The sequence below is a fragment of the Pongo abelii genome, chromosome 21, assembly GCF_028885655.2.
Source record: "Pongo abelii isolate AG06213 chromosome 21, NHGRI_mPonAbe1-v2.0_pri, whole genome shotgun sequence".
Taxonomy (NCBI): domain Eukaryota; kingdom Metazoa; phylum Chordata; class Mammalia; order Primates; family Hominidae; genus Pongo; species Pongo abelii.
In genome coordinates, this window is record NC_072006.2 from 36,342,320 (window position 1) to 36,485,174 (window position 142,855).

At 46.6% G+C, this 142,855-nt stretch overlaps 4 protein-coding genes across 7 annotated transcripts in view; 2 read left to right on the plus strand and 2 right to left on the minus strand.

Moving 5' to 3' along the window:
- Positions 1 to 9,171: 9,171 nt before the first annotated feature.
- On the minus strand, positions 9,172 to 15,052 carry LOC100456342 (putative testis-specific Y-encoded-like protein 3). Its single transcript, XM_003779327.5, has one exon. It carries the CDS (start codon positions 12,958 to 12,960, stop codon positions 11,878 to 11,880), a length of 1,083 nt encoding a protein of 360 aa, XP_003779375.1. The 5' UTR covers positions 12,961 to 15,052; the 3' UTR covers positions 9,172 to 11,877.
- A 139-nt stretch (positions 15,053 to 15,191) lies between these two features.
- Positions 15,192 to 30,530, minus strand: PLAGL2 (PLAG1 like zinc finger 2). Of its 2 annotated transcripts, none has more exons than XM_002830187.6 (3): positions 30,312 to 30,530; positions 24,601 to 24,974; positions 15,192 to 20,371 (listed from the first exon to the last, which is right to left on the minus strand). In XM_002830187.6, the coding sequence occupies exons 2-3, from the start codon at positions 24,858 to 24,860 to the stop codon at positions 19,141 to 19,143; spliced, it is 1,491 nt and encodes a 496-aa protein (XP_002830233.1). In that variant the 5' UTR covers positions 24,861 to 24,974; positions 30,312 to 30,530; the 3' UTR covers positions 15,192 to 19,140. The 2 variants fall into 2 exon arrangements, with proteins under 2 accessions (XP_002830233.1, XP_054398082.1); XM_054542107.1 differs by lacking the exon at positions 30,312 to 30,530 and adding an exon at positions 27,787 to 30,251.
- Positions 30,509 to 60,694, plus strand: POFUT1 (protein O-fucosyltransferase 1). Of its 2 annotated transcripts, none has more exons than XM_063720490.1 (7): positions 30,509 to 30,736; positions 32,747 to 32,868; positions 37,931 to 38,113; positions 39,271 to 39,383; positions 50,903 to 51,095; positions 53,476 to 53,718; positions 54,368 to 57,084. In XM_063720490.1, exons 1-7 carry the CDS (start codon positions 30,613 to 30,615, stop codon positions 54,389 to 54,391), a joined length of 1,002 nt encoding a protein of 333 aa, XP_063576560.1. In that variant the 5' UTR covers positions 30,509 to 30,612; the 3' UTR covers positions 54,392 to 57,084.
- A 40,306-nt stretch (positions 60,695 to 101,000) lies between these two features.
- Positions 101,001 to 142,855, plus strand: part of KIF3B (kinesin family member 3B) — a 56,481-nt gene continuing 14,626 nt past the window's right edge. The window contains exons 1-6 of one of the 2 annotated variants that reach the window (XM_054542108.2): positions 101,022 to 101,149; positions 127,627 to 127,719; positions 133,149 to 134,616; positions 139,282 to 139,383; positions 139,591 to 139,713; positions 139,820 to 139,938. In XM_054542108.2, the coding sequence (XP_054398083.1) occupies positions 133,213 to 134,616; positions 139,282 to 139,383; positions 139,591 to 139,713; positions 139,820 to 139,938 (1,748 nt within the window). In that variant the 5' untranslated portion in view covers positions 101,022 to 101,149; positions 127,627 to 127,719; positions 133,149 to 133,212. Of the gene's footprint in view, positions 101,150 to 127,626; positions 127,720 to 133,148; positions 134,617 to 139,281; positions 139,384 to 139,590; positions 139,714 to 139,819; positions 139,939 to 142,855 lie in introns of both variants that reach the window. The other variant, XM_024238929.3, reaches the window with a different exon arrangement.

Below are 142,855 nucleotides of genomic sequence, written 5' to 3' on the forward strand. Positions count from 1 at the left end.
TTTCATCATCTCAAATTGAAACGGGGCTGGGCGTGGTGGCTCACACCTGTAATCCCAGCACTTTGGGAGGCCAAGGCAGGCAGATCAACTGAGGTCAGGGGTTTGAGACCAGTCTGGCAAACATGGTGAAACCCCATCTCTACTAAAAATACAAAAATTACCTGGGTGTTGTGGCACGTGCCTATAATCCCAGCTCCTCAGGAGGCTGAGACAGGAGAATCGCTTGAACCCCCAGGAGGCGGAGGTTGCAAGTGAGCCGAGATCACACCACTGCACTCCAGCCTGGGCAACAGAGCAAGACTGTCTTAAAAAAAAAAAATTGAAACTGTATACTCATTACACATTAACTCTCCATTCTCCCCTCCCCCAACCCCTGGTAACCACCATTCTACTTTTCGTCTCTGAATTTCACTACTCTAGGTGCCTCATATAAGTGGAATCATACAATATTTGCCCTTTTTGCCTGCCTTATTATACTTAACATAACGTCTTCTAGGTTGACCCATGTTGTAGCATGTGTCAGAATCTCACTCCAGCCAGGCACGATGGCTCACACCTGTAATCCCAGCATTTTGGAGGCCAAGGCAGCTGGATCACCTGAGGTCAGGGGTTCGAGACCAGCCTGGCCAACAAAAATACAAAAATTAGCCAGGCGTGGTGGCATGCGCCTGTAATCCCAGCTACTCAGGAGGCTGAGGCACAAGAATCACTTGAACCCGGGAGGCAGAGGTTGCAGTGAGCTAAGATCGAGCCACTGCACTCCAGCCTGGCCGATAGAGGACAGAGCAAGACTCCGCCTCAATTAAAAACAAAAACAAAAACAAAAAAACCTCATTCCTTTTGTAAGGCTAAATTATATTCTGTCATATTTTGTTTATTCATCCATCAATGGACATTTGGGTTGCTTTCACCTTTTTGCTATTGTGAATAATGCTGCACTGGTATAAAAATATCTATTTCGGCCCCTGATTTCAGTTCTTCTGGGTACATACCCAGGTGTAGAATTGTTGAATCATATGGTGATTCTTTAATTTTTTGAGGAACTGCCATATTGTTTTCCACAGTGGCTGTGCCATTTTACACTCCCATCTGCAATGCACAAAGACCCCGATTTCTCCAAGGCCTTGCCAATACTTATTTTCTGTCTTTTTTTTTTTAATAATACCTATCCTAGTGTAGATGAAGTGGTATCTCACTGTGATTTTGATTTGCATTTATCTACTTATTAGTGATGTTGAGCATCTTTTCATATGCTTATTGACTATTTGTATATCTTCTTTGAATAAATGTCTAATCAAGTTCTTTCAATCAAGTTGTTTTCTTGTTGCACTATAGAAGCTATTTGTATACTGTGTATATTAAACCCATATCAGGTATCTGATTTGCAAATATTTTCTCCCATTTTGTGGGTTGCCTTTTTACTCTCTTGATAGTGTCCTGTTATGAACAAAAGTTTAATTAATGTATTTAGAGACAGGGTCTTGCTATGTTGCCCAGACTGGAGTACAGTGGCTGTTCACAGATGCAGTGATTGCACACTGCAGCCTCAAACTCCTGAGCTCAAGCGAACCTCCCACCTCAGCCTCCCAAGTAGCTGCAACTATAGACATGGGCCACCAAGCCTAGCCAAAAGTTTAATTTTGATGAATTCCAATTTATCTATTTTTTTCTTCTGTTGCCTGTGCTGTTGGTGTCATATCCAAAAGATCATCACCAAACCCACTGTTATGAAACTTTTCTCCTATGTCTTCTAAGAATATTATAGTTTTAGCTCTTACACTTAGGTCTTTGATCCATTTTGAGTTCATGTTTGTATGTGGTATATGGTCCAAATTCATTCTTTTGCATGTGGATATTCAGTTCTCCCAACACCATTTGTTAAAAAGACTGTCCTTTTTCCATTGAATGGTTTTGGCACTCCTGTCAAAAGTCTTTTAACCATATATATGAGGGTCTATTTAATTTGTTGAACATGTGGAATAAAATTAGAGTAACTTGTACTTACCTGCCCGTTTTAACATCGGTTTCAGTTGTGGGTTATGCTTGCTTCTTTCCCTCATTATGGACTGCATTGCCTGCTACTTTGTAGGACTGATACTCTTTGATGGGGTGCCAGACATTGTGAGTTTCACCTTGTTGGGTGCTGGATATATTTGTAATCTGTAAATCCTCTTGGGCTTTCTTCTGGAACATTTGAGTTACTTGGAAACGGTTTAATCCTTTTGGGTCTTGCTCACACAAGATTTTTTTTAGGCAAATCCAACCAGTGCTCATTCTAAAGCTAATTATTTGCCATTAGTGAGGCAAGGCCTCCCTGAGTCCTCTCAACACCCCATGATACTCGGCATGGCTGGTGGGAACAGACACAGTCCCCACCCAGTGAGCAGCGGGCACTGTTCCCTAAATCCTTCCTGATGGGCCTTTCCTTGGCCTTGGGTCCTTCCCTCATACACATGTGCTCATCAGTATCCTGCTGGCTTTCAGGGGTGCCTCCACAGCTCTCCAGGGGTTTCTCTCTAGGCAGCTGTCTCCTGTCTGGCACTCTGCCCTACACACTTCTGTCCTACACACTTTGGTTACCTTGCCCTGACATTTAGTGCCGTCTCCTCAACTCATGGTGTTCCCTGGCTCCACTTTAATTCCCCCTCCCTGTGTTGCAGCCTGAAAACTCTCTCAAGGCTAGGGGCAATCACAGGGCTCACCTTTGTTTCCCATCTGTCTGGAATCTCTGTCCTTTATCGTTCAACGCCCAGAGCCTTGAAAACCACTATTTCATGTATTTTGTCTAGTTTTACTTTTGTTTCAGGTGGATGGATATATCTGATCCCTGTTACTCCACCTTGCCTAGAAACAGAATCTCTGCACTGCTTTTTTTTTTTTTTTTATTTGAGACAGAGTTTCACTCTTGTTGCCCAGGCTACAGTGCAATGGCATCATCTCAGCTCACTGCAACCTCCACCTTCTGGGTTCAAGCGATTCTCCTGCCTCAGCCTCACGAGTAGCTGAGATTACAGGCGCCTGCCATCATGCCCAGCTAATTTTTTTTGTATTTTTAGTAAAGACAGGGTTTCGCCAAGTTGGCCAGGCTGGTCTCAAACTCCTGACTTCAGGTGATCCTCCCACCTTGGCTTCCCAAAGTGCTGGGATTACAGGTGTGAGCCACTGCGCCCGGTCTGCACTGCCTTTTTTTTATCTGTAAGTTCACAGGGCCTCTGCGAAGCACTGTATGAGGGATTTTTTGTTTTGTTTTGTTTTGAGACAGGGTCTTGCTCTGTTGCCCAGGTCAGAGTGCATTGGCACAATCTCAGCTCACTTCAACCTCTACCTCCCAGGTTCAAGCAGTCTTCCCACCTCAGCCTCTGAATAGCTGGGACTACAGGTGCCCACGACTACACTCAGCTAATTTTTTTTTTTTTTTTTTTTTTTGAGACAGAGTCTTGCTCTGTTGCCCAGGCTGGAGTGCAGTGGCGTGATCTCGGCTCACTGCAAGCTCCGCCTCCCAGGTTCATGCCATTCTCCTGCCTCAGCCTCCTGAGTAGCTGGACTATAGGCGCCCACCACCATGCCCAGCTAATTTTTTTTTTTTTTTTTTTTGTATTTTCAGTAGACACGGGGTTTCACCATGTTAGCCAGGATGGTCTCGATCTCCTGACCTCATGATCCGCCGGCCTCGGCCTCCCAAAGTCCACACCCGGCCACACTCAGCTAATTTTTATATGTTTTTTGTAGAGACAGGGTTTCACAATGTTGCCCAGGCTGGTCTCAAACTCCTAGACTCAAGCGATGTGCCCGCCTTGGCCTCCCAAAGTGCTGGGATTATAGGTGTGAGCCACCACACCCAGCCAAGTTCTTTGAAGTAAAAGAGACACTCACACAATAGATGCTCAATCCCTCCTCACTCACCAAAGGAGAGTCTAAAGGACCTGCCTCCTAGGAATCTTAGTTTGGCAGTGACTTGGCTCAACTTAAGGAACTTTCTAGGTCCAGAACCCTTGCAATTGGACCTGTGCTAGCCTAGAAGTCAGCACCCTCTAACCCTGAGGGCCATCATGGGGTGAAAGTGCCAGCTGTGGGGTCTCACAGAAAAGCCAAAGTGTGACTGTGAGCACCTAGAGGCAGTGGTCTTAGCTTGCACTGGACATTATGAGCACTGGACATTATGAGCAGACACTGGACATTATGAGCAGACATCCATTCCCCGTCAATGCTTGTTCTACCACTACCCTACTCCCCCTTGCCAATAATTAATTCCAGACTGGGCATGTGACCCAGTTCTAGTCAGTAAGGTATAGGACCAGGAAAATCTACAGTGGCTTCCGGGAAAGGCTTCCTCCATCTTAAGAGGAGCCATGGTAAGACACAGTCTCCCTTCTCTGGAGTTGCCATACTCCAGTGTGGACACTTGGGGCTGCTGCCACCATCTTGGCACCAACCTGAGGATGGAACTAACAAGAAGGATGGCAGATCAGAGAAGGCCTGAGCCTGGACGCATCATTGAGGTGATGGATCAAATAGCCCCACTGCCTCGATTCCCCTCTGAATATTCATATAAGGAAAAAAGACTTAATTAGTGGTTCAGTTAGATGCCACCAAAAGCAAAAGCATTGTCACTGAGCCAGCCACCTGGAGGGCTGGAGGTGCATGTGGAGGGGAGCACCTTAAAGGTACTCTTACCTCCTGCTAAGGAGTTCTGACTTTCTCCTTTGGATGAGAAAAGGGCCAATAGCTGTGAAAAGACATGCCCAAGGCCATGGAGGGGGATGTGGCAAGAGCAGCCCCGCACAGGCCTATCAGCCTTCCAGCGGGTGCCTGATGCACTACAGCCCTGTGCCCCAAGATCCTGAGTCAGCTTTGATGGTGGGGCCTGTGGGTGGAGGCCTCAAAGTTCACCGACTCCAGTCAACATTTAGTTCTCCTGCTGAGCAAGAGCAAGCAAGCACTGGGGACTTCCTTGAATTTTTGTGCGGAAATGGTATCCTTGGAGGAAAATATCAAAGTCCCCTGAGCTGTAATCAAGGCAGCCGCAGATTACAAGTAATTGCCATAGTTTCGGGACAGATTTTTCTCGGATTTAAAAGAGCCTGTCCAAAGTTCCTTCCCAGGCCAACAGAACAGAACAGGGCAGGCACCTGAGACAGAGGGGAGCAGAACCCTGGGATCCAAGGCTTGTGTTTGCTCTCCACGCCAGAGCAGGAAGCCCCCTCTGTGCCCTGGCCTCCTTCCTCCACGCTTGGAGCATGTGTAGGCCACGTGGCCATCTCTCTGTAGTAGGGGTCGGGAATGGGCTCCGGGACATTTATTACCTCAATTCCAAGACTGCCTGGAAAAGGGCGGTACTGCCTTGGGCAGTAGAGAGTTCCTATCCCTAGAGATACAAACCCCGGAAGGGCCTTCAGCAGGCATCTGATGTCTTCATACGTGCTCTCGCCTCGCCCACCAGGAAGACCCTCCTGAACCTCAAAGATGTGACAAATGCATTCATTCATTTCACAAAGAACTACTTGTGCCAGGTGCTGCTCTAAGTAAGGGGGATTTAGCAGTGAATAAAACAAAGTGCCGCTGGGTGTGGCAGCTCACGCCTGTAATCCCAGCACTTTGGGAGGCCAAGATGGCAGATCACCTGAGGTCAGGAGTTCGAGCAGCCTGGCCAACATGGGGAAACCCCATCTCTACTAAAAATACGAAAATTAGCCAGGTATGGTGGTGCACGCCTGTAATCCCAGCTACACGGGAGGCCGAGGCACAAGAATCGCTTGAACCCATGAGGAGGGGGTTGCAGTGAGCTGAGATTATGCCACTGCACTCCAACCTGGGCGACAGATCTAGACTCTGTCTCAAAAAAAAACAAAAAACAAAAAACAATTCCTGAAGAGTGTGGAGAAAAAAACAGATAAATAAAATGAATATACAATGTGATATCAGGTGGTTGTTAGGTGCTATAACAGAAAGGGGACAGAGAGTGACAGGGTGAGTTTTAGATAGGGTGGTCGGGGAAGGCTTCCCTGGAAGAGGTGTAACTAATGTTTGAACTGATAAACCTTAATGAAGGCAGGAGCCAGCCATGCAAACATCTGGAGAAGCAGCGTCTAGGCAGAAGGAAGAGGAAGCAAGGTCTTCAGCCAGGTTTGAAGACTAGCAAGAGGCTGGTGTAGACCGGGCATGGTGGCTCACGCCTGAAATCCTAGCACTTTGGGAGGCCAAGGTGGGCAGATCGCCTGAGCCCAGGAGTTCAAGACCAACCTGGGCAACATGGTGAAACCCCATCTCTACAAAAAATACAAAAATTAGTTGGGCATGGTGGCATACACCTGTAGTTCCAGCTACTCAGGAGGCTGAGATGGGAGGATCACCTGAGCCCAGGGAGGTTGAGGCTGCAGTGAACCTTGATCGTGCCACTGTACTCCAGCTTGGGCAACAGAGTGAGACTCCATCTCAAAAAAAAAAAAAAAAAAGAGGCTGCTGGAGCTGGAAAGTGGTCTGGAGGCGGAGAAGCATAGGAGATGAAGTTGGATTGGTGACTGGAAGTCAAATCAGGAGGGTCTTGCAAGCCAGGCAGAGCATGTTGGCTTTTCCTCTGTATATTGCAGCCATTGGGTTTGGAGCAGAAGGGCATGGTCTGACTCAGGCTTAGACAGCCACACGCTGCCTGCTGCACCCATATAAAGCCCTGGCACATGGTAGGTGGTTAATAAACGTTGGTGATTATTATCAATGTTCTTCAGCTGCGCCATTGGATCCCGGAGCTCACTGAGGTCGGGGACCAGAATGGTCATCTCTTGCCTATTATAGTTGGTGCTAAGATGTGTGGATATATCAGTGACTCAGGGCATGAATGAGTGAGCAAGCTTGGAGTGGGTTCCAAGGAAGAGACTCACGCCCCCAGGGCAGGTGGGACATGCCGTTGGTGCCATGTAAAGGAAGCAAGTCACTGGCTATGCCACAGAGGGAACAGGTAAGCAGATAAGTGCCCATTTTAGAAAAGAACCATTGCCTCGGCCCTAGGGGAATGCAGGATGCAGCTGGGCCCAAGTATGGCTGCAGGAGCCAATGCAGCCTGCAAACCAGCAGGCAAGAGTCAGGCAAACCACATGGGGCACCACCTCCTAGAATCACCAGGATGCTTACAGGCTCACCCTGATCCCCCCGGGAGCATTAGAGGCAGTCATCTGGCACAAAACAGCACCCAGAGGGTGCAGCCTAGACAGGAACTGGTGCCCAGATTCTGGTTTTAAGCTGTACATGGGAGGTGGCAGACACTTGTGGGCTGGGGCAATCATGGAGAGCTTCCTAGAAGAGCTATACCCTAGATGGACAGATAAGGTTCAAACTGAAGACACTAGGGGTCTATAACTGCAGACACTCCTCCAGACGTGCCCTGTGAGATCACTCCACCTCTGAACCATGCCTGATACCCCTCCCCACTATCCACAGGATAATGCCTTGGCTTGGCACTCAAGAGTTCCTATCTTCAGAAAGTGACCTCTTCAGGTATTGCTCTTGAAAAAAATAATAAAAGATAAATAAAAGAAAAAAAGTGGCCTCAATCTACCCATTCAGTTTTGCCTCTCCCAAGCAGCCAAACCCATGGCACATGCTGTATGTTAACCACGCCGCACATTTTCCCATCCAGTGCCTTCGCTCACGTTGTTTGCTCTGCCAGGAATTCCCTCCTCTGGCTCCACTTTCTAAACTACTGCCTATTCCTTAACACCCAGCTCGTGACCCAACTTCAGAGAAGTCTCCGCCCTCTGGTCCCACATCATCACATACCTGGTGAACTATAAGCCACGTTGAACGCAGTTGGGTTTTGTCTCCTTGGATGACCATTGGGTACCAGTTACACCTCTTGCCCCGATGTAATTATTAGTCGTGACCCTTTCACTCGCAGATACGTTCCAGCTGGATGGCAAATTAAGCAGTCATCCTTCATCACCCACACCTTTCTCCACCCAACTCAAATCCTTTGGGCAGGAACCATGCCTTTGTCAGAGCCCGGCACAGTACTCTGTATGGTGGAATAAAGTCAGTCACTCATACCAGTAATCTTGAGACACTGGACACTAAACTATGGGGAAGCAAAGCAGCAGAAACATGTGTTCCTGTTCTCCTGCCACATGTGAAAGGAGGTGGAAGAAAGTAAGAAAAGATCATTTCAGAGAGGCCAGGCGCGGTGGCTCATGCCTGTAATACCAGCGCTTTGGGAGGCGGAGGCGGGTGGATCACTTGAGGTCAGGAGTCTGAGACCAGCCTGGCCAACATGGTGAAACCCTGTTTCTACTAAAAATACAAAAATTAGCTGGGTGTGGTGGCAGGCACCTGTAGTCCCAGCTACTAGGGAGGCTAAGGCAGGAGGATAGCTTGAACCCGGGAGGCGGAGGCTGCAGTGAGCCAAGATAGCACCACTGCACTCCAGCCTGGGTGACAGAGTGAGACCCTGTCTCAAAAAGGAAAAAAAAAAATCATTTCAGAGAGTTACAAGTGACATGGAAAAAATCATGAAAGGAGGGGTAGAGGCTAATTTTGGACAGGCTGGGCAGGGAAGGCCTGTGAAGCGGCGTCTGAGGTCTGAATAATTGAGGGAGCCATGAGACGAGAATATCTGCAGGAGGAAAGTCCTAGTTAGGAGAGGGAAAAAAGCAAGTGCTAAAATCCTGAGGCTGGAACATGCTTAGTGTGTTTAAAGAACAGGAGAGAGGCCAGTGTTGGGGGAGCAGAGAGAGCGAAGCAGAAGTGGATGGGAGATGCTGGGAGGGACCAGCAAATGCAGGGCTTTGTCACCTGCAATAAGGAATTTTATATATATATATATATAATTTTTTTTTTTTGAGATGGAGGCTTACTCTGTCACCCAGGCTGGAGCGCAATGGTGAATGGCGTGGTCTCAGCTTACTGCAACCTCCGCCTCCCGGGTTCAAGCGATTCTCCTGCCTCGGCCTCCTGAGTAGCTGGGACTACAGGCACCCGCCACCATACCCAGCACATTTTTGTATTTTTAGTAGGGACGGGGTTTCACTATGTTGGCCAGGCTGGTCTCGAAATCCTGACCTCGTGATCCACCCGCCTCAGCCTGCCAAAGTGCTGGGATTACAGGCGTGAGCCACCATGCCCGGCCTATAGATACATATTTTTAACCAGTGTAGGGTTTTGGATGGGGAAGTAACATGATCTAAGTTATTTTTTCCCCAGACAGGCAATTTTTTATTTGTTATCATGCATATAGAAAACAAAAGTGTCACAGATCCCCTTGTGACTGGACAAAGCCACCTCAGGAATATTTCTCTGCTTAAAAGAAGCGTTGTCAGTTACAGTGATGTCAATCACAACCTGGCACAAAATCATCAAGACCATCAGCGTCACAGATTTCTTTCTGGAGGTTATCCTTTTAGAACATGGTCACAGCTTCCAGTCTGAAGTCCAACAAAACCAGAACTCTGCTTCTAAATACAAGGTTATGGTAAAGGCCCCAACAACCTGATAACAATTGTGAATAGTCACATAAGTTTCCAAGTGGCATAAAAAATGTACACTGACAATCTTGCAAAAGTTCTCAACTAAAAGCAACAAGCAAGCCTTTACAGCATAATGCCCCAGCGGGCTGAAACACAGGAGGGGATGTATAGGGTCTTACTTAAAAGCAGCAGAAGAAAAGCTGACATTAACGTTCTACATACACAAGGTAGGACCAAGAGAGAAAACCTCTAAAGTTGCAGTGTTCTGTTATTCTTCTAATTTACAAAACATACTGGTGAATCAAAAATGTTAGCAAGGGCTGGGCGCGGTGGCTCACGCTTGTAATCCCAGCACTTTGGGAGGCCAAAGTGGGAGGATCCCTTGAGCCCAGGAGTTAAGACCATCCTGGGCAACATAGCGAGACCCCCATCTCTACAAAAATGTTTTAAAAAAAGCTGGGCATGGTGGCATACACCTGTAGTCCCAGCTACTTAGGAGGCTGAGATGGGAGAGTTACTTGAGCCCAGGAGTTCGAGGCTATGATGCATCACTGCACTCCAGCCTGGGCAACAGAGTGAGACCCTGTCTTGAAGAAAAAAAAAAATTGGATGGGCACAGTGGCTCACACCTGTAATTTTAGCACTTTGGGAGGCCAAGGTGGGCAGATCGCTTGAGCCCAAGAGTTCAAGACCAGCCTGGGCAACATAGTGAGACCCTGTCTCTATTTATTAACCAAAATCAAGGGCTCTCCTCCTTCCACCATCTCTCAGCCATCCTGCCTTTTCAGCTGGCTCTGGCTCCTTTTGTACTTCCCTGCCAAAAGCACCCTCCACATTATTTTGTGATAAGGCCTCCCCAGGTCCTAGGGAACAGAAGATAAGGCCTTCCATGGGAAGGGGCCTGGGTATGGTCACCATCACCCCTTCCCCTAAAATGAAATGGAGACAGACAGCTCTGCAAGCAGGGGGAGGAGGGGGTAGGCAGCTCAGCTCTTATACCTAGAGGGTTTGGACTTGGTGGAAGGGTAAGAAAGAGTTGGGGTTAGTCTAAAAGAACACAGCATAAAATGGAATATTAACTATCCCTGCCCTGGGGACTTCCTGGTCTCTCTGTTCAGCAGCCTTGGACTGTCCCCTTTGGAAGATTCTAGGCCTTGCTAAAGAGGGTAAGGTATGGGGGAAGAGAGAATGCTGGCAGTCTACAGGGCAAACCCTCCCTCTCTGGAGACGAAGAGAGGCAAACTCAACACAAAAGTCTTTCTTGTTGAGTTTAGGAAAAAATCTTTTTCTTCAGTTGTTATTTTTTGTTTCTAAGCCATTCATTTAAAGAAAAAAATGGTGTAAGATCTGGGTATGGATAGACAGGCCCCAGGACCAGGAAGACTCCCTCCCCAGCACCCACAGCCTGGCAGCCTAACAGGTAGAGGCAGGGGGGCTGGCAGTGCACCTGGATTCTGTGGGGTCCAGTAACTGGGGCTCAGGAGGGGATCCCATTCTTGCCCCTGCCTCACTCACATGCCCAGATAGGCCAGTTTGGCAGAGTTCCTGGGGATTAGGGGCTCTCCTGTGCATGGGCAGGTGGCCCACCTGGGTCCACAAGCAGCTATGGAGGTTCCTGTAGACCTGGGAGCGGGCAACAGGGCTGATGGTGGTCTGGGCAAAACCCATTGGAAAGGAGATGGCTAGGCATTGGTGGGGCACGGCACAGACCCTCATAAGCTAGCAGCAGGCTGTGATGTCAAATCACCGTGGAGCAGGAGGAGCAGTATGATCACAAAGAATGTGCTGTCCACTGCTTCATGCACTTGACCTCACCTATGCCCAGTAGCCAGCTGTGTGCTCATCCGCCGGATAACCAAGAGTCCACTTGGTGGTAGCCTGTGGTCTTGAGGCCATGGAATGTCCAAGTCTGGGTGGCACCCGGCACCAAATGAAGCCACTTCATCTTGGGTGATGAGACTCAGTTTGCCACAGCCAGGGTGTAGAGCTACTGTGAGCACGACCAGCACGCATGTGAAGGCCGGCAGGCTGGAGTCTTGAAGCATAGGCCTCAAAGAGGCACTGTCCTCCAAGTAGTGACTTGTGGGTACCCTTGTCAAAAATGGCTGGGATGGCCACCGTCACAAGTCCATGCCATAAAGATTATGGCAGTGCACATCCACAGCACTGGGTACTTAGTGTAGATGCAGCGGCATGTGACAGCCACGTGATGTTAACACAGAACAGCATGAGGCCATATGGAAACAGTAGAGACTGGCCACCAGGGCCACAATCTGAGAGCTGAGTCCACCGAACATGCAGAGCCGGAGTGCACAGAACAGACAGCAGACAGTAGACAGCAGAGCTCCCACCATGGGCCTGAGCCCAGATCCGCCACCCATAGGAGGCACGAGGAAGCTTATGTTGGCCCCACATCCCAAGGCAGCACTTAGCCAGACTGGAACCCGTAGGGCCTAGAAGGGGTCTCCGTGGGCCACCTTGCGAGGCCTCCCCTGGCTCTGCAGGGCCTATCCCCCAGCAGATAGTACTGCAGGGGGTTGGGCCACAGGTCATCTTTAATAATCTGGGCAACGCTGTCGGCCTCTGGGAGGCTGTGCTGTGAAAACCAGCTGAAGAAGCTTCGGACAGTGTCCCGGTTCCTGTGTACGAGGGCCGGGGGTTCCTGGCCCCGGTGCCATCGGATGCGAGTCGCAATAGACACCACTCGGCCTGAGGCTCTGCATTCATACTCCTTCACTATCACCTTGTTCTGGAAGTAGGGGTTGCTCCAAAAGCGGAACTTGAATTTGCAACCTGTCCTGGAGTGCCTGAGCTCCCTCACCTCCAAATTCATCAGGTAGGAGAGCATGTCTTCATCTCGAGGGCTGATCATGGCTGACAGCTGCGGGTGGTTCAGGAAGGCGGTGACCCAGAAGCCCGGAATATTCTGGATGATGAAGCTCCTACGGGCGAGGTGCAACCTGTGCATCCGCCCAAACCTGCGCTCGAGCCGGAGGTAGGCCCTGTCGGCCTGGGCGCTCACGGCCTCCGCCTCCCACTGGATGGCCTCCAGTGGGTCCACAATTAGGGCACCAAGGTTCAGGAGCCGCAGGCCCTCCTGGGCCTCCGCTCCCACCTCCTGCTTCTCCTCCCCCACCAGCTTCTCCCCCACCTGCTGCTTCTCCACCTCCTCCGCTGGCTCCTTCTTGAAGATGGCGCCCTCCTCCGTGGTCGCGTCCTCGGCCTTCTCGCTGTCTCCCGCCCGAGTCCCTAGCCCCTCTGCACCACAGGTTTCTGGGGCTTCGTCCCGGACCCGGCCGTTTTCCAGGCTCGTAGTAGTCGTCGCGGAGGCCGCTTCCCCGCGCCCAGGGGAAGGGAAGGCGGTCCCGGGGCCCGCTGCGGGGTGGAGGGACGCGCACCCCCCAGCTTCTCGGGCCCGGGCCGCGGGGGCCGTGCGCGCGTCCCCCTCCCGGACAGAGCCGAGCGGCGGGCGCGCCGCGGCTTCTGGGGTCCCCGCCCTCTTGTCCGCCATCGCCTGCGGGAGCCTCTGGCCTGGAGGGGCTTGGGGCGCGCGGGCGACTGCGGGCTGGGCGACAGGGGCGGCTGGTGGCGGGAGGACAGCGGGCGGAAGGCTCCGCCCCACGCGCCCCCCTCTCGGATGTGATTCGCCGGGGTCTCCCGCAGCCGGGACGAGCGGCTTGGAGGCCCGGAGGAGGGGTACGGGACTGCCCGATGGGGATGCGACCGCGGGCGCCAGACGAACTGTCCCCAGATTCGTTGGCGCTGGCGGTGGAGGTGGGGAGAAGTGTGTACCAAGCAAGGGTCAGCTCGGAGCAAACACCAGGGGACAGGCCCAGTCGCTGGTCCTGGACAATTAAAACTTTCCCATCACAACCACCACACCAGGCGATTGCTCAATGTTCCCCATCTGCGGTGGGCAGGCTGGAGTCGCCCGGCTTCCACACTCGAGTGGCGCTTTGGGGCAGTTGTAGGACACTCTCAGCCTTGCACTGGATAAATTACTCAGGCACATGCAGAGGGCTTAAGAGGTATCTCCTGCAAAGACTGACCAGACTCAAACTGGGAGCGGCAGATAATGGTAATCTGACACACAAAGGTGATCAACACATTCATGTAGGGAAAGCAGGTGCTTGAAATATTCATGTGGGGAAAATAAGCAAGGTCAGAGTGGAAGGATCTGGGGTGAGAGAAGGTCTTAAATGCTACAAACCAGGGAGCCAGTGGGCATCTGCCTGGTTTCTCCAACAGGAGTTGGTTCCTCCTGGGCTGGTTGGCAGAAGCGAGGTGGACCTTGCTTCACTTTGTCCTAGGCCCAAAGGCTACCCTTCCAAAGGTGGACTCTAGCCTGAAGTGCAGGGACTGTACCTGGCAGGCTAAGAGCTGGATTGGCCAGCCCTCTCAGTCCTTGATCCTGCAAATCTGTGTTCCCGTGGTCTCAGCTCCCGAACTGTGGCCTATGGAGGTCAGTACCTCTAATCCCCCCCACCTCTGCCTGGAAGTCCTTGCCACCTCTTCCAGAAAGCTTTCAGCCTTTTCCTGACCAATGGATACAACAGCTCCCTCATCTGAGCCCTCAGACCTATACTGTGGTATACATCCCCTAGGGAGCAAGGTGGATTTCCTCAGGGTCCTAGCTAGGGTTTTAACCTATTGGGGTGGACAGTGAACGTTTGTCAAGTGGAAGGCCAAAGATGAAGGGTCAGCTCACTTCCTTTGTACACAAAACACCTGCACTTGTTAATGGCCCCATAGGCTCTTGGCTGGACTCCAAGTGACTTGCACTGCTTGGCCATAGACACTGGCTCCAGACCACAGAAAAGCCAGTTCAGTCTGAGCCCCTGGTGGGAGGATCTCAGCACAAGGGTTGGCGCCCAGGATGGTGGTAACGACCTTCATTAGAGACCACCAAAGTCAGGTGAAGCTATGTAAGCCTCTCAGCAGTCTGCCTGAACCCGGTGGTTGGGCACAAGTATAGGTAAGATCAGGTCCTAGCTGTCACCAGCTGTGCACCTTGGGCAGTGACTAGGGTGAACATTTGTCCTTTCTTGGACAACCAGCATCAATTCCTCATCTTGAGTGCCCCAAATTTCCTTTGAGAAACCACTCCTCCTGTCTCAGCCTTGTTGTCACTGGCATTTGGTAACTGGTTTGGGGATGGCACAGAATCCCATCAAGGCCAATGAAACAGGATGCTTATTGGGGCTTCTGTGTCGAGTCCTCTCCTGAGAGCCCAGAAAGCGTTGCTTCCTTCTGGTCGGCAATGTGTGAGAATGGCAGGTCTGGAATCCAGGCAGCATTCTGCTCACTCCCACCCAAAGGGGAAATCTACTTTGTAGGGCCTGTGGATGAAGACACAACTGCACAAGACAGAGCAGAGAGAAATAGGAATGCTGAGGCCAACCATGTTGGAGCCACTAGATCAAGCCTAACCCAAAGACTGCTCTACATCTGGCATTTTCCAGTTACATGCAATTTCAGTGTTTAAAGCCAGTTTGATTTTGGCTGTCTGACCCTTGCATCCAAGATGATTAACTGATAGAATTATGCTACTTACCTCAAAGACATGCAAATAAGATATTTAACTTAAAAGTACAAAGCTTGTAGGTGCTGATGGGAGGGGTTTTTACTGTCTGCCCTACACTCACCATCATCCTGGATGCTAAAGATGTCTGGAGATTCCAATTCTTCCCAATTCGAGGCTCTCTCCAACCCTTTCCCAATCAGGTTCACAACTCCCAAACACATCATTCAGAAGTTTTTAATAAACAACTTCATTATAAAAACCTTTTTTTGAAAATGTAATTCTGTAAAACATTGAAAAATCTACTTTAACAAAGATATGCCCTGTGCATTTTCTAATGGCACTTATACTTTACAATTAAAAACCTTGTTTTATATAAAGCCAAAAATACTCCAAGAGGTTATTCACTGTGTTTACAAAGTGCTAGAAGATTTCTGTCTTGTATTTTTCTCTTTAAATAGTCTGGAGTTACAAGAGTGGCTCCAAAGCCTTGACCGCTGGTAGGGAGGGAGAAGCATGAGAAGTGGTGTCTCAGGAGTTCTAGTGCCAAATATGCAGAGGTGGAGAGGTGCAAGTGGGAACAATCAGCTAAGGAAGTCAGCTGACACACAAAGAAATCAGACTGGAATTTTTCCAAACCCCTCTATGGAGGCACTAGGTTATCATGGTGAACACCCTTTTCCCTCACCATAGACCCTACTCTCCAGAGGTGAAGGTCACGGCCAATTCCTTCCACAGCAGGTTCAGAGCTCCAGGAGAGGCCAGGGTGGGATCCCAGAGGAATCTGGACTTTTCTGGCCAACACCTGCCTAAGGCAAAGTTTCTTATTACATAAATATCCTTGTTAAAAAGCAAAATATTGATCCTGTACAATATAACCTGTTAAAAAATCGTGCTTACAAACAGCTCCTAGATAAGAGGGGAGGTGGAGAGAGGACGGAGAAAACAGCTACCAAAAAGGAAGGGGAGAATTTAAAGGACTACTAGGGAAAGTTTTAGGGCAGTGGGAGAATTCCAACTTAGGACAATATCTATGAGCAAAAAAGTAATCACACCTGCTTCCCGGATTTCAATTAAGAAAATGCCATTCGTAAAAAGTTGGGTGGCGGGGTGGGGGGGGGAGGGTTGCGGGGAACCTCATTGGTGCTCCTTTCCCTGCCTCCCACTTCAAGATGATGCAGAGATCCTTTGAGCTGACACCTGGGCATGTCATCTCCTTACCCCCAGGACTGCACTCAGCCCTGACCAGCTACTGTGTAGGGCGGGAGGAGGACAGCTCATTGCTGGCAGAGGCTGGAGGTGGCAGGGAAAGGGGACATCACCACTTTTTTTCCTGGTCCCTCATTGGTCTTTGTCATATGCCATGGCTCCTGTCCTGGGCAGATGCCCCTCAGGTTCTCATGGCCTCAGTAAGCATACTGAAGTGAGTTTGGGTACTGAGTGCAGGATAAAGCTATTCTTATCCTTTGAACAACCAGGCCACTAAGGCTTTTTTTTTTTCCCCCGACCCCCCCAGATTTTAGGAAGGGAGGTTTAAGAAATGACTGGCTAGCTATGGTCCAAAAAAAAAGGTGAAGGCAGATATTATTCCTCTGTACCAGCAAAGTTCACAGTGATAGGAAAATTCCTTGTGGGTGCTGAGGACACTGAGAGAGGAGGAAAGGAAAGACAGGATAGATGGGAGGACACAGGAGTGGGGAAAGCAAGGAGAAAAGACAGGAGGTGGGGGCAAGGCCCCGGTTACAAGGGTTTAAACAGTTGCTTTGCCAGTCCTATGACTTTTCCAGCATCATTTACGGGGAGAGAGAATTCGAGGGAGGGAGAGGAAAGGGCAGGCAGAGAGGAAAGGACTCCTCTAACAGCCCAGGACTTTGTATTCTGCAGCCAGAGGCCCAATGGCCTCTGTAAACTGAGGGTGTAGGGAAGGTGGCAGTTAAGGTGAGAAGGGTTGCTGGGTCTAGTGATGAAAACCAGATACAACAAGGAGGACGGCAACAGCGAGTCCCAACTGGATTCTCACATACCATCGCCTATAATACAAGTCCCCGTAACATGCACAGCATGCAGGAGGTGGCTGCGTACCAAGGTAGACACTTTTAAAAATAAACCTTAATTAGTCCCTGGGACTCACTGAAACTAATTTTTAGAAACAAATCATCTAGTCTGATTCTAACCTTGCCAGACATTTTAATATCTGGTTTTGTTTTTTTAAGAGGTATCCCAAGCTACCCTGCCTAAATTGAAACACACTTACTCCAAATTGCTTCCAATCAAGAGCTAGGGAGCTAAATTTTAAGGCTTTTACCTCAAACAAGGAGTACTGGCTTGGGCTGAAGCAGAAGCCTGAGTCCTGGACCTGCTCAGTTCCTGATGACAAACCAAGTGAACCTAGACAGAAGGTGGGTGAGGGAGGACTGGTAGGAGGCTGAGGCAATTCCTTGGTAGTTTGTCCTGAAACCCTAGTGGAGAAGTCAGCATGAGGCACCTACTGAGAGAAGTGCCCAGAAACTGCTGACTACATCTGTTAAAAGTTAACAGTAAAGAGGTAGAAGTGTGTTTCTGAATTAGAGTGGAAGCGTCTCAAGGGTCCCACAATGGAGGTCCCTGAGCTACCTCCCTTCCATGAGTGGGAAGAGTGAAGCCCATGAAGAACTGAGATGAAGCAAGGATGGGGTTCCTGGGCTCTGGGCAAGGGCTGTGCTCTCTGCGGCAGGGAGCCCCACGAGTCAGAAGAACTAATCATTTGTTGCAAGAAACCTTGCCGGATACTAGCAGAAAACTGGAGGCGGGGGTGGGGGCACAGGGAAGTGGAAGTGATCTGATGGAGAGCAGAGAAGCCTATGCACAGTGGCCGAGTCCACTGTAAAGTGGAAGAGACAGAAGGGACATTGTGGATAACGAAAATTTTGGTTTGGAACACAACAATGTACCCATAGATTAGGACTTAGCTATCTACCCATTCCTAACTTTCTGCAAACTCTTCTTCCAACAATTCCACAACTTCCCGGAAAAGGGACAGGTGGGAGGAAGACAAATAAGGGGCTCAGACTTCCTCCTTTGCTATCCACACCAACCCAGACTCTGCTTCCAAGACTAATAACAACAGCTCATGATGTTCAAGGTGGGGACTAGGGGATGGGGACGTGACAGATGTGGGCATGCCTTTCATTTCTTCCCCTCTCCAGTTCAAGAGAAGGATGAGGGGGTCATAATGTACTTGGAGAAAAACAGAATTGCAGACCTGTGAGAAAACTGCTCCAATCTTCTTGCCTGTCTTCTGTGGATACCGCCGAGGCTGGCAGGAACAGATGCAGTCATGGAAGATGGCAGAGACTGAAGCAGTCCAAAGTCAGTTTATTTCCCCACGGGGGAAAAAATGTGACCTCAAATGAAGAGAAGTCAGCAAGACCCGACTCCGCCTTGTAAACAGGACTCCAGTTAACACCAGGTACCAAATGGTTCAGGCTGGTGCCAACTGGAACGGACTGATGGGAATGGATTCACGGTGTGTAAACAGTGTTCACTGCAATCACTCTAAGGCCAACAGCTTGGCAAGGGAGGTGAAATGGTGTGTCTGAGGCGACTGTGTAAACGGTACCGTTGCTGGACAACACTGACTGAAAATGGAGGTGCTGGTACAGGAGGAATGGGTGGGCGAGAAATAAAGGCCTTCTCTCCTGCCCATTGGTTGGAAGCAGGCGATGGAGCCAAGTGACCTTCTACAGCAGGGCCTGACCAACTGACTGCTATGGGGTCTGCAGGTTGGGACCAGAAGGTGGGCTTCTTGGGCAATTTCTCTTGAGGTCATCCAAGGTGAAACTCTCTGTGTCTCCAAGAGGCCTCCCCATTCTCCAAAGAGAAGGAGGTTCTGGCGCTTTGGAGAGGAAGAGGGCTAAGTGTGGCTCCCGATTCAGGTCAAAAAAATAAAAGTAAAAAATAACTGAAGTCCTACGGTATGAGATCTTTTCATGGGGTTGGAGCTCAAGGCTCCTTCTGGAATCGATCCTGGAGCCTGAACCCCCAAACCAAGTGCTCCTGTATACAGACACTGGAATTTTTTTTTTTTAACCCAGCTCTGAAAGCTCAGCTGCCTTCATGGGGGACACGGACGGGGTGGGTACTAAGGCTCCCTAACAGAGCCAAAAACTGAGCTGAGGGCCTCTGTGGGGGCTACTGGAATGCTTGGTGGAAACGAGGCAGGGTGGTGCTACTCAGGCCAGATGTGAAGACAGGAGGCAAGGAGTGCAGTGGCCCAAAGTTCAGTGGTCCCCCAGCTCCTGGGGAATCTTGAGGCTGAGCTTGCAAAGTGGTGAGCAGGGGCTGTGCCTCGGCCTGGGAGTAGCCCATGACCAGGCCTCCTGTGGCCCCAGGTGGGTTACACGGGGGCAGGTTGAGTGGAAGAAAGCCCAGTAGGTGGGAGAAGTCCACATTAGCAGCGCAAAGGGCCTCAGAGAGGTTGGCGGGGCTCTTGGCAAGCAGTGCTTCATCTAGGAGGGCCGCAGCTGCCGCCGGCTGAGGTGAGGCGGGCTGGGGTTCAGCGGATGAGAGAGACAGGCTTCCAGGAAGCTCCGCCAGAAAACTATCCACCTCCACTTTGGGCAATTTGTCGGGCAAGTATGAGGTAGATCCAAGCTGGTATTTTGGAGGGAGCTGAGCTGGGGAAGAGATAGGTGAGGATTCCAGAGGGTAGCTCATACCCATGGGCAGCGTGTTGTGCACCAGGGAGTGTGGCACGCCCGTGCTGGGCATGGTAGGGATGTGGGCACCATACATGCCCATGGGCAACATGCCAGGGAAGGCCTTGGTCCCCATTACGTCCCGAGAGGCCATGCACAGCACAGGGCTCAGCTCTTCCTTCACACTGACTGTGGAGCTGCAGCTGAGTAGGCCTAACATGTCCACGGGCTCTGTCTTGATCTTGAGCAGCTCCTGCGAGTGGCTCTTCTTGACATGACGCGTCAGGTGGTCCTTACGGCCAAACCGCTGGGCACAGTACTGGCACAGGAAGTCCTTACGGCCTGTGTGCACCACTAGGTGCCGCCGTACATCCTTACGAGTATAGAACCGCCGGTCGCAGTGGTCACAGGGGTGCTTCTTCTCCTTGGCACCACCTGCTACCCGGCGTGAGTGGGCCTTCAGGTGCTCTAGCAGGGCCTGGGTACTCTCAAAGGTCTGCAGGCACACCTTGCAGCTGAGGTCACCGCTGCTGGCAGCATGCATGGCCAGGTGGCGCCGGTAGCCCAGCTTCGTATTGTAATTCTTACCGCACTCAGAGCAGTGGAGGGCCTCTTTGTTAGGATCATGGGTCTGCAGATGGTTCCGCAGATGGTCCTTGCGGTGAAACATCTTATCACAGTACATACACTGGTGGGGTTTCTGGGCTGAGTGGGTGGCCATGTGCCTGGGGATAGAGACGGGGGAGAGGGGAGAAAGCAGAAAGAGGGGAGATCACAAGGGATGACTGGACAACCAAGGTGTCCATTAACAGGAAACTAGATATAAAAACTATGGTAAAGGCTTGCAATGCAATACCAAACCAGTTATATTCTACAGATATCCTTGCCTATCTGCAAAATAATGTGTACCAATATTCTTTGCAGCACTGCTTGTAGTAGCAAAAAAATCAGAAACAATCTGAACGTCCAATCTATCAATAGGGAACTGGTTACGTAAATTATGGTAAGTCCATAAAATGACTCAACTTTTCAAAAATGAGGCTTTTTGTGTACTTACAGGGAACATGCTCCTAAGAGACAGGAAGTAGAAAAAAAGCAAGGAGGCAGAATAGTGGATGTAGACTAGGACTCTATGTGAAAAGGGGAAAAATATATGTATGTTTGCTTGTATATGGCTAAAATACTTCTGGAAGGACATACAAGAAACTGATACCAGTGGCTGCCTATGCAAAAAAGAACCGAACAGCTTATGGATGGGTGTCATGGAGAATTTTCATCATATAAGTTTTGGTACTTTTTGAATTTTGAATTACGTGAATGTATTTCGTTTTTTAAACATTACATTTAAATAATTTTAAATGATACAATAAAGAGAAAATGAAATATACCTAAACGTCCAGTCTGGGCACAGTGGTGCATGCCTGTAATCACAGCACCACAGGAGGGCAAGGCAGGAGGATCATTTGAGCCCAGGAGTTTGAGACCAGCCTGAACAACATAGCGAGACCTTGTCTCTACAAAATCTTAAACATTAGATGCGCATGGCAGCACGCACCTGTAGTCCTAGCTACTCAAGAGGCTAAGGCAGGATTACTTGAGCCCAGGAATTCGAAGTTGCAGTGAGCTATGATCGCACCACTGCACTCCATCCTGGGTGACAGAGCGAGACTCCGTCTCTAAATAAATAAATAAACTTCCTTATCTAGAACAAATTTCCAAGATATATAGGGCTAAGTCAAAAAAGGAAGTTCAATACAGTGCATGTAATACAATCTGTTTTGAAAATAAGAAAGAGAATATACATGTTTGAATGTCTTAGGAAGGATACACAAAAACCAACCCACCAGCTGCCTTTGGGGAGAGGAATAGTGACTCTGAGTGTGAGGACCATTCATTCTTCACTGCATGCCAGTTTGTACCACTTGAATTGCTTGTCATATAAACCAGTAACACTTCAAGAAATGTTTTAATGGTATGGCACTTCAGTGTTCCTTGGTTTACCTGATCCTATGTGGTTGAAAAGTGGATCAGAATCCAGGAACTGCAATTCACAGCTCCAGAGCATATTCAGAATCAACTCAGCACCCACTGTTTGCCAGGCTCTGCATAAGTTGTGTCATTAACCTTGATATCCAGACAAGGAAAGGAGTCTAAAAAACAAGGCAGCCCCCTCACCCACCAGTTGGTAAGTAGCAGAGGCTGGATTTAAACAGGCCTTCGGAAGACCTATGTTCAGTCAGGTACGCAACAGCTGTCTCTCTCTCGTACAGCACTCTGTGATCCTTTCTACCTGGAGGGTATCAAACACACCCACTGCCCACATCCCACATATGCACGCTCAAGAGTGCTCATGCCTGTGTGGGTTACTGTCAACCTCCTGTGATGGAACTGACGTGGTAATATAGAGAGGGAGGTGCTGAGTGATCCACTTTTCATTTCCCTCATTTTGCAGGTGAGGAAACTGAGGCCCAAAGAGGTCTAGCAACTCACCTAAGATCACACAGTAAATTATATGTGATGAGTCAGGGCTCCTGCCTCCTGACCCAGGACCTTTCCTGCAGCCGCCCACTGGCAACCAGATCATCATTAAGAAAGTCTAAGAAGGCCGGGTGCAGTGGCTCATGCCAATAATCCCAGTACTTCAGGAGGCTAAGGTGGAGGGCTGCTTGAGGCCAGGAGTTTGAGATCACCCTGCACAACACAGGGAAGAGATCCTGTCTCTAGGAAACATACAAAAATTAGTGGGTGTGGTGGTGGTACATGCCTGTGATCCTAGCTACTCAGGAGGCTAAGGCAGGAGGATCACTTGAGCCCAGGAGTTTGAGGCTGCAGTTAGTTATGATCACGCCACTATACTCCAGCTTGGGCAAAAGTGAGACCCTGTCTCAAAAAAAAAAAGAAAAAAAAGAAAGCCTAAGAGTATGGCCTTGACTGGAGTTCCCTTAACTTATAGGAGCACACAGAGAATCTAAGCACTCCTGAGGACCACAGAACTGTCAAGAGGGCAATCCTGACTACCACGCTACCCTGTTGCCTATTTTAGTCCCTTCCTATTAACTGTTTTCCAGATGAGGAACTGAAGCTTTGTGGTCATCTTGTTCATGTATTTACTTGTTTACTGTCTGTACCCACTATTAAGACCATAAACCCAAGGAGGGCCAGCACCCCCATCTGTCTGGCTAACTACTCCGCCCCTTGCACCGAGCACTGTGCCTGGTACAGAGCAAGAGCTCAATAACGTTGGATAGATGAATGGATGGTTGGATGACTGTGCATCAGGCTGATCTATCTCATTTTTTTTTTTTTGAGACGGAGTCTCGCTCTGTCGCCCAGGCTGGAGTGCAGTGGTGCGATCTTGGCTCACTGCAAGCTCCGCCTCCTGGGTTCACGCCATTTTCCTGCCTCAGCCTCCCGGTAGCTGGGACTACAGGTGCCTGCCACTGCGCCCGGCTAATTTTTTTTTGTATTTTTAGTAGAGACGGGGTTTCACCGTGGTCTCGATCTCCTGACCTCGTGATCTGCCCACCTCGGCCTCCCAAAAGTGCTGGGATCACAGGCGTGAGCCACCGCACCCGGCCAATCTATCTCATTTCTAAAGGGCAAGTTCATGGTTCCTCTAATGTGAAAAGGATAAAATCAAAATTGCCCTTTTTTTTTTTTTGACACAGTCTCGCTCTGTCACCCAGGCTGGAGTACAGTGGCACAATCTCAGTTCACTGCAACCTCCTTCTCCTGGGTTCAAGTGATTCTCCTGCCACAGCGTCCCCAGTAGCGGGGACTACAGGCATGCGCCACCACACCCAGCTAATTTTTTTTAAATTTTAGTAGAGACAGGGTTTCACCATGTTGGCCAGGCTTGCCTCAAACTCCTGGCCTCAAGTGATCTGCTCGCCTCAGCCTCCCACAGTGCTGGGATTACAAGTGCGAGCCACCACGCCTGGCCCAAAATTGCTTTTGACCATGCCTCCCCATCCTCACCAAAGCAACCAAAGCTGCTCTTCTCTATCTGCCTTATGTCAGGGCTTTTATGTTTAATTTCACTTTAAGTAGGGGTTCTTGGGCTTACAAGTTTCAGAAAAGCAGCTGCCCCAGTGGGCAACAGGGAGACAGACATAGTTAAATGAGTAAGTAGCAGGCTGATTCAGCAGAAGAGACTGCAGGACCTCTGAAGCTGTGTGACCTTGGGTAAGTTATGTCTCTACTCTGAACCTCTACTTTAAAATTTACAGACTGGGCCAGAAGGTCTACTTTTCCTTCTAAAGTTCGAATACTGATTCCTAACTTCTAGCTAAAATTCTGACCATCACCTGACAAAGGTGAGGAAAGCAATATTTAAAAAAAAATGTTCAGGGCTAAGTGCGGTGGCTCATGCCTGTAATCTCACTGCTTTGGGAAGCCAAGGCAGGAGGATCACTTGAGCCCAGGAGTTTGAGACCAGCCTGGGGAACATAGCCAGACCCCCATATCTACAAAAAATTAAAAACAACCCGGTGCGGTGGTTCAAGTCTGTAATCCTAGTTACCTGGGAGATGAGTTAAGAGGATCACTTGAGCCCAGGAATTAAAGGCTGCAGTGAGCTGATTGTACCACTGTACTCTAGCCTGGATGACAGAGCAAGACTCCCATCTCTTAAAAAAAAAAAAAAAAAAAAACTCAAGGCTGCCTGACATTGGCACCCAGATCGTCACTAAGAAGGTGTAAGAAGGCCAGGTGCAGTGGCTCATGCCAGCAATCCCAATACTTTGGGAGGCAACCCATCAGATTCTAGTTCTGAATCAAGCAATCTGAATCATTTTTTAGTGAGTGACTTCAACTGTTTGGCATTCAGGGTATACCTGTAGGACAAATTAACCTCCACTCTTCTGCCACAGATTAAAAACCCACACTAGGCAGAGTCTCTGCTTTTTTCCTTTGGGAACCTCAGGGCAGGAAGAGATATGAGAGTGTCACCTACCTATACAGCTTGTATTTGGAAGCAAAAGCCTTGCCACAGTGCAGCTGAGGGCAGCTATATGGTCTCTGCTCTGGTTGCGGGAGGCTGTGAGGCCTCAGCTTCTCCCCATTTGAGAAAGGTGTCCCCGAAATTTCACATTGGCACTTCACTTGACTCTCCGCCTCCCGGCCCCGAGGCCTGGGAACTAGTTTCCAGCCCACTTCCTCCTCCTGCTTTGCATCTTGAATCCAGGGGGGGACGCTGGTGAAAAATGTGGTCATGGCAAGGCTAATGGCAAAGGGCCATGTTATTGAGAAAGCCTCCCCATCCGCTCCACACAGGCTCTCAGCTCTGTCACAGCCTCCAACGCAGCTTTCAGAAAACAATCTCTTCACCTGAAACATCAGAACACCTGGTGTTAGGGAGCCCAATACCATGAGAACATGGGCTCTGGAGGCAGACAGATCCCATTCCAATCCCAGCCCTTCCACTTAGAAGCTGTGTGACCTTCAGCCAATTACTTACTTCCCTGAGCTGTTTCCTCATTTATAAAATGGGCATAATAATCTCCTAAATTATAAAAATGTTTTGAGGATTAAATGAGATCATGAATATAAAGCATTCAGCAGAAGGCTGGGCATCCATTAAGTGCTTAGTGGTAGCTACTATTACTAGTACCATCTAGGCTAATGAGAAACAAGATAAAATGAGGAACCAAAAGCCCCAAAACTTCAAACTTTTTCTTCTGGACCTCACTTTTATATCCTTTCCATTGAACCTAGAGATAGCGGTTCCTCCTTCTCATTACCCTGGCACCTCCTCGTCCACTACTTTCCACAATTCTCCTCCTCATGGAGATGCTAAGGAGCAATAAAATGCCCAAAAGGCAAGAGAGGAGGAAGGGGAAGCCTCTACTTAGGAAATTTACATCCTAGTCAGTCAGTCCTGGTACCAGATGTGTTTCTTAGCAGTGCATCAACATCAGGAGGTCTGTCTGGGAAGGCAACAGCAGATTCTTAGCATTTTCCCTAAACCAGGACTAGGACTGGTCCCATCCTGACCACCACCACTTCTCTGGGTCACTGTGTCTCAGGGCCCAGACCATCCCTCTTTAGCAAAGCCTGTCCAACACCCCTAGGTGCTGAGAGGCCCCTCCTACAGGCCCTCAGAGTACATATGCACATCTCCTTTAGAAGACGGTAGTGAGCTCGCATTGGAATTTACTCCTCTCCACCAGCCTGATTGTCTGAGGGCTTGCATCATCTCTCTTTCATCTCTATATACCTAATATCTAGAAAAGGAACCTCAACTTTATTTCAGATAGGTAAACTAGTCACTGAACGCAGGTTGATTCTCAGGGACCAACCTAGGCCCAGGTAGTTCTGGTTTAAACTGGGTTCGCAGCCATTCCCAAGTGGGGAGCCAAAATCTTAAAGTCTGATTCTTTCTCTTGTTGAATAGAAGGGGAGATGTGCAAGAATGACACAACTCCTTTCCGGATACTAATCCAGAGGAAGAGGATGGGAGTTACCACACTGACTCTCAAAAGGGGACAAGAGACCCACATTCATACTCCCAAGCTTACCACAGATTACCAACCACAATGCAACCTGCTACAACAGGGGGATTCCCTTTGAAGAGATCGTGCCAAAATTTGATCATGAGGCTTTTCCATGTGAAGAGAGAAAAGGGGGTGTCTGGGGATTATCCACGAGAATCTGGGGAGGGCTCCAACTGCACAAACTAGCTGTGGGCCACAGAATGCTTGCTCAGCTCATTAGCACCTGCTGCTTACAGTGACCATTCATCCAACAGACTGGCCGTGAACAAGATGATGGGATCAGCGGGTTCATGCCCCAGAGAGCTTTGCTCATCATTAACATGAGCTACGTCCTGTTCAGGAACCATTCCTCTTGTTGAAGAAACACTGCGATGTAATATGATAAACACGTCCCCATCACGAGTGTAGATTTGTCTAGAAAGATCTGCATTAAGGTGGCTGCATTTTGCATGAATCACATGCTGGGGAGGGGTAGGTAGCACTAAAAACCAGTCCCACTTGAGCCTTCAAGTCATTATGGCATATGTGCCTGCTTCACTATAAACCTCAAAGGCCTGTGACGTCTGGCTTTCATTGTTTAAGTCCCCTCCTTCTTTGCAAGGGTGGAATTACCTGTTTGTAATACCAGCGATTACTATGCACCTTGGAATTGAGCAGAGAGTGTGCTCGAGTGTGCATGTTTAGATTGGAAGGAATTACCCCTACCTTCAAAGTCAAATTCTACTCCCCCTTCATTTTGAAATCATGCACCTCAGCCTCTGGAAAGTTGGGAATGGCAGCCAGAAGGAAACAAGTCACATCAGTTTGGCTGATGTGAGAGAGGAGCCTAGCCCTGGAAACTCCACACAAACTCAGAAAGAGAACATTACGTCCCCACCTCCCACACGTCCACCTCATCTGTTCTCCTGAACAAGCACAAACAAGACACAATAGTTTAGTAGGCTGCTACTGAAAGAGTGAGTAATGGGCTTCTAGGAAAGAGGCTGGTGGTGGCTAAGGAGCTTGTACTGATAGAACCAAAGGAGGAAAGCAGCAGCCATGTGCTCACCTTGATCTGCTTTTAATGGGGCTATGTCTTCACAAAGAAAAGAGCCAACACCCTGATCCTACTCTCCCACACTTTTCAAAAGGCACAGGAAGTCCCTACCTACAGTCACCAGCAGCCTCTTGGATAACCAAAGCTGCTAGTGTTACCTAGGAACCCTTTTGGGGATCCAGTCTCTCTCTCTCTCTCTGCCCTTTGTCTGAAAACTCCTCTGATCCAGAAAGATTCCTGGGTTTGTCTTACATCATCAGAAGGCCTGTTCCTTCAGACTTGTCCTTCCTCAGCAAAACTGTGAAAGAATTCTACTTCTCTTTCAAAGCTGCTTTTCTGGTCTCACATTTTAATCTTAACAACTATAGACTATAGAGAAGCTGACAGAACCTGTTTCCATAAAACAAACACAATCCTTCCCAGTTACTGACATAACTCAGTATATTTTCAGCCTAAGATTCTTTCTAGTGCCTGATCTGAAAGGGGAAAGAACCTTGGACTTGCTATCAGAAAAGCTACCACTTACTGGCTGGGAAACCATAGGCAGGTTACTTTATTTCTCTGAACCTCAGTTTCCTCAATTTCTAAAATAGGGATTTATTTTCCTTACCTGTAAGATTCGTATAGAGGATTAAGTGAAATAATACTCTTGAAAGTGGCTGATACAAAATGTGTGCTGAATACATTCAGTGCCTTCTCTGAGGTCTCAGCTGTGTCTGCCTCTTTTTCCGCATGAGGCCTGAACAGTACTTCTTTTTTTCCTCTTTAATGTTACTTCTCAGGCCTCAGAGTGAGTTTCCTTCCTTTCCCAACATCTCCCCCAGAATGCAGTCTTCCCCTTTTCCCTCACAACTAACCCTCAGCACATCCCCTTTAAAGAGCCCCTTACTTTACCTCCCTCCAGGCACCATCTCCTGGGCCAGAGTTCTCTCTTAAGCAGATAGCCACTTTCCTATACTCTCTTCTATTATTAGGGCTCCATATCCCAAACAGGAATGCTTGCTAAAAACTCTGTATGGTCCTCTTTGGAAGATGAAACTGAGACATATTTCTCCCCAGTCTGTCTATCCCCTGTTATGGGCCATGATGCCTGCTGCCCTCTGATGAAACTATAGTTTTTATGGTGTTACATCATCTCTATAGAAACTGCGTTCTTTCTCCATTATTAGCCTGTTTCCTCATCTGTAAAGCTAAAAATACTTACCTCACAGGCTTGCTGTAAGGATTATTTTAGTGAGGTATGCAAAGGGCTCAGCACAGGGCTTGGCCTGCTAGAAGTACCCAACAAAAGAGAGCTATTATCTTTGTCTTTGTATTGAGTTGCATGTTTCCACCTTCTGCTGCCACACTCAAATTCTCCTCACTCCCCGCTAAAAAACTGTTGAGAGATAACACCTCTGCACAAGGAAAGGGTTAATCTTTGAGTGTTCTTAACTAAAGAGACCCACAGAGGATTAACAGCTCCACTTCAGTGACTACCCTAAAATAGCTTTTATCCTCCTGCCCAAGAGTTACTTGGGGATCTGAAGAACTCAATTCAACACCTGCCGGAGGAAATAGACCCAGGACGTTCCTTGGGGTAGAATCTTCCCTAAGCAGAACCCAAAATAGCAACTGGGAAATTATAAATAGACTTAGAGGAAAGGAAAAAAAAAAAAAAACAGATCCTGATCTTGGAACCAGAAACAAATCCTAAAGACACACTGTTTGGCTGGAAAACAGTGAGAAGAGGGGAAATGGGAATGCTGTCGTCCCCTTCCCCCCCGCCCACTCCAGAGTGGTGGGAGAATTAAATTACAGGGAGGCTGGAGAGTCTCAATGACTTGCATCATTCCAAGAAACATCAAACAGGATTAACAGGGGTTGGATTTACTCTCAGGCTGCTAATTCTTCTGTCAGTGTAGATGGGCCCTCTTTGGAGTCTCTTTGATTCACTATTTCCTCAGATTCCTGCTGCCTCCCACTCCTGGGGAGGCCTTGAACAAATGGCTGCAACTCATCACAACCCCATTTTTATGGGGAGAAAACCTGATTCGACACCCCCGCCCCCAATCTGGTGGCCTCACCTTAGGAGAGAAAGGTTAGAAACCCAAGGCCAGACCTGTCCCATGGCTGACAGGTGGAAAAACACACAAGCCAGGAGACAGGCTATGCTTGCAGGTGAAAGCACCGATTCCCCCACACAGTTGTCCCCATATCCTCCACCTAACAGGCCCCTTTCTCCCCACCAAGGTGGGCCACAGCCTGGTCCCAAGCCAACTTTTAGACCACCCCACTGTGGTGTGGGAAAGGTTCAATTCCCCGAGCCTGGGAGAGATGGGAGTGGATGAGGGCTGGAGAAGCAAGAGAAATTCAGGGAGAAGTCTGGAGGGAGTCTCTGGGATGGGAAGGAAGAGCGAGGATGGGAAGGAATCATGAGCAATTTTCCTGGGTCTCTAAGGGATCCCCACAAGAATGAGATGGGGGATTCTAAGGGTTGGAAGGCTGGGGGATGGGGACAGTCAGAAGTGTATCCTCTGAATTTCAAGAGGGTCTCAAAATGGGTAACGGGATGGAAGATGTCGACAGCTTGGGAGTAGGGCCACTGAGGAGGGAACTACAGGTGGGGCTTCTCCGACTTCTCCAGACCCAGATATTTGAGGGAAGCCTCAAAGGGGGTTATGTAAGTCTGGAAAATGAAACAGGGTACAGAGCGGGCTATCTGGAGCAGGAAAGGGGGTTATGTGGGTCTGGGTAGGCGTGTCGGAGGGAGGGAGCAGGTGCAGCTTATCTGCGTCCCCCAGACCCGGGTCCCTGGTAAGGTCAGCAGCGCGTTATCTGGGTCTCCAGGGAGCCTAGGGGTCGGGAATGGGGGACCCTCAGGACTACGTCTCCAGGTCTCGGAAGGGAGGGGACCAGTGGCTTCCTCGGGTCCCCCAGACACAGGTATGGGGTCCAGGGAGAGTTTTCGTCACCCCAGGGCCTATCTGGGGCCGGGTTGGCGCAGACCGGGCCCCGGGTCGGGGGTGTGGGCGACCGCGCTGAGGGGCCCGAGATGAGGGGCGCCGCCGCTCCGGGTACAGGGCACGCGGACGCAGCGAGACGGCCTCCCGCCCCTCTCCCCGCCGTCCCCTGGGGGCCCTCGCCGGCACTCACCGCGTTCGGGGCCCCACGCTGCGGGCCGGGCCGCGCTCGGGCTCCGCCAGGCCCGCTCAGGCCCCGGTAGTGGCGGCGGTCGGGCCATTGTGCGGTGCATTGTGGGAGCCGCGCGAGCGGGCGCTCGGGTCGTGGAGGGGGCGGTGCCGCGGGATCTCTATGGTCCCGCCCGCCCGCGGGCTAGAGCGGCCGGGGCGGTGCGCGGGCGGCGCGCAGGGACCTCTGGGAGCGGGGCGGGTGCTCACGTGCCTCCTTCCCTCCCCGACTGTGCGCCGCGGCTGGCTCGGGTTCCCGGGCCGACATGGGCGCCGCCGCGTGGGCACCGCTGCTGAGCGTGTCTTTCCTGCTGCTGCTTCTGCCGCTCCCGGGGATGCCCGCGGGCTCCTGGGACCCGGCCGGTTACCTGCTCTACTGCCCCTGCATGGGTAAGGCCTCCCGAGCCGTCTGCTCAAATGGAGAAACTGAGGCCGGGAGAGGCAAAGCCACTCCTCAGATGCGCCCAGAGACACCTTCACAGGTCCAGGAGAGAACCTCAGAGCGGGACGGGGCATGCTCTTCTCCTCTCTGCCTTAGTTGCAAGGGCACAGAGGGGCCAACGTGTCCAACTTTCCATTTGACAGATGGGAAAACTGAGGCTGGGAGAGGTTACGTGACTTGCTCGAGGTCTAAGCCAGCCCAGGGTCCAGTAAATGGAGTTAGTGGGGCAGGACTTGATGTCACTGACCCACGCTGGCTCCTGGTGATTTTTCATTCATTCAGCAAATATTTATGGGGCACCTATTCTGTGCCAGGCCCTGTTCTCTGTGCTGGGAATACCGCAGTGAATAAGATAAACTCCGTGTCCTTGTAGAGCCTTCATTTTAGTTGGGGAAGACAAACAATTGAGAATAAGTAGGCCAGGAGCGGTGGCTCACTTCTGTAATCCCACCACTTTGAGAGACCCAGACAGGATCACTTGAAGCCAGGAGCTCGAGATCAGCCTAGGCAACATAGTGAAAGTCCAATCTCAAAAAAAAAAAAAAAAAAAAAAAGCAAGCAGAGCGTGGTATCGTGTGCTTGTAGTCCCTTGGGAGTTATCTGGGAGGCTACTTGGGTGGCTGAGGTGGGAGGATCTCTTGAGCCGAGGAATTCGAGGCTGCAGTGAGCTCTGATCGTGCCACCGCACTGCCAGCCTGGGTGACAGAGTGAGACCCTTTCTCGAAACAAGCAAACAAACCCAAAAAGGGGTAAACATAAAACAATAAGTACATAGTTTCATAGAGGATGATGAATACTAGGGGAAAATAAAGAGAGCAGGGTAAGGGAGAATCTAAAGGCCATGCCAGGTGCACAGTTGAAATGGGTGTGGTGGATCATCATTGTGGAAGTGGATGATCTTAAGGCCCCCAGTGGCTTCCAGACTCCTGACCGTGGCTTTCAGGGCCCTGAATGATGTGGCCTCCACTGGCCATCTCCACAACTCCCTTCTCTGCTGATCCTCCAGCTGCAGCCACACTTACCTCCTTTGCATTCCTCACATATGCTCAGGTCTTCAGTCTGCACTGCTGCAGGTGGCGGTCCCTATGCCTGGAATCCTCTCCTCCATTTCTGCCTGACCAGCTGTTTCCCATCCTTTAGATCTCAGCCTAAATGTCACCAGAAAGGCTTTCACTGACCTCTACCCAAGTTATCTCCTCATTAGCCTGTCACCAAACTTTTTTCATCTCTTTCTGGCAATTATCAACATTTTTCATGTATTTGTTTACATGTTTAGTATCTCTGCAGTGAACTGTGAGTGCCTTAGGGGCAGAGGCCTTGTCCTTCTTGTTCATGCCTGTATCCCAGCACCTAGCACAGAGTCTGGCACATTGTGGCCTCTCAATCATATTTGTGAAATGAATGAACAGGTGCCATGCTGGGATTAACAAAAGGAATCACACAGGGTCCTTGCTTCTGAGGCATTCACAGGCTGAGGAATCAGCCAGTACGAAGGCCAGGAAGTGAGCAAAGATATTTGAGGATAATTGAAGAACTGAAGTAACTCAGCCAAGGTGGGAGGTAAAGGAGGGAGGGTGAGTGTGGCAGGGGATTGGTGAAAGGAGCCCAGTGAATGAGGCATTTGAGTTGCCCCTCCACGTGCAGGTGAATGGAGATAGAGGTAGAAGCTCTTCTGGCTGAGGGACAGCAAGATCAGAGGCATTGGGTGGGGACGGGAATTATAGAGTATGTTAGGGAAACAGGAAGAAACCTGGAGTGGCGGAAGCAGTTGTTGCAGGACCTGAAGAGCCTTGGATATCAGACCCAAGAGTCCAGACTTGTTCTTATGCTGCCAGCTCCCCTAGTTCTCCTTGGTATCCCTGACTTTCTACCCCTGGCTCCACAACCTTTCTGAGCCCTGCATGCTCTATGCCCTCCATGCCCCAGGCCTCACCTCACCCGCAATGTACCATTTCCAGGGCGCTTTGGGAACCAGGCGGATCACTTCTTGGGCTCTTTGGCATTTGCAAAGCTGCTAAACCGTACCTTGGCTGTCCCTCCTTGGATTGAGTACCAGCATCACAAGCCTCCCTTCACCAACGTGAGTACTTCCCACTGACCTTGGCCCTTCTCTGCCCTTCCTCAGTCTTGTTTACTTACACTTAACCCTCAAGTCCTCTGGGCTTTACCTCCCACTCCTCTGAGATTGCCCTGCCTCTAGCCAGAACTGTCTTCACTGCAATAACAATGCCTAACATTTATTTATCCAGCACCTGTTGTGTGCGGCTGCATGAGAATTAGCTCATTTCACCCTCAATACTTGCCTGTGAGGAAACTGGGGTTTACAGAGGTTAGGTAACTTGCCCAAGATCACACAGCCTGTGAGTAGGAGAGCTGGAATTCAAAGCTATCTTTGTCTGACTCCAGAGCCTGTGACTTGAACCTAAAGCCTCCATTTCCTTCCCTGATTGGTCCTACCCTCTGTGCATTCCATTGGCCAAGGGTGGCGGATGCTATTATCAATTTTAAAGGAGACATGCAGGCACAGGTTATTTAATGACATGTCCAAGGCCACAACCCAGGTAGTCTGGCTTCAGTGCTGCCTCTCACCCCATCAAGGGGCTCCCTTGTCATGCGATGCTCACCGGCCCCCAGTTCCTTGCTTATTCTTTGTGTCTTCCAGTGACCCTGTGTCTTTGTTCATATTGTATCTCCCAGAGCCTGGCAGTAGGAACTTAATTAGTATTTGATGAATTGACTTAATAATTTTTCAGTAGACATCAGAAATAATAGTTAATGTGAACAAAACACTTAATTTCATTCTTACAACCTTTTCTCTGCATAGATTTTACTTTTTCCTTTGCATGCCAGTATTTACAGACGTTTTGAACAGCAGTCAAAAGCCAGAGTACCAGAGATCATAGTCTGACTTGGGTTCTTACTAGTTGCATGGCCTGGACAGGGTACTTTACCTCTTTGTGCCTCAGTTTCCTCATTTTAAAAATAAGCTGGTAATGATTCTTGTTACCCTCTTGTGGTAAGGACTGAATGTGTCAGTGACAGTAACACGCCTTCAGTGTTGTCGTATGCCGCCTCCCTCTTAGAATCAACTGAGCTCATCAACGTACAGATCCTAGAGTCCTCAGTTAATGGAAACCATTGATGTTCTGATAATTTCGCACTCACTATTTTTTTTTTTTTTTTTTTGAGATGGAGTCTTGCTCTCTTGCCAGGCTGGAGTGCAGTGGCACGATCTCAGCTCACTGCAACCTCCGTCTCCCGGGTTCAAGCGATTCTCCTGCCTCAGCCTCCCGATTAACTGGGACTACAGGCGCACCACCACACCCAGCTAATTTTTGTATTTTTAGTAGAGACAGGGTTTCACCATGTTGGCCAGGATGGTCTTGATCTCTTGACCTCATGATCTGCCTGCCTTGGCCTCCCAAAGTGCTGGGATTATAGGCATGAGCCACTGCGCCTGGCCTCGCACTCACTATTACAGTGTAGACATTGCCCATCCATCTCCCTCTGGCTTGCTTGCCTCTGTCTCCTTGCCTTCTCAGCCAGTTGTCTTTCCGAGTCCCCACTTCCTTGCTTTCTGTGGCTTACTAACCTGCTCCAACAAGGCTCTTCTTCGCCACTGTTAGCATTCTCACTGAGGTCATCAGTGACCTCCAAATTGGCAGGGGTTATTTCCCAGTCTTTCTCTCACCTGACCTCCCACTGGCACTTGACCCTGTGAGCCTCTCCTTCCTGAACTTCCCTGTTCCAAGACACCACCTGTCCCTGCTACAGTCTAACCTCTCAGCATTTTCCTCTTTACACTGTATCAGGGGCTCCTTTCTCTCCACCTACTGTTTAGATGTTAGTGTTTCTCCTCTTTCTGTTTGCTTATTAGCTATGTGACCTCAGATGTTGTCTAGATTCTGTATGCTTGGGTTTCTTCATAAGTAACCTGGAGATGGTTATATTCCTACCTCTTAGGATTAAATGTGTAAATCTATGTAAAGTGATGAGTGCAGTACCTGGCACTGTGTCAACATGCAATAAATATTAGTTGCTATTATTACCATTACTTGCTTTGCTATAAATATCTGTTGACTCCTGTGGCTTTTACTCTTCTCCATGTACCTCCCAAATTTATCTGTGGCCCAGACTCAGACTCCCCCTGATTACAGGCCTGTGTTTCTTTTTTCTTTTTTTGAGACAAGGTCTCACTGTTGCCCAGGCTGAAGTGCAGTGGCATGATCATCGCTCGCTGCAGCCTCCATCTCCTCAAGCAGTCCTTCCACCTCAGCCTCTAAGTAGCTGGGATTACAGTCACCCACCACCACACCTGGCTAATTCTTTGATTTTTAGGAGGGACAAGGTCTCGCTATGTTTCCCAGGCTGGTCTCAAACTCCTGAGTCTAAGCAGTCCTCCTACCTCAGCCTCCCAAAGTGCTAGGATTACAGACGTGAGCCACCACACCCTGTAGAAATTTTTTTGGTTTTGTTTGTTTTTCATTTTTGATGAAGAGTCTCACTCTGTCACCTAGGCTGAAGTGCAGTGGCACGATCTTGGCTCACTGCACCCTCTGCCTCCCGGGTTCAAGTGATTTTTGTGCCTCTACTCCCGAGTAGCTGGGACTACAGGCATGTGCCACCACACCTGGCTATTTTTAGTAAAGACGAGGTTTTGCCATGTTGGCCAGGTTGGTCTCGAACTCCTGGTCTCAAGTATTCTACCTGCCTTGGCCTTGCAAAGTTCTAGGATTATAGGCAAAAGCCACTGCGCCCAGCCAGAAATTTTTGTTTTTTTCCGAGACGGAGTTTTGCTCTTGTCACCCAGGCTGGAGTGCAGTGGCGCGATCTTGGCTCACCGCAACCTCCACCTTCTGGATTAAAGCGATTCTCCTGCCTCAAATCTCCCAAGTAGCTGGGATTACAGGCGCCCACCACCACGCCTAGCTAATTTTTGTATTTTTAGTAGAGATGGGGTTTCACCATGTTGTCCAGGGTGGTCTCCAACTCCTGACCTCACTCAGCCTCCCAAAGTACTGGGATTTTAGGTGAGAGCGACCACACTCAGCCAGAAATTTTTTAAAATCTAGAAAAATATGCCAGGCGCAGTGGGAGGCGGGCAAATCACTTGCGGTCAGAAGTTCAAGACCAGCCTGGCCAACATGGTGAAACCCCATCTCTGCTAAAAAGTTAGTTGGGTGTCGTGGCGCCCGCCTGTAATCCCAGCTATTCAGGAGGCTGAGGCAGAAGAATTGCTTGAACCCGGGAGGCGAAGTTTGCAGTGAGCCGAGATCGCGCCACTGCACTCCAACCTGGGAGACAGAGCAAGACTCCATCTCAAAAAAAAAAATATATAGAAAAATATAAAGATGAGGCCGGGCGCAGTGGCTCACGCCTGTAATCTCAGCACTTTGGGAGACTGAGGTGGACAGATCACGAGGTCAGGAGTTTGAGACCAGCCTGGCCAATATGGTGAAACCCCATCTCTACTATAGATACAAAAAATTATCCAGGCATGGTGGTGCATGCCTGCAATCCCAGCTACTCGGGAGGCTGAGGCAGGAGAATCGCTTGAACCTGGGAGGCGGAGGTTGCAGTGAGCTGAGATCACGCCATTGCACTCCAGCCTGGGTGACAGGGTGAGACTCCATCTCAAAAAAAAAGAAAATTACACAGATGAATACAACCACCAACCATATCCCCACCATTAGAAGTGATAATTGTTAACACTTTCTCATCTTTGTTTCATCTTCTCTTTTTATTAATAAAAGAAATAAAGCATTACAGATAAAGTTGGTAAAAGATGAAGTCTCTTTTTGGCCCCTGGGGCTAGCCCTGTTCCCTTAACAACTGTTGTGGATATAGTGTATTTGGTGTGACTCCTTTGATGTTCCTTCCTATACTTTCGTTGTGGCATTGAGCATCCTGGTACTGATCTCCAGGTCCAAAGTGCAAGAACTTCTGTACTTCTCTAGAGCAAATAGTTAGAAGAGGAAGGTACATTAAAAAAACAAAAAAAATATTTTTTTTTGAGACAGAGTCTCACTCTGTGGCCCAGGCTAGAGTACAGTGGCACAGTCACACATCACTGAAGCCTCAACCTCTTGAATGCAAGAAATCCTTCCATCTCAGCCTCCCTAGTAGCTGGGACTACAGGTGTGCACCACCACGCCCAGCTAATTTTTTTATTTTTTGTACAGACAGGGTCTCGCTATGTTGTCTAGGCTGGTCTTGAACTCCTGGCCTCAAGTGATCCTTCTACCTCGGCCTCCCAAAGCGCTGAGATTATAGACATGAGCTACCACACCTGGCCAAAAGGAGCATTTTAAATTCTATTAGATACTCACCGACTGGATCCCAAACTGGTTGCTCTAAAATGTAGACTTCTGCTACCAGCCGTGTACAAGAGTCCCCATTTCCCCAGAAGTTAAGCTTTTCAGTTTTTGCTAGTCTCATGAGTGAGAAGTAATTGATGCCTTGTTATAACTGTAATTTGCTTTTTCCTAATTACTAGTGAGGTTAGACATCTTCTGAGTGTGTTGGCTATTTGGGTTTCCTTTGCTGTGAATTGTTTACCCCTAACCTTTGCCTGTGTTTTATCTTGGCATCATTTGTCTTTTTTTGTTATAGATCAGCAGGTGTTTTTTAACACAAGGGATGTTACTGTTTGTTCTTTAGTTTGCAGACTCTCCTCCTAGCCTGTCTCTATCCTAGCTTTGGTGTCTTTTGATGAAAACTTTTAATTGTCATGTAGTCTGAACTGTCCTGGTCTTGGAGTGTTTTTGTTTTTTTGAGACGGAGTCTTGCTCTGTCATCCAAGCTGGAGTGCAGTGGCACAATCTTGGCTCACTGCAAGCAACCTCCACCTCCCGGGTTCAAGCAGTTCTCCTACCTCAGCCTCCCCAGTAGCTGGGACTACAAGTGCTCGCTACCACGCCCAGCTAATTTTCTTGTATTTTTAGTAAAGACAGGGTTTCAGCATGTTGGCCAGGCTGGTCTCGAACTCCTGACCTCAAGTGATCCACCCGCCTTGTCCTCCCAAAGTGCTGGGATTACAGGCGTGAGCCACTGCACCTGGCCTGGAGTGTATTGTTTTAATAAATGTCTAAAGTAGCCACTGGGGCACTGAGACGGGACCTCTGCTCCTCCTTTGCCTGTAGCTCCATGTGTCCTACCAGAAGTACTTCAAGCTGGAGCCCCTCCAGGCTTACCATCGGGTCATCAGCTTGGAGGATTTCATGGAGAAGCTGGCACCCACCCACTGGCCCCCTGAGAAGCGGGTGGCATACTGCTTTGAGGTGGCAGCCCAGCGAAGCCCAGATAAGAAGACATGCCCCATGAAGGTGGGTCCTGTGGGTTCGGGGGCCCTTTCTTCCTGTTCCATGTCCTCTAGGCCCCCAAGACTATGTCATGGCAAAATGTGGGGAAAAGCACCAGAAGGACTTAGAGTAGAAAGATGGAGATTTAAGTCCTGTTTCTGGCATTTGTTAGCAAAGCGGCATCACCTTGGGCAGAAGACTTTGCTTCTCTGAACCTTCATTTCTACCTACAAAATAGAGATGCCAGTCCCTGCTCTGTCTCACTCCTAAAGTGTCATGAGGGCCAGGTGAAAAAGTGCTTGTAAACTGCAAAGTGCCACATCAGTAATAATAACTAATATTCACGTAGCACTTACTATATATGTCAGGTACCATGCTAAGAGCTTTACATGTATCAACTCATTTAATACACTGTTCCATGAGGAAAATACTTATAATATCCCCACTTCATAGAGAGGACACCGAGGATGGCACAGAGAGGGTCAGTGTCTTACCCAGGATCACACAGCAAACAAGTGGTAGAGCTGGGATTCAACCTTAGGTAATTTGGCACCATTGTCTACCCACTTAACTTGAATACTTTCCTGCATCTCAGCAGGTAAATGAGAGGCTGTCATATCTTATTAGAAGAAATTTATACATTTCTGGCACTTTGGAAATAAGGCAACCCCCAAATATGGCTTTCGGTGTATGTGCTAAAGTCTTGGGAAAGTGGTTGGAAGAACTATGAAATTTGAGAAAGGAGACCTAGCTCACAGCCCCAACAGTGCCCTTACTTGCTGTGTAACCTTGGGTAAGTGTCTGACCCTCAGTGGGCCTTGGTTTCCACCTTGAAAATGAAGGCATTGGATTAGCCAATCTTGAATGTCTCTTGAAGCTCTAGTCTTTGGTTCAAAATCCAAGTTCTGCTTCTCCCCAGACCCTCATCAGTGCTGCTGGGTCAGCAGGATGTGACATGTGAACAGGAAAGACTCTCCTGCTGGAATCCAGAATTGAAACCACGGCACTCTCCTCAGCCCCTGGCCTAGGAATTACAGACTGACATTTCTCCTAGGCCATCCTGTGAGAGTGTTTTGGCCTGAGTCAAATCACCCAGCTTCCCCCACCTACACTTCCCTGGCCCCATCCCCAAATGGCTTTTCCTCCGCGTCAGTAAGCCTTCCACCACTCTCTTTCTGCAGGAAGGAAACCCCTTTGGCCCATTCTGGGATCAGTTTCATGTGAGTTTCAACAAGTCGGAGCTTTTTACAGGCATTTCCTTCAGTGCTTCCTACAGAGAACAATGGAGCCAGAGGTACTTGGAGGGGTTAGCGTTTCTGGGTTTAGGGGAGGCGCATGGAGCTCATGAGCATTCAGCACCTTTGGCACTCTCCCCGTCTTCCCAACTCTGATGTATGAGACCAAAGGTGCAGGTGCTCTGTCTGTTGAACTTGGAATCCTGTGTGATCTGTTCCCATCTCCACGCCTGACACGGTGGAACATTGACCCGCCATGAGGTTGAGAAAGAGTTTATCAGTAGATAAGGGATGTCATAAAAAGAACATTCTGCAGTCACATGAGTCTCAATTTCCTCCTCTAGGCGTGAGAATCACTCCTGTGTTACCTTACTCTTCCCAAGGTGAAACTGGAAGCAGCTTCTAGAGAACAGCTTCAGGTGCAGACCGAGAAATGATGTCATCCTGATAATTACTGGACGTGTTTATTAATTGCACCCCATTGGCCCCTGTTTTTAAAAAAAATAGGTTAGCAGGGCATGGGCACAGGCCGTGAAACATTTATAGGGCGTCTGTCACGTATGAGACATAATAATCAGAGGCCAATGGTGGTATGTGAAAATGAGGATGACCAGCCCTGGTTTTCTAGGAGCTAAGGTCTCATAATGACAATAATCAGCATAGTGTACTTGTCCTTAATGTTATAGCATGGCAGGAAAGATCATGGGCTTAGAAGGCAGACATTGGTTAGGAGGTGCAAGGAACATACTAATTCATGTGTGGTCAAAGCAGTTGGCATTTAATAGGCCAAAGGTAAACAGATGTAGAGAAATGAGTCTCACGCTTGTAATCCCAGCACTTTGGGAGGCCAAGGTGGGTAGATCACTTGAGCCTAAGAGATCAAGGCTGCAGTGAACCATGATGGTACCCCTGCACTCCAGCCCAGGTTACAGAGCAAGGGCCTGTCTCAACAAAACAAAACAAGCACAGGCCAAGGAGTGAGATAGTCCTGAGCCCTGAGCCAGCGCTGATGGTATCTGCCTCGTAGTGCATGAAGTGCTGGCTGTCACTGTTATTACTCACATGCTTTATTTTATTTAAGCCTTTGAGATAGTTCATGAAGTGGGTATCATTATCAATTTCCCTTTTATAGGTGAGGAAACTGAGCCCAGTGAAGTTAAATAACTTTCCAAGGTCATTGAGCTGTTGAGTGGACAGCTCGGGTCTGTTTGTAAATCTTTAATAAATAACAACAGCTAAGATTCATTTAGTGCCCTCTATGTGCCAGACACTGTTCTAAGTCTTCACAGGTATTGACTCACTTAATCTTTCCCTGAGTCTGTGGGTTGTTACTGCCATCTATGCTTTACACTTAGAGAAATTGAAGCAGAAAGGAGTAAGGTCCCTTGCCCAAGGTCATAAAGCTTGAAGTTGCAGAGCTTGGTTTTGAACCCAGGAAGTCTGAATCCAAAGCACCAGTTACTTTATATATTTATATTTGAAATGGGTCTTGCTTGTCTCCCAGGCTGGAGTACAGTAGCGTGATCATAACTCACTGTAACCTCAAATCCCTGGGCTCAAGCATCCTCCCCACTCAGCCTCCCAAGCAGCTGGGACTGCAGGCATGTGCCACCACGCCTGATGAATATTTTGTTTTGTTTTGTAGAGACAGGGTCTTGCTATGTTGCCCAGGCTGGTCTTAAACTCCTGGCCTCAAGTGATCCTCCCACCTCAGCCTCCCAAAGTGCTGGGATTGCAAGCATGAGCTGCTGTGCCCAGTCCCAAAGCACCTGTTCTTAATCACCGTGGATTAAATAGCTGTGCCTTTAACAGCTGCCAGTTCCTTTCTGGGACTTGCCTTTGGACCTAGCTTTGGACCTAGTTCATGTGCTACTGAGGATCCTCAGTCATGGCAGATTTAAATCTTCCTCATTGTTGATCCCAGATAGCACACTCCCATTCTCTGCCTGCATGGTTCTTCCCCAATGACCTGGAGCTACTGCCAGAAGGCAGACCTGCCCTCAAAGGATGGAGATTTGCCCATATTGACAATATGCCAGGAAAAAAAAAAAAAGCCACCAACTCTAAAAGCTGCTGCAAAAGCAAATTCCAAAAAGCTAGAAAAAGCACACAATCCTAGTAGGAAGAGAAAGGACAATGGTGCATGGGGAGTGTTGTTGAAACACTTGTTTATTGCCCCATAGCTTGCTTTGAGTTCATTGAGTTGTAAGAATTACATGAGGGTTTGAAGAAGTTTGTGCATTACAGCCAAGTTTTTGGGAAAGGAAAATTAGTAGGGAAGATGAGGTCCCTGGAGGGAGTTTGAGGGAGTTGATGGTCCCTTGGCAGCTGCCTGCCTTCCTTCAACACATATTTAAGAAGCACTTCCTGAGTGTCAAGGGCTGGTTTGGATGCTGGGGATATAGGCCAGAATAAGGACATGAACAAGGCAGGGAATGAACAAGGCCAGAATAAGGCAGATAAGGTCCCTGCCCCGATGGAACTCATAGTCTAACAGGGGAGATAGTGAATAAACTTTTACATAGGATAGTTCCAGAGTGACATGGTGCTTAGAAGGATGTAAACAGGTGGTATGTGATTGGCAGGGCTAAGACCAGAAGGATGAGAAGGAGCCAGTTGTGTCAGAGTTAGAGGAAAAGTAGTTCACAGCAGAAAGTCAGGAGCAAAGACCCTGAGGCAGGAATAAGCTTGGTCTGGTGAAGAGGCAGAAAGAAGGCAATGTAGTATGGAGTGAGTGAGAGAATGGTAGGATGTTGCTCTCATCTGTTGCTGCATAATAAATCACTACAAAACTTAGTAGCATAACAAGTTTTTTTTTTTTTTTTTTTTTTTTTTTTGAGACAGAGTCTCGCTCTGTCACCAAGGCTGGAGTGCAGTGGCACGGTCTCGGCTCACTGCCAGCTCCGCCTCCTGAGTTCATGCCATTCTCCTGCCTCAGCCTCCCAAATAGCTGGGACTACAGGCGCCCGCCACCACGCCCGGCTAATTTCTTGTATTTTTAGTACAGACGGGGTTTCACTATGTTAGCCAGGATGGTCTCGATCTCTTGACCTCGTGATCCGCCCACCTCGGCCTCCCAAAGTGCTGGGATTACAGGCGTGAGCCACCGCGCCCAGCCAACAAGAAGCTGTTATTATTTCTCATAGGACTGTGGGTTAACTGGGCTTAGCTGGGCAATTCTTTTGGGTTTTCATTTTTCCGTTTTCTTATGGAATCCCTGCTGTACAAAGTTTAAATTCAGGTTAAACATCTTATTTCTTGGAACAAATAACCTTTATTCTTGCAATGAATAGCCTCAGTAAATGCTTTTCTACTTTCTGTCTTTGAATTTTTCTAGGTATCTCATAGGTACTTAGGTATCTCATAGAAGTGGAAGCATGCAATATTTATCTTTTTGTGTCTGGCTTATTTCATGTGGCATATTTCATGTGGCAAGATTCATCAGTGTTGTAGCCTGTATCAAAATTTTAGTCCTTTTAAGGCTGAATAATAGTTCATTGTATGTATATACCACATTTGTGTATCTCTTCATCTATTGATGGACACTTGAGTTAGCTGGGCAGTTATTGCTTGTGGTCTCATGTGGCTGCAGTCAGCTGTCAGCCAGGGCTCAAGTTATCCTTTTTTGGTAGAGATGGGTGGGGATCGTGCTCTGTTGCCCAGGTTGGTCTTCATCTCTTGGCCTCAAGTAATTATCCTGCCTTGGCCTCCCAAAGTGCTGGGATTACATCATGAGCCACCATGCCCATCCAGGGCTCAAGTTATCTAAAGGCTTGACCAAGGCTGCGTGCAATGGCTTACACCTGTAATCCCAGCACTTTGGGAGGCTGAGGCGGGTGGATCACTTGAGCCCAGGAGTTCAAGACCAGCCTGGCCAACATGCCAAAACCCCATCCCTACTAAAAATATAAAAAATTAGCTGGGCGTGGTGGCGCACACCTGTAATCCCAGCTACTCGGGAGGCTGAGGCATGAGAATCACTTGAACCTAGGAGGTCAAGGTTGCAGTGAGCCGAGATTGTGCCACTGCATCCCAGCCTGGGCAGCAGAGTGAAACTCTGTCTCAAAAAAAAAAAAAAAGGCTTGACTGAGCTACATATCCAGGAAGTCCCCCTCATGTCTGGTGGGTGATGCTGCTGTCATCTGGGAGCCAAGCTGGGGCCACCAAGAAGCATGTATACACATGACCTCTCCATGTGGCTTGGGCTTCTTACAGCACGGCACCTGTGTTCTGAGAGGGAGCATCCAGGGAGTGAGTGTCCCAAGAGACAGGAAATAGAAACTGCGGGCTCCATAACAACTGAATCTGGAAACCGGCACAGTGTCACTTCTGTCGGGTGCTATTAGGAGGAGGCAGAGCCCACCTAATGGGAAGGGGTTCAAAGACTTGACCACTTTTAATCTGCCACACAGGAAAAGAGATCAGAGAGGTGGACAGGGGTCAAAACACTCGGGCTTATAGGCCCTGTGAGGCGATCTGCTAAGAAGCCTGTGAATGATTAGTAGGGATGAATTGGAATGTGTATGAACATTTAACATTAAACATTTCTTAAGATACAGGATACTTTCTTGCTATGCAGATTTATCCTTGGGGAGGAGAGAGGAATGGAATCAGAGAGTGAAACTCTTCCCAGGCTTACTGTGCGATTAGGCAGCTGCTCCCCTTCTCTGGCCTCAATGTCCTATCTATAAAATGAAGGGGATGGGCAAGATGAGTGGTTTTGAAACTATCTTCAGAGTTTTCAAGAAGTGCTTGTCAGGCATGGTGGCTCACACCTGTAATCCTAAGGGATTACAGAGGCTGAGGCAGGTGATTGCTTGAGCCCAGGAGTTCAAGACCAGCCTGGGCAACGTAGGGAGACCCCATCTCTACAAAAAATAGAAAAAATTAGCCAGGCATGGTGGCGCATACCTGTAGTTCCAGTTACTTGGGAGGCTGAGGTGGGAGGATCAGGTGAGCCTGAGGAAGTTATGGCTGCAGTGAGCCCATGATCTGTCCACTGCACTACAGCCTGGGCAACAGATTAAGACCGTCTTAAAAAAAAAAAAAAAAAAAAAAAAAAAGTACCTCTAGGGCCTTTATAGGGGGCAGCAGTAGGGGACCAAGTTCCAGGGGCTCAATTCCTCCTCCCTATTGCCTTCAACCAATAACCCTTAAATATATCAGGGCTCTCAGTAAGGCAGAAGTTTTAGGCCACAAGTCTAGGTGTGTCAGACTTAAGTTAGGCTACAGGTAGCAGGAAGCCCGAAATAAGAGCAGATTGATAGGATTTATTGTTTTCTTAAGTAAAAGAAGAACTAGGTATGCAGTCCAGAGCTGGATGCCAGCTCCATAGTGTCATCAAGAATCCAGCTGGGTGCAGTGGCTCACACCTGTAATCCCAGCACTTTGGGAGGCAGAGGCAGGCGGATCACTTGAGGTCAGGAGTTCAAGACCAGCCTGGCCAACATGGTGAAACCCCGTCTCTACCAAAAATACCAAAAAAAATTAGCCACGCGTGGTGGTGCACACCTGTAATCCCAGCTACTCAGGAGGCCAAGGTAGGAGAATCACTTCAACCCAGGAGGCGGAGGTTGCAGTGAGCGGAGATCCCGCCACTGCACTCTAGCTTGGGTGACAGAGTGAGACTTCGCCTCAAAAAAAAAGAAAAAGAATCAGGCTTCCATCTCTTTGTTCAGCCATCCAGTATTAGCTTCTGCGTCACCTCATGGGCCAAGATGGCAGATGAAGCTCCAGCCATCACATCCCAACTGGAGGAACAAAAGTTGCAAAAGGGCATATCCTCCCTTTTTAAGAACCCTTCCCAGAAGTCCATTATAACCCTTCTGCTTACATCTCATTGGCTAGTACGAGGGCACATGGGCCATACCTAGCTGCAAGAAGTACTTAGAAATGTCTGTCTTTCTTTGTCTTCACCCCCGCCGCCCGGGGTATGTTTGGCTGATAAGAAGTGTCTTTATTTTAGGCTGCCATGTATCCAGCTGAAAACTGGGTTCTAGGGAAAGAGGATAAGAGGTATTTCTTCTTTACCACATGATTTCTGAGGATCCTTCCATCTCTGCTCATTCTGAGCCTGTGAATAGCCTGGCACAGCTCTAATTCAGCTGACACTTACTGCACATTGACTATTGGAAGGCAATGCACCATCGTGCCAAACCATTCTCAGGTATAATGGTCCAGGTATTTGAGCGCATGGCTTGTCATTCTCCCAGGCTGCCACCTCTCTGTGGGAACCAGAATGAGACTGGAAGAGTGAGAGGGAGCCAGCCATGCAGAGAGCTGGAGGGAAAGGCAGTCCTTCATGGCAGGGACATCCAGAACAAGGCCCTGCCTTGTTCATGTCCCTGGGTCTTCTGCACTCAATATGGGTTTCATCCACTGGTGGTCCCACAGATACATACTGGACACATAAATGGATGCTGTATACAGAGAAGTCCCAGTTTGTTGGAGAATCTCAGCAGCACAGGCATGGTGGTGAAGAACCCCAGAGGTTCACTGGGCCCAGCAGCAGAAAAGCCATCCAACTTCAGCTGGATAGCAATAGGCAAAGGGCCTGACCAAGGGTGAGCAGTCACCGGGCAGGTGGTCTGGTCAAGATTTTCTTTCCAGCCAAGATCCCTGTTCCCCCCGCTTTCTTTCCAGACAGCACTATCTTACCTCACCAAGAGTAAGTGAGCAGAACAGCCTTAGCCTCTTGCTACTTGTTGGGTCTGAGCTGATGTTGTCCCACTGGGACAGCTCTTTGCTGGTCCAGATCCAGGTAGAGGGGACACACATTCCAAGTCTGGAATTCACCGAAGGTCGGCTGCAGGTGCTTTCCAAGAGGTCGGGGGGTGGCAGGGGGCTGCAGATCCTGGTTTTATCCTGATGTTCCAGCCCCGCTGGGAGATCTACTCTGGCTTTCCTTTGAAAATCCTTTTGAGGTAGCATCTGAAAGATTAGCTGAAGACCTGGCCCATAGTAGGTACTCAGGTAATATGAATCCCTTCCTTCTCTAACTCTTGACAGCCTGATCTGGTCTTTCTGGTGAGGTCCCCAAATCTTTCTCATTTATTCTAAAAATATTTATCATGCCTACCATGTGATAAGGTCCGTGCTGGGGCTGGGGATCAGAAGATTAAGCCACAGACTCAGCTCATTGTCAGGGGTGGGCGAGATGGGAGTGAGGGGTAGTAGTTAAGAACGTAGGATCTGGAGCACACTGCCTGGATTTAAATCCTGGCTCCACCAATTCCTAGCTGTGCAACCTTGGGCACGTTACTTAACCTTTGTGCCTCAGTTTCCTCACCTGTAAAATGAGAATGACAGTAATACTTCCCTCACAGAGCTCTTGTGAAAATCAAATGACTTAATATACATAAGCAATCGGAGCATTGCCTATCACATAATGAGGCCCAATAAACAATTCACAGTTATGTACATATAAACAAAACTGGAGTCTAGGCCGGGCGCGGTGGCTCACACCTGTAATCCCAGCACTTTGGGAGGCTGAGGCAGGCGGATCATCTGAGGTCAGGAGTTTGAGACCAGCCTGGGCAACATGGCGAAAACCCATCTCTACTAAAAATACAAAAATTAGCCAGGCATGGTGGCATGTGCCAGTAATCCCAGCTACTCAGGAGGCTGAGGTAAGAGAATCACTTGAACCTGGGAGGCGGAGGTTGCAGTGAACCAAGATCACGCCACTGCACTCCAGCCTGGGCAACAGAGCAAGACTCCATCTCAAAAAAAAAGAAAAGAAAACTAGAGTCTAGCAAGAAAAGTGTCACACAGCTGGACCATCAAGGAACACTTTCTTGTCAGTGGTCCAAGGCCTGTGTAAGTGACACAGGCCTTGGATAGTGTATGTGGGAGCAATGGCAAACAGGCTGCTTGGGTCCCCAGCCTCACCAGCTGACAGTTCCATGGGCAGGGAAAATGGCTGCAGGGCATATCATTGTGCAGAAGGCAGCAAGAGAAGTGGGACAGGGAACACTCCCTAAGGAGGTGAGGCTTGGGAATTGCGAGTGACCTTGGAGGTGTGGAAGGTGTTTGCTGAGCAAGCGGTCTGTGTTGGGTGTGGAGAATGAGTGGCATGTCTGTCACAGCACTGTTGTGTGAGGGAAAGATTGGAATGGCCTCACTGTCTAGCAAGAGGGAAATAGGTAGGTAAATTGCAGTTTGTTTGTACAAAATGGAAAACTTTTAGAGAAGCTAATACAACCACATGATCCACATGATCAGCATGGCCAAGTCTCTGAAACATAAAGTTGAATTTTTAAAAAGTTGATTAGATTTATATGTAACCTTTAACTAGGTTACATGCAATGTGATGATGGTAAGAGCTAGAATTCTTTGAGAGCTTTCTGTGTGCCAAGGTACTGTTCTAAATGCTTTGCTTTGATTAATACATTAATCCTCTCAGTAGCCCTATAAATGGATATATTAATTAGCTTGGCTGTACTATTCATTTAACTACATACATGTAGATGAAAATATCATATTGTATATCGTAAATATATACAACCTTTTTTTATTTTTTATTTTTATTATTATTTTTTGAGACGGAGTCTTGCTCTGTTGCCCAGGCTGGAGTGCAGTGGCATGATCTCGGCTCACTGCAAGCTCTGCCTCACGGGTTCGCCATTCTCCTGCCTCAGCCTCCCAAGTAGCTAGGATTACAGGTGCCTGCCACCACGTGTGGCTAATTTTTTGTATTTTTAGTAGAGATGGGGTTTCACCGTGTTAGCCAGGATGGTCTCAATCTCCCGACCTCGTGATCCACCTACCTTGGCCTCCCAAAGTGCTAGGATTACAGGCGTGAGCCACCGCGCCGGGTCAACTTTTTTTAAAATTTTTTTTGAGACAAGATCTCACCCTCTCACCCTGGCTGGAGTGCAGTGGCACAATCATGGCTCACTGCAGCCTCAACCTTCCAGGCCCAAGCGATTTTCCCATGTAGCCTCCTAGGTAGCTGAGACCACAGGCACACACCACAACACTTGGCTAATTTTTTGATATTTTTGGATAGATGGGGTGTTGCCATGTTGCCCAGGCTGGTCTTGAACTCCTGGGCTCAAGTGATCTGCCCAGCTCAGCCTCCCAAAGTGCTGGGATTACAGGAGTGGCCACCACACCCAACCATAATTTAAAAAAACAAAACCCAGCTTTATGATGTGGGAACTGTTATCTCTATTATGTGGATGAGGAACTAAGGCACAGAGTGGTAAAGTCACCTGCCCAAGTTAGCTAGTGGCATAGTCAACATTGGAACAAAGCATTCTGGCTTAACCTACATTCTTCATCATTCCACTCCATAGAAAGCACGCAGAAGAACGCTCCCCTCCTTGTTGATGTCTATAGTAAAAGTGTAATCACACATTAAAATACATTACCCTCTGGGAAGGATGATGGCAGGATGAGCTTGTATTTAGATGTGTGTTTTTTGTTTTGTTTGTTTTGTTTTGTTTTTTAAACCTCAAACAAAGCAAAGTTAGTTTCTGCTGATTTGGGTCATGGGTATATAAATTATTAAATTATTTTCTGTATTTGCCTGGATGGTTTGAAATATTTCATAGTTTTTATTTGAAATTTTCATTGAGGTCATTGTACATTTACATGCAGTTGTAAGAAATAAGACAGCAACCTCCCATGTGCCCTTTACCCAATTTCCCCCAATGGTAACATTTTGCAAAACTATAGTACAGTATCACAACCAGGATATTGACATTGATACAATTTACCCACCTTACTCAGTTTTCTTGTACTTACTTCTGAATGTGTGAGTGCATGCCTGTGTGTGTGTCTGTGTGTGTGTGTGTGTGTGTATTTCTGTGCAATTTTATCGTGTGTGGGTTTATGCATCCACTACCGTAGTTAATACACTGAACGGTTCCATTATCACGAGGATCCTTGTGTTGCCAGTTTATAACCACACCCACCTCCCTAAACATATACACCCTATTCCTAACCTCTGCCAACCACTAATCTCTTCTCTGTGCTATTGTTTTAAAATGTTTATATAAATGGAACCATACAATACATAACCTTTGAGATTGCCCACCCTCCCTGACCCAAGGATAATTCCCTTGACATCATCCAAATTGTTGCCTGTGTTGATACTGTGTTCCTTTTTTTGGTGGGGTTCATATTCCATGATACAGAGGTACTGCGGTTTGTTTAACCGTTTACTTGTGAGTGACGTCTGGGTTGTTTCCAGTTGGGGGCTATTTTATGAATAAAGTTGCAAGGGACATTGGTTTATAGGCTTGTGTGAACATAAGTTTTCATTTTTCTTGAATAAATGCCTAAGAGTACAATTGCTGGGTCATGTAACTGCATGCCTAACTGCCAAACTGTTTTCCAGAATGGCTGTTCCCATTTCCTACTTTAAAGGAAAGGATTTTGGCTGGCAGAAGGCACTTCCCCCGTCCAGCTGGAGGGAAGAAGTATACAGAGGTCTAGAACTTGAAAGTGCATGGTGAACATGGAACAGCAAGGGGTTTCATGTTGCTGAGAGGTAGTCTGGGTTTAGCTGAAGAGGGAACACAGGTTTGCTCCTCATTTGTTCAGTCAAGAAGTATTGACCGGGCGCAGTGGCCCACACCTGTAATCCCAACACTGGGAGGCCTAAGTAGGCAGATCACTTGAGTCCAGGAGTTCGAGACCAGCCTGGGCAACATGGCAAAACCCCGTCTCTACAAAAAAAATGTAAAAGATTAGCTGGGCCTGGTGGCACTTACCTGTAGTCCCAGCTACTCAGGAGGCTGAGGTGGGAGGGTCTTGTCTTGAGCCTGGAGGCGGAGGTTGCAGTGAGCCGAGGTCATGCCACTGCACTCCAGCCTGGGTGACAGCAAGACCCTATCTCAAAAAAGAAAAAGAAAAGAAAAATATTTACCAAGCTCTTGGGTGTGCCAGACACTATTCTGCACACACTGGAGCACTGCCTTCCCACAGCAAGGACAGATGTGAAATAATTATGAGGTGGACTGTGTATGAGGGGGAAGCAAGGGCTTGGGAGGGCATGATAGGGGCACCTGCAGACACCTGCTCCCTTCCATAGCGCAGGGACTATGCCTGTCTTGTTTTCCCCCAGGCCCCAATACATAGCAGGCAATCAATAAATGTTTTTTAAATGTTGAATGAATGATTTAAATCCAGTATACATAGTCCCTGTGAGTGTGACCTGGCCGTTGCTTTTGTAAGCAGCTGCATGTCCCAGTCCCGCCATGTAGGTAAAAGGGCAAAGGCTTCGTCCAGACACCCCACCCTGGAATGAATTACTGCACCACAGATTGGAAGCCAGTGTGACATATAAAAGGTTGGAATGCTCTACTGTAAAGTTTTAATTGTTCGACAAGCAAAGAGGGTTGTAAATTCTGTGCGGCGGGACAGTATTGCATATTGTGCCTGTTGCCGCCGCCACCAAGGTTCCTTATCAGCCCGTTGGTATTTCACAACCTCTCGTGCTTCTTGCGTGTTACAGGGGCCCCTCCGCAGGGTCTCTGGGGCATGGTGCAACACCATCCTTTTTTCCGTGGGGGTGGCAGCCAGGCTCTCTGTGCGTCCTCTGACTTCCCTCATTCCATCTCCTGTCTAGATTTTCTCCAAAGGAACATCCGGTGCTTGCCCTGCCAGGAGCCCCGGCCCAGTTCCCTGTCCTGGAGGAACACAGGCCACTACAGAAGTACATGGTATGGTCAGACGAAATGGTGAAGATGGGAGAGGCCCAGATTCACGCCTACCTTGTCCGGCCCTATGTGGGCATTCATCTGCGCATTGGCTCTGACTGGGTAACTTCCCCCTTCCTCTCTCACTGGCTAACTTGGATGTGTCCCTGAGCATGGCCCCGGCCTGTAGGGATTGGCCCCGCATCCCAGCCAGAGCAGAGAGCTCTCACTTGGCCTGGTTCGTGGGATTGTGTCCCATCATCCCACTGCAGCACACATCAAAATGTAACTGCAGAGTGCCTGCCAGCTCTCACTTTAGCAGCAGCTGTTTTTATCCTCATTTTACTGATGGATGAACTGAGAAATCAAGCCAGACCCCAGGTCAGGCAGCAAGCCATAAAGAGGCCACAGTCCAGGAGTCCCCTGTCCTAGCTCAGTGTCTGGCTAGTAGACTCCGTGTTGAAAAACCAACTATGGAGATGAGGCATGGCTCCCAAGAAATGAAGATGTCATCCTAACAGAATTTGGAGGCTGTTTAAATGTGCAGAATGCTTGTATTCCAATGAGGTTTTCACTTCTGTGTGAAAATAACAGAATCAATATAGACGGTCACCTTAATTTACTTAAGAAGATATATAGATACGTTAGAAATGCTCATTGCAGAAAATTTGAAAAATACTAAAATTAAAATTCACTCATAGCCAATTGATGAGGTAATCTTACATTTACCCACTAAACTCTCCTCTTTCCACCAGCCCCCACAAAGAAAGGGAGCCAGACCCAGGATATTTTATGAGTGGCTCCAACCGAACGTTCAAGGAATAGTAATTCCCATCTATACTTTCCTACAACATCGAGAGATATAAGATTCTATTTTTTATAAAGCTAGCATAACACTAATACCAAACTCAGATAAGGTCAGCTCAGAAAATTATAGCCTATTCTTGCTTATGAACACAAATGCATAGACCTTAAGTGAAATATTAACAGGTCAAACCCAATAACATATTAGCACACAACACAAACATGTAAAAATCTATCGCAAGAATGTAATGAAATTTACTATATTAACACCCAAAGAAGAAAAATCATATGATCATCTCAATAGAGGCCAAGAAAGCATTTGATAAAAGTCACCACCTGTTCATGATAAAAACTCATAACTAACCAGGAATAGAATGGGCCCACCGTAACTCGATAAAGTCTATCTCTCGAAACCACAGCAGATAGCATACCTCCTGGGGAGCTATTGGAAGTATTCTCACTGTAGTTGGGAATCAGATAAGGCTGCCCGTTAGCACTGCCACTGTTCAGAATTCAGTGAATGTCCCAGATAATGCAGTAAGACCAAGAAAAGTAATTTTTGTTTCAAAAAGCCAGGCTTTCTGTGCTGTGCCCACCACCCAGAAATAACCACTGTTAACTCTTTTGATGCATTTTCCTCTTCTTTCAATGTTTTTTTTTTTTTTTTTTTTTTTGAGACAGGGTCTCACTCCATCGCCGAGGCTGGAGTGCAGTGGCAAAATCACAGTTCACCACATCCTCCACCTTCTGGGCTCAGGTGATGGTCCTCCCACCTCAGCCTCCTGGGTAGCTGAGACCACAGGCACACATCACCACACCTGGCTAATTTTTGTATTTTTTGTAGAGATGGGGTGTTGCCACATTGCCCAGACTGGTCTCCAATTCCTGAGCTCAAGCCATCAGCCTGCCTTGGCCTCCCAAGATGCTGGGATTACAGGTGCGAGGCCCTGCGCCTGGTCCTCAATGTTTTCTTAAAAAATGTAGTTAGGCTGGGCGCGGTGGCTCACGCCTGTAATCCCAGCTCTCAGGGAGGCCGAGGCGGGCGGATCACGAGGTCAGGAGATCAAGACCATCCTGGCTAATATGGTGAAACCCCGTCTCTACTAAAAATACAAAAAATTAGCCGGGCGTGGTGGTGGGCACCTGTAGTCCCAGCTACTTGGGAGGCTGAGGCAGGAGAATGGCGTGAACCCGGGAGGCAGAGCTTGCAGCGAGCAGAGATCACACCACTGCACTCCAGCCTGGGCGACAGAGCAACACTCCGTCTCAAAAAACAAAAAAAATGTAGTTAGGCCAGGCACGGCTGCTCATGCCTGTGATCTCAGCACTTTGGGAGGCCAAGGTGAGTGGGTCACCTGAGGTCAGGAGTTCAAGACCAGCCTGGCCAACATGGCAAAACTCCATCTCTACTAAAAATACAAAAAGTAGCCAGGCGTGGTGGCGGGTGCCTGTAGTTCCAGCTACTTGGGAGGCTGAGGCAGGAGAATTGCTCGAACCCGAGAGGCAGAGGTTGCAGTGAGTGGAGATCACACCACTGCACTCCAGCCTGGGCGACAGAGTGAGACTCCGTCTCAAAAAAAAAAAAAAAAAATGTAGTTAAGTTCTTCCTGTATAGCCTGTCTTTTTCCACTTACCAGGTCTTGCTTCTGGGGTTCCAGGGCAGTTGCCAGTATTTAACCCTGTTCCCCGCTCCCTGTAGAAGAACGCCTGTGCCATGCTGAAGGACGGGACTGCAGGCTCGCACTTCATGGCCTCTCCGCAGTGTGTGGGCTACGGCCGCAGCACAGCGGCCCCCCTCACGATGACTATGTGCCTGCCTGACCTGAAGGAGATCCAGAGGGCTGTGAAGCTCTGGGTGAGGTCACTGGATGCCCAGTCGGTCTACGTTGCTACTGATTCTGAGAGTTATGTGCCTGAGCTCCAACAGCTCTTCAAAGGGAAGGTATGTGTGGGCCAAGTGGGAGTGCAGTAGGAAGGGAATGAAAGGAGGAGCCAGGATGGTCCCACTGCCCACTGCATGCTTCACGGGCTCCCCTACAAGCCTTTTGCGTGGACCTACCATTCCTCTTCAGTTCCTACCCTCCTTCAAACTCCAGCTCAGAGGCCTCCTCCGTAGTCTTTCCAGGTTTTCATCCACTCCTGGAGCTCACGTATCCCTGCTGGGACCTTCGCAGCCCTGTATCATTTCTTCTCTTGGGCACTTTCTGGACTGTATGAGACTGGTGTAGAAATATGTCTTATTTCCTCCCAGGAGCTGTGGTCTCCTTGAAGGTAGGCTCCAAGGCTGACTCACTGTTAGATTCCTTGATGTCTAGCCTGGTGCTTCAACCTCTTTGGGACTGAAACCCTGCCTTACCATCACCAGTGTCTAGTACAGTGCCTGACACTTAGTAGGCAGTCAGTTTGTTGAATGAGGTTGTAGAGAGTGGGCTCTGGGGAGAGATCCAGTATAGTGGAGGAGTTAATAGCAGAGACTCTGGAGTCAGAGAACTTGAATTTACCCACTGTGCAGCCTTGAAAAAGTTATTTGACGTCTCTGTGCTTCTGTTTCCTCATCTATAAAATGGGACTGAATAGTGCCTGTCTCATAGGGCAGTTGTGAAGATCAGATGTAAAGAAATTGAAACAGCTCCTGCTACAAAGTAAGTGCTAAATAAAGTTAGCTATCATCAATAGTAGAAATTGGTGGCTGATGAATGAAGGAAAGGATCTTTGTGCTTAGCAAACCGTTGAAGAAGCCGTGAACAGTGAGTATTCAGTACATGAGTAAATACTAGAATGTTCTTGGTCAGTGCTTACTGTATCAGTGAAGAGTAATACTCAGGCAATGAGTGAGTACGTATTGATAAAATGACTGAATTAGTATTAAGCATTCCATAGGATTTTGTAGGATGAGTGAAAACCGTAAATGCGTGCAGGCCTTAAGAGGCAGACACTGGGTACTGCTGGCTTTATATCAAGGGCCTCCCGTTCTCTTTCACCCCAGACACACAGGAAGCTCCAGCACAGAGAGGAAGTGCTAAGTCAGCACATTCTAATCTCCTCCCCACCTACAGAACAGAAAATCAGAGCTGGGGCTGGGCACAGTGGCTCATGCCTGTAATCCCAGGCCAAGGCAGGAGAATTGCTTGAGGCCAGAAGTTCGAGACCAGCCTGGCCTAACATAGCAAGACCCCCATCTCTATTTAAAAAAAAAGAAAGAAAGAAAAGCAGAAGAAAAATATAATTAAGAGAAAATCAGAGCTGAGAGATCTCAGGGGTTGTCTAACCCAACCCCTCTATTTTATAGCTGAGGAAACCAAAGTCCCAAGAAAGGATAGAGTTTACCCAAGCAGTCCCAGAGCTAATTATAATGGGCATGACACAGAGTGGGTAAGTTTCAGAATGTGAGTGGAATTGTTTGGGGGATTTTGGCCATGATTAAACTGGTATTATTTCTTTGCTACAATCCAGATAGCAAGATGATGATTTTTGTTACATCAGAAATCTCTGTGGAACAGCAAAGCACTTTCAGCCCCAACTCTGCCCACATTCCCCCCACCTACCTACAACCCCCAACTACCTCTGTACTAAGCTGAAGCATTTGGAGAGTCCCAGGGAGTTTTTTTGTGAGTTTTTGGAGTCAGTGTATCTGTTACACCTTGAACCTCTTGCCATTTTCTATTTCCTGTCCCTATGCCAGTCTTCTCGTCCCTCCCCACCCCTCAACTCCCTTCTGCATGGGTTCAGAGGCCACCTTTATCCTGAACTAAGCCTCGCTCCTCCATTAAGCTGGTCCAGTGCTGAGTAGGGGTACCAGTAAATAAGATGTGGTCCCGCCCTCCAGGGCTCACATTCTAGACCCAGGAAAAGAGACTGCAGAGAGCTATAACGTGTGCCACAAGGTGGGTTCAGGAGCTTGCTAGAGAGATGGGCAGGTCCATTCATTCACCTGTCCACTCACCAGATTTTTACTGGGGCAGGCTCTGTGCTGGGCCTGGCCAGCAGTGGAGAGCAAATCAACACAGCTCTAGCCCCAGTCAGGGGCAGGAGATGATGCTAATCAGAGAATCACTAAGGAGTGGAAACTATAAGTAGAGATGTGTGCTCCAAAGTAGAGCAGCAGGGTTCTGTGAGAGTGAAGAGCAGAGGATGCTGGCCTAGGCTAGAGGGCCAGGGAGCGCTTCCCCAAGGAGGCACCACTGAAGCCGAGATGCGAAGGAGAACTAGGAGCTAACCAGGTAAAGGGAGGTGCACCCCGAAAAGCATAGCATGCGCAAAGGTCCTGAGGAGGGCGGGAGCCTGGGTAGGGGCTGGATGATGGGGGTGGGATAAGAAGAGGCCCAGCGAGGGCCTTGTAGGCCATGTTCACAATTTGTCACCCTTATCTGAAGGGCAATAGGGCATCATTAAAGGGTGTTCCACTTGGAGGGCGGGAAGGACAGGTGCGAAGTTATCTCGAAAAGTTTCTTCTGGCTGCTCTGTGGTGAGCAGACCAGGAGAGGCAGTGAGGGGACCAGGAAGAGGCTGTTGCAGTCCATCAGGCAAGAGATTGTGATGATTAAGAAGGGCTCACCTTTGGGGAATATCTCGGGGGTAGACTGGACGGACCTTGGGCTTGGATTTGGGGTACATGGGAGACGGAGGCATCCAGCCCAGAATTGGAAGGTGTGGAGCTCTCTGTTCCCCTCTCTGGTTTGGTGGGGAAATCCATCAGGCCAGGGCTTTAGGAAAAACAGAATTTGAGCTTAGCCTTAAGAGTCTGGTCAGGCCAGGCACAGTGGCTCACGCCTATAATCCCAGCTATTTGGGAGGCTGAGGCTGGAGGATCACTTGAATCTCAGAGTTCAAGACCAGCCTGAGCAACATAGCAAGACCCCCTCCTCTAAAAAAATTGTTTTAAATTAACCACGTGTGGTGGTGCACACCTGTAGTCCCAGCTACTTGGGAGGCTGAGGTGGGAGATTGCTTGAGCCTGGGAGGTTAAGACCCGCCTGGGCAGTATAGCAAAAACCCATCTCAAAAAAATAAATAAAATAAAAGAGTCTGGTCGGTATTTTAATGGGTGATGAAGCAGCATTCCAGGCAGAGGGAACAGCACAAGTGAAGATGTGAAGGTGTGAATGGTGTGTTTGGAGCTGAGGCTCCTGGAGCCGGGAAGGGTGGGGTGGGCCTAGGCAGCAGCTAGGCAATGCTTCCCTCAGACACTGAACCATGTCTTCCTCCTCTCTGCCCCTCCTTTTGTGTCTAACTGCAGCCCAGGGAATAAGGTTGGAGGTGTGGATGGCAGGCCTTGGCCTGCAGCCGCCCCAGCTTATATGCTCTGCGCTTCCTCCTACAGGTGAAGGTGGTGAGCCTGAAGCCTGAGGTGGCCCAGGTCGACCTGTACATCCTCGGCCAAGCCGACCACTTTATTGGCAACTGTGTCTCCTCCTTCACTGCCTTTGTGAAGCGGGAGCGGGACCTCCAGGGGAGGCCGTCTTCTTTCTTCGGCATGGACAGGCCCTCTAAGCTGCGGGACGAGTTCTGATTCTGGCCAGAGCACCAGACCCTCTGATCCTGGAGGGACCAGAGTCTGAGCTGGTCCTTCCAGCCAGGCCTGGCAGCCAGAGGTGCTCCAGGATTGCATACTCCTCTTCTCACCTGCCAAAGATGGAGAAGAGTGCCAGGGACCCCTGGAGGAGGGAGACGTTCCATATCCCAGGGCATAGGACTTCCAGGTTCCTAGGAGCAGGAGCATCTCCCATCGCACGTGCTTTCTGCTCTTCTGGGAATTTCTCACACCGGCAAAGCAGTCCAGCCTCCGTCTTCTGGTCTACTCTGCTCTGAGCAGCCTGGGATGCTGAACTCTTCAGAGAGATTTTTTTTATAGAGAGATTTCTATAATTTTGATACAAGGTCATGACTGTCCTAGAACTCTCTGTGGTTTTTGAAAATCAGTGAATTCTATTAACATAGGTACCTAAAGTGACCTTAACTGAATGTGGATGAGGCTGGGGCTGGTGTGGGTCTTTTGGCTGCTTTTCAAGGTGTCCCCCCAATGTGGCCCTCAAGAGCCATCCCCACTGCCTGGCCAGAGCCATTGTTGTCCCCCACTTCCTAGGCCATTTCTGGGGCTTGGGGGATGAATACTGTCCTGTGTTGTAAACACTATGCAAATGGAAGTTATCGGTTGTGGTGCTGTGCAGCGCTCTGTGGGCGACTAAGTGCCACTCACATAGCATGTTCCTGGCAAAGAGCACATACCATCAAGCCACACTATCATGGTATTGTTCTCACAGTCTTTTGGTGGTTGGTGGCCACTGCAAACCTGGCACCATCAGATCTCTTCTGATCTCTTGCCCCAGTGGGGCCTGGTTGGTAGAATGTTGGCATTAGGTTAATATCCAAAGCCTGTTCTCCCAGCCGTCCTCCTGCAGCTGGAGCCTTCAGGCCGTATTCTCACGAGTGAACGTTTGCCAAGGCTCTGACCACACAGAAGATGCCCAGGCCCAGAAACCATCAGAATTATCAGTGGAGAAGCACCTTTTGACTCTTCCCTTCCGATGTAATCTCTGCCAACACCATGAGGCTTAAGGTGCTCTAAGTCATGAGTGTTTTGGTCTCAGATGCTGCAGTTTTAATAGTCTATGACTCCTGAGAGCCCATGGTTTTTTGACCTTGTGGTTCTAAAATTCCATGTCTGACCCCTGTAGATCTTTTCCTTGCCATGTCACCTCCCTTGGCCTTTGATCCTTGAAACGTGGCAGAGCCTCCACTGAGCCAGGCCCAGAGCTCCTTGCAGTGCCTTCACCCTTGTTTACCTGTGGGAGGAAACACTTTTTTTGTCAGGGGCAGCCTGGGTCAGAGCTCAGAGGTCACACTGTATCAAAGATCTCAAACAGCAAAGTCAGCATTTGCTATATAGAGCTGCCACCCAACTCTAAGCAGGAGAAACTGTACAGAAAGGGCTTTGCTATTTTTCCCTTTTGGGAAAATAATGAAGTGTTTTAAGTCCTGGGTGGACTGAGAGATGGTTTGCCTGTCCAGACTTGCTCTCAAGCCTCATCCAGAGAAGAAGCTGCAGATGAGGGAGCCCGTACACTCCCTGCTGCCACTAGGTTGTAAGCCTGTGGCTGGCTGGCTGGCTGATTTCATTTTGGAATTCATTTGCCATCCACAGCCTTACACTAGGCATACACGTTAGAGTCTGGGGCTCCAGTGGGGCCATCCTAATTTTTTTTTCCCCCAAGGCAGGGCCTTGCTCTGTCTCCCAGGCTGGAGTGCAGTGGCATGATCATGGCTTACTGCAGCCTTGATCTCCCAGGCTCAAGCGATCCTTCCGCCTCAGCCTCTCTGGTAGCTGAGACTGCATGCCCAGCTCCAAATCACCTTGATTCATATCAGCTGTAATAATCACTTGTGTTCTGAAAGAAAGGGCACCAGAAGTTCTAGCAAAATTCAGTTGTGTTCTGTGAGCTAGCACTTTTTCCTCTGACCCAATTTTCTTACCTATAAAACGGTGATAAAACCCAACAGGTTGTTCAAAGTCCCAGATCAGCTAAAGCATGTATATAAGCACGTTGTAAACTTGAAAGAGACAAAGGCACAAATGTGGCTGTTGATTAATTTGACTGCCTCTCGTTGCTCATCACCTCCATGCCAGGCACTGTGCTTGCTAGGTGCTTTATGGGCATTCTCTTATTTATTCCCCAGCCCTGGGAAATAGGAGCTGTCATTATCCTTCTCTTTCTGCACAAGGAAAAATTAATGCCCTGAGAATTCTCATAATTTTCCCAAGGCTGCCCAGCTGGTGGTGTTAAGCCAGAATTTGAACTCCCAGAGCCAGTTTCCATTAGCCACCATGCTCTGCTGCCTCTAATTCACAGAATGCACTTTCCACCCTGTGTGCCATGGAGGCCTCCTATGGAAAAATGGTCAGCCACCTTACCTTCTACTGGGTACCTGCTGTGAGTCTGCCTAAGCCAGAAGGATTAAGGAGGGGAGGTTACCCAAGAAACAAAGCCTACATGCCGCTTACAGCCCCCATTGGATGGTTACTCAGTACAACAGTCTTTCATTCAGCAGGTGTTTGTTCATCACCTACTATGTGTCAGGCTCTATGCTAGGTACTGGGGATGCAGGAGAGAATCAAGCATAAAGTCTTTGTTCTCAAGGAATTTGCATTCTAGAAAGTAGAAGATGTAATAAATGTACTGTGGGAGGTGTTGATAAGTGCTATAAAGAAATGTAAAGGGTTTGGGAGCAAAAAGAGGGAGTGGATCTATTTTAGATAAGGAGCCCAGGTAAGACCTCTAAAGAGCTGCCATGAAGGAGGGAGGGAGCACATTCCTGGCAGAGAAAACAGCACGTGCAAAGGCGCCGAGACTGGAGTGTGTGCCTGAAGAGCAGCCAGGAGGCGAGCATGGCTGGAGAGGCAGGCATAGGCAGGGAACCGAGCAGCAGGTCAGAGCAGGCGAGCTGACATTCTGCAGCCTGGATGGCCATGGCAGGAAGCTTTTAGTTGGAGAGATACAGGAAGCCTCCTAGGGTTCTGAGCAGAAGAGGGGCATGAGCTGATTCACATTCTGAAGGACCTCTCTAGCTGGCCAGTGCTGAGGAGGATGGAGAGAGAAAGGGTGAAAGCAGAGAGACAAGTGCAGGGCTGTTACAGGGTTGCAGGCGAGAGACTAGAGTGCTGGGCTCCCCTAGACTAGGACTCCAGTGCCCTCTCCCAAGAGACAAAGGCCATTGCATTGAAGGAGGTGGGAAATGGTTAGATTCTGAACATATATAATTATTTTTCAGTCTTTTTCAAAGATACAAATATTTACATAGTTTTAATCATGCAATATGTACAATTTAATGTCCCAGTGTTTTACTTAATAGTGTATCATGTTTTCCCTGTTGGTATGTAGCCTGGATAAATGCTCTTAATTATAAAAAATTCTACCAAGGAATGTTCCATAGTTTATTGTTTTCCTATTATGAGAATTTAGGCTAAGTGCGGTGGCTCATGCCTGTAATCCCAGCACTTTGGGAGGCCGAGATGGGCAGATACTTGAGGTGAGGAGTTCAAGACCAGCCTGGCCAACAACATGGTGAATTATCTCTACTAAAAATACAAAAAAAATAATAATAATAGCCAGGCGTGGTGGCACATGCCTGTATTCCCAGCTACTTGGGAGGCTGAGGCAGGAGAATGGCTTGAACCTGGGAGGTGGAGGTTGCAGTGAGCCGAGATGGTGCCACTGCATTCCAGCCTGGGCAACAGAGCGAGACTCCATCTCCAAAAAAAGGAGACTTAATATGCCCCCAATTTTTCACTATTGTTATTTGAAAAAATATTTTTATTTGTAAGAGTTTTTCTTTATTTAAAATGTTCATTAATAAAGTTGTTGGACAGGAAGCAAAAAAAAAAAAAAAAAAGTTGATTAAGATAAATTCCCAGAAGTGAATTTGTTGGGTCAAACACTTAAAACTTTTTGTTATGGAAGAATTCAAATATAAATAAAAAATTGTGAGTAATAAAATGAACTCACAGTTTCAACAATGACCCACATTTTACCAGTCTAGTTTCATTGACTCTTCCACACCCAAGTCTGTTTGCTAGAATCTTAAAGAAAACCTAAATGTGTGTTGAAAGAAGAGCCGACAGGATTTGCTGACATGCTGAATGTGGACTGGGAAGGAAAGAGGAGTCCAGGGTGCTCCAAGATTTAGGGCCCAGGCACCAGGGAGTTGTCCCTGACTTGCAGAGTGACCTTGAAGCAAATCCCTTCACCTCCGCATTCCTCACCTCAGCATGACAGGTGCTAATGGTCTAGGCAGTGCTTCCCAAAGGGTGGTCTTCAGAGGTTCCTTCCAGGGCTGGTTGATAAGGCAGATTCCCAGGAGCCACCCTGAACCTGAGAATCAGAATGTCTCGGGGGTAGTGCCCAGGAATCTGCCTTTTCACAAGCACCTGCAAGTGATTTGGATACCCAGTGGCCCAAGACCTGAAACTGTGGTCATCAGACCAGCAGCATCAGCATCACCTGGGGGAACTTGTTAGAAATGCAGAATCCCAGGCCCCCGCCCAGAACCACTGAGTCAGGATCTCTGGGGACGCAGCCCAGGAATCTCTTAAGCTCTCTTGGGGCTAAAACTTGAGCAACACTGATCTGAAGGAAGTAGGGATCTCACTGTGTGGTCAGTCAGCCCACTGTAATGGAAGACCTCTGCAGCCCCTCCCTGGCAAGCCTCACGGGTTCCACCAGGCATGGTCAACAAGGTGGCTTTAGGAACTGCCTGCTGCCCAGTTTGTATTGACCTACATCTCCTGTTGTATATTTGTAGGGGCTTTACAACCAGATGATCAAATCTCTCTCATTGTTTTAGGGTCAGACCAAATTTATATATAAGAAAAGGAAGGGAAGCCTGGGCGCAGTGGCTCACTCCTATCATCCCAGCATTTTGGGAGGTTGACATAGGCCAATCGCTGAGCCCGGGAGTTCAAGACCAGTCTGGGTAACATAGGGAACCCCGTCTCTACAAAAAAAATACAAAAATTAGCTGGGCATGTGGCATGCACCTGTAGTCCCAGCTACTCGGGAGGCTGAGGTGGGAGGATCACTTGAGCCCAGGAGGAGGTTGAGGCTACAGTGAGCTGTGATGGCACCACTGCACTCCAGCCTGGACATTGGAGTGGGACCCTGTCTCAAAAGAGAGGAAAAAAAAAAGGGAATTCAATTTTTCAAAATTAAGAAAAGGGAATTCCATTTTTCAAAATCTGCATCTGATTGGATGGAGAAATGGAGAAGCTGGTATTCAAAGGAACCAAAGCTGGAAACACTGTCCTGAAACATCGTAGATCTCCAGAAATATGGAAGGGAGGGGAGAGAGAATAAGAAAATAAGAAAGAGGAGAAAGGACAGAGGGAGGAAGAAAGAGTTGAGTTCTCATTTCCATTTTCTGTTCAAAGAAGCTCAGCAAATAATCTATTAATAGTAACTACAACAACAATAATAATAAGCTTTCACTGGCCTGAAAATAAAGATCCTTCCTCTCCTCAGTTCTCCTTCTGTCCTTAGTGGAATTGACAGAAAAAACCCATAGCCTGAAGGCAGATCCTGCACTCTGGATTATGTTGTCAAAATGAATTCAAATTCTTGCTCGAAACCTGGTTTATTTCAGGGTTGAGACCTTTCCCTTGAAATAACATTATTTAAGGGCAAGCAGGTTTGGTTTGTTTTTACATCTAATCCTTTATTGATCATCAGCCCAGGACGCCAAGCATAACCAGGTAAACAGTGAGAATGGAAGAAACAAAAGGCATTTCCCAGAAACCTCATTCCTCAAGTGCAGTGACTCAGAACAATGCCCACCTGGGGGGCGGCACCCCGGGGAGGATACCCCACCCCTCTGAAAAATCCACCTTTCTGAAAAAAAATTGGCAACACATTGATCCATTTGATATTCATCTCCTTCAGTGTGGGGGATGTTTTCCCCTCTCTGACACTGCACAAGCTGGTTTAGGAGGTCCTGGGCAGGCACTGGCAGAAGGCAAGAATTATCTTTTCAGTTTTTCTCAATCCTGCTAACAATGCCCAAAGAGAAAGTCTCAGTTCAGTGCTATCGTGTCATTAACTCCTCTCTACTGCTTGCTAATAATCTGTCCTTCTAACAGAGTAGACCTCAGAGTCAGACAATCTTAGTTTTCTGGAATTTAGTAACACTATTACTAAGTAAATAAATGAATTGTTTATTTATTTATTTATTTATTTATTTATTTATTTATTGAGACAGGATCTCACTCTTGCCCAGGATGGAGTACAGTGGCTCGATCTTGGCTCACTGCAGCCTCAACCTCCCAGGCTCAAGCCATTCTTTCACCTCAGCCTCGCAAGCAGCTGGGATCACAGGCACGCACCACCACACCAGCTAACTTTTGTATTTTTAGTAGAGATGGGGTTTCTCTGTGTTGCCCAGGCTGGTCTCGAACTCCTGGCCTCAAGGGATCCTCCTGCCTCAGCCTCCCAAAGTGCTGGGATTACAGTGAGCCACTGTGCCCTGCCATTTTATTTATTTTTGATCTTTTGTACTTGTGTTTTTCTGTTTAAAGATGTGATTTAAAAGTTGCCTTTTAAGAAACTTAGGTTACAAAAAGTGAGTTGGTTCAGAGAAAAAGCATTAAGTAAATGGTGTGGCATGAATTATGAAGATAAAGTTTGGGAGATCCTTACTCAGCTGGCCTCTGAAGATAGCTCAAAACAATACCCAAGGGGCTTTTGTGAGAGAAACTCTCCTCACTCTTCACACCTCCACACTATTGTCTAAGCTTTCGCTCTGCTTAAAACATATCGTAAATGTTTCAAGATTCTATGAAATTCTCCTTTTCTGAGCTCCCATAGAACCTTGAAATTGGAATAATAAGTAACATGGGCTGGGTGCAGTGGCCCACGCCTGTAATTCCAGCAGTTTGGGAGACTGAGGCAGGTGGATCGCTTGAGCCCAGGAGTTCGAGACCACCCTGAGCAACAAAGTGAGACCCCCATCTCTACCAAAAGTCAAAAAATTAGCCAGGCATGGTGGCAAGTGCCTATGGTTCCAGCTACTCAGGAGGCTGAGGTGGGAGGATCACTTGAGCCCAAGAGGTTACAGTGAGCCATGTTTGTGCCACTGTACTCCAGCCTGGGACAGAGGGAGACCCTGTCTCAAATAATAAGTAACATGTATTAAATGACTAACATATATCATTTACCATGTGCTACAGTGTTCTAAGCACTTTACATCAATTAACTCGCCTCATTAGAGAATATCCCTAAGAGGTTGCTTTTCTTATCTCCATGTTACAGATAAGAGCACTGAGAAGCAGTGAGGTGAAGCACCCAGCTTAAGGTTGTAGAGCCTGTGAGTGGAAAGAGCTGAGACTTGGGCCCTGGAAGCATGGCACACGCGTCAGTGCCCCAAAGCCACGCATTGTGCTGCCTCTCATGTCATGTTACCCATCAGACCAAATTATTTGCTAACTTGTTTCCCCAGCTGGACCAGAAGTGTCCCCCAGGAATAGGGACCATGCCTGATGCATTTCCCAACATCAGCGCCTAGCCCAGTGCTTGGTTTATAAAAGTGTCCTAAACTTATGGCCGGTCATGGTGGCTCACGCCTGTAATCCCAGCACTTTGGGAGGCCGAGGTGGGCAGATCACCTGAGGTCAAGAGTTCGAGACCAGCCTGGCCAACATGGGGAAACTCTGTCTCTACTAAAAATACAAAAATTAGGCCAGGTGTGGTGGTTCACGCCTGTAATCCCTGCACTTTGGAAGGTCAAGGCAGGCAGATCACCTGAGGTCGGGAGTTCGAGACTAGCCTGACCAACATGGAGAAACCCCGTCTCCACTAAAAATACAAAACTAGCTGGGCGTGGTGGTGCATGCCTATCATCCCAGCTACTTGGGAAGGCTGAGGCAGGAGAATCGCTTGAATCTGGGAGGTGGAGGTTGCAGTGAGCCGAGATCACGCCATTGCACTCCAACCTGGGCAACAAGAGCGAAACTCCATCTCAAAAAAAAAACAAAAGAAATACAAAAATTAGCCAGGCATGGTGGCAGGCCCTGTAATCCCAGCTACTTGGGAGGCTGAGGCAGGAGAATTGCTTGAAACTGGGAGGCAGAGGTTACGGTAAGCCAGGATCAAGCCACTGCACTCCAGCCTGGGCAACAGAGCAAGACTCTCTCAAAAAAAAAAAAAAAAAAAATATATATATATATATATATATTCACTCATTCAACCCATATATGTGCATGTGTACATATACATCTGGCATCATGGAGGGTTCGTAGAGGAGATAGGAGTTGAGTCAAATGACGGGTATGATTTTAACAACCACACATGGGAGATAAGAAAAGGAATTATAGATGGAGGGATTGCATGAACAAAGGTGCTGACCCAAGTGTTGAGAGCTAAGTCTGTGGGGAGCAGCAAGCAGTGCTGGCCGTAGTTTAGGGAGGTGGAGACAGGAGATGAGGCAGCATCGGGAGGTTTGAGCCATGTGAGAAGGCTCTGGAATGCCAAACTAAGAGGTTTGGTCCTTACCCTTGCGGATCTTAACCAGAAGTTGTCTCAGGATTAGAGGCAAATACATGGGGTAAGGGTATGAGCAGGGGCTTTGCAGGACTCACTAAGGGCCCTGAGGCATCATAGGAGTGAAAGGGTCCCCATAGTGCCCCTTGAGGACAGTGCCAAAAGGCAGGACTTTGGCTGCATAAATTAGTCAAAAATGTAACGACAATAAATTCATGTACAGGGTGAAAAATTCAAAAAGTTCAAAATAATATACCTGTAGTGTGAAAAATAAGTGCCCTCTTGCTAGCGCAAACCCCACTCCAGAGGCAAACACTGCTCAAAGTTTCATGGCCAGGTGTGGTGGCTCACGCCTGTAATCCCACCACTTTAGGAGGTGGAGCCAGGTGGATCACTTGAGGTCAGGAGTTTGAGATCAGCCTGGCCAACGTGGCAAAACCCTGTCTCTACTAAAAGTACAAAAGTCTTGGATTTGTACACTTTGATTTCTGTCCTGGTGCTACAGTGTGCTGGCTATACACAGTCTGGGAGACTTGGCTTCAAATCCCAGCCCAGTCACTAACTCAAGTCATTGTGGGACTCAAACAAGTCACTAGCCTGTCTGAACCTCAGTTTTTGCATCTACAATACAGAAATAGGCCTAGCATGGTGGCTCATGCCTTTAATCCCAGTATTTTGGGAGGCTGAGTCAGGAGGATCACTTGAGGCCAAGAAATCAAGAACAGCCTGAGCAATGTGGCAAAACTCCATCAATACAAAATAAAAATAAAAAATTTAGCCAGGTGTGGTGCTGTGTACCTGTGGTCCCAGCTACTTAGGAGGCTGAGGCAGGAGGATCACTTGAGCCCACGAGGCAGATGCTGTAGTGAGCCGTGATGGTGCTACTGCACTCCAGCCTGGGCAACAGAGCAAGACTCCATCTAAAAAAAAAATACGCACACACACACACACACACACACAGATATATATATATATAAATAATATTGCCACAGTACCTGATGCATAGTAGATGGTTGATAATAAAAGTGTGTTATTATTTAGTGAAATTGCATAACCTTTCTGAAATTCAGATTCTTCAGCTAGGAACCAGCAGTTGGCATGAGGCTGTCAGAGAGATTCCAAAGTTCATGAAAATGCTTTGCAAGTCTTAGGAGGGCCTCAAATATGAAGGATTAAGCATTACTGGGGCTCTGGCAACCCTGCTAGGCATTGCCTGCTATAAGTTTCCTTTACATCTCCCTCTGGCTTTTAAATGTTGTTTGCTCACAGTGAGACCATTTTCTCCCAGCTGTTGCCAGTAAGCAAACAGGAACTCTGAGCACTTTGCCTGCTGGGGAGATGGGCTGGCAGGAGAAACCCCCTCCCACCTCCAAGGGATTAGGTTTCTGAGGAGTAGGGCTTGGAGGGAGTTAAGGACCCAGGCCAATGATGTAGGGGCAGAGGATGGGGAGAGGCAGAGAACTGCCTCTTTGCAACAGGCCCTGGCCTTCTGTGAACTCTTGCCTCCTCTGCAACTGTAAAATGAGGGCTTTGGAACTGGGTCACCCTTTGGAAAGGGCATTAGGTTTGGAGTGTAAGGGCGTGGGTGCAAGGCCTAGCTGTAAAATTAATCCAGAGTGTAATTATGAGACTCAGTGTTCTCATCTGTAAAATGAGAATATAAATTAAGCCATTGAACCATTATGAATTAAGTCTTCCTCCCATGGTACTGGCATTCTAGTGGGGAAGAAACAGATAAGAAATAAATAACGAAACATTAGCTGGGGCCAGGCTTATGTCTGTAATCCCAGCACTTTGGGAGGCCAAGGTGGAAGGATGGCTTGAGCCCAAGAGCTGAGACCAGCCTGGCAATGTGACAAAACCCTGTCTCTACCACAAGAAAAAAAAAAAGAACAAACGAAAATTAGCCAGGCATAATGGCACATGCCTGTAGTCCCGTAAAACCAAAGATGAGGCCAGGTGCAGTGAGTCACACCTGTAATCCCAGCACTTTAGGAGGCTGAGGTGAGAGGATCACTTGAGCCCAGGAGGTGGAGGTTGTAGTAAGCTGTGATGGCACCATTGTACTCCAGCCTGGGCGACAGAGCAAGACCCTGTCTCAAAAAACAAAACAAAACAAAAACTCAGCCACACTCTCATCATCCAATACTTAACCAGTTTTTTTTCTTTCTTTTTTTTTTTTTGAGATAGAGTCTCACTCCATCACCCAGGCTGGAGGGCAGTGGCACAATCTCGGCTCACTGCAACCTCCGCCTCCAAGGTTCAAGTGATTCTCATGCCTCAGCCTCCCAAGTAGCTGGAGTTACAGACATGTGCCACCACGCCTGGCTAATTTTTATATTTTTAATAGAGACAGGTTTTCACCATGTTAGCCAGGCTGGTCTCCAACTCCTGGCCTCAGGTGATCTGCCCGCCTTGAGCTCCCAAAGTGTGGGGATTACAGGCGTGAGCCACTGTGCCCAGCCCAATTAACCACTTTTATTTTTTAAACAATTAGCTGGGGCGGGGCACGGTGGCTCATGCTTGTAATCCCAGCACTTTGGGAGGCCAAGGCGGGCGGATCATTTGAGGTCAGGAGCTTGAGACCAACCTGGCCAACATGGTGAAACCCCATCTCTACTAAAACTACAAAAATTAGCCGATTGTGATGGTGTGTGCCTGTAATCCCAGCTGCTTGAGAGGCTGAGGCAGGAGAATCGCCTGAATCTGGGAGGTGGAGGTTGCAGTGAGCTGAGATTGTGCCACTATACTCCAGCCTAGGCAACAGAGCAAGACTCCGTCACAAAATAAGTAAATAAATAAAAATAAAAAATTAGCCGGGCACGGTGACTCACGCCTATAATCCCAGCACTTTGGGAGGCTGAGGCTGGCAGATCATGAGGTCAAGAGATCGAGACCATCCTGGCCAACATGGTGAAACCCTGTCTCTACTAAAAATACAAAAAAGTTAGCTGGGTGTGGTGGTGCGCGCCTGTACTCCCAGCTACTCAGGAGGCTAAGGCAGGAGAATTGCTTGAACCTGGGAGGCAGAGGTTGCAGTGAGCCGAGACTGCGCCACTGCACTCCAGCCTGGCAACAGAGTGAGACTCTGTCCAAAAAAAAAAAAAATTAGCCGGGCATAGTGGTGTACACCTGTGATCACAGGTACATGGGAGGCTGAGCTGGGAGGATTGCTTGAGCCTAGGAGGTCAAGGCTGCGTGAGCCATGATTGCGCCACTGCATTCCAGCCTGGTGAAAGAGTGAGACCACATCTCAAAAAAAAAAAAAAAAAAGTATGAGGCGGTAACGAAGACTATGAATGAGAATGAAATAGAGTAAAGAGAAAGAGAGTAACTGGGGTGGTCAGGGGAGGCCTCTGCGTTCAGGTCACATTTGAGCAGAGGCCTGAAGGAGGTGAATGAGTGAGCCATACGGGTATCTGGGGAAGACCATTTCAGGTAGAAGGAACAGCAAGTGCAGAAGTCCTGAAAGGGAGATGATTTTGGCCACAGGGACGGGGGCAGGAGGTGAGGTATGACAGTGAGAGAGGCCAGATCATAGTGGACCTCACCTTTGGTTTTTCGTGGGTTCTGCCTTTGTTTTTGTTTTGAGATTTTTATTTATTTACTTATTTTGTGACAGAGTCTTGCTCTGTTGCCTAGGCTGGAGTGTGGTGGCACGATCTGAGCTCACTGCAACCTCTACCTCCCAGATTCAGGCGATTCTCCTGAATCTCCCACTCTGTCATCAAGGCTGGAATGCAGGGGTACAATCATGGCCCACTACAGCCTCAATCTCCAAGACTCACACGATCCTCCCACCAAGTAGCTGGGACTACAGGCATGCACCAGCATGCCTAGCTAATTTTTAAATTTTTGTAGAGATGAGGTCTCACTATGTAGCCCTGACTGGTCTCGAACTCATGGGTTCAAGTCATCCTCCTGCCTCAGCCTCTCAACATGCTGGAATTATAGACGTGACTCACTATACCCAGCCTCGCCTTTGTTTTGTTTGTTTGTTTGTTTGTTTTGGGATGGAGTTTCACTTTTGTTGCCCAGGCTGGAGTGCAATGGTGCGATCTCGGCTCACCGCAACTTCCACCTCCTGGGTTCAAGCAATTCTCCTGCCTCAGACTCTTGAGTAGCTGGGATTACAGACATGTGCCACCATGCCCGGCTAATTTTGTATTTTTAGTAGGGACAGGGTTTCACCATGTTGGTCAGGCTGGCCTCGAACTTCTGACCTCAGGTGATCCACCTGCCTCGGCCTCCCAAAGTGCTGGGATTACAGGCGTGAGCCATCGCCTTTGGTTTTATGTGAGTGACCTGAGAAACCATTGGAAGGTTTTGAGCAGAGAGGAGTGACATATCTGACTTAGGGGTTTTTTTTGTTTGTTTTTTTGAGAAGGAGTCTTGCTCTGTCACCCAGGGTGGAGTGCAGTGGCGCGATCTCAGCTCACTGCAAGCTCCGCCTCCTGGGTTCACGCCATTCTCCTTCCTCAGCCTCCCCAGCAGCTGGGACTACAGGCGCACGCTGCCACGCCTGGCTAATTTTTTTGTATTTTTAATAGAGACAGGGTTTCACCGTGTTAGCCAGGATGGTCTCAATCTCCTGACCTTGTGATCCGCCTGCCTCAGCCTCCCAAAGTGCTGGGATTACAGGCATGAGCCGCTGCGCCTGGCCTCTGACTTAGGTTTTATATTAGTTATCTGTTGCTGTATAACAAATAACCCCCAAATGCAGTGTCTTAAAACAATAATCATTTATTATCTTTCAGTTTCTGTGGGTCAGAAATCTGGAAGTAGTTTGGCTGAGCAGTTCTGGCTCAGGATCTCTCATGAGATTGTAGTCAAATATTGGCCAGGGCTACAGTCATCTGAAGGCTTGACTGTGTCTAGAGGCTTCGTTTCCAAGGTGGCTCACTCTTATGGCTGGCAAGTTGGGGCTGACTATTGGCAGGAGGCTTCAGTTCCTCTCCATGGGGTTGCTGGAAGGTCCTTGCAACATCGTGGCTGTCTACCCCCAGAGAGTGATTCAAGACACCAAGACAGAAGCTGCAATGTCTTTTTTTTTGAGACACAGTCTTGCTGTGTCACCCAGGCTGGAATGCAGTGGAATGATCACAGTTCACTGCAGCCTTGACCTCCTGGGCTCAAGCAGTCCTCCCACCTCAGCCTCCAGAGTAGCTGGGACTACAGGCACGTACCACTGTGCCCGGCTAATTTTTTTTTTTTTTTCCAGACAGAGTCTTGCTCTATTGCCAGGCTGGAGTACAGTGGCATGTTCTCGGCTCACTGCAACCTCTGCCTCCCAGGTTTGACAAGTTCTCTTGCCTCAGGCTCCCGAGTAGCTGGGACTACAGGCACATGCCACCATGCCCAGGTAACTTTTTGTATTTTCAGTAGAGACAGGGTTTCACCATGTTGGCCAGGATGGTCTCGATCTCTTGACCTCATGATCCGCCCACCTTGGCCTCCCAAAGTGCTGGGATTACAGGTGTGAGCCACTGCGCCTGGCCCTGGCTAATTTAAAAAAAAAAAAAAATTGGGGGGTACAGGCCAGGCGTGGTGGCTCACGCCTGTAATCCCAGCAGTTTGGGAGGCTGAGGCGGGCAGATTACCTGAGGTCGGGAGTTCAAGACCATCCTGGCTAACATGGTGAAACCCTGTCTCTACTAAAAATACAAAAAATTAGCCAGGTGTGGTGGCACGCACCTGTAATCCCAGCTACTCTGGAGGCTGAGGCAGGAGAATCACTTGAACTCGGGAGGCAGAGGTTGCGGTGACCCAAGATCAGACCACTGCACTCCAGCCTGGGCTACAGAGCAAGACCTTGTCTCAAAAAAAAAAAAAAAAAAAAAAAAAGGTTTTTGGTAGAGATGGGATCACAATATGTGGTCTAGGCTAGTCTCTAACTCCTGGCCTCAAATGATCCTCCAGCCTCAGCCTCCCAACCGGGATTATAGGCATGAGCCACCCTGTCTTGTGTGCAGGCTAGCCCTATTCAATATGAGAAGGGCGTAAGTACAAGGAGGAGGTGAGGTCATTGTGGAACATCTTAGAGGCAGGCTACCAAAAGTTTTTTATTTGTTTGTTTTAATTAACATACAATGAAATTTACCCTTTTCTTTCTTAATTTTGACGTAAAGATGTATAGGTCTATGAATGTTAACATATGAGTATATTTGCGTAACCACTACCACAAACAGGATATAGAAGAGTTCCATCACCCCTCAAAAAACCCTCGTGTTCCCCTTTGTAGTGACACACTCCTCCTACCTTAACCTGTGGTAAGTGCAGATCCATCATGATAGTTTTGTCTTTTTTTTTTTTTTGAGACAGAGTTTCGCTTTTGTTGCCCAGACTGGAGTGCAGTGGCACGGTCTCAGCTCACTGCAACTTCTGCCTCCTGGGTTTAATAGATTCTCCTGCCTCAGCCTCCCAGTTAGCTGGGATTACAGGCATGCACCACCATGCCCAGCTAATTTTGTATTTGTAGTAGAGATGGGGTTTCACCATGTTGGTCAGGTTGGTCTCAAACTCCTGACCTCAAGTGATCCGCCCGCCTCAACCTCCCAAAGTGCTGGGATTACAGGCATGAGCCACCGCGCCTGGCTGATAGTTTTGTCTTTTAGAGAATGTCATAGCAATGAAATCATTACTATGTAACCTTTTGAAACTGGCTTCTTTCACTCAGAATAATGCCTTTGAGATTCATCTAAGTTGTTGCAGGAATCAGTAATTCATTTCTTTTTATTGCTGAAGTATGTTCCAGTGTATGGATAGGTCACAGTTTATCAATTTACCCATTGAAGGGCTTGTTTCCAATCTGGGGAAACTGTGAGTAGAGCTGTGTCTTGGTCCATTTGGGCTGCTATACCAAAGCATCATGGACTAAGCGGCTTATAAACAACAGAAATTTATTGTTTACAGCTTTTTTTTTTTTTTTTTTTTGAGGCGGAGTCTCACTCAGTCACCCAGGCTGGAGTGCAGTGGCGTGATCTTGGCTCACTGCAACCTCCGCCTCCTGGGTTCACGGCATTCTCCTGCCTCAGCCTTCCGAGTAGCTGGGACTACAGGCGCCCGCCACCACCCCCGGCTAATTTTTAGTAAAGACGTGGTTTCACCGTGTTAGCTAGGATGGTCTCAATCCCCTGACCTGGTGATCCGTCCGCCTCGGCCTCCCAAAATGCTGGGATTACAGGCGTGAGCCACCGTGCCCCACCGGGGATTAGGACTTCAACAAATGAATTTTTTTTTTTTTTTAATTTCTTGTCACCTAGGCTGGAGTGCAGCGGTGTGATCTCGGCTCACTGCAGCCTCCGTCTCCTGGGTTCAAGCCATTATCCTGCCTCAGCTTCCCAGGTAGCTGGGATTACAGGCACGCCAGCAACACACCCGGCTAAATTTTGTATTTTTAGGAGAGATGGGGTTTCACCATGTTGGCCGGGCTGGTCTGGAACTCCTGACCCCAAGTGATCCACCTGCCTCAGCCTCCCAAAGTGCTGGGATTATAGGTGTGAGCTACCTTGCCCAGCCAATAAATGAATTTTTGTTTTTGTTTTTTTTTAATTTCATGGTTTGTTTTTGTTTTTGTTTTTGAGACAGGATCTTATTCTGTCCCCCAAACTGGAGTGCAGTGGCATGATCTCGGCTCATTGCAACCTCCGCATCCTGGGTTCAAGCAATTTTCCCACCTCAGCCTCCCAAGTAGCTGGGATTACAGGCATGCATCACCACACCCGGCTAATTTTTGTATTTTTAGTAGAGACGGGGTTTTGCCATGTTGGCCAGGCTGGTCTCAAACTCCTGGCCTCAAGTGATCCACCCGCCTCAACCTCCCAAAGTGCTGAAATTACAGGTGTGAGCCACTGCACCTGGCCTCAACGAATGAATTCTGGGGAGACACAAACATTCAGATCTCAGCTACTCTAAACATTCATATACCATGCTGTCTGCTATCCTTCTGATACTCTGATTATATAGATGTTAGACCTTTCAATCTTGTCCTACACATCCCTTAGGCCCTGTTTATTTGTTTATTTATTTCTATTTATTTATTTATTTATTTATTTGAGACAGAGTCTCACTCTATCGCCCAGGCTGGAGTACAGTGGCATGATCTCAGCTCACTGAAACTTCTGCCTCCCGGGTTCAAGCAACTCTCATGCCTCATCCTCCCAAGTACCTGGGACTACAGGCGTGTGCCACCACGCCCAGCAAATTTTTGTATTTTTTAGTAGAGACAGGGTTTCGCTGTGTCGGCCAGGCTGGTCTGAAACTCCCAATCTCAATTGATTTGCCCTCCTCAGCCTCCCGAAGTGCTGAGATTACAGGCATAAGCCACGGTGCCCAAACAATCTTTTTCTTTCTGTTGTTCAGATTGGATACATTCTGTCGATCCATCTTTAAGATCACAGACTTTTTCTTGTGATATCTCCATTCTGCTATTTAGCCCATTCATTGAGTTTTTTGTTTCACTTATTCTTCAGATCTAAAATTTCCATTATGTATATACATATATATGATATAATACATCTTCATGAGAAAGCTAAAGGAAGCAGAGTCTTCACCCTTACTTCTTGGAGTATTTTTTTTAATTGTGGTAAAATATGCATAACATAGCATTAACCATTTTAACCTTTTTTTTTTTTTCTTTTTTTGAGACAGAGTCTCGCTCTGTCACCCAGGCTGGAGTGCAGTGGCATGATCTCGGCTCACTGCAAGCTCTGCCTCCCAGGTTCATGCCATTCTCCTGCCTCAGCCTTCCGAGTAGCTGGGACTACAGGCGCTTGCTACCATACCCAGCTAATTTTTTTTTTTTGTATTTTTAGTAGAGACAGGGTTTCACCATGTTAGCCAGATGGTCTCGATCTCCTGACCTCGTGATCCACCCACCTCAGCCTCCCAAAGTGCTGGGATTACAGGTGTGAGCCACCGCACCTGGCAACCATTTTAACCATTTTTAAGTGTACAGTTCAGTCTGTTCAGAGGCATTAATACATCCACATTGTTGTGCAACCATCACCACTATCTACCTATATAATGTTTTATCCTCCCAAACTGAAACTCTGGACCCATTAAACAATAATTCCCCATTTCCTCCTTGGAGTTTTTTTGTTTGTTTGTTCATTTGTTTGTTTGTTTTTTAGACACAGGGTCTTGCTCTGTCCCCTAGACTGGAGTGCAGTGATGCGATCATAACTCACTGCAGACTCCAACTCCTGGGCTCAAGGGATCCTCCCACTTCTCCACGTAGCTAGGACTACAAGTATGCACCACCATGCCTGCCTAATCTTTAATATTTTTTGTAGAGGCAGGGGCTTGCTGTGTTGCCTAGGCTGGTCTTGAACTCCTGGCCTCAAGCAGTTTTCCCACCTCAGCCTCCTGAAGTGCTGGTGGTAGTTCAATCAGTGGTCTTCTGCCCCAGTTTGCCTGCTACTCTTATCTCTTCAGAGCCCTCAGCTGGCTGTTCCCTGGGCTCTGCACAGGGTTTATAGCTGTCTTCAGCAGCAGAGACAGGGAGGCTTTGAATCAATCCCTCTGGCCGTCCAGCAGACAGTAGACTGAAGGAGGCAAGGTTGGAAGTAAGACCTGCGGGGAGGTCAGAGGAGGCTTCACAGAGGTGACCTCTGGATCGAATCTTAAAAGATAAGTGGCTGTTTTCAGAAGGGCTAGTTGTGGGTAGACCATTCAGGACAGAAAGATGGATCTGAGTGACGTCTTTTTTTTTTGAGACAGAGTCTCACTCTGTCTACCAGGCTGGAGTGCAATGGTGCAATCTTGGCTCACTGCAACCTCTGCCTCCCGGGTTCAAGCGATTCTCATGCCTCAGCCTCCTGTGTAGCTGGAATTACAGGCGCGTGACACCATGCCCGTCTAATTTTTGTATTTTTAGTAGAGATGGGGTTTTACCATGTTGGCCAGGCTGGTCTTAAACTCCTGGTCTCAAGTGGTCCGCCCACCTTGGCCTCCCAAAGGGCTGGGATTACAGGTATGAGCCACTGCGCCCGGTCCCTGAGTGATGTCTTGAGGGGCAAAAGACTGCAAAGCCTGGAAAGTAACACTTTGGGTTGTCTGAAGTGAAGAGGGCAAGGCTGGGCAGGATGAAGGGTGAGTGCCATGAGAAAGGGGCCAGCGAAATGGGCTGGGACTAGATGTTGAGAGGTGAGTGGTTGATTTCTGATTTCTATGGGTTGAAGAAAAAGACCCGATAACATTTTCCACTAGTGTAGAAGGAGGGGGAAGCCCCCACCCTCAGATCTGAGACAGGATGTGGGGATGCTTGTAGGTGTCTAAGGCCTTGGCAGGGAAGGTGGCATCTAATCTGGAAAGGCCAATGGCGCAGTTCCTGTGGAGAAAGAAGGGTGTGCGATTTTGCAGCTGCTGAAAGGGATTGTCATACTGCTGCAGCCTTTCTTGGGTTGGATGATCAAGAAGAGGGGTCAAGGGGATGTCTGCTTCTGAACCCAAGAGAATAAACTGAACAGTTCCCTAGGGCTTATTGTAAATGAGGTAATAGAGGTGGGAGAGGATGGGAGATCAGGTGTTTAAAGGTAGGAGTGACAAAGAGTGTTTGTTATATCCCTTTTTTGTTTTTTGTTTTCTGGGTTTTGTTTTTTGTTTTTTGTTTTTTGATTTTGAGACAGGATCTCAACCTGTCACCCAGGCTGGAGTGCAGTGGCGTGGCATGATCTTGGCTCACTGCAGCCCTAAATCCCAGGGCTCGAGTGATCCTCCTACCTCAGACTGCTGAGTAACTGGGACTACAGGGACACACCACCATGCCCAGCTCGGTTTTGCATTTGTTGTTGAGTCGGGGTTTTGCCGTGTTGCCCAGGCTGGTCTCAAACTCCTGGATTCAAGCAATCTTCCTGCCTCAGCCTGCCAAAGTGTTGAGATTACAGGTGTGAGCCATCACACCCAGCTTATATCTTTTTATACTTTTTAAATTTAGTACTTTAGTCATACAAGTCGGAGTTAGAAAAAAAAGGAAAAAAATAGTATTAGTTATCTATTGCTGCAAATAAGTTACCCTTAAACTCAGCAGCTAAAGACAACATTTATCATCTCACACTTTTTTGAGGACAAGGAATCTGGAATCAGCTTTGCTGGGTGATTCTGGCTCAGGGTCTTTCATGAGGTTACAGTCAAAATGTCAACCAGGGCTGCCATCATCTGAAGGTTTGACTGGGGCTGGAGGGTGCACTTCCAAGATGTCTCACTCGTGTGGCTGTTGGCTGGAGGTCTCAGTTCCTCACTGGCTGTTGACCAGAGGCCTCAGTTATTCTCCCTGTGGCCTTCTTCACAGAGATGCTCTCAATTTGACAGCTGGCTTCACCCACAACAAGGGATCCAAGAGAAAGATCCAAGACAGAAGCTACTGTGTCTTTTATAACCTAATCTCAGAAGTGTCATATAATATCATTTCAGCCATATTCTATTGGTCACACAGGCCAGTGCTGGTTCAGTGTGAGAAGAGACTACACAAGGATTTGAATACAAGTAGGTGGGGGTCATTGAAGGCCATCTTCAAAGCTGGTGACCACAGCATATGAATGTATTACCAATTCAGATTCTTTTGTGAATATGAAGATATCACTGAGACATATTATTAATAGAAAGAAGGCAAGTTGCCTTCATATATATAATCTCACTTAAAAAAGAAGCATGAAACCTGCATATTTCTATTACATACACATATAAATGTATAGATAAAGATTGAGAAGGATACACTTAAAACTGGTAATGGCTGGGCATGGTTGCTCACGCCTGTAATTCTAGCACTTTGGGAGGCCGAGGCAGGTGGATCACCTGAGTCAGGAGTTTGAGACCAGCCTGGCCAACGTGGCAAAACACTGTCTCTACTAAAAATACAAAAATTAGCTGGACATGTTGGCGTGCCCCTGTAATCCCAGCTACTTGGGAGGTTGAGGCAGGAGAATCGCCTGAACCCAGAGGGCGGAGGTTGTAGTGAGCCGAGATTGCGCCATTGCAACAAGAGTGAAACTCCGTCTCGAAAACAACAACAACAACAACAACAACAAAAACTGGTAACAATGTCATCCCTGGGGAGGGAGATGGAATGGTAGGCATATTATGAAAAGGGAACCTACCAGGGCCGGGCATGGTGGCTCACACCTGTAATCCCAGCACTTTGCACTTTGGGAGGCCAAGGCCGGCAGATCATGAGATCAGGAGATCAAGACCATCCTGGCTAACACGGTGAAACCCCGTCTCTACTAAAAATACAAAAAATTAGCCAGGCGTGGCGGAGGGGACCTGAAGTCCCAGCTACTCAGGAGGCTGAGGCAGGAGAATGGCATGAACCCGGGAGGTGGAGGTTGTAGTGAGCCAAGATCGCGCCACTGCACTCCAGCCTGGGTGACAGAGCGAGACTCCATCTCACAAAAAAAAAATAAAGAAAAGGGAACCTATCTTTTTTTTTTTTTTTTTTTTGAGACAGGGTTACACCCTGACACCTAGCCTGGAGTGCAGTGGTGCAGTCACAGCTTACCACAACTGCTGCCTCCCAGGCTCAAGTGATCCTCCCACCTCAGCCTCCCAAGTAACTGAGAATATAGGCACCACTACGCCCAGCTAATTTTTGTATTTTTTTGTGGAGATGGGGTTTTGCCATGTTTCCCAGGCTGGTCACAAACTCCTGAGCTCAAGGGGTCCGTCCGCCTCAGCCTCTTGAAGTGCTGGGATTACAGGCATGAGCCACTGTGCCTGGCCAGAACAGACTTTTTTTCTTTTTTTCTGTCGCCCAGGCTGGAGCACAATGGCATGATCTCAGCTCACTGCAACCTCCGCCTCCCAGGTTCAACTGATTCTCCTGCCTCAGCCTCCTCAGTAGCTGAGATTAGAGGCACCCACCACGACACCCAGGTAATTTTTGTATTTTTAGTAGAGACAGGATTTCACCACATTGGCCAGGCTAGTCTCAAACTCCTGACCTCAGGTGATTTGCCCACCTCAGCCTCCCAAAGTGCTGGGATTACAGGCGTCAGCCACCACGCCCCACTGGACCTATCATTTTTATACTACTTATTTTTCTGGATGGTTTGAATCATTTGCAATAACTGTGTTCCTGGGTAACTGGTCTAATTGTCTGTTGCTGGATAGCAAACCACCCCAAACTTAGTGGCATGAAACAACAATCCTTTTATTCCATTCACAGATTCTGTGGGTCAGAAATTTGCACAAGGCCCAACAGAATTGGTTTGTCTCTGCTTCCTGATATATGGAGCCTGAGCTGGGAGATGAGAACAGCTGGTGATGACTCACGTTTCTGGTGCCTGGGTTTGGATGACTAGCATGTTGGGCTCAGCTAGAACCATGGACTAGAACACCTACAAATGGTCTCTCACTGTGGCCTAGGCCTCCTTGAAGCATGGAAGCTGTGTTCCAAGAGGAAATATTCCAGGAAGAAGCATTTGGAGAAAGAATATTCCAAGAGAACCAGGCAGAGCTGCATGTTTATTTATGACCCAACTTCAGAAGTCACATAGCATCACTTCTGCCATACTCTATTGGTGAAATCAGCCACGAGCCACCCAGATTCAAGGAAAGGGGACATAGACTCCCCCTCCAACGGGAGGAGTGTCAAGGAATTTGCAGCCACTTCTTTAAAAACTGCCACATTATTTATAGAATTTATTGTATTATTTTATTTTTGTAGAGACATGATCTCACTGTGTGGCCCAGGCTGATCTTAAACTCCTGGCCTCAAGTGATCCTCCTGCCTCAGCCCCCTAAAGTGTTGGGATTACAGACATGAACCACCATGCCTGGCTATGGAATTTAAAAATCTATTTTAGGTCGGGCACGGTGGCTCATGCCTGTAATCCCAGCACTTTGGGAGGCCGAGGTGGGCGGATCACTTGAGGTCAGGAATTCAAGACCAGCCTGGCCAACACGGACAAATGTTGTCTCTACTATAATTACAAAAATTAGCCAGGAGTGGTGGCACACGCCTGTAATCCCAGATACTTGGGAAGCTGAGGCACGAGAATCGCTTGAATCTGGGAGGTGAAGGTTGCAGTGAGCCAAGATTGTGCCACTGCACTCCAGCCTGGGTGACAGAGCGAGACCCTGTCTCAAAAAAAAAAAAAAAAAAATGTATTTTAAACAAAGGGTGAGCAATAAACGTTGAGGCTGCCTTTCCTAAGACAGTGGGTTGGGAGCACCTAGGCACATGCTCATATCCCAGACTCTTAGCTCTTTCTTTCTTGTTGCCTTTATTGCTTTGAGTCTGATAATCTCGGAGAGACCTGAGATAACTTGGCAGTTGTAACTTATAATTCTCTTTTTGTTTCTCTTCAGTACCTGGAACCAAACCCTTTAGGTAAATATTTATGTATAGATTCATTTGTTCCCCTTATTCCCAGAAAAGATTTGAGGAAGCTTACAGGAATTCATACAGTATAATAGTATGATTAAAAATATATAAATAGATCAAGAAACCAAGGGAAAGGGAAAGGAAAGACTGAAACAGTAAGTTGAAACCAGAGGGGAAGTTAGTTCTCAAAAATATATGCTGCAAAGTCTTAAGTAAATATTTGTCATTGCAGGGCTGGAAAGCATAATGTATGTTATCTGATCTAATTACCCAACTGGCTCTTGAAATCCCTCTCTGACATCCCTACAGTAGCCATCTAGCCTGAGTTTGCACATTTCCAGTGATGGGGAGCTCAGTACATTGCAAGAGAATTCCAACTGTTAAAAAGTATGGACCCAGGAGTCACAAATTCAAATGCTTCCAAGGGCTGGGTGTGGTAGCTCACACCTGTAATCCCAGCACTTTGGGAGGCCGAGGCAGGTGGATCGCCTGAGGTCAGGAGTTCAAGACCAGCCTGGCCAACATGATGAAACCCCGTCTCTACCAAAAATACAAAAACTAGCCGGGCGTGGTTGTGTACACCTGTAATCCCAGCTACTTAGGAGGCTGAGGCAGGAGAATCGCTTGAACCCAGAAGGTGGAGGTTACAGTGAGCTGAGATCGCACCACTGCACTCCAGTCTGGGCAATAAAACGAGACTCTGTCTCAAAACAAACAAACAAACAAAAAAAACACACACACACACAAATCCCCAAATGCTTCCAAGGACCAGATGAATGAGGCAGGTCAATGTGGTGGAGTGGGGCCTGGGGGTCCTAAGTCAAAGTGCAATGCACACACCCCCTTTAACTGTAGCAACTGCTACTCCTCCCAGCCAATTGTTGCCATATGGGACTCAGGTTCAGTGTAGCCAGATCTTTAGATATTTCAAGAGAAGCTGAAAAATCCCAATTTTATAGGAAATTTCCCTTTTTTTTTTTTTTTTTTTTTGAGACAGGGTCTCACTGTGTCACCCAGGCTGGAGTGCAGTGGCATGATCTCAGCTCACTGCGACCTCTGTCTCCCGGGATCAAGCAATCCTCCCACCTCAGCCTCCTGAGTATCTGGGACTACAGGTGCACGCCACTACACCTGGCTAATTTCTGTAGAGACAAGGTTTTGCCATGTTGCCCAGGTTGGTCTCAAACTCTTGAGCTCAAGCGATCCACCCGCCTTGGCTTCCCAAAGTGCTGGGGTTACAGGCATGAGCCACTGTGTCAGGCAATTTCCTGGGTTTTAAACTGGCAATTCATTCTTTATTTTATTTTATTTTATTTATTTTATTTTTGAGACAGAGTCTTGCTCCTTTGCCCAGGTTGGAGTGCAGTGACACAATCTCGGCTCACTGCAACCTCTGCCTCCCAGGTTCAAGTGATTCTTCTGCCTCAGCCTCCCAAGTAGCTGGGACTACAGGTGCCCGCCGCCACACCCAGCTAATTTTTGTATTTTTAGTACCGATGGGGTTTCACTATATTGGCCAGGCTGGTCTCGAACTCCCAACCTTGTGATCTGCCCGCCTCGGCCTCCCAAAGTGCTGGGATTACAGACGTGAGCCATTACGCCCGGCCTAATTCTCTATTTTATAAAACACTGAACAGCCCACAGGAAATACAACTGCAGACCTGTGCTGTCTGTGGTTCACAGGCTTGTGAGTCCAAGGTGGCCAAAGTCTCAGGCTTTAAAGCTGGGTTAAAACAGGCTTTGAATCTCACTCTGAGACTTACTCATTGCATAATTGTAGCCTCAATTCTCATCTGTAAAATGGGAATAATAATAGCACTTACCTACCTCTTTTTTTCCTTTTTCAGGGACGAAGTCTTGCTCTATCTCTCACTGCAGCCTCAAACTCCTGGGCTCAAGTGATCTTCCCACCTCAGTCTCCCAAGTAGCTAGAACTACTGGTACATGCCACCATAATTGACTAATTTTTTATTTATTTATTTGCTTATTTTTTGTGGAGACAGGCTGGTCTCGGACTCCTGGGCTCAAAAGATCCTCCCACCTCAACCTCCCAAAGTGCTGACATTATAGGTGTGGCCTGGCCAACAGAGCAAAACCCCGTCTCTACTAAAAATACAAAAATTAGCCGGGCGTTGTGTCGCACACCTGTAATCCCAGCTACTCGTGAGGCTGAGGCAGGAGAATCACTTGAACTTTGGAGGCAGAGGTTGCAGTGAGCTGAGATTGTGCCACTGCACTCCAGCCCAGGTGACAGAAAGAGACCCTGTCTCAATAAATAAATAAATAAATAATATTTATTTATTAATAAATATTAATAACTACAATAAATAAACTATTTTTGGCTGGGCACAGTGGCTCACTCCTATAATCCCAACACTTTTTGGGAGCCTGAGGCAGGTGAATTGCTTGAGCCCAGGAGTTCAAGACCAGCCTGGGCAACATGGGAGACCCTGTCTCTACAAAAATACCAAAATTAGCTGGGTGTAGTGGTGTGTGGCTATAGTCCCAGCTACTTGGGAGGTTGAGGTGGGAGGATAGCTTGAGCCTGGATGTCAAGGCTACAGTAACCTGTGATTGTGCCACTGCACTCCAGCGTGGGTGACAGAGCAAGACCCTGTCTCAAAATCAATCAGTCAGTAAAATAAATAAACTGTTTTGAGGGTCTCTCTGGAGCTTTCATCCAGTAATCCCTGCTCTACCCATAAAGGCAATTTTTTTTTTTTTTTTTAGGCAGAGTCTTGCCGTTGCCCAGGCTGAAGTGCAGTGGCATGATCTCAGCTCACTGCAATCTCCGCCTCCCAGGTTCAAGCAATTCTCCTGTCTCAGCCTCCTGAGTAGCTGGGATTACAAGCGTGCACCACCATACTTGGCTAATTTTTGCATTTTTAGTAGAGACAAGGTTTCACCATGTTGGTCAGTCTGGTCTCAAACTCCTGACCTCAGGTGATCCGCCCACCTTGGCCCCACAAAGTGCTGGAATTACAGGCGTGAGCCACCCCACCTGGCAAAGGTAATTTTTTTTTTTTTTTTTTGAGACGGAGTCTCACTGTGTTGCCCAGGCTGGAGTGGTTCCATCTTGGCTCACTGCAACCTCTGCCTCCCAGGTTCAAGTGATTCTCCTGCCTCAGCCTCTCGAGTAGCTGGGACTACAGGTGCGTGCCACCATGCCTGGCTAATTTTTTGTATTTTTAGTAGAGACGGGGTTTCACCGTGTTGGCCAGGATGGTCTTGATCTCCTGACCTCGTGATCCACCCACCTCTGCCTCCCAAAGTGCTGGGATTACAGGTGTGAGCCACCATGCCCGGCCCAAAGGTAATTTTTTATAAGACTGGTTGAGGTACATTCCAAGGTTTCAGGGACTTTGGTTTTTGTTTTTTTGTTTTTGTTTTTTTTGAGACAGGGTCTCACTCTGTCACCCAGGCTGGAGTGCAGTGGTCTGATCTCAGCTCACCGCAGCCTCTGCCTTCTGGGTTCAAGTGATTCTCCTACCTCAGCCTCTCGAGTAGCTGGGATTACAGGCATGCGCCACCATGCCCAGCTAATTTTTTTTGTATTTTTAGTAGAGATGGGGTTTCACCATGTTGTCCAGGCTGATCTTGAACTCCTGACCTCGTCATTCACCCACCTGGGCCTCCCAAAATGCTGGGATTACAGGCATGAGCCACCATGCCCAGCCATTTTTGTATTTTTAGCAGAGATGGGGTTGGCCAGGCTGGTCTCGAACTCTTGACCTCAGGTGATCCACCCGCCTCCGCTCCCAAAGTGCTGGGATTACAGGCATGAACCACCACACCGGGCCGGGACTTTGTTTTTAATTATTAGAAGTACAGCTCACATTTTCCCTTTAAGTGCCAGAAATACGACATTTTCCTTTGTCCACAATGCAGATAAAACTCAGCTGAGTGAGGATGTCTGCAGGATCCTGCTGTTTTGGGATGGTGGGCAATGAACAACTATGGACATAGATGTGTTGTTTGTAGATGAAGAGAGGGGTTTAGTGGAGAGGGCATTCTAGGTGAGGAGAACCGGTGGAACGAAGTATTTAGAGGCGGGTGAGCTCCTGGAGCCTGATCAGAGAAAAAAGGGAAATATCACCAATACTTAAGTTGGGCCTGGTTTTGACGGGAAGGCAACCTGGCCTATCTGGAAAATGGGGAGCCATTAGAGATATGTAAGCAGGGCAGTTCTGCAGAAACACACAAAGAGGGCTAACCAAGAATGATCACGGTTTGTAAGTCACTCACTGAATGTGCTTCTGAAAGGCCTCGTCTCAAATAGGTTATATATTGTGTCTGTTCTTCAGAGTCTGGGAGCCTCAAGGGACCAGGGGAATAGGATATTTTTCATCTCTCTGTCCTAGAAACACACCCAATATTTGCAGAGGACTTGAGAGAAGGGGAGGGACTGAGCTGGGGTCACCTGATTGTAGGCACAGGAGAGAGTGTGAGCTCTGGGTTACAACCTGACTCTGCCATGAGGTAGCTACACAACCTTGGCTAGTTAATGAACTGAGCCTCAGTCTTCCCATCTGTAAGGTAGGGATAATAATAGTACCTTTGGGCCGGGTGCGGTGGCTTACGCCTGTAATCCCAGCACTTTGGGAGGCCGAGGTGGGCAGATTACCTGAGGTCAGGAGTTCGAGACCAGCCTGGCTAACATGGTGAAACCCCGTCTCTACCAAAAATACAAAAATTAGCTGGGCATGGCGGCGGGCACCTGTAATCCCAGCTACTCCGGAGGCTGAGGCAGGAGAATCGCTTGAGGTGGGAGGCGGAGGTTGCAGTGAGCCAAGATCACGCCACTGCACTCCAGCCTGGGCAACAAGAGTGAAACTCCATCTCAGAAATAATAGTAATAATAATAATAATAATAGTAATAATAATAAAAATAATAGTACCTTCATGATAGAATGATTGCAAAGACTGATGTGCTTAACTCATCATAAGTGCTCAATAAATGTCCTTTTGGGGATTTTCAGCTCCCCCAGAAGCCTTCCCCTTGGTCTCCTTGCCTTAGCCCCCCACACTGTGTCTGTGGATTATCATCTCCCATCGCCCTCCACCCCTTGTGCTCCCACCCCTTCATTTCCCGATCCCACTTTCCTACTGGTCAAATATGAACCATTGCATGTATTTACTTCTGATGCTTTTTAGGAAAAGCCAAAGTGTCACACCCAGCTGAAAAATGGAAGAATTTGGTCTTGAATCCAGGTCAAGTTCATGAACTCTTATACCACCCTGTGCTCTTTGGGTCCATTACATACTGGCTGTGAGAAATCAAGTTTCTAGGTGGGGCACAGTGGCTCATGCCTGCAACCTCAGCACTTTGGGAGTCTGAGGTGGGAGGATCACTTTGAGTCCAGGAGTTTGAGACCAGCCTGGAAAACAAAGTGAGATCCCATTTCTACAGAAATTTTTAAAATTAGCCAGATGTGGCTATGTGCACCTGTAGTCCCAGCTACTGGGGAGGCTGAGGTGGGAGGATTGCTTGAGCCCTGGAGGTTGAGGCTGCAGTGATCTGTGATCATGCCACTGTTCTCCAGCCTGGGCAACAGAGTGAGACCCTGTGTTGAAAAAAAAAAAAAAAAAAGCTAGTTCCTGTCCAGCTCCACAGCTGTCAATGGTAGACCTGAGAGCCACACTTGGATCTGCCTGGCTCCAAATCTGGTGATTCTCCTCTACCCCATGCTCCCCAGTCTCCATGTGGAATCTTTAGTGGCCCTTTAGTGGAATCACCATGCTTCTCCCATATGGTCATTAAATACTGGAGCATTTCACTATAGCGCTGGATTATCAACCCTCACAGAAATTCTGTGAGTTCATCCAGCAGAAGTCATGCCCATTTGTGGATGAAGAAACTGAGGCTCAGAGAGAGAAAGTGATTTGTCCAAGTCCACATTCACTTTATATAGTCAATATTCTCCACACTTCCAGGGTCCTAGCCCAGTGCAAATTCTTTAAGGGGTCACATACCTCCTAAAGCAATGTCCTTCACACAATTGTTTCAGTAAATGTTTCCTGATGGATTGGCCACCCCTGTGTCAGATGCCAGTTTTATGTAGAGCCTGAATCGTGTGCCCAAGGCACAGGAAATGGCCTTGCTTCTCAGAGAAGGAGAGGATAAGTGACCATATCCTGATGGACCTTCTTGACTTTCCAGGTGGTGATCATTACAGGGTGATAGTCACCATGTCCAAATGGTGGAGTTGAGAATGGTGGCCTTCATTAAGACCACAAACAGGCCAGGCGTGGTGGCTCACACTTGTAATCCCAGCATTTCGGGAGGCCGAGGCAGAAGGATCACTTGAGGCCAGGAGTTCGAGGCCAGCCTGGCCAACATGGCAAAACCTCATCTCTACTAAAAATAGAAAAATTAGCCGGGCGTGGCAGTGCATGCCCGTAATCCCAGCTACTTGGGAGGCTGAGACACGAGAATCCCTTGAACCTGGAAGGCAGAGAGTGTAGTGAACCGAGATTGCACCACTGCACTCCAGCCTAGGTGACAGAACAAGACTCTGTCTCAAAATAAAAAAAAAAATAAAAAAAAAGAAGACCACAACAGCTGCTTTGTTTTAACAATAAACATGATTCCTGCTTACTGTATACAATTTAGAAAATAGGAAAAGCTGTTAAGAGGAAAATAAGAATCAACTATAATCTGAATACCCAAAGATAATGACCATTACAAATATTTGATATATTTCCCTCTAGTTTTCTCTGTGCCAACACACATGCACACATACTTCCTATTAAGTCAAATGTGTGATCATAAAAAAACTACAGTAACATACTTGTAGCAGATGCTATTGATTGCCTACTCAATACACACTCTCCCTTCTCCCTGTTTACAGAACTCCAGTTTTGTTTTTTTTTTGAGACAGGGTCTCACTGTTTCCCAGGCTGGAGTGCAGAGGCGTGATCACGGCTCACTACAGCCTCAACCTCCTGAGCTCAGGCGATCCTCCCACCTCAGCCTCCTGAGTAGCAGGGACTACAAGCGTGAGCCACCACACTCAGCTGATTTTAAAATTTTTGTAGAGATGGGATCTTGCTTTGTTTTCCATGCTGGTCTCAAACTCGTGGGCTCAAGCAATCCTCCCACTTCAGACTCCCAAAGTTCTGGTATTACAGGCATGAGCCACCTTGCCCAGCAGAACTCTAATTTTATTTTTAGGTAGTCGTGGAGTTGCCTTAATCTTAGAGAAGATTTAACCTCTGCCAGGAGATGAATGACGGCTGGTCTAGACCAGTCATGGTAATCTAATTCCCCTTCTAGATTGGATTGCTGCCTTGTCTAATATGGTTGTCGTTACCCACACTGGTGGCTTTTAAAACTCATGTGAATTAAAATTAAATAAAATTTGAAGTGCAGTTTTTCTGCTGCACTAGCCACATTTTAAGTGTTTAAAAGCCATTCATGGCCGGGCATGGTGGCTCATGCCTGTAATCCCAGCACTTTGGGAGGCCGAGGCTGGCAGATCATGAGGTCAGGAGTTCGAGACCAGCCTTGCCAACATGGTGAAACCGTGTCTCTACTAAAAATACAAAAATTCACCGGGCATGGTGACAGGCGACTGTAATCCCAGCTACTTGGGAAGCTGAGGCAGGAGAATTGCTTGGACCCAGGAGGCGGAGGTTGCAGTGAGCCAAGATCATGCCATTGCACTCCAGCCTTGGCAAAAAGAGCGAGACTTTGTCTCAAAAAAACAAAAGCAAAAGCAAAAACAAACAAACAAAAAACGCCATCCATGACTAGTGGCTACCATTTTGGACAACACAGATATAGGACATTTCCATCTCTACAGAAAGTTTTATTGGACAGTGCTGGGGGTATGCAAGTGGTCCAATTCTGGCCAATGAAACACAGGTGGTAAGTCTGGGGGGACTCCCCTACATAGATAGAAAAAAAGAGCCTCATTAGGACAGAACCTCTGTTCCCGCATCTTCCTGTCCAAGACGCTGGTGTGAGTATGATGTCTGGCAGCCATCTTGCAACCACAAGATAACAAGTGCGAGGACAAAAAGACAAATTGCTGAGGATGGCGGTGGAATAGGATGAAAATAGGCTGCTTCTTTCTTTCTTTTCTTTTCCCTTTTTTTTGAGATGGAGTTTTGCTCTTTCGCCCAGGCTGGAATGCAGTGGCGCAATCTCGGCTCACTGCAACCTCTGCTCCGCCGGGTTCAAGCGATTCTCCTGTCTCAGCCACCTGAGTAGCTAGATTACAGGTGCCCGCCACCATGCCAGGCTAATTTTTGTATTTTTAGTAGAGACAGGGTTGCGCCATGTTGGCCAAACTGGCCTCAAACTCCTGACCTCAAGTAATCCACCTTCCTTGGCCTCCCAAAGTGCTGCGATTACAGGTATAAGCCACTGCGCTCGGCCTCTTTTCTTTTTTAAAATTGCATAAGGGCTGGGCACTGTGATTCAAGCTTGTAATCCCAACACTTTAGGAGGCCGAGATGGGAGGATCGCTCGAGCCCAGGAATTCAAGACCAGCCTGGGCAACACACAGAGATAAAAAATTAGCTGAACTTGGTGGCACATGTCTGTAGTCTCAGCTGCTCAGGAGGCTGAGGTGGGAGGATCGCTTGATCCCTGGAGGTTGAGGCTGCAGTGAGCGGTGATTGTGCCACCCATTGCACTCCAGCCTGGGGGACAGAGCTAGATCCTGTCTCAAAAAAATTAAAATAAAAAATAAAATTGTGGTAAAATACATACAAAATATACCATATTAGCCCTCTTTTAGTGTACAGTTCAGTAATGTTAAGCACGTTTACATGATTGTGCAGCCAATCCTCAGAGCTCTTTTCATCTTCCAAAACTGAAACTCTCTCTCTCCATTAAACAATTTCCCATTTTCTCTCCCCAGCCCCTAGCAACTACCACTCTATTTTCTATCTCCATGAATTTGACTAAGTACTTCATACAGGTGAAATCATGCTGTGTTTGTCCTTTTGTGACTCGTTTGTTTATTTATTTGTTTACATATATATATATATTTTTTGAGACAGACTCCCTGTCACCCAAGCTGGAGTGCAATGGTGTGATCTCAGCTCACTGCAACCTCCACCTCCCGGGTTCAAACGATTCTCCTGCCTCAACCTCCTGAGTAGCTGGGATTACAGGCACCTGCCACCATGCCCAGCTAATTTTTGTGTTTTTAGTAGAGACGGGGTTTCACCATGGTAGCCAGGCTGCGCTCGAACTCCTGACCTCGTGATCCACCTGCCTGGGCCTCCCAAAGTGCTGGGATTACAGGCATGAGCCACCGCGCCTGGCCTTTTTTTTTGAAACGGAGTCTTGTTCTGTCACCCAGGCTGGAGTGCAATGGTGTGATCTCAGCTCACTGCAAACTTCGCCTCCCAGGTTTAAGCGATTCTCCTGCCTCAGCCTCACGAGTAGCTGGGGTTACAGGTGCACACCGCCACACCCAGCTAATTTTTGTATTTTTAGTAGAGACAGTATTTCACCATGTTGGCCAGGCTGGTCTTGAATTCCTGACCTCAAGTAATCTGCCTGCCTGGGCCTCCCAAAGTGCTGGGATTACAGGCATGACCCACCGTGCCCAGCCTGTGACTGGTTTATTTAACATAATACCCTCAAGATTCATCCATGTTATAGCACGTGTCAGAATCTCATTCCTTTTTGAAGTTGAACAATATTCTATTTTATGTTTATACTACATTTTATTATCCATTTATCCGTTGAGGGACAATGGGTTGCTTCTACCTTTTGGCTATTGGGAATAATGCTGCTATGAACATGGGTATACAAAAATCTCTTTGAGACCCTACTTTCAATTCTGTTGGGTATTTAAAGTGGAATTGCTAGATCGTATAAAATCTATTTTCAGTTTTTTGAGGAACTAATACTTCAGCACCTCTACCATTTTACATTTCCACCAACAGCGCATAAGGTTTCCAATTTCTCCATCCTTGCCAACACATATTTCCTGTTTTTTTATTTTTATTTTTTATAATAATCATCTAATGGGTTTGAGGTGGTAGCTCATTGTGGTTTGATTTGCATTTCCATAATTAGTGATTTTGGATATCTTTTCATGTGTTTTTTTTGCCATTTTTGTTTTTTTGAGACGGAGTTTCACTCTTGTTGTCCAGGCTGGAGTGCAGTGGCACGATCTCTGCTGACAGCAATTCCACCTGCTGGGTTCAAGTGATTCTCTTGCCTCAGCCCCCCCAAGTAGCTGGGATTACAGGCGCCTGCCACCATGACCAGCTAATTTTGTATTTTTAGTAGATGTAGGGTTTCACCATGTTGGTCAGGCTGGTCTCAAACTACTGACCTCAGGTGATCCCCCTGCCTTGGCCTCCCAAAGTGCTGGGATTACAGGCGTGAGCCACCACGCCTGGCCGTTTTTTGCCATTTCTATAGTTTCTTTGGAGAAATGTCTATTCAAGTCCTTCACTCATTTTTTATTCTTTATTTTTTTGAGACAGACTTACTCTGTCACCCAGGCTGGAGCACAGTGGTGCAATCACGGCTCACTGCAGCTTTGACCTCTCAGGATCAAATGATCGTTATACCTCAGCCTCCATGCCAGGCTAATTTTTTTTTTTCCTTGTTTTTTTTTGTAGAGACAGTCTTAACACGTTGCTCAGGCTGCCTTGAATTCCTGGTCTCATGCCATCCTCCTGCCTTGGCTTCTAAAAGTATTGGGATTACAAGTGTGAGCCACCGCACCCAGCTTTTGTCCGTGTTTTAACTGGGTTGTTTATATGTTTGTTGTTGAGTTGTAGGAGGTCTTTTTGTTTTTTGGAGACAGAGTTTTGCTCTTGTTGCCGGGCACAATCTTGGTTCACTGCAACCTCTGCCTCCTGGGTTCAAGCGATTCTCCTGCCTCAGCCTCCCAGTTAGCTGGGATTACAGGCATGTGCCACCATGCCCAGCTAGTTTTTGTATTATTAGAGATAGAGTTTCACCATGTTGGCCAGGCTGCTCTCAAACTCCTAACCTCAGGTAATCTATCCCCTTCCCAAAGTGCTGGAATTACAGGCATGAGCCACCGCACCAGGCCAGAGTTCTTTATAGAACCTGGATATTAACCCCTTAAGATGTGAATTGCAACTGTTTTCTCCCATTCTGTGTGTTGCCTTTTTAATTCTGTTGATTGTGTAAGAAACTTCTTGAAGACCGCCATAGAGCAGTTAAAAATTTTTCCTAATGGGTATAGATATTCTTTTACTTTCTTATATTTTCATGAGCATTTCCCCATATCATTGGATGCTGTTGAAAAATATCATTTCCTTCCTTCCTTCCTTCCTTCCTTCCTTCCTCCCTCCCCCCCCCCCTCCCTCCTTCTCTCTCTCTCTCTCTTTCTTTCTTTCTTTCTTTCATTGTTTCGAGACAGAGTCTTGCTCTGTTGCCAGGCTGGAGTGCAGTGGTGCGATCTCTGCTCACTGCAACCTCTGCCTCCCAGATTCAAGTGATTCTCCTGCCTCAGCCTCCCAAGTAGCTGGGACTACAGGTATGCACCACCATGCCCAGCTAATTTTTATATTTTCAGTAGAGATGGTTTTTCACCATGTTGGCCAACATGCTCTCGATCTCTTGACCTTGTGATCCACCCACCTCGGCCTCCCGAAGTGCTGGGATTACAGGCGTGAGACACTGCGCCTGGCTGAAAAATATTCTTTTCAATGGCAGCATAATATTTCTTCTTACTGACATCTCTTAGTTTATTCTCTCCATTCCTCTAATATCGGACATAATATTTCCCTGTTGCAAGCGAAGCTGAGGTGAACAAGATTGTGCCTAAATCTTTGCGAGTATATCTCATTATTTTCTCAAAATTGATTCCTAGAAATGGAATGGGCTGACTCAAATGCTTTTTAGTCGTCATGATTATTTTATTTATTTATTTATTTTTTGAGACGGAGTCTCGCTCTGTCGCCCAGGCTGGAGTGCAGTGGCGCAGTCTCGGCTCACTGCAAGCTCCACCTCCCGGGTTCATGCCATTCTCCTGCCTCAGCCTCCCGAGTAGCTAGGACAACAGGTGCCCGCCACCATGCCCAGCTAATTGTTTTGTATTTTTAGTAGAGACGGGGTTTCACCATGTTAGCCAGGATGGTCTTGATCTCCTGACCTCATGATCTGCCCACCTCGGCCTCCCAAAGTGCTGGGATTAAGGCGTGAGCCACCGTGCCCGGCCATGATTTATTTTCTTACAATTTGTGGCAATTTCTCAATACCATCAGCAATGGGATGAAAGTGCTCCTTGCCAACACTGTGTATGATGCTTTTTTTCTCTCTCTGTTTTTTAAGCCAAGGTCTCACTCTGTCACCCAGGCTGTATTGCAGTGGCACAATCATGGCTCACTGCAGCCTCGACCTCCTGGGCTCCAGCAATCATCCTGCCTTAGCCTCCCCAGTAGCTGAGACTACAGGCACGTGCCACCACACCTGGCTAATTTTTAAATTTTGTTGTAGATATTGGGGACTCACTATGTTATCCAGGCTGCTCTCAAACTCCTGGGCTCAAGCAATCCTCCTGTCTTGGCCTTCCAAAGTGCCGGGGTTATAGCTGTGAACAACTGAACCCAGCCAAGTATGATGCTTTAAAAAAAAATCTGCTAATTTGAGAAGTAAATGATAATAATGTATATTATTTTGTTTGTTTTTGAGACAGAGTCTCACTCCATCACCTAGGCTAAAGTTCAGGGCCATGATCTTGGCTCACTGCAGCCTCAAACTCCTGGGCTCAAAGGATCCTCTTGCCTCAGCCTCCCAAATAGCTGGGACTATAGGCATACACCACCAGCTAATTTTTTTTTTTTTTTTGGGACAGAGTCTTGCTCTGTCGCCCAGGCTGGAGTGCAATGGCATGATCTCGGCGCACTGCAACCTCCGCCTTCCGGGTTCAAGCGATTCTCCTGCTTCAGCCTCCCGAGTAGCTGGGATTATAGGCACCCACCACCACACCCGGCTAATTTTTTTTGTATTTTTAGTAGAGACAGGGTTTCACCGTGTTAGCCGGGATGGTCTTGATCTCCTGACCTCATAATCCACCTGTCTTGGCCTCCCAAAGTGCTGGGATTATAGGCATAAGCCACCACGCCCATCCGCTAATTTTTTAATTTTAATTTTTAGGGATGAAGTCTCTCTACATTGCCCAGGCTGGTCTCAAACTCCTGGTGTCAGGGGATCCTCCCACCTTGGGCCCCCAGGATGCTAGGATTACAAGCATGAATTACCTCGCCTGTGAAATACATGTTTTTAAATAAGTGTGCTGCGTGCAGTGCACCAGCCACTGTGCTAAGCACAGAGGATACAAATAAGTAACATAAAACCCGGTCCTGGGACCTAGGGTGGTAGTCTTGGTCTGTCAAGGGATTTTATGACCTCCTCCTGGCTCTAAGACTTTAATATCACTGTTTCTTGGCCAGGCACAGTGGCTCACGCCTGTAATCCCAGCATTTTGGGAGGCCGAGGCAGGTGGATCGTTTGAGGTCAAGGAGTTTGAGACCAGGCTGACCACCATGGCGAAACTCCATCTCTACTAAAAATACAAAAAAAAAAAAAAAAAAAAAAAAAAAAACTGGCTATGGTGGCACATGCCTGTAATCTCAGCTACTCGGGAGGCTGGGGCAGGAGAATCGCTTGAACTCGGGAGACGGAGGTTGCAGTGAGCCGAGACTGTGCCACTGCACTCCAGCCTAGTCAACAGAGCAAGACTGTGTCTCAAAAAAAAAAAAAAAAAAAAAAAAGTATTGTTTTCTTTATCTCAGTATTACTATGTATGGGCCTTACAGCTGGGAAAGCATTTCACACCCATTCCCTGGGTAAACCCTCACAACAGCCCTGAGGGAAGCAGGCAGGGAAACGAGGTCCTGAGGGTGAACTCACTTGCCCAAGGTCACACAGCCAGTTAAGTGCCTGAGGAGGAAGCAATTAGCAGCCAACTCCTGTCTGGCTTTCTTCAGAAAACATCAAAGATGTGAATTTAGAAGCTATTAGCTTGATCCTCAGCCCTTAGAGCCTCCCTCAGGTCCCAGAGTTCCATCCATTCTGAACCTGGGCACTCCGCCAAGTGAGAAGCATCAAGCACAGCTCAGGTGCTTGGCTTCAGTCCAAGCCCTGCATCTTGTTTCTTCCTGAAAGGGGCGCTGGGATGTCACCTCCTTGCATTCTAATAAATAGTTCCCTTTGCAATCTTTTTATACAACCCCTCTTCAGCCCTCCTCCCCAAATGGTATTAAATTTCCAGGAATACTGAACTCTCTCACTAGCACGACTTCTCATATTTACAATGATTGCTTTGCTGGAGGACACCATGACTCCACTGATAAAGAAAGGAAAGACAGCCACCATTCATGGAGAATGTACTAAGTGCATCTTTTTTTTGGAGACAGAATCTTGCTCTGTTGCCCAGGCTGGAGTGCAGTGGTGTGATCTCAGCTGATTGCAGCCTCAACTTCCTGGGCTCAAGCAATCCTCCCATATCAACCTCCTGAGTAGCTGGGGCTACAGGTGTGCACCACCATGACCGGCTAATTTTTGTATTTTTTGTAGACACAGGGTTTTGCCATGTTGCCCAGGCTGATCTTAAACTTCTAAGCTTAAGCAGTCCACCCGCCTTGGCCTTCCTAATTACAGGCGTGAGCCACTGTGCCCAGCCCCAGACCATATTTTAGTTAATCCTCACAACAAACCTAAGCAGTTGCATTTCTAGCTCCACTTTGCATATGAGAAATGTGAGTCCCAGAGAGGTCAAGTGATGTGCACTGGGTCACTCAGCTAACACATAAGGAATGGAACTGGGATTCAAACCTTTGACTGTCTGGACCCCACAATCCATGCTTGTCATTTTCATAGCTCAGAGATGCACTGTCCAATATGATAACCACTAGCTGCATGTGGCTGCTTAGGCATAAATTAATTAAAATTAAATAAATACAATTCAGTTTTTCAGTAGCACTAGACTCATTTCAAGTGCTCAATAGCCACATGTGGCTGTTGGCTGCCTTATTGGACAGCACAGATATAGAACATGTCCACCACGGTGGAAAGATCTGTTGGACAGCACTGCTCTCGAACGGAGAGAAGAAAGAAAACATCGTGATTTTACCCTTGCATGGGGAGCCAGGCCATCTGCCACTTGTCAGCTTTGTAGAGTCCATCGGAAGTTATTTTTCCTGGATGAGATCATAATAAAACCATCCATGGGTGTCTGGGCTATGTTTTACCTTTCTCCTGGCTTGGCCTCCATTCATCCCCATCCGTGATAGATGCAAGCATGTCCTTTCCCACACTCCCCTACTGCCACCCAGTCAGCAGGTAGCTAGTGCCTTTCTGTGTCATACAGGATTTGGGTTATCTTTGCCACTAAAATGGGGCGTCCTCACAGGATAACTCAGATGGGGACTGAGCAAAGTTTCATAACACAGTGGGCTTAATTCCAGCTGGGTGGTCCCTGGGCAACATGCCTGCCACTGGGGAGGAGGGTCCTCACTGAGTGACGTTGAGGAGGAGGGCTAACGGAGTTTCTTGGCAAAGGGGATGTCTGGTTATAAAGGGATTCTTCCCCCCGCTTAGCAACAGAACCCCCTCCCTATGTCTGGGGACTCCTTACTTTGTGAACGGAAGGCAGTCTTCTTCCTACCATAGAAGCCAAAAGGTCAGATGTTTGTCTTTACAGCTTCTACTGCAGGTAGGAGATGGGCATGTGATCAAGGATCGATCAATTAAGGCTTGGGTTACTGAAGTCGAGACTGTGGAGAATCCTTATGGAGAGGGAAGGTGAGAATGGTCTTGAGACAGTGCCCATGGCCAGGTGACCATGGTGAAAGCAGGGCAACCAGTGTTCTCACCATACAGGTCCAGTAGTACATGGTCCCACGTGGCCTCGCCTTCCTTATTCCTGGCCACTTCTAGAAACTTCCTGGTGATTTTGTGGCCTTCCTACTACACTGCTAATAAATTCCTTTTCTGCTACCATCAGAATTGGTTTCTATTATTATGGTATCTATTATTATGATAAACTGACACAATGGTGCTCGCTGGAGTTAGATCATTTCTAGGCTGGAGTTTGCTCTTGGGGAGGTAGGAAGGAAGATCTCTGCTCTGGTCCATGTGATCTCTCCAGGACCCTTTTTTTCCAGCCCCACTGGCCTCCTTCCTTTGGTTGCATCCTCATCATCTCTCCCCTTCATTGAACTGAGCAAATCTCCAGAATTGAGAGGTTTAGAAGCCCTACTCTGACTTTTCAAAACTTCTTTCATTCCCTGAGTCTCCTCCCCAAGATTCTGGGGCTCAGAAAGTCCTTTCTCTATTTTTCTACTGAAATAACTCTTTTCTGAGCAATAAATACCTCACAGTCCAGGTTAGATGGAAAAGAGGACACAGTATGGAAAGGGAATGCCAGGAGTGGAAACATACTTGGTAATATAGAAGTTACCCCATCATACTAGGGTGACCACTCATCCTAGTTTGCCTGGACTAAGGAGTTTCTTGGGACCTGGAGCTTTTGGTGCTAAAACAGGGACAGACCTGTGCAAACTAGAACAAGTTAGTCACCCTACACTGTACAGCTACTACTACTAATCCCATTCCAATACACAGCTTTATTCAGCTTGCTAAGGACAGAATCAAGACCAGACCGTCATCAACAATGCCTTACCAAAGTTCCTTTTTCTGCCAGGTGCAGCGAGCGGGTCATGCCTGTAATCCCAGCACTTTGGGAGGCTGAGGCAGGCAGATCACTTGAGGCCAGGAATTCGAGACCAGCCTGGCCAACATGGCAAAACCCTGCCTCTACTGAAAAATACAAAAATGAGCCAGGTATGGTGGCACATGTCTGTAATCCCAGCTACTCAGGAGGCTGAGGCATGAGAATCACTTAAACCCAGGAGGTAGAGGTTGCAGTGAGCTGAGATTGTGCCACAGCACTCCAGCCTGGGCAACAGAGCAAGATTCTGTCTCAAAAAAAAAAAAAAAAAAAAGTTGTTTTAATTTTCATTTCTTTAATACGAGTAAGCATAAGTATCTTTCCTTTTCCTATGTTTAAAAGCAATATTTTCTATTCCTTTTCTCTGAACTATCTGTTCATACCTTTTACCCACCTGTTTAAAAAAAATTTTAAACAGTTTTTGTACATATTTATGGGGTAAATGTGCAATGTGGTTACAGGCATAGAATGTGTAATGATAAAGTCAGGGTATTTAGGTTATCTATCACCCAAGTATTTATCATTTCTATGTGTTGGGTACATTTCAGGTCTTCTAGCTGTTTTGAAGAATACAGTACATTGTTGTTAAATAGCAGTAAAGACATCCAGTTAAACATAGTGGATTGATGATGTGTATTTATTTTTTTCTCCCTTGAACCCCATCTATATGGCAATAAGGAATACAAAATGTATTAACCCAGAACATTAATAGGAATGAAAAGGAGACATTAGTGGCCCAGGGATCTCAGCAAGTTTTTAGAAAACAGAGACAGAAGGGGAAGTAGTAACCGACTTAACAGGTGGAGGAAGTTATGACCCAAATGTCTGCAGGGAATATTGATTTGATGACTAAAAGGTGAGCCGAGATTCTTCCACAGAAGAGATAGACACTAAAAATAAAGATATGGATGGAAATCTCCCACAGAGTAGAACAAAAGAGCCAAAAAGAGGGACAATAAGAGAAAAGCAGAGAAAATTAGGAACTCAGTTTGGAAAGTATAACTTCTGACTAAGAGAAATTCCAGAAAAAGAAAAAAATGGAGGGGAGAGCCAAGTCTGGTGGCTCATTCCTGTAATCCCAATACTTTGGGAGGCCGAGGCAGGGGGATTGCTTGAGCCCAGGAGTTTCAGACCAGCTGGGCAACACAGTGAGACCCCATTTCTACAAAAAATAGAAAAATTACTCAGGCGTGGTGGTATGCACCTGTAGTCCCAGCTACTCGGGAGGCTGAGGTGGCAGGATCACTTGAGGCTGCAGTGAGCCGTGATCATGCCACTGCATTCCAGCCTGTGCAACATAGCAAAACACTGTTTCGGGGGGGGGAAAAATAGGAGGGGAGAAAATTATCAAAAAAAAATACAAGAAAATTTCTTAGATTAGAGGGATATAAGTCTCCAGATTGAAAAGGCCCAGCTAACACAAGTGAGGAAAAGCCTCACTGAGGGGACTCATCATCAAATACAACATTATGGATAAAGATGATAGCCTAAAAGTTTTCAAAGACTAAAAATAAAAAAGAACAAGACACATATAAAGCAACAGGATTAAGAAGGGCATTAGACGTCTTAAATCTGGATACTAGAAACAATAATGCAATGCTTTAAAGATTCTGAGAGAAAATAATTTTCAGCCTAGATTTCTTTTTTTTTTTTTTTTTTTGAGATGGAGGCTCCCTCTGTTGCTCAGGCTGGAGTGCAGTGGTGCAATCTTGGCTTACTGCAACCTCTGTCTCCTGGGTTCAAGCGATTCTCCTGCCTCAGCCTCCCTGAGTACCTGGGACTACAGGCATGTGCTGCCACGCCCAGCCAATTTTTTTTGTATTTTTAGTAGAGACAAGGTTTCAGCATGTTGGCCAGGCTGGTCTCAAACTGTTGACCTCAGGTGATCTGCCTGCCTCAACCTCCCAAAGTGCTGGGATTACAGGCATAAGCCATGGCGCCTGGCCTTCAGCCTAGATCTCCATACCCTGCTAAACTATTAATTAAGTGTGAAAACAGTATAAAGGCATATTTAGACATACAAGGATTAAATATATTTGCTTCTTTGCAACCTTTCTCAGGAATCTACAGAAAGATGTGCTGCACAGAGATGACAGAGTAAATCCACAATCCAGAATTTTGAGACACAAGGTCCAGGACACAGGGAATCCCAATCAGGCATAGGATGTAGGAAAGTTCAGTGACAGCTGTGCAGTAGGCCTAGAGAGCACTGGTCCAGATCAGAGCTGAAGCCTTCAGGAGAAAAAAACAAAAGAGAACTCATGAACTTTTTTTTTTTTTTTTAAAGTTGTTGTTGTTTTTGTGAGATGGAGTTTTGCTCTTGTCGCCCAAGATAGAGTGCAATAGGGTTATTTCGGGTCACTGCAACCTCCACCTCCTAGGTTCAAGCAATTCTCCTGCCTCAGCCTCTGAAGTAGTGGAGATTACAGGTGCCTGCCACCACTGCTGGCTAATTTTTCTATTTTTAGTAGAGACATGGTTTCTCCATGTTGGCCAGGCTGGTCTTGAACTCCTGACCTCAGGGTGATCTGCCTGCCTCAGCCTCCCAAGGTGCTGGGATTACAGGCATGAGCCACCATGCCTAGCCGAATTGTTATGTTACACATCTGGAAAAATCACTGCTGATTATTTTGTCTAATTTATTAACCACATAGGAAAAAATTAACAATACCTGCAAAGAAAGCTAATGAAAGTGGGGAAAAAATGAGGCAGTTATTAGCCTCAGGAAATATCAAAAGAGGCTGGGTGCAGTCTCTTTTGGTATTTCCTTTGTTATTTTATTTAAAAATAAACTTCTTCACTGTAGAGAAAGTGTAAATCAAATTATGTGGGAGTTTTAATGGGTCAGGCCTGAGAATGCCACACATCACATTTAATTGGCCAGAACTTGGTCTGAACTGTAAGGAAGGCTGGGAAATACTGTCTAGTTGTGTGTCCAGGAGCAAGAAGAAATAACGTTTTTGAGAGGAAGTAGCAATATCTGCCACAACAGGCAAAAATTAGGGGTGGGCAGATGTAGAAGACCATCTCAGGTACTCATTTATTCAAGGAGCAACGCATATTTATTGAGCACCTACTATTGACTAAGCTTGGTTCCAGGCATGGTGGATACAAGAGCGAACAAATAAAAGACTGCTCTTATGCAGTTTCTATTTAGTGGGGAACAGCAGGTGTAAGTTCCACGGGGGTTGGAACCTGCCCTTCTAGGCCAGTGTGGCTGGAAGAGAGATATAACGAATTTTGCAGGAAGTAATAAGGACTTCATATTTGGTTCTAAGAGCAATGAGACTCCATTAAATCGAGTATTAGCCAGAAAGTGGCATGATCTGTTTTATTTATTTATTTATTTAAATCTTTATATTTGAGACAGAGTTTCGTTCTTTTCGCCCAGGCTGGAGTGCAGTGGTGCCATCTCTCTCACTGCAACCTCCGCCTCCCCGGTTCAAGCGATTCTCCTGCCTCAGCCTCACGAGTAGCTGGGACTACAGGCATGCGCCACCACGCCCGGCTAATTTTTTGTATTTTTATTAGAGAAGGGGTTTCGCCATGTTGGCCAGGCTGGTCTCAAACTGCTGACCTCAGGTGATTCACCTGCCTCAGCCTCCCAAAGTGCTGGGATTACAGGCGGGAGCCACCGCACCTGGCCTCATGATCTGTTTTAAATAGTTACTCTGGCCACCTTATGGAAAATGGATTGTTCAGACAGAGCTGGACAAAAGAATGGAAACAGACCAGATATTTCAGGCAGGCTAGAGATGAGCGTGGCCTGGCCTTGCCTGGGGCGGTTGTGACTGACTGGATTGGGTGAAGGACAGGAAAGATACAACAAGGATGCCTACAGGTGTTCGTATTGAGTCACTGGGGGCACCCTAAATGGGAGTTATCTCAGTAGCAGTTTGAGACACCAGTCAGATAATGGATGTGAAAGCTTTTAGGAAAGGTTGAACGGCGGCTGAAATCGCGTGTGTTCCATTTACAGATGGGAAACTGAGGCACGAGATACCAGAGGATGGAGTCAGGCCACGTTGTGCGCCACTCTCCCCGCTTAGGTGGGTGAGGAGACCGAGGTGTGTTGGGTCCCCGCTAAGCGCCAGCACCAAGCTAAACCCCGCCCGGACCCCGCCAGCCGGCTTTCCTTGTCCGCTGCTCGTGTCCCAATAAAGTTATTGAAATTGACACCGGTTGCTAAGGAAGTGGGTCGCCGAGCCAGGTTGCTAAGGAAGTGAGCGGCCACTGTCTCTCCCCATCCGGGGCAGCGGGGAATGGCTGAGCCAGGGGTTCGCCGCCCCCGCCGCCGCCGCCGCCGCCGCCGCCGCCGCCGCCCGCTTTCGGCTCGGGCCGCAGGTGAGTCGGAGGGGCCGGGCGCCCACCGAGCAGGGCTGATCCTGTGGCTGCCTGGGATTTTCCCTGCGACGTGCGCCCGCGCCTCCGCCTGGCTTTGCTGTCCCGCGAGCCGGAGCATCCTCTGCCCTGCCTGCCGGGCATCCTCTGGTAGTCCAGACGGCCTTGCCCCTCCTTCCCCTGGCTGGGTCGCGGCCCGACCCCCAGACACGGCCACCTTGGGTCGCAGCCCACCTGGGGGCCCTGGGGCGGTGGTTAGGGCCCCAGTTTGGGAGGAGGGCGGGGAAGCGAGAGCCTGGGGTCCGAACCTCGGTGCTGTCCCGGGCTTGCTGTGTGACCTTGGGCAAGTCTTTTCCCCTCTCTGGCCTTAGTTGACCTGTTTATTCAATGGGGTCCTAACACTTGCTGCTCAGAGTGGTTAAGGTAATGAGAAGTGTATGTGAAAAGTGCCCTAAATGGGGAGAAGGAGAATTCTTAGGGCACCCTAGCATAGGATACCAAGAGGTCAGTTTGAAGTCTGAGTGAGTTAGAGACGTGGCATTTCCACTTAGTAACTGTGTGGCCCTGGGCAAGTTAATTTCTCTGAGTCTTCTTTTCCTTATCTGTGAAATGAGATAATAGACTACTGTGGAAATAAATGAGACTGGGTATGTCAAGTAGCTTGGCACATAGTAAGTGCTCAACCAGCTATTATGAGGTGTCTAGGGTAGGAGGGCAAGACTTCCAGGAGGAGATGACTTTGGGACAGGTAAGGTGTAGGTGTGTAGAGTGCCAGCTCATATGGGTAGTCCTACTGCAGTGCCAACCCCCAACCCCAGTTTTACTTCTCCATTCTGCTCAGAGCAAGGGAGGTACTTCTACAAGTAGTCCTGGGAAACTCTTTGAGGTCAACCCCTTGTAGATAGCTGGGGTCATGGTCTCATTTTCTACTTGGGCTTCGTTGACCCTTCCAGAAGAAAAAAGACATCTTTGTGTCCTTTGGGAAGTGCTTAAAGCAGTAATAACTATTTACAAGCATATGATTAAGAAGCACTTTACCAGGCATATTATTTCATTTAATCTTTACGTAGACTTTGCCAGGTGCCTGGTGCTGTCATCCTCATTTTGCGGATGAGGAAACTGAGGTTCAGAAAAGTGAAGGGAAGGACCTGCTTAAGAATCCTTTTTTTTTTTTTGAGACAGAGTCTCAGTCTGTTGCCCAGGCTGGAGTGCAGTGGCGCGATCTCAGCTCACTGCAACTTCCGCCTCCTGTGTTCAAGCGATTCTCCTGCCTCAGCTTCCCGAGTAGCTGGGACTACAGATGTTCACCACCTCGTCCACTAATTTTTGTAGTTTCAGTAGAGACAAGGTTTCGCCATGTTGGCCAGGCTGGTCTCGAACTCCTGGCCTCAAGTGATATGCCTGCCTCAGCCTCCCGAAGTGCTGGGATTACATGCGTGAGCCACCACACCCAGCCATTGCCTAAGAATCTTGTATCTATTAAGTAATGGAAGTGGACGTGTTTCTAGGTAAATCCTGTGTTTTATCCCCCATTCACTGTTGCCTCTGATTTTGCAACAGTTGCTGTTATAAGGCCACAGGGGTATTCTTTTGTTACTTTTAACTGGCTAGAAGTTAAAAGGCAAGGAAACAAGATCTCAGGTAAAGCTTTATTTAAATAGATACCACCCAGAGTAAGGATCTCAGAAAATAGTTGGAATCTTTTTTTTTTTTTTTTTTTTTTTCCGAGACGGAGTTTTGCTGTTGTTGCCCAGGCTGGAGTGCAATGGTGCCATCTCAGCTCACCGCAACCTCCACCTCCCTGGTTCAAGCAGTTCTGCTGCCTCAGCCTCCCAAGTAGCTGGGATTACAGGCATGTGCCACCACGCCTGGCTAATTTTGTATTTTTAGTGGAGATGGGGTTTCTCCATATTGGTCAGGCTGGTCTCAAACTCCCGACCTCAGGTGATCGCCTGCCTTGGCCTCACAAAGTACTGGGATTACAGGTATGAGCCACTGTGCCCAGCCTGAGAGCTGGAATCTTTAAAAGAGGGCTTCTCTGTCCCTCATTCCCTCCTCGTTAAAATGAGGGGACTAGGCTAGATTATACTGAAGGCCCTTTCAGTGCTGTTACGCGGTTGTGGTTAAAAGCTTGCAATCAGACTACCTGGGCTAAAATCTTGGCTCTGCCACTTCCAAGCTGTGTGCTACTGAGCAAAGAGGTGCTACTTTACCTCTGAAATGATGCTCAGTACCTCTGAAATGATGAGAGGACTTTTTGGTAAGGGGCCCTGTGAGGAAGAATTATTCGTAGTTCATTTTGAACCCCTTGGTGGTGTAGTTTCCTCATCTGTAGAATGGGGATAGTAATAGGCCTTATTACCTGTGGCCTTATTATCATGTATGGCTGTTCTGAGGATTTATTTGAACTTAATATATGTGAAGTGCCCAGCATATTTGGTAAACATTAGCTATCGTTATTTGGGTTTAACATGGTTGTACTGTATTTTCCATGTATGGTTGGTGAAAGAATAAATTAAAGTATGTGATAATACCAGGTCCGTCAACCATAATGTCATTGCAAGCATGAAACAGTAGCCGTCATGGCATTATATAAATGTCGATATTTTTATACAGTTGCCCCAGGAACCTGTAATCTTGTGCCACAATGGGTTGCAAAGAAAGGTAAAGCTGTCCAGGCATGGTGGCTCACGCCTGTAATCCCAGCTTTGGGAGGCCAAGATGGGCGGATCACGAGGTCAGGAGATCGAGACCATCCTGGCTAGCACGGTGAAACCCCGTCTCTACTAAAAAAAAAAAAAAAAAAAAATTAGCCGGGCATGGTGGCGGGCGCCTGTAGTCCCAGCTACTCGGGAGGCTGAGGCAGGAGAATGGCATGAACCGGGGAGGTGGAGCTTGCAGTGAGCCAAGATTGTGCCACTGCACTCCAGCCTGGACGACAGAGCAAGACTCCGTCGCAAAAAAAAAAAAAAAAAGAAAGAAAGATGAAAGCTGATGGTAGGACATCAGGTTTAGTAGCTCAACACCCAATTCAGTAAATATTTGCTAAATCCCCTTATGCTAGGCACATGGAGGATGTGGAGATCCATCCCATCTCCATATCTTTCAAGGAACTCAGAGCTTAATTTGCAAATTACTGCATTTGACATCTTTAAATGAATTCATATCTTATGTTTGCCCTGGCTGCAGAGTAAAGCCACTGATTCTAATCTGTTTTGTTGTGTCCCTAGACTTCTGTTAGGTGCCTGGATTAGAAACCTCAGATTGCTTCCTAAGCCTTTTCATCCATTAATTCGCAAGTCCCTGAGAAAGACCCGCCTCTTATGTAACAGAGAGTAACAATACATGACAATAACAATATGGTGCCTAATGGCTTACAAAAATGCTTACACTTGCTTACACATGCTTTTACTCATTTAATGTTATCTGTGTCCCTTCAAGGAAGGTAAGGTGCAGATTAGGATCTCTGTTTTATAGTCGAGGAATCTGAAGGGAAGCCAAGAAGCCATGATGCTATTGAGTGGCCCATTTCATGTTGAAATCCAGTCTTCTGTCTTCAAATTCAGTGTACTTACCACTATCCTCCTCGGATTGTATTTATTCAGTATTTCCTGAGCACCTAGAATGTGTCAATTCTGTTTTAGCCTGGAGATATCATGGTAGAAAGGTACAGAGTCCCTTGCTGTCATGCAGCTTATATTCTACTGGCAGCAAACAGAAAAATACAGCAATAAATGAACAAGGGAATTTGGATAAGGAATAAGTGCTGGGGTGAAATCCCATCTCTACTAAAAATACAAAACTTAGCTGGGTGTGGTGGCACATGCCTGTAGTCCCAGCTATTCAGGAGGCTGAGGCACAAGAATTGCTTGAACCTGGGAAGCAGACGCTGCAGTGAGCCGAGGTTGCGCCATTGCACTCCAGCCTGGGCAACAGAGCGAGACTCTGTCTCAAAAACAAAACAAAACAAAACAAAACAAAGAAAAAGAAAAGGCCTTGCTAGGGTGGTGACATTTTTGCTGAGATTTGCTCCCAGGGAGGGGCCAGCCATCTGAAGACATGTCAGAAGGAAGAGCAAGGGTAAAGGCTGTGAGGTGGCAACAAGCTTGGTAAGTTCCAGAAACTGCAAGAAGGTTTACAATGGCTGGGACAGGTGAGTCGAAGGCAGAGTGGGGAGGTAGGTGGATGTAGGAGATGGAAGTGGTAGGGAGCACTCAGATCATACAGGACCTTGTCTGCTAGAGTAAGGAGTTGGGATTTTATTCTAAAAGCTGTGGAAATCATTGGAGGTTCTGGAGAAGGGACGTGGCATGATCTATTTTTGTTTTTTAAAAAAATCACTCTGGCCTGTTTGCAGCAGTGAATTTTAGAGGGCATAGGAGTGGCAGCCAGGAGGCTAGTTAGGAGGTTAGGTGAGAGAAGATAGTGGCTTTCTAGGTTGGTGGCAGTGGAGATGGTAAGAGGACGGATTGGGGATGTGTTTCGGAGGTAGAACCAGCAGGATGGCGGGATGAGGGTGAGAGAATAAGGATGACTCCTGGGTTTTTGGCCTGAGCAATTAAGTAGATGTTAGAGATGCCATCTGCCTCTGAAATGATGAAAGGACTTTTTGGTAAGGGGCCCTATGAGGAAGAATTATTCATAGTTTATTTTGAACCCTGTAGAGGGGAGGCACAAGGTATAAGCATCCTACTTTATAGTCTGTGGGGAGGAAATCCCAGATTATGCAGGCAGAAGCTAGCCAGGTGCAACTGATTGAAGCTTGAAGTTCCTACTGTGAACCAAAATAAATAAATAAATAAAGTCCTGCTTTCTACAGTCTGGCTCTTTGCCAGCCTGTGGAGCGGCAGGTGTGGGCTTTGCCAGGGCAGTACCCATCTGTCTTTCTGTCTTTTGCTTTTGGCATTGCAGTGCTGACTCGGGATCTTGGCTGAGGGAGCCTGGCCAGCTCTGGAAGAGGGAGCGGAATCACTAGTGAAGTTTACTTGGTGCCCCAAATGGCCACATTCTCCCTGCCAAAGTGGTTCTTTCCTGGTCACCAAATGACAGTTCTAAAGTTTCAGAGCTTTTGACTTGAGAATCCCTGGAAAACCTATTGTACTCTACCAGAATTCCTAGAGGATTCTTGAATCTCTTCTAAGCAAGGGAATTCGAGCTTCATTGTTATGTATTCCAGTAACTGTACTTGTAAATCTGGGCATTACAGAGTTGTACATTCAACATTGTGAATAGTAAGACTAATAGTCTTATCACTGCCACTTGTTTATTTAATTAAATTTAATAAATTTATTCATTTTGGAGACAGGGACTCCCTCTGTCACCCAGGTTGAAATGCAGTGGTGTGATCATGGCTCCCCCACAGGCTTGAACTCCTAGGCTCAAGTGATCCTTCTACCTCAGTCTCCTGAGTGGCTGGGACTGCAGGCATGTACTGTCATGCCTGGCTAATTAAAAAAAAAATGTTTTTGGGCCGGGTGTGATGGCTCATGCCTGTAATCCCAGCACTTTGGGAGGCTGAGGCGGGCAGATCACGAGGTCAGGAGTTTGAGACCAGCCTGACCAACATGGTGAAACCCCTTCTCCACTAAAAATACAAAATTAGCTGGGCGTGGTGGTGCGCACCTGTAATCCCAGCCACTCAGGAGGCTGAGGCAAGAGAATCGCTTGAACTCGGGAGGTGGTGGTTGCGGTGAGCTGAGATCGCACCACTGCACTCCAGCCTGGGCGACAGAGCGAGACTCCGTCGCAAAAAAAAAAAAAAAATTCTGTAGATGGCTAGGCATGGTGACTCACACCTGTAATCTCAGCACTTTGGGAGGCTGAGGCACGTGGATCACCTGAGATCGGGAGTTTGAGACCAGCCTGGCCAACATGGGGAAACCCCATCTCTACTAAAAATACAAAAATTAGTCAGGTGTGGTGGTGCATGCTTGTAGTCCCAGCTACTTCGGAGGCTGAGGTGGGAGAATCGCTTGAACCTAGGAAGCGGAGGTTGCAGTGACCTGAGATTGTACCACTTCACTCCAGCCTGGGTGATAGAGTGAGACTCCATCTCAAAAAAAAGAAATTTGTAGAGACGGGTCTTACTATATTGTCCAGGCGTCTTGGCCACAAGCGATCCACTCACCTTGGCCTCTCAAAGTGTTGGGATTACAGGCATGAGCCACTAATTTTTTTAGAAAACTTGGTCTCACTCTGTTGCCCAGGCTGGAGTGCAGTGGTGCAGTCATAGCTCATTGTAACCTCCAACTCCTGGGCTCAAGCGATCCTCCCACCTCAGCCATCCAAGTAGCCATCCAAGTGGCATATAGGTGCATGCCACTACACCCAGATAATTAAAAAAAAAAAAATTTTTTTTTTTTTTTGTAGAGATGGGGTCTTGCTATGTTACAGGCTAGTCTCAAACTCCTGGCTTCAAGCAATCTTCCTGCCTTGGCCTCCCGAAATGCTGGGATTACAGGCATGAGCCACTGCACCTGGCCACCAGTGCTCTTTGTATAACTTTGCAGTTTAGAACGCTCTTTCCTGTGCATTCTCGTTTACTAATTGTCAGTCAGTTGAGATCATCTGGACTGCATATTATCCCCGGTTTACAGATGAAGACATTGTGGTGTGGAGAGGTCACTTGTTTTTGTCAGTAATATTAAGCATTTTCTAGGTGCTGAGTTAGGGAGATCCTTGCTGCTCAAAGTGTGTTCTCTGTGACAGACGTACCATGTCCCCAGGACCTTGTGAGAAATGCAGAATCTAGGCTGGGTGCAGTGGCTCACGCTTGTAATCCCAGCACTTTGGGCAGCCAAGGCAGGAGGATCACTGGAGGCCAGGAGTCTGAGACAACCTGGGCAAAACAGTGAGACCTCATTTGTATTTTTAAAAACAGAAGAAGAAGAAAACAACAACAATAACAAGGCCTAGATCTAATAAATCAGAGCCTTCCTTTTACCAAGATCCCGGATGTTTCCTGTGCACGTTAAAGTTTGAGATGCTCTCACCTAGGTAATCAGTAGCAAAACTAAGACTTACCAATGATAATGACAATGAAAGTAATAGTCGTAGCTAAGACACATTAGCCAAGCACTATTGTAAGCACTTTACACGTGTTGTTTCATTTAGATTTAGACCTCACAGCAATCCTGTAACACAGATTTCCAGAAGAGGAAAGTAGAGGCTCAGAAAAGTTCAGTAACTTCCCCACATCTGCTGACTCCAAGTCTATTGCTCTTTCTACCATTCGCGTGTTCATCTGTTTTTCAGGTGGGCAGTGACCACATCTTAGCTGTCTTGTCAAAGGCCTTTCTCTTCCATACCTGCATAACTAATTTTAAATGATGACCAAAAAAAAAAAAAAAAAAAAAATAGTGACTTCAAAGAATGAGAAAATCAAGGGAAAAACTTCTGAGCTAGATGGGTGTCAGTTACTTGACCAATGAGGCCGCAAACAGATATCTCATTTGGTAAGATAAGCTACCTCTCACACTTCTTAGTGATCTAACTTCAGGGTCAGAACAGCTGAAGCAGGTAGGAACTGTGAGCTTGTATTCTGAGTCATTTAGCTCTAAGCTGTTTCTTGATTCTGGTGATAAATATCTACAGTGGGTGAGAAGATAGTGGATAAAGTCCCATATAACACCCACTAACTAATTGTTAAAAGATTCCATCTCACTCTGCCTCAATTTTCTCTCTCTGCCCTGTGGGCTCATTATTTTCCTTTCAACACCTCCTATCTTTCTAGACTCTCAGAAAGATTTATTGGTCAAGGACTATGCCGTTATAGGAAATTTTGACCTGAAAGGATGGTGGGAACTGGGTAAAGGCAGGATTCTATCAATTCTGCTACTTGCTGTGTGACTTGGAGCAAGTGACTCAACCTCTCTAGGCCTCTCTCTTGCGCATATATATATATATATGTAAAATAAAGATATAGGACAGTTCTTCACAAAGCCCTTCCAGCCCTGCCCACGAGACTGAACCTTGAGTTGGGTGGTATTTTGTTCTTTCTTGGTGACTTCATACTGGGCTTTCTCCCAGACCTTTTGGGTGTGGCTTTTAGAGCGTATTTCTTGGCAGTCAGAGAGCATTACAATCAGCTCATCTTATCAGCAGCACACATCTGCACAGCAGCTTGGGATGTTCATGTTTAAGGTTCAGTTAATCATGGTGACACATTGTGTCTTCTCACTTTGTCACACTGATTGCGGACATTGAGCTCTTCACACAGGAAGATCTATCTTTAGCATGCTGATTTATTTAACTCATAATTTGCATTAGAGAGGGAACCAGTGATAATCATGGTGGGTGTGGCTTTTATTTTTAAAGTTTTTGGCTAGACATTTGCAGCACTTGCATTTTGTCATGCTTGAATATAGTCTATAAATGGAAATGGGTTCAAGTGAAATAGAAATTGCCATAGATTATTGGGAGCTTGGGACTTAACCACTCTGGAGTCCTTCATATCACCTTCAGCAGTGCTTTCAGGAAGGGCTTGCTTGGCCTTTTGTGTGTGACATAAATTAAACAGAAACTAAAAGCTCATAGCACAATCTCTAGCAGCTTAGCAGACTACAGTAATCATTACTTTGTAACACATTTCAGAACATAAGCAAAAAATCTAGCTGGCAAATCATAAAAGATTCCATCTAGGTAAGATAAAATATCAGTTCAAGTTACCTAAAGATAACCACAAGAAGATAGTCCTTGGTGGAAGTAGTTACTGGTTTTGCAAGATCTGCAATAATAAGTTAGACTCTAGCCTAAGAAATATATGTAATGTTTTTCCTTATTCTTCAATTGTCAGCCTTTTAAAAAAATATAATTTTTTCCTATTATAAAAATAATAAATTTCCATTGAGGAAAAAAATGAGGAAAATACTGAACAGATTAAATAAGGCTGACTTTAAGATCCACCACCGAGAAATAACTACTGTTAACATTTTACTGTCCAAATACAAATGTATTCCTAAATACATTTTATCTCATGGGCTTGCAGTTCTCACCTGTTTCCTCCATTGTTGTTATTTAGGCTATTTTCAATGTTTAAATGTTATGAGTAATGCTTCAGAGAACATCTTAATGATGATTATTTTGTGTAAACCTTTGTCTGCACTGCTGATGATTTCTTTAAACTAGGTCTTTTAATGTTAAAAATTTTAAATTACAAAGGCAACCCCCCTTAAATAATGTTTTTAACATGGCAGTGTTAACCTAAAGCTGAAAAGACAGACAGAATTACAATTTGGTTGGGGAATTTACCCATGGTGATGGTATCCTAACTCAGGTTTTAGCTTACTTGACTACTTGCAGATATATTTTTAGAAAGTTGTATTCAAAGTGTATTTCCCATTTTCTATTTGGAAATGTTCACTTAACATTATTTCATAACCATTTTTCCATATTTTTGTACTTATTTCAATTTTTATTTTATTTTGTTTTTGTAGATACAGGGTCTCACTATGTTGCTCAGGCTGGTCTCAAACTCCTAGGCTCAAGCGATCCTCCTGCCTTGGCCTCCCAAAGTGCTCAGATTACAAGTGTGAGCCACCAGGGCAATCTATTTTTTTTGTTATTTATTTATTTTTAAGATAGGGTGTTGCTCTGTTGCCCAGGCTGGAATGCTGTGGAATGATCATAGCTCACCATAACCTCCAACTCCTGGGCTCAAGTGGTCCTTCCACCTCAGCTTCCTAAGCAGCCAGGGCCACAGGTGCGTGCCACCACTCGTGGCTAATTTTTAAATTTTTCATAGAGGCAGGATCTCACTATGTTGCTCAGGCTGGTCTCAAACTCCTGGCCTCAAGCGATGCTCCTGCCTCAGCCTCCTAAAGTGCTGAGACTACAAGTGTGAGCCACTACGCCTTGCTATGTTTTTGTGTTTAGTAGTTATTACTATACATTAGTACACTTTCCCTGGCATTGAGCGTTGAAGTTGTTTCCACCTTTTTATAATCACATATAATGCGTTATACAGAATATCTCCTCTCTCAGCCTCATAAGAGAACAATTCTAAATAAGTGGTTTGTGAAAAGTTTGAACTTTAAAATATTCTAACAGAGAACTGTACATTTCCCTTCTTAGGATCCTCTAAAAGTATCTTTTTTTTTTTTTTTGAGATGGAGTCTCACTCTGTCGCGTAGGCTAGAGTGCAGTGGTGCAATCTCAGCTCACTGCAACCTCCGCCTCCTGGTTTCAAGTGATTCTCATGCCTCAACCTCCTGAGTACCTGGTATTACAGGTGCACACCACCACACCCAGCTAATTGTGGTATTTTTAGTAGAGACAGGGTTTCACCATGTTGGTCAGGCTGGTCTTGAACCCCTGACCTTGAGATCTGCCCATCTTGGCCTCCCACAGTGCTGGGATTACAGGCGTGAGCCACTGCGCCTGGCCTAAAAGTATCTTTAAAAAACAGCTTTAGCTGGTTGTGGTGGCTCATTCCTGTAATCCCAGCGCTTTGGGAGGCCTAAGTGGGAAGATTGCTTGAGGCCAGAAGTTTGAGACCAGCCTGGGCAACATAGTGAGACCCCATCTATACAAAACATATAAAAATTTACCTGGGTGCAGTGGCTTGCACCTGTACTCCCAACTACTCGGGAAGCTGAGGCAAGTTCAAGCCCAGGAGTTCAAGGCTACGGTGAGCCATGATTGCGCTACTGCATTCCAGCCTGGGTGACACAGTGAATGAGATCCTTTCTCCAAAGAAACAAAAAACCAACTTTATTTAGATATATTTTACATATCATGAAGTATTTTTTTGATGTAATAGTTTTTGTTACCTTCTTTTGTGTCTTCTCTTTATCCATTTTTCTTTCTGATGAAGAACTCCCTGTGAGTAGGACCCAGAACATAGGCCTTTGTCATTTCAACACTTCATTCTCTGAATAGGCTGTTTATTGGCACCATTAACTGGAAACATTTTATGTACAGCATTGGAGTCTCACTCTGTCGCCTAGGCTGGAGTGCAGTGGCGCAATCTCAGCTCACTGCAACCTCCGCCTCCTGGGTTCAAGTGATGTGCACTGTATGAACTGTGAGAGCAAGCATATCATTATAACATTGGACAATGAGCCAAGACGGTTCTGATGGACTTCTGAAGAGGGATTTTTCAAAAAGCATTTAACTCATCATATTAATAAAATAAATCCTGTGATTTATGGGAAATTCTGTTGGATCAACTTTGGAAACTGTTTACTATAAAGGTAGCATGTGTAGGCATGAATCTTGATAAGACAAGATTCTGATTCAGGGGGTCTGAGTGGGTCCTTATATTCTGCAGAGCTGAACCAGGTGGAATAGGAGGAGAGTTTGGGTAACACTCAAACACAACATCCTAAATTATGTTGAATGCAGTGGTGAGAGCTATTCCCTTTAAAACTCTCTCTTGGTTCTTCTGACTGTGTCAAGAAGAATACTGTATTTGTTTGGTACTAGTCTGGTTTTTTTTTTTTTTTTTTTTTGAAATGGAGTCTCAGTCACCCAGGCTGCAGTACAGTGGCACGATCTTGGCTCACTGCAACCTCTGCCTCCTGGGTTCAAGCAGTTCTCTGCTTCAGCCTCCTGAGTAGCTGGGATTACAGGCGCCTGCCACCATGCCCAGCTAATTTTTGTATTTTTAGTAAAGACGGGGTTTCACCATCTTAGCCATGCTGGTCTTGAACACCTGACCTCGTGATCCACCTGCCTTGGCCTCCCAAAGGGCTGGGACTACAGGTAGGAGCCACCACGCTAGGCCCCTAGTCTGTTTCTTAACAGTTGTTAAGCTCCCTTTCAAACCAATGGCGATCAAGCCTCAGGCCTCAGATAAGCTACAGTATTTAGCTAGAATTTAGTAACATTGTTGTCTGTTCTTATATTTATTTTCACAGTTACTTTCTATTTATAACAAGTGATACTGATTTTCCATTCATGGTAGTTATATAAAGTTTCTTTTTAAAATAAACTTTGTGTTAAGAAAAGTAGATTTAAAGAAAAAACATTACGTAAATAATAGTACAGGTGATGATAGACATGGCGAAAATTGTGAAGAAACAATCGGGTTATTGACATTTAGGACATGCTGGTGTGGAAGAAAGGCCATGGACTTTGGAGCCAGGTGGACCTGGTTTCAGCTTGCTTTGCCACTTATTAACTCAGTGTGCCATGTTACTTCCCTGTCTAAGTCTCTGTTTTTTTTCTCCTGCAAATTGGGTCAGGGCAGAGTTACCACTTGTGGGCCAGACGCTTGCTGCCTGTCTTCTTCTAGTCCTTACACGGCCCCAAGCAGCAGGTGTTAGTGATATTCCCATTTTACAAATGAGGAAATCAGCTCCGAGGGGTAAGAAACTTTCACAGAGCCTCAGAACTACGAACGATAGGCTGGGCACAGTGGGTCCCAGCACTTTAGGAGGCCGAGGCAGGTAGAACACCTGAGGTCAGGAATTCGAGACCAGTCTGGCCAACATAGTGAAACCTAAGCTCTACTAAAAATACAAAAGTTAGCTGTGCGTGGTGGCAGGCGCCTGTAATCCCAGCTGCTTGGGAAGCTGAGGCAGGAGAATCGCTTGAACCTGGGAGGTGGAAGTTGCAGTGAGCCGAGATCGCGCCACTACACTGCAGCCTGGGTGACAGCAAGACTCCATCTCAAAAACAAACAAAACTAGGAATGATAGAGCTGGGTTTCAGTCCCAGGTGTGTCTGAATCTCTTTTTGGCTATTCAGGCTACCTCTGCCTGTTAAATACAGGTTTTGCTATGGCCCTCTGCCCATAGTATTATTCACAATAGCCAAGAGGTAGAAGCAGCCCAAATGTCCGTTAACAGATAAATGGATAAAGAATATGTGGTACAGGCCAGGCGCGATGGCTCACGCCTGTAATCCCAGCACTTTGGGAGGCCAAGGTGGAAGGATTGCTTGAACCCAGGAGTTCCAGACCAGCCTGGGCAATATAGTGAGACCTTGTTTCTATAACAAATAATAATAATAATAAATTAGCTGAGTATGGTGGCACGTACCTGTAGTCTCAGCTACTCAAAAGGCTGAGGTGGGAGGATTGCTTGAGCCTAGGAGTTCAAGGATGCAGTGAGCTTTGATTGCGCCACTGCACTCCAGCCTGGGTGTCAGAGCGAGACTGTGTCTCAAAAAAAAAAATTTATATATATTTATATATATAATTTATATATATATTTATATATATAATTTATATATATTTATATATATAATTTATATATATATTTATATATATAATTTATATATATATTTATATATATAAATTATATATTTATATATATAAATTATATATTTATATATATAATTTATATATATATTTATATATAATTTATATATATATTTATATATAATTTATATATATATATATAATTTAGATATATATTTATATATATATTTATATATAAAAATATATATTTATATATAAAATATATATATATTTATATATAATTTATATATATATTTATATATAATTTATATATATATATAATTTATATATATATTTATATATAATTTATATATATATATAATTTATATATATATTTATATATAATTTATATATATATAATTTATATATATATTTATATATATAATTTATATATATATATATATAGTGCATACATGGAATGGAATATTATTCAGCCTTAAAAAAGAAGGAAGTTCTGACACATGCTTTAGTATTGATGAACCTTTAGGGCATTGTGCTGAGTGAAATAAGCCAGTCACAAAAGGACAAATACTGTTATGATTCCACTTATCTGAGGTAGCTAGAGTAGACAAAATCATGGAAACATGGTTACCAGGGGCTAAGGAGAGGGGGAAATGAGGAATTGTTCAGTGGTTATAAAGTTTCAGTTTTGTAAGATGAAAAAGTTCTAGAAATGTGTTATACAACAATGTGAATATAGTTAACACTACTGAACTTAAAATGATTAAGAGGGTAAATTTTATATTATGTGGGGTTTTTTTACTGTAATTTTAAAAAAATTTTAAATGATAAGCCATTGGTTAGAGGGTGATTTTTTTTTTCATTTGGAAAATCCCAATTATGCATAAAACTAGAATAATGTAATGAATCATGAACCCATTACCCACCTCCAGCAGTTCTCAGCACTTGGCAATCCTATTTTACCTATAACCTTCCATGCACCCCCACCCCTGAAAAAGATCCCAGATGGCATATAACTTTTTCTGAAAATATTCTTGTCTATCTCTAGAGGATAAGAACTTTCTTTTTAAAATAATAACTTTTTTTACACATAAAAATAATTTCTTACATTGTCTCATATCCAGTGTTCCAATTTCCTTGATTGTCTTATACTTTTTTTTTTTTTTTTTTTTTGAGACAGAGTCTCGCTCCGTCACCCAGGCTGGAGTGCAGTGGTGCGATCTAGGTCCACTGCAATCTCTGCCTCCCGGGTTCAAGCAATTCTCCTGCCTCAGCCTCCCAAGTAGCTGGGATTACAGACATGCATGCACCACACCCAACTAATTTTTATATTTTTAGTAGAGACAGGGTTTCACCATGTTGGCTAGGCTAGTCTTGAACTCCTGACCTCAAGTGATGCGCCCTCCTCGGCCTCCCAAAGTGCTGGGATTACAGACGTGAGCCACCGCGCCCAGCCTCATTTTTTTTTTTCTTGAGACAGGGTCTCACTGTATCACCCAGGCTTGAGTGCAGTAGTGCAATCAGAGCTCACTGCTGCCTCAAGCTCCTAGGCGGCTCAAGCAAACTCCTGGGCTCAAGTGATCCTCGCAACTTAGCCTCCTGAGTAGCTGGGGCCACAGGCGTATATCACTGCACCCGGCTAATTTTTAAAAATTTTTTTGTAGAGACAGGGTCTTGCCATCTTGTTCAAGCTGGTCTTGAACTCCTAGGCTCAAGTGATCCTCCTGCCTCGGCCTCCCAAAGTGCTGGAATTATGGGTGGTGAACTACCTAGCTTGGTCCTTGTACATTTCTTAACAGTTGGTTTGTTTGAATCAAGATCAAAAAAGGAGCTGGACATAGTGGCTCACCATGGTGGCTGGTATTACATGGTAGACCTGTAATACCAGCACTTTGGGAGGCCTAAGTGGGAGAATCACATGAAGCCAAGAGTTTGAGACCAGCCTGTGCAACAAAGCAGGACCCGCCCCCTCTACAAACAATTTAAAAAATTAGTCCAGGCATGGTGGCTCATGCCTGTAATCCCAGCACTTTGGGAGGCTGAGGCGGGTGGATCACTTGAGGTCAGGAGTTTGAGACCAGCCTGGCCAACACAGTGAAACCCCGTCTCTACTAAAAATAGAAAAAAAAAAAAATAATAAGTCGGGTGCAGTGGCGCATGTCTGTAGTCCCAGCTACTCTGGAGGCTGAGGTGGGACGATTGCTTGAGCAAGGAGTTCGAGGCTGCAGTAAGCTGAGATTCTGCCACTGCACTCCAGCCTGGGCAACAGAGCAAGACCTTGGCTCTTAAAAAACAACAGAAAGTGAAGACCTTGACTCTTAAAAAACAATAGAATGTGTACAACAGTCCTACCTCTGGGAGTGGATCCTACCAACTACTCCCACTTACCCTAAAGGTATATATGTTCAGTATAGCCACTGCAGTACTGTTTGCAGTAGCAAATGACCAGGAACAATCAGAAGGCCCCTCAATAAGGGACTGACTGATCAAAGACGTTTTTTGGCTGGGCGCAGTGGCTCACGACTGTAATTCCAGCATTTTGGGAGGCCAAGGCGGGCGGAACACCTGAGGTCAGGAGTTCGAGACCAGCCTGGCCAACATGGCAAAACCCCATCTCTACAAAAAATAAAAAATTAGTTGGATGTGGTGGGGTGTGCTTATAGTCCCAGCTACTTGGGAGTCTGAGGTGGGAAGATTGCTTGACCCCAGGAGGTTGACGTTGCAGTGAGCTGTGATTGTGCCACTGCACTCCAGCCTGGGCAACTGAGACTCTGTCTCAAAATAAATGAGTGAATGAATGAAAGGAAGTAAGACAGAAAAGAAAGGAAAAAGAAGCAGCTAGGCATGGTGTCTGATGCCTGTAATCCCATACTTTGGGAGGCTGAGAGACGGAAGGATCACTTGAGCCAGGAGTTTGAGACCAGCCTGGGGACCAGCCTGGGCAACATAGTGAGACATTTGTCTCTACAAAAAATAAAAACAAAATTAGCCAGGTTTGGTGGCATGTACCTGTAGTCCCAGCTACTGAGGAGGTTGAAGTGGGAAGACTACCTGAGCCCAGGAGGTTGAGGCTGTGGCAAGCCGACATCATGCCACTGCACTCCAGCCTGGAGTGCAGAGCAAGAATCTGTCTCAAAAAAACAAACAAAGAAAACAACACAAAATGAGTTGGGGGCGGGGAGAAGGAGTTCTCCAAGATTTATATAGGAAGAAGTGCAGTGGTATATAGTATACTGCTACTTGAGTTAAAAAGGTTTAAAAAAAAAAAAGATGAAGATGAAGGAGCAGTGCAGATATGTTAGGAAGATTTACAGTTCACTGTACACTCTGTGCAGCTTGAATTGCTTGAATCTTTGCATAGACATACACATGTATATATGCATATATATCAGGTGTTTTAAAAATGTATGGGTTTATATATGGGTTTTAAAATAAGGCAAATCTGGTTTTGAATCCTGACTCTTCCACTTAATTGTTGTGTAACCTTGGGCAAATTAATTTCCCTGAGTCTCTGATCCTTATTCTTTAAATGAGGCTAATGCCTGCCTTCCTCCCAAGGTGATTTTGAGGATTAAAAGAGGACTCACATTAAGCTGTTGGTATACTGTGAGTTGTGACTATTGAATACAATAAAACCCAAGAACTGCGTTGATTCTGAATAGTAGGTGTTGTCCAACAGACTTGGATATATTTTTTGAATGTATTTTATGAATATTTTATAATTGAATGCCAAAAAGAGTTTCTTTTCTTCTTTCCCTACCTAAATAAATGCTTTGTTTGCCTGTTTGTGTCATCAAATGACAGAGAGTACATGGCGCCAGTTTGAATTCAGGGCAGGCATTTATTGTCCTTGTTACTTGACTGTGACCTTTTTAGGTTTCTTTCCAGAGAACTAGCGTGTCTTCTTCAGACATTTAAGCTGAAATCAAAGTTCTGGACTTTTCTCCAAAGAAAACATTGTTTTATTGCTTCCCCCACCTTAATTATAAAAATCAAAATACATGCACCTATCAAAAAATACAAAGAAAGCAAAAAAATAACCTGCAGGCGCACCACCCTAGAGGTCAATATTACCTGCATTTCGTGAGTATTTATTAGTACTTTTCAATGTTAAAAGCTAAGCATTTAACATTCATTAGTTTATTTAATCCTCAGAACAGTTCTTTAAGGGAGATATTGCTATTAACCGTACTTGGTAGAAGAAGAAACTGTGACTTAGTTTCTTGAGATTTTATAGCTAGTAAATGGCAGAGCAGAAATTCAAAGCCAGACCTGCTGAACACCTTAGCTCATGCTTTTAACAATGTCTTTACTCTGTGTTCCCCAAATCTGCATCTGCACATGTGCCTGTACACGTAAACATTAACTGTATCATAGTAATTCTGTTTAGTAGCCTTTTTCTTCACTCAACAATATGTCTTGAATATTGCCCATATCTAAATACCTAAAGGTTTGCTGCCATTTTTAATGACTTCATAGTTTCCCATTGTAGAGATATGCCATAATCTAACCACTCCCTTATTGATGAGCATTTAAGTGCTTAGAGGTGGTGGTGTGACAAACACAAATGTGTATTACATCGTTGCACATGTATTTAGTTACTCAATTATGTCCTTAAAATAATTCCAAGAAATGGAATTGCTGTTTCAAGGGAGTATTCACATTTAGAGTTTTGGTACTGATTGCCTGACTGCCCTCAAGTATGTTGTGCCAATTTGAGATGCTGTGGCTCTTATATGTTCTTTCTGTAAGGGACATTTTGAAACTTTTTAGACAGTTCACACAACTGTTTGGCTTACAAAAAAGGTGACACCCCCCTCCCCCACTTTTTTTTTTTCTTTTAAGACAATCTCGCTCTGTCGCCCAGGCTGGAGTGCAGTGGCGCGATCTCAGCTCACTGCAAGCTCCGCCTCCCAGGTTCACACCATTCTCTTGCCTCAGCCTCCTGAGTAGCTGGGAGTACAGGCGCCCGCCACCATGCCCAGCTAAGTTTTTTGTGTTTTTAGTAGAGACGGGGTTTCACCGTGTTAGCCAGGATGGTCTCGATCTCCTGAGCTCGTGATCCACCCGCCTCGGCCTCCCGAAGTGCTGGGATTACAGGCGTGAGCCACCACGCCTGGCCGACCTTATGTTTATAAATAATGGCTGTAATAACAACAGAATATATTTCATTAGTTTCTTATTTGACGTCTGTGCTCTAAATGCTTTTTAGAGCTGACACTGCATGACTTGCTACATTTACGTTAGAAAGTTAAAAATTCCAGTGCTGTGGACCTAATAGAAACTGTTTTACAAAGCTTCATCATAAATTTGGGATAAGTAGGTCCCAAATTTAGGTCCCCTAGTAGGTCCCCTCATTTATCAATAAAAACATTTTTATTATCTTTTTTCTTTTTTTTTAATTGAGACGGAATCTCGCACTGTCGCCTGGGCTGGAGTGCAGTGGCATGATCTCAGCTCACTGCAACCTCCACCTCCCGGGTTTGAGTGATTCTTCTGCCTCAGCCTCCCGAGTAGCTGAGACTACAACTGCCTGCCACCGAGCCTGGCTAAGTTTTGTACTTGTAGTAGAGACGGGGTTTCACCATGTTGGCCAGGATGGTCTCGATCTCTTGACCTTGTGATCCACCCGCCTCGGCCTCCCAAAGTGCTGAGATTACAGGTGTGAGCCACCACACCCGGCCCATTTTTATTATCTTATATCCATGGTGGTCAGCACAAATGGATAGATAAAATGGGAAAAATGAGTAACCCCTGTATATTTGTTTAATTTCACAAAGCCTTTCCATCTCTCTCTTTCCCCTTGATTTTATTTTATTTTTTGACTAAGTAATATATTTACATGATTCAAAACTCAAGAGGTATTAAAGGGTATACACACTTTGGGAGGCTGAGGTGGGCGGATCACCTGAGGCCGGGAGTTCAAGAACAGCCTGGCCATGGCGAAACCCTGTCTCTACTAAAAATACAAAAATTAGCTTGGTGTGATGATGAGTGCCTGCCATCCCAGCTACTCGGGAGGCTGAGGCACAAGAATCACTTTAACGGGAGGCAGAGGTTGCAGTGAGCCAAGATTGCACCACAGCACTCCAGCCTGGGTGACAGAGTGAAACTCGGTCTGAAGAAAGAAAAAGGGTATATAAAGAAAAGTTTCTCTTCTACTTTTGGCCCTCATCCACCCAGCTCTTTTAGGGAAAGCCAGTGTTGTTATCTGGCAATTGTTATATGGTTCTTGTGAATTCTTTCAGATATATTTTATGCACATATAAGCAAATGTAGAACCGTTTTCTCAATATGTATAAAATGTCTTTTTAAAAGCTCTGCAGGACAGTGGTGTTATTTTTCAACCCAAGATGGATAACCTCCTTGTTTTAAAAAGTGTGTAACTCCCTTTGTGAAACTGGCCATCATAGGAACCAGAGACCTAGAATTGGACTTGCTTTCATGGTGTGGTTCAGGGATTGCAAACACAGAGTCCTGATACTTCAAAAACAATTAGAAATAATTATAAAAAGGAGTAGTGTTGATGGTGATGAAGTGGATACAGAGTAAAAACAGCTGCTTCCCCCGGGAGACGCCTGTCCAGGGAATTGGTTTAGGCTGCTTAGCAGGGAGTCGCTTTTACTTGTTGCTCGAGTGTTGCAATGCTTTTCTGATGGCTCATGTGATCTTTGGCTTGGGCTGCATTTCAGATACTCTGAGTATTTGAACCCTGGTCCAGGCAGTTGGCAGGTGGTTGCCTGATCTGATCTTAGAGGACATTGCTTTGGAATGCATTGATTCGAGGTGCATTAGTATGCACTCTGTGTGCCCACAGGTTGCACCTCCTTGCAGGGTTGTTCCTGGGGAATTGCCAGACCTCTATTTTTTTCCCATTTGGAGATACCACATGCTCATTAAAGAGAATTTGGAAAATACAGAAATGTTGAAAGAGCAGGGGAAATCACCTATACTATTACCCAAGGTTGACCACTATTGATGTTTTTACGTGTGTCTTTATTTTTATATAATTGTGATTGCATGCAGTGATTCAATTTTGTAAACTGCTTTTTCATTTATGATAAGCATTTTCTATGTCATTACAGAGCCTCGGCAAATGGCATTTAAAAAGATGGGCTAGTATGTTGGGCCTTTCTTAATCAAATCATACATACATGAATTTGGTCATAGACAGAGATGTCTACAAGAGCCAGCCAGGAAGTATAAATGAGCAAAGCATGCTAGATGTGAAACAGGAGATAGTGGGGTTGGGGAGGATTCCTATTGCTGCCACTTGGGGTTCAGGTCAAGGGCTGTCAGATATTCCCATGTTTCCAGAAAAGTGGAAATTTTTTTTTTTTTAAATATGAAATTGTTAGGCCGTGTGCTGTGTGTGGCTCACGCCTGTAATTCCAGCACTTTGGGAGGCTGAGGCGGGCAGATCACCTGAGGTCAAGAGTTTGAGACCAGCCTGACCAACATGGAGAAACCCTATCTCTACTTAAAAAAATACAAAATTAGCCGGGCAAGGTGGCGCATTCCTGCAATCCCAGCTACTTGGGAGGCTAAGGCAGGAGAATCGCTTGAACTTGGGAGGCGGAGGTTGCAGTGAGCCAAGATCATGTCATTGCACTCCAGCCTGGGCAACAAGAGTGAAACTCCGTCTCAAAAAAAAAAAAAAAATTGTTGTTTTTTTGAATTAAAAAAAAAATTCAGGCCTGGTGCAATGTCACAGCAGTAATCCCAGCACTTTGGAAGTCCAGGGTGGGTGGGTCACTTGAGGCTGGGAGTTTGAGACCAGCCTGGCCAACATGGCAAAAACCCAGCTCTACAAACAGATAAAACAATTAATTGTGCATGGCGGCCTGAGCCTGTAATCCCAGCTACTCAGGAGGCTGAGGCGGAAAATCGCCTGGGAGGCGGAGGTTGCAGTGAGCTGTGATTGCGCCACTGTACTCCAGCCTGGGTGACAGAGTGAGACTCTATCTCAAAAAACAAACAAAACAAAAATTCAGAGAATAATATAAGAAATAGAATCAACAAAGTAAGGGAAATGTTATAAAGCTTGAAACCTTCCTCTGTTTTGTTTTTTAAGAGAAAGGATAAAATATTACAGATAAAGTTGAGATATCCTTCCCATCTCTACTCCCATTATCCATACTTCCCATTGCCCAGTTTGGGCAGCCACTATCATAAATTGTTATATATCCTTCTATCTCCCCTCCCCTCCCCTCCTCTCCCCTCTCTTCCCCTTCCCTTCTTCAGAGACAGGGTCTCACTCTGGAGTGCAGTGGTACAATCATGACTCACTGTAACCTCCACCTCCTGGGCTCAAGTGATCCTTCCACCTTTCTGGAGTAGCTATAGGTAGTAGGCCACCACGCTGGGCTAATTTTCATTTCTTATAGAAATAGGGTCTTGCTCTGTTGCCCTGGATGGTCTCAAACTTCTGAACTCAAGTGATCCTCCTACCTCAGCCTACCAAAGTGCTGCAGTTACAGAGGTGTGAGCCACTGCACCCATCCTATCCCACTTTTTAATACTTATACATACATAAATGCAAATCCATGAGCACTGTATTTTTTTGTAAATTCCTAATCATAACTGTCACCCTGCAGCTTTGTTTCTCACTCAGCCTATTTATTTATCCATGTTAAATATGTAACCCTAATTCAGAGATTGGCAAACACTTTCTGTAAAAGGCCAGATAGTAAATATTTTAGTATTGTAGTCCATATTGTCTCTATTGCAACTACTCAACTCTATTCTCCTCTACAGTTAATGCAGCAGTAGATAATATGTAAACTAAAGAATATTGCTGTTCTAATATAACTTTGTTTACAAAACCAGGCTCTGGGCCAGATTTGTATCCTGGACTGTAATTTGCTGACCTCTGCTCTAATTTATTCCTTATAACTTGTAACTACTGAATGGTGTGTGTATATATATATATATATATTATTTATTTATTCATTTATTTGTTTATTTATTTTTGAGGCAGAGTCTCGCTTTGTCACCCAGGCTGGAGCACAGTAGCGCAATCCCAGCTCGCTTGCAACCTCCGACTCCTGGGTTCAAGTGATTCTCGTGCCTCAGCTTCCTGAGTAGCTGAGGCGCATCCCAGCATGTCCTGCTAATTTTTGAATTTTTTAGTAGAGAGAGGGTTTCGCCATGTTGGCCAGGGTGGTTTCAAACTCCTGACCTCAGATGATCCTCCTGCCTCAGCCTCCCAAAGTGCTGGGATTATAGGCATGAACCACCACACCCAGCCATATTGTCTATAATATGAATATACCATATTTTATTATTCAATTCCCCTATAAATGGATGTCTAGGTTGTTTCTAGATTTTTTTGTTTGTTTTTTGGGACAGGGTCTTCCTCTGACTCAGCCTGGAGTGCAGTGGTGTGATCACGACTTGCTGCAGTCTTAACCTCCTGGGCTTAAGCAATCCTCCTGCCTCAGCCTCCCGAGTAGCTGGGACTATAGGCATGTGTCATCATGCCTGGCTAATTTTTAGAGATGGGGTCTCCTTCTGTTCCCAGGCTGGTCTCCAACTCCTGGGCTAAGGCGATCCTCCTGCCTTGGCCTCCCAAAGTACTGGGGTTATAGGTGAGAGCCACCACACTTGGCCTGTTTTGTTTTGTTTCGTTTACAGATAGTGTCTCCCTCTGTCACCCAGGTTGGAGTGCAATAGTGCTATTATAGCTCACTACAACCTCCAACTCCTGAACTCAAGGTATCCTACTGCCTCAGCCTCGCAAGAAGCTGGGACTACAGGTATATTCTACCACACCCAGCTATATTTTTTAAATGTAAATTTTTTTTTTGAGACAGTCTCGCTCTGTCGCCTGGGCTGGAGTGCAGTGGCGCGATCTCCACTCACTGCAAGCTCCACCTCCCAGGTTCACACCATTCTCCTGCCTCAGCCTCCCGAGTAGCTAGGACTGCAGTCGCCCACCACCACGCCTGGCTACTTTTTTTTTGTATTTTTAAAGTAGAGACGGGGTTTCGCCGTGTTAGCCAGAGTGGTCTCCATCTCCTGATCTTGTGATCTGCCCGCCTCGGCCTCCCAAAGTGCTGGGATTACAGGCGTGAGCCGCCGCACCCGCCAATTTTTAAAATTTTTTTTGTAGAGATGGTCTCACTATGTTCCCCAGGCTGGTCTTGAACTCCTGGCCACAAAGAATCCTCCCACCCGGCCTCGCAGAGTGCTAGGATTACAGGTGTGAGCCACTGCACCCAGCCTGTTTCTAGTTTTTCTCCTGTGATAACCATGCTGCAGGAAGCAATCTTGTCCATGTTTTCTTGTGCACATATGCAAAGCTTTTTACTAGGATGTACGTAGATAGAGAAGTGGAAGTGCTGAGGATTTTGTTGTTGTTGTTGTTGTTTATTTTTACTTTTGGAAACAGGGCAAGACCTAGCACCAGGCTGGAATGCAGTGGTGCATTCATGGCTCACTGTAGCCTTGACTTGGGCTTACGTGATCCTCTTGCCTCAACCTCTCGAATAGCTAGGACCACAGGCAAGCAGCACCATGCCCAACTAATTCTTAAATTTTTGGTGGAGATGGAGGTCTCCCTATGTTGCCCAGGCTTCATGTTCTTTTTTTTTTTTTTTTTGAGACAGAGTCTCACTGTCACCCAGGCTGGAGTGCAGTGGCACAATCTCGGCTCACTGCAGCCTCCACCTCCTGGGTTCAAGCAATTCTCCCGCCTCAGCCTCCCAAGTAGCTGGGACTACAGGCACATGTCACCACACCCAGCTAATTTTGGTATTTTTAGTAGAGACGGGGTCTCAAACTCCTGACCTCAGGTGATACGCCCACCTCGGCCTCCCAAAGTGCTGGGATTACAGGTGTTAAGTCACTGTGCCCAGCCCATGTTTTATTTATTTATTTATTTATTTTTGAGACGTAGTTCTGCTCTTGTCACCTAGGCTGGAGTGTAGTGGCGCGATCTCAGCTCACTGCAACTCCCGCCTCTGGGTTCAAGCAATCCTCCTGCCTCAGCCTCCCGAATAGCTGGGATTACAGGCGCCTGCCACTATGCCCAGCTAATTTTTGTATTTTTAGTAGAGACGGGGTTTTACCATGTTGGACAGGCTGGTCTTGAACTCCTGATCTCAGGTGATCCACCTGCCTCAGCCTCCCAAAGTGCTGAGATTACAGATGTGAGCCACCACGCCCGGCCCATGTTGTTTTAAATACCAGGTGGGCCAAATAAAATGTTTCAGATAGAATGTAACCAGTTTGTGACCTCTCTCTTAGGCTTTCCATAGGAAGCCAATAGTTACTGAGAATCCAATTCATACCTAGTTCTGGACTTTGAGGTGAGACTCTGTGACAGCTAGCAAGGTGAGGATGCATGAATCTAAACACAAAAGAGTTGGAGAACAGTCTGGAAGAGCGTGGCTGTCGTGACAAATGTGCATTTGATTTCCTCAGCAGATAAAAGAGTTGAGGTTGGGAAATTAATCAATTTTTCATGTTCAATAACCATTCAGACAGTGGGTGTTAACATTGAATGACAAGTTCTAGCAGAAAAGGTCTTCAGGATGAAGGCAATGAGCTGCTGATCTGTGCTTCCTTCTTTCTTGGCAATTCTGTGAGTTCCTTTAAAGATTTATCACTCTGTAATTAGACCCACTGGAAGAATAACATAGGTAATAAAGAAAGAGTATCAGGGCATCCTTCCAGGAAAACTCTCTCCTTTGAGGAAGACCCAGAATAAGATTTTAAGCCTTGGTGGCAGGAAATTAACTTAGTCCATTTTCCTGAAAGAATATGTCAATAATACATGTCTAGCTGGGTGAGTTCAGAAAAGAAATGGTGTTCTGCGTTCAGAGTTGAGGAGATTTAATTAAGGGGACTCATGCTTTGGGAATTCCTTCCTTTTTAAAGATTTTTAAGATTAATGCAGGTCATTATCATTCCTTTGTTTCTATCATTTTGGAGAGCTCAAAAAATGTACGGAGCTATTACAAAGCAGCTGAACCTCAAGGTCAGCTTGCTGCAGGCTTGCTTTCTTCTTTTGTTTCTTTCATAGGCTTGGAGCCCCATTGTTTTGACAGGTAAAAGTCGGACAGCTCTGCCTTCTGAGAAGTCTGTAATGCAGGAGAATCAGTCCTCTGCACTGACCTGTCTCCCTGTCCTGCCCTGCCATTCCGTTTCTCTTACTCTTTCAGATCTAGGATCTTGTCTGGCAGGCTCGTGCACTGCAACAGAGGTCTCCCCAGAGGATATCAGGGGATGGGATTTTCCCTTTGCACCTAGATCACCTTTGGCAGGCCTCTGTTGAAATGGAGGGAGAGACATGCCGTAGCTCATGAGCCATTCCCCTGAAATGCAAAGACATAGGAAACTGGCCATTCTAACATCTGTCTCTTTCTTCCCATCTGGCAAAATTCTAATAACATCTAGAAGAAGTTTGTCCAACTGCAGCCCAGGATGGCTTTGAATGTGGCCCAACACAAATTTGTAAACTTTCTTTAAACATTATGAGTTTTTTTTGCAATTTTTTGTTTAACTCATTAACCATCATAGTGTTAGTGTATTTTATGTGTGGCTCAAGACAATTCTTCTTCCAATGTGGCCGAGAGAAGCCAAAAGATTGGACACCCTTGATCTAGAAGATAATGACTACATTCCTGAAGGGCTTCCTTTTGCATAGTTTTCTTTACATGGCTTGAGATTTACTTCTTATTGAACATCAGTTAGTTATTTAGATCTCAATTTAATCTGAATTTTTTTTAGGATGATTGTTACAGATTGAACAAAAGAAATGTTATTTTAAAGTGGGCGCTGTGGCTCACGCCTGTAATCCCAGCACTTTGGGAGGCTGAGTGGGGTAGATCGCCTGAGGCTAGGAGTTCCAGACCAGCCTGGCCATCATGGTGAAACCCCATCTCTACTAAAAATACAAAAATTAGCCATGTGTGTTGGCGGGCGCCTGTAATCCCAGCTACTCGGGTGTCTGAGGCAGGAGAATTGCTTGAACCTTGGAGGCAGAGGTTGCAGTGAGCCAAGATTGCGCCATTGCACTCCAGCCTGGGTCACAAGAGCAAAACTCAGTCTCACAAAAAAAAAAAGAAAAAGAAATGTTATTCTAGTGATGTTTAATGCATAAAATTAGGCCTCATCCTTAATCTCTGGAATGACCCCCTGACAAGGGTTTTGGATGCATCTGTATTGTTATTTTAATCTAGCTTTATATAGTTTACAAAGTACTTCCACCCTTATAAGCACCTCTTAGTCTCATAATCATCCATAAGAAAGAAGAATTACACCTATTTTTTCAGATTTTACAGAAAATGGGTTCAGAGAGAGTAAGAGGTCTTCTGTTTTTTCATTCTAGACAACAATATTTTATTACGTGTAACAACTAGAAGAAATATGAAAAGCAACTTTTTGTGTTTCCACTTGCTTAGCAGCAGAACAGTCTATGAAGGTCAGTGGGGAAATATGTTGATGCAGTCTATTTATTAAGCCACAGCATATATGCCCAAGTGGCCCATCACTGCTTCACCTTCTCACGCCATGGGAGAATGACAGGAAATAAGTCATTCTCACAACTAAAAAGAATACTGCTGTCATTGTTCTGCATATTTTTTAAAAATTGCAATTGCATATATCCTTTGATTCAGCAATTCCACTTCTAGGAATTGATGCTTACAGATATACTTTCCCACACATGAATGATTGTACGTCCTAGGTTTTTCACAGCAGAATATCAGAAACAGCTGAAGTGCATCTGCAGCAGTGACATAAATTATGGTGCATGCATGCAGTAGAGTATGATGCTGCTGTTGCAGAGAATAAAGCAGCTCTGTATTTACTGAGGGAATGAACTCCAAGGACACTGTTTATTATTGTATATAATATGTTTGTGTAAAAAGGGAGAGGATAAGTGTGTATTAATACATATTTGCTTATTATATATCAATGATTTAAAATCTAATAACACTTGTCTGTGGGCAGCAGAACAGGGTGGCTAGAGAGCAGGTCACAGAGAGAGAGAGAGAGAGAGAAAGACCTGTCACTGAAGAGCCTTTTGATAAAAAAACAACCAGGCGCGGTGGCTCACGCCTGTAATCCCAGCACTTTGGGAGGCTGAGGTGGGTGGATCACCTGAGGTCAGGAGTTAGAGATCAGCCTGGCCAACATGGCAAAACCCTGTCTCTACTAAAAAAAAAAACTACAAAAATTAGCTGGGCATAGTGGTGGGTGCCTATAGTCCCAGCTACTCAGGAGGCTGAGGCAGGAGAATTGCTTGAACCCAGGAGGTGGAGGTTGCAGTGAGCCGAGATCGCACCACTGCACTCCAGCCTGGGGGACAGAGGGGAGACTGTTTAAAAAACAAACAAACAAACAAAACAAAACAAAAAAACATGAATTACATGTTTTTTAAAAATCCCTGCACTTAGTCAGGTGTGGTGGTGTGCACCTATAGTCCCAGCTACTTGGGAGGCCGAGGTGGGAGGAGATCACTTGAGCCTGGGAGGTCAAGGCTGCAGTGAGCTGTCATCACGCCACTGCACTTCAGCCTGGGTGACAAAGCGAGACTGTCTTTTAAAAAGAAAATTAAAAAATCCCTGCACTGAGATTTATAGGAGTTTGGGGTCCTCATATATACCGGTAAAGTACTCTGATCTGCTTACTACCTACCCCCACCCAAAGGACCCATTTAATCTTTTCTTCTGCTCCCTGAGTTTTCCAGCACCAAAAGAAACTCTCTCTCTTTTTGTTTTTACTTTATAAAATTTTAACACCCCCAACCTTTTTTTTTTTTTTTTTTTTTTTTTGTAGACGGAGTCTTGCTCTGTCACCCAGACTGGAGTGCAATGGCACAATCTCGGCTCACTGCAGCCTCCGCCTCCCAGGTTCAAACAATTCTGCTGCCTCAAGTAGCTGGGATTACAGGCACGTGCCACCATGCCTGCTAAATTTTTGTATTTTTTTTTAGTACAGATGGGGTTTCACCATGTTGGCCAGGCTGGTCTCGAACTCCCGCTCAGGTGATCCGCCCTCCTTGGCTTCCCAAAGTGCTGGGATTACAGGTGTGAGCCACCACACCTGGCTCCATTTTCTTATTTGCATTCCAATTCTATTAAATTTATTGATTGATTTTGTATTTTTAGTAGACTGTGGTGGTAGGTGCCTATAATCCTAACTATTCGGGAGGCTGAGGCAGGATAATTGCTTGAACCCAGGAGGCAGAGGTTGCAGTGAGCCGAGATCATGCCATTGCACTCCAGCCTGGTCAATAAGAGCAAGACTCCATCTCAAAAAAAAAGAAAGTTATTGCCGGGTGCGGTGGCTCACGCCTGTAATACCAGCACTTTGGGAGGCCGAGGCAGGCCAATCATGAGGTCAGGAGACCGAGACCATCCTGGCCAACATGGTGAAACCCCGTCTCTACTAAATATACGAAAAAGATTAGCTGGGCATGGTGGCATGTGCCTGTAATCCCAGCTACTCGGGAGGCTGAGGCAGGAGAATCGCTTGAACCAGGGAGTCAGAGGTTGCAGTGAGCCAAGATCACGCCACTGCACTCCAGACTGGCAACAGAGCAAGATTCCGTCTCAAAAAAAAAAAAAATTATTGATTGAATGAGTGCTTTTTATGTAATGCATTATACCACATCCTTATTTATTTGCACACATTTTGCACAAGCCAGTTTTTATTGATGATTGTGGGATTGAAAAGTATTATTAGCACAAGCTAGGAAATTCTAACACTACAAATGAGTATACTGTGAAAAGTTTTTCCTTTTTTTTGAGACGGAGTCTCGCTGTGTCGCCAGGCTGGGGTGCAGTGGCGCAATCTCGGCTCACTGCAACCTCCACCTCCCAGGTTCAAGCAATTCTCCTGCCTCAGCCTCCGAAGTAGCTGAGACTACAAGCTTGTGCCACCATGCCCAGCTAATTTTTGTATGTTTAGTAAAGACAGGGTTTCACCATATTGGCCCAGATGGTCTTGATCTCTTGACCTTGTGATCCACCTGCCTCAGCCTCCCAAAGTGCTGGGATTACAGGTGTGAGCCACCACGCTCAGCCTTTCCTCTCTCTTTAGGCTTCTGAGTCTCCTAGGCCCACAGTTCCCATGCTAAGGCTGCTACTGTTACTACCTTTAGAAGTATACTTCTAACAATATTGTATTCATATCAAGCATATAACATGCATATATCCCCCCTTTTCTTATGTAATGTTTGTTTTTTAAATAGAGTTTATTTTTAGAGCAGTTTCAGATTCCCAGCAAAAATAAGCGGAAGGTACACAGATTTCCCACATACCTCTGCCTCCACACATGCAAAGCCTCCCCCATTATGGACATCTCCTACCAGAGTGGTACGTTTGTTATAAGCAACAGACCTGCGTTGACACATTATCATCCAAAGTGCATAATTTACATTAAGGTTCATTCTTGGTGTTATAGCTTCCATTTTTCACACTATGTAAACTATACTGTACACACTGTCACCTACTTTTTTTCACTTAACAACATATCTTGGTATAGGATTACATTTAGATTACCACCTTCTTTTTAATAACTGCATAGGATTCCACATATATTGAATATATTTAATTTAATCAGTCTCCTCTTGATGGGAACCCGAGTTGCTCACAATCTGTTGCTCCCACAATAAATATCCTTGTGTATATGTCATTGTTTAAAATCTGTATCTCTAGGATAAATTCTTAGCAGTACAATTGCTAGTTCAAAAAGTATATGCATTTTAAATGTTGATAGGTAGTTCTAAATTGCTCTACCCAGAGTTTGTAGTATTTCAACAGGTTATAGTAGGTCACGAGAATATAAGACTTTTTTCATTTGTTTAAGAGAAGGTTTTTTGGGAGGCCGAGGTGGGTGGATCACGAGGTCAGAAGATCGAGACCACAGTGAAACTCCGTCTCTCCTAAAAATACAAAAAATTAGCCGGGCATGGTGGCGGGCACCTATAGTCCCAGCTACTCGGGAGGCTGAGGCAGGAGAATGGCGTGAACCCAGGAGGTGGAGCTTGCAGTGAGCCAAGATCGTGCCACTGTGCTCCAGCCTGGGTGACAAAGCAGGACTCCGTCTCAAAAAAAAAAAAAGTAAAATAAAAATAATGACCAGGCTCGGTGGCTCACACCTATAATCCTAGCACTTTGAGAGAATGAGGTGGATGGATCCCTTGTGGCCAGGAGTTTGAGACCAGCCTGGCCAACATGGCAAAACCCTGTCTCTACTAAAAATACAAAAAATTAGCCGGGCATGGTGGTGGGCGCCTGTAGTCCCAGCTACTTGGGAGGCTGAGAGGCAGGAGAATGGTGTGAACCTGGGAGGCGGAGCTTGCAGTGAGCCAAGATCGCACCACTGCACTCCAGCCTGGGTGACAGAGTGAGACTCCATCTCAAAAAAAAAAAAAAAAAAAGGTTTCATTCTGTTGTGTAGGCTGGAGTGCAGTGACACGATCACTGCAGCCTTGAACTCCTGGGCTCAAGCAATCCTTCTGCCTCAGCCTCCTGAGTAGCTAGGACTACAGGCACACATCACCACCCCTGGCTAATTTTTATTTTTGTATTTTTATTTTATGGTATTTATTTTTAATCAGAGTCTTGCTCTGTCCTCCAGGCCAGAGTGCATTGGTGCAGTCTTGGCTCTCTGCAACTTCTGCCTCCCAGGCTCAAGTGATTCTAGTGCCACAGCCTCCTGAGTAGCTGGGATTACAGATGCCCGCCACCATGCCCAGCTAATTTTTGTATTTTTCTTAGAGACAGGGTTTTGCCATGTTGGCCAGGCTGGTCTCGAACTCCTGGCCACAAGGGATCCATCCACCTCACTCTCCCAAAGTGCTGGGATTACAGGCGCGAGCCACCGAGCCTGGTCATTATTTTTATTTTACTTTTTTTGAGACAGAGTCTCGCCTTGTCACCCAGGCTGGAGCGCAGTGGCACGATCTCGGCCTCCGCCTCCCGGGTTCACGCCATTCTCCTGCCTCAGCCTCCTGAGTAGCTGGGACTATAGGTGCCTGCCACCACACCCGGCTAATTTTTTGTATATTTGGTAGAGACGGGGTTTCACCATGTTAGCCAGGATAGTCTCGATCTCCTGGCCTCGTGATCCACCCGCCTTGGCCTCCTAAAGTGCTGGGATTACAGGCGTGAGCCACCGCGCCCGGCCACTTATTTTACTTTATTTTTAAGATAGAGTCTCACTCTGTCATCCAGGCTGAAGTGCAGTGGCGTGATTGCAGCTTACTGTACCCTCAACCTCCTGGGCTCAAGCAGTCCTCCCCTCTCAGCTTCCCAAGTAGCTAAGACTTCAGGCATGAGCCACCATGTCCAGCTAATTGTTGTTGGTTTTTTCTTCTTTTTGGAGAGATGGGGGCTCACTATGTTGCCCAGGCTGATCTCAAACACCTGCACTCAAGTGACCCTCTGGCTTCAGCCTCCTAAAATGCTGGGATTACAGCCTCCTAAAATGCTGGGATTAGGCTGAACTACTGTGTACAGCCTAATTCATAAATTTTTTGGAGACAGGATCTTGCTGTGTTGCCCAGGCTGGTCTCAAACTCCTGGTCTCAAGGAATTTCCCTGCCTCAGCCTCCCAGAGTGAGACCCAGACCTAAAAGATTTCCAGCTGCCTCAGCCTATAGCATAAGATCAAATATTGATTGAGAGGAGGATGGGCTAGCCAACAATACTGGTGGACTGCAGTTTTTTATTTTTACCACTGAAGCTGGTTAAGATCCTGTGAGGAAATACACAGTGTAGTAAAGTTATCAGATATGGCTGTCAGGTTAGCAAGATGAAGACTATTTAGGTGTGTCAGCTTCTGTCAGGCAGCCACCAATGACAACGGTACTGTGCTTATTTACTTTTGCTTTTTCCTTAGGACCTTAGCATCCTGAGACATTTTGAATTGACACTTCTCAAGATTGACTGGATCAGAGTTCATCATGTCAAAGTTGAAAAGCTCAGAGTCAGTCAGGGTGGTGGTTCGCTGTCGGCCCATGAATGGCAAGGAAAAGGCTGCTTCGTATGACAAAGTGGTAGATGTGGATGTTAAGCTGGGGCAGGTGTCTGTGAAGAACCCCAAAGGGACGGCCCATGAAATGCCCAAGACCTTCACCTTTGATGCCGTCTATGACTGGAATGCCAAGCAGTTTGAACTGTACGATGAGACGTTCCGACCACTTGTTGACTCTGTCCTGCAAGGTTTCAATGGAACCATTTTTGCCTATGGACAAACTGGGACAGGAAAAACCTACACAATGGAAGGAATCCGTGGTGACCCTGAAAAAAGAGGAGTCATTCCTAACTCATTTGACCATATCTTCACCCACATCTCTCGATCCCAGAATCAACAGTACCTGGTCAGGGCTTCTTACTTAGAGATCTACCAGGAGGAGATCCGAGATTTGCTCTCAAAGGATCAGACCAAAAGGCTTGAGCTCAAAGAGAGGCCTGACACAGGAGTGTATGTGAAAGACCTGTCTTCCTTTGTCACCAAGAGTGTGAAGGAGATAGAGCACGTGATGAATGTGGGAAACCAGAACCGTTCTGTCGGTGCTACCAACATGAACGAGCACAGCTCGCGTTCTCATGCAATTTTCGTTATCACTATTGAGTGCAGCGAGTTGGGCCTCGATGGTGAAAACCACATCCGTGTAGGAAAATTGAACCTTGTAGATCTTGCTGGCAGCGAACGGCAAGCCAAGACCGGCGCACAAGGGGAGAGATTAAAAGAAGCTACCAAGATCAACCTCTCCCTTTCCGCTTTGGGTAATGTCATCTCTGCTCTAGTGGACGGCAAAAGCACTCACATTCCATATCGGGACTCAAAGCTTACCAGGCTCCTCCAAGATTCCCTTGGTGGCAATGCTAAGACTGTGATGGTGGCCAATGTGGGGCCTGCCTCTTACAACGTAGAAGAGACTCTGACCACTCTGCGATATGCCAACCGTGCCAAAAACATTAAGAACAAACCAAGGGTCAATGAGGACCCCAAGGATGCCCTCCTTCGAGAATTCCAGGAAGAGATTGCTCGGCTCAAGGCCCAGCTGGAAAAACGGTCCATTGGCAGGAGGAAGAGGCGAGAGAAGCGGAGGGAAGGTGGTGGCAGTGGTGGGGGTGGGGAAGAGGAGGAGGAGGAGGGAGAAGAGGGTGAGGAGGAAGGGGATGATAAGGATGATTACTGGCGGGAACAGCAAGAAAAACTGGAGATTGAGAAGCGGGCCATTGTAGAGGATCACAGCTTGGTTGCAGAGGAGAAGATGAGGCTGCTGAAGGAGAAAGAGAAAAAGATGGAGGACCTGCGGCGGGAGAAGGATGCTGCCGAGATGCTGGGTGCCAAGATCAAGGTACCATACCCATACCCTTCCTTAGGTCCTTGCCCCATCACTGCTTTTGCTTTCATCAAACAACAACAAAAAACATAACCATATGAGGGATGATGTCCCTCGTCAGTTTTGGATTTCCAACAGCGCATGATATCCAGTACTCAATAAACCTCTATTTAATTGACATGAATATGATTTTTTCACATTTACAAAAATGAAAATTGAATTCATAATGAGAATAATTATCATGTATGCACATAGTATAAAGAACAGCAATAAAAGTAACACCCATGTACCCCCCACCCAGTGTAGGAAATAGAACAACATCCATTTTTCTTTCTTTTTTTTTTTTTTGAGATGGAGTTTCACTCTCATCACCCAGGCTGGAGTGCAGTGGCGCAATCTCGGCTCACTGCAACCTCCACCATCCGGGTTCAAGTGATTCTCTTGCCTCAGCCTCCTGAGTACCTGGGATTATAGGTGCCCGCCACCACGCCCGGCTAAGTTTTGTATTTTTAGTCGCGATGGGGTTTCACTATGTTGGCCTGGCTGGTCTCAAACTCCTGACCTCAGGTAATCCACCTGTCTCAGCCTCCCCAAGTGCTGGGATTACAGACGTGAGCTACCGTGTCCGAGTTTTTTTTTTTTTTTTTTTTTTCTTTTTTTTTTTGAGACAGGGTCTTGCTCTGTCAACCCTGGAGTGCAGTGGCCCAATCACTGCAGCTTCGACCTCCTAGGCTCAAAGGATCCTCCCACCTCAGCCTCCCAAGTAGCTAGGACTACAGGCACGCAACTTTGCCTGGCTAAATTTTTAAAATTTTTTGTAGAGACACGGTCTCACTATGTTGTTCAGGCTGGTCTCAAACTCCTGGGCTCGAATGATTCTCCCACCTCACCCTCCCAAAGTGCTGGGATTACAGGCGTGAGCCACTGCACCCAGCTGATACCCATATCTTTAGTAGCTCCTTGTGTTCCCCTCCACCACAGATAACCATCATCCTGAATTCGGTGTTTATTGTTTCCTTGCTTTTCCTTATAGTTTTACTTTCTACATGTATATTTCTAAAGAAAACATGGTTTCGTTTTCATATAATTTTTTGCTTTTATATAAATGGAATCCCGCTCATGCCATTTGCTTTTATTTTTGCAACATTATGTTCATGAGATTTATCCATGTTGATGCCTGAAGCTGTGGTTCACTCATTATTACTGTTCCGAGTATTCCATGGTATTCCATTCTCCTGATGTATGGGTTGTTTCCAGTTTCTGCTGTGAATGCTCTTGTGCTTGGCTTCAGGACAACATGGATGTGCAAGATTGTCTTGTTTGGCACTGTTAGGTCTTAGGGTATTTGGCAGCTTCAACTTCTCTAGACAAGGACAAGTTGTTTTCTAAAGTAGTTGTGCAGATTGAAGCACCTAGCAGCAGGGTATGAGTTCTGGATGCCCCTCATCCTCACCAGCACTTGTGATGATCAGACTAACATTTCCATATAGTATAGCCTCTCAGTGCAGTTTCAGTATGCAGTACCCTGATTATACAAGATACGGAACACTTCCATCACCCTCAAAATGTCTTCATGCTACTTTCTTATAGTCAGCCTCCTCTCCCAACCCCTGTGTGCTAATATATTTCCTTACATCCACTCCATTTTCCACCCAATGACTAGTTAGCATTCTGGAGTGCTAAGGCTCCCATTGTTTTGAGCCTTCTTTCTGGTGGCAATGCATTATGCCTGCAGTTGCCTGGACTCTGAGCTTCCACTGGGCTTTAATGGCAGAGGAGAGTGCAAAGGTAGACTTGGAAGGCTGAGGATGGCCACTGGCTAACCACAAGCCAGAATTCCTTGGAAATGTTCAGTTCTGTTTTATTGAATTCATGCAAACTTTGATTTCTATCCTAAAATGTCTCCGTGTTTAAATTACAAGTTATCTTTGCCTCCCCCCTACCCCTACTGTATGAAGCTGTACTGTTTTTTTTTTTTTTTTTAATCAGTGGCTTCATAGTAGCCCTTTCACAGAGCTGGGTGCTATTTTACTTCAGAGGCAGGGTTTTAAAACCTTGAAAGTCCCTTCTAGGACTTTTAAGACCTGATGTGAAAATGGAGTCATATACAACACAATTAGGAGGTAACTTTGTTCCAGGGAGGGGCTCTGAAATGCCGTTACGTCAAAGCACTTCATGCCTTCTCACTGCTGCACGGTAAGTGCGACTGGCTGTGCCCATATTTTGTTTTGTTTTGTTTTGAGATAGGGTCTCACTCTGTCGCCCAGGTTGGAGTGCAGTGGTGTGATCTTGGCTCACTGCAGCCTTGACCTCCCAGGCTCAAGCAATCCTCCCACCTCAGCCTCCGAGTATCTGGGACTACAGGCGTGCACCACCGTGCCCAGCTAATTTTGTTTATTTTCTGTAAAGCCAAGGTCTCACTATGTTGCCTAGGCTGGTCTTTAACTCCTAGACTCAAGCAATCCTTCCACCTTAGTCTCCCAAAGTGTCAGGATTACAGGCGTGAGCCACCACACCCTTATGTCCGGCCTGGGTATGCCCATATTTGACTTGCATACTGTCTTTTTGGATCAGATCTGTTATTCAAGGCCAAGAGCACCTAGATTCTCTAAACAACCCCTCAGAGAAAGTTGAACTCTCTGAGGCTGAGTCTGCGAGATTCAGCATCACCTCAATGTCACTGCATCTCTTAGACATTTTGACTGTGGAGAATGATATTATTTCTGTCTTTCTCAATTCCTGGATGCTGTGAAATCATAAAAGAATGTTAGAGGCTGGGCGCGGTGGCTCACGCCTGTAATCCCAACACTTTGGGAGGCCCAGGCAGGTGAATCCCTTGAGGTCAGGAGTTCAAGGCCAGCCTGGCCAACATGGTGAAACCCTGTCTCTACTAAGAATACAAAAATTAGCTGGGCATGGTGGCATGCACCTGTAGTTCCGGCTACTTGGGAGGCTGAGGCACGAGAATTGCTTGAACCTGGGAGGCAGCGGTTGCAGTGAGCCAAGATCATGCCACTGCACTCCAGCCTGGGCGACAGAGCAAGACTCCATCTAAAAAAAAAAAAAAAGAATGTTAGAGCAGTTAGGTATTGTTAGGTATGTATGTGGAGTTTAGCAAGCTAGTCCAGCCCCTTCATTTGAGAGATGAGGAAACAGGCTCAGAGGACTCACTGAAAGATGGCAGCAGAGCTCCAGTGAGGTTTATAAGTTTCTTAAAAGTTGTGCAGTTTTGGGGTCCCATACTTTTTAGGTCAAAATCATTCTCATGGCTTCAGCCCCTATCAAAATACTGAAGGCTCCCAATCTGTATATCTAGCCTAGCACTGTCTCCTGCCATCCAGGCCCAATAACCTTTTGCCCACTGGGATGCTCACAGCCACTCAGAGCCTGCTCTTGCCTTCCTTATCTCAGGGAAGCCAGACCCCTGGGAGTCTTGCCAGCTGCCCCTCCCTCTCACTTACAGCCAGGCAGTCCCAAAGCCTTTGGATCCTGCCTCATCAGGATCTCTTGGACTCATCTACTCTGCCTTCCCCAACTAGGGAGGAGGCCTAGCCCAGGCCTAGACCCCTGCAGTGGCTTCCTGTCCTGTCTCCCTCCATCCTGCCAGCCCTTTGCCATTCTTCCCATTGCAGGGGAGTAATGTTTTGAAAACACACGTCTGATTGTGTAGCCTCATGCTCAAAAGAATATGTCAGTGGTTCCCCGAACTTCTCAGGATCAAGAAGTTTAGTCTCCTTGACACGGATTTAGGTCAACTTCATCACTTCCCACCTTCCCCTCACAAAACAATCTTTTTTTTCTTAGCTAATTCCTATTTTTTAACTTCAGCTCTCTGTATATCTGGCCCTGCAGACAGAAAGCTTTCTCTGACTCCCTCTAAAAGTCTGAATTCTCTGACTGGGCGCTGTGCCCACGCCTATAATCCCAGCATTTTGAGAGGCCAAGGCAGAGGATCTCTTGAGGCCAGGAGTTCAAGACCAGCCCAGACAACATAGCAAGATTTCACCTCTACAATCAATCAGTCAACCAGTCAGCCAAGTGTGGTGGTGTACACCTGTAGTCCCAGCTGCTTGGGAGGCTGAGGTGGTAGGATTGCTTGAACTAAGGAGGTCAAGGCTGCAGTGAGCTGTGATCGTGCCACTGCACTCCAGCTGGCGTGACAGAACTAGACCTTGTCTTCAAAAAATTTTTAAAAATCCCCACAGAGTCTGAATTCTATCCCATCAGTGTGCCTCTCCCATGAATTACTGTGTCCTTTCCTCGTGATGGCGTCTGGCGCCATATGGTTAAAGACTGCTTGCTTGTCTGTTTTCCTCAGTGGACTCGGAGCTTTGTGATTCACATTCACATTGCATCCCCAGGACCTAACATAAAGGGGCTGCTTAATATGTTCTAAGTGGGGTTAATACTTTCTAGAAACAAGCAAAAAAATTTTGTTAAAGCTGAAATTCATGTATCTGGAGAAACTGTATCTTCAGTGTTACCAAGAAGCCTCTCATGAGGCTGCCCCAGTCCCTCACCAGTGATGGATGGGCACAGCTGAGCACAGTGTATTTTTTCCCAGAGTTTGTCCCTTTTGGCTCAGTCCTGAGCTCTTTATCTTTCACAGGCTCCCCTGTGAGGAATTATGTTCTGAGGGAAACCGTTCATGAGATGGATTCTACTTTGTTTCTCACTCAGGCCATGGAGAGTAAGTTGCTTGTTGGAGGAAAAAATATAGTAGATCATACGAATGAACAGCAGAAAATCCTGGAGCAGAAACGACAGGAAATTGCAGAGCAGGTAACTTTTCATTCTTTTTCAGGGAGAATGGGTGGGGTAAGGTGTGTTTATGCTGCAGAGCAAATGTCTCATATTAGATTCTCTTCAAAGAGAATGAGAGCAAGGTGTGTGTGCCTCATCCTAGCTGGAGACTCTGATCCTAGCTTGGGGAACCCAGCATAGACACAGTCTCTAGGGCAAGCTGATGAATTTTGTCATGTTGCTCAGAAACGTCGAGAAAGAGAAATCCAGCAACAGATGGAAAGTCGAGATGAGGAGACCTTGGAACTTAAAGAGACATACAGCTCATTGCAGCAAGAGGTGGACATCAAGACCAAAAAACTCAAAAAGGTATGAAAGGAATGAGGCCAGATGGAGTTGCCTTGAGACTTGGGGAAAGGGAGAACTCTACCCTTTGGACAGACACCCTCCTCACCTGCTTCTCCCCTCATTCCAGCTCTTCTCCAAGCTTCAGGCAGTGAAGGCTGAGATCCACGACCTCCAAGAGGAACACATCAAAGAGCGCCAAGAGCTAGAGCAGACTCAGAATGAGCTCACCAGGGAGCTGAAACTCAAGTAAGTGCCAGGCCTTCCATAGTGCCCCCAAGCCACTTGCTGAGTCATTGGTCTTGTTTGTTTAGTTAGAAACAGCCCTGGCTGGGCTTGATGGCCTACGCCTGTAATCCCAGTGTTCTGGGAAGCGGAGGCGGGCAGATCACCTGATGTCAGGAGTTTGAGACCAACCTGACCAACATGGTGAAACCCCGTCTCTACTAAGAAATACAAAAATTAGCTGGGCGTGGTGGTGCATGCCTGTAGTCCCAGCTACTTGGGAGGCTGAGACAGGAGAATCGCTTGAACCCGGGAAGTGGAGATTGCGGTGAGCTGATATTGTGCCACTGCACTCCAGCCTGGGCGACGGAGTGAGAAAAAAACACAAAAAAAGAAACAGCCCTGAGGACAGGTCCTTCTCCAGCTCATCTCCTGCCACCCCATCTTCTGTTCATTCCTGAAAAAGTCACTTTCCATCTCTGGATCCCATCTGTTAACTGAATGACTTCATCAGGTGATCTCCAAGTTCCCTTCTAACCCTACCTTCCCGAAGCTTTTAAAGATTCTGGTCTTACATCTGTCTGATGATAAGAGGGAATATTTTATTAACTTGACTTTTTATTGTGACAATTTTCTGAATGGTATAATGAATACCCAAGTGCCCATCACCCAGATTCAAGGATTAACAAGCCTTTGCCATCTATCTTTCACAAAAATATTTTAAAGCAAATCTTAACCTCATGTTATCTCACTCCTACATACTTATATATATATGATCACAGTGTTTTTTTGTTTGTTTTTTTTTTGAGACAGAGTCTTGCTCTGTCACCCAGGCTGGAGTGCAGTGGCACAATCACAGTTCACGGCAGCCTGTAACTTGTGGGCTCAAACAGTCCTCCCACCTTAGCCTCCTGGGTAGCTGAGACTACAGGTGTGTGCCACTATGCCCAGCTAATTTTACAAAAAATTTTTATAGAGATAGGGTCTCTCTATGTTACCTAAGCTGATCTCAAACTCCTAGGCTCAAGCAATCCTCCTGTTTCAGCCTCCCAAAGTGCTGGGATTATAGGTGTGAGCCACCACACCCAGCCCACAATACTGTTTTTAAAAAAGCTTAATTGAGACATACTTCACATACCATACAATTCACATATTTAAAGTGTACAGATCAGGCCGGGCACGGTGGCTCATGCCTGTAATCCCAGCATTTGGGAGGCCGAGGCAGGTGGATCACCTGAGGCCAGGAGTTCAAGACCAGCCTGGCCAACATGGTGAAACCCCATCTCTACTAAAAATCCAAAAATTAGCTGGGTGTGATGGCGTGTACCTGTAATCCCAGTTACTCAGGAGGCTGAGGCAGGAGAATCTCCTGAACCTGGGAGGCGGAGGTTGCAGTGAGCTGAGATCACACCATTTTACTCAAGCCTGGGTGACAGAGCGAGATTCTTGTCTCAAAAAAAAAAAAAAAAAAAATTAAAAAATTAAAAAATGATAAAGTATACAAATCAGTGTTTTTTAAAAAAACATATATATGCACAGGGCTATATAAAACCACCACTACAATCTAATTTTAGAACATTTTTATTACTCTCCTCTAAAAGAAACTCTACCAATTAGTAGTCACTCCTCATTACCCCCTTTCCCAGCCCGAAGTAATCACTAATCTGCTTCCTGCCTCTATGGCTTTGCCATCTCATATAAATGGAACCACACACTGTGTGGCCTTTCTTGCCTGGCGTCTTTTGCTTAGCATGATGCTTTCAAGGATTGTCCATGCTGTAGCATGGATCAACAGATATCTGGCAGTCCCAACATCAATTGTTCTTTATTATGACTGAATAATATTGCACTGTATGAAGAGGCCACATATTTATTTATTTTTCAGTTTGTATACATTCTGATTATTTCTAGTCTTTGGCTATTATGGATAATACTTCTATAAGCATTCATGTATAAGGTTTTGTACGGATGTGTGTTTTCATTTCTCTGGGATATATTCATAGGAGTGGAATTGCTGGGTCATATGGTAACTCAGTGTTTAACGTTTTGGGAGAATGACAAACTGTTTTCCACAGTGGCTGCACTGTTTTACATTTCTACCACCAATTTCTCCACATCTTTTTTTTTTTTTCTTTGAGACAGTCTCATCCTGTCACCCAGGCTGGTGTGCAGAGGTGCGATCTCAGCACACTGCAACCTCCACCTCCTGTGCTCAAGCGATCCTCCCACCTCACCTCTGGAATAGCTGGGACTATAGGGGCATGTCACCCCACTTGGCTAATTTTTGTGTTTTTTGTAGAGATGGGGTTTCACCAATGTTGCCCAGGCTGGTCTCAAACTCCTGGGCTCAAGCAATCTGCCTGACTCAGCCTCCCAAAGTGCTGGGATTACAAGTGTGAGCCACCATGCCCGGCCTCTCCACATCCTTGTCGACACTTGTTATTGCCTGTCTCTTTTATCATAGACATCCTAATGAGTGTGAAGTGGTACTTCATTATGGTTTTGATTTGCATTTCCCTGATGACTAATGATGTTGAACATCCTTTTACGGGCTTATTGGCCATTTGTATGTCTTTGGAGAAATATCTATACAAATCCTTTACCCATTTTAAAATGGGGTTGTTTCATATATATATATATAGTTTTTGTTTTTTGTTTTTTTCTTTTTGGAGTTGGAGTCTCACTCTGTTGTCCAGGCTGGAGTGCAATGGCGCAAACTTGACTCATTGCAACCTCTGCCTCCTGGGTTCAAGCGATTCTCATGCCTCAGCCTCCCGAATAGCTGGGATTACAGGCACCCGCCACCATGCCCGGCTGATTTTTTTATTTTTAGTAGAGATGGGGTGTCACCATGTTGCCCAGGCTGGTCTTGAACTCCTAACCTCAGGTGATCCACCTGCCTTGGCATCCCAAAGTGCTTGGATTACAGGCATGAGCCACC

Excerpts from the sequence above, each read along its gene's own strand:
- PLAGL2 (XM_002830187.6), bottom strand. The coding sequence starts at position 24,860 with ATGACCACATTTTTCACCAGCGTCCCCCCCTGGATTCAAGATGCAAAG. Across the intron at positions 20,372-24,600 it reads TCCAAATACAAGCTGTATAG|GCACATGGCCACCCACTCAG; the intron begins GTAGGTGACACT and ends CTCTATCCCCAG.
- POFUT1 (XM_063720490.1), top strand. The coding sequence starts at position 30,613 with ATGGGCGCCGCCGCGTGGGCACCGCTGCTGAGCGTGTCTTTCCTGCTG. Across the intron at positions 30,737-32,746 it reads GCTCTACTGCCCCTGCATGG|GGCGCTTTGGGAACCAGGCG; the intron begins GTAAGGCCTCCC and ends TACCATTTCCAG. Across the intron at positions 39,384-50,902 it reads AGAGAACAATGGAGCCAGAG|ATTTTCTCCAAAGGAACATC; the intron begins GTACTTGGAGGG and ends TCTCCTGTCTAG.
- LOC100456342 (XM_003779327.5), bottom strand. The coding sequence starts at position 12,960 with ATGGCGGACAAGAGGGCGGGGACCCCAGAAGCCGCGGCGCGCCCGCCG.